The 109,968-nt window shown below is 46.5% G+C and overlaps 5 protein-coding genes and 1 pseudogene across 12 annotated transcripts; 3 read left to right on the top strand and 3 right to left on the bottom strand.

Annotated features, from left to right (window-relative positions):
* The first annotated feature begins 11,345 nt into the window (after positions 1–11,345).
* On the top strand, positions 11,346–44,569 carry Cltb (clathrin light chain B). Of its 2 annotated transcripts, XM_004665030.2 has the most exons (6): positions 11,346–11,610; positions 20,036–20,082; positions 35,875–35,992; positions 36,207–36,318; positions 40,035–40,088; positions 44,129–44,569. In XM_004665030.2, exons 1-6 carry the CDS (start codon positions 11,424–11,426, stop codon positions 44,298–44,300), a joined length of 690 nt encoding a protein of 229 aa, XP_004665087.1. In that variant the 5' UTR covers positions 11,346–11,423; the 3' UTR covers positions 44,301–44,569. The 2 variants fall into 2 exon arrangements, with proteins under 2 accessions (XP_004665087.1, XP_004665088.1); XM_004665031.2 differs by lacking the exon at positions 40,035–40,088.
* Positions 44,570–47,899: 3,330 nt separating this feature from the next.
* Positions 47,900–48,865, bottom strand: Higd2a (HIG1 hypoxia inducible domain family member 2A). The gene is made up of 2 exons (XM_004665032.2): positions 48,621–48,865; positions 47,900–48,307 (listed from the first exon to the last, which is right to left on the bottom strand). Exons 1-2 carry the CDS (start codon positions 48,772–48,774, stop codon positions 48,141–48,143), a joined length of 321 nt encoding a protein of 106 aa, XP_004665089.1. The 5' UTR covers positions 48,775–48,865; the 3' UTR covers positions 47,900–48,140.
* A 117-nt stretch (positions 48,866–48,982) lies between these two features.
* On the top strand, positions 48,983–54,611 carry Nop16 (NOP16 nucleolar protein). Its single transcript, XM_004665033.2, has 5 exons — positions 48,983–49,183; positions 49,274–49,382; positions 50,380–50,449; positions 52,061–52,167; positions 54,185–54,611. Exons 1-5 carry the CDS (start codon positions 49,077–49,079, stop codon positions 54,326–54,328), a joined length of 537 nt encoding a protein of 178 aa, XP_004665090.2. The 5' UTR covers positions 48,983–49,076; the 3' UTR covers positions 54,329–54,611.
* A 5,548-nt stretch (positions 54,612–60,159) lies between these two features.
* Arl10 (ADP ribosylation factor like GTPase 10) lies at positions 60,160–75,781 on the bottom strand. Of its 4 annotated transcripts, none has more exons than XM_045151970.1 (5): positions 75,511–75,781; positions 74,099–74,300; positions 69,544–69,719; positions 62,648–62,774; positions 60,160–62,365 (listed from the first exon to the last, which is right to left on the bottom strand). In XM_045151970.1, exons 1-5 carry the CDS (start codon positions 75,688–75,690, stop codon positions 62,016–62,018), a joined length of 1,035 nt encoding a protein of 344 aa, XP_045007905.1. In that variant the 5' UTR covers positions 75,691–75,781; the 3' UTR covers positions 60,160–62,015. The 4 variants fall into 4 exon arrangements, with proteins under 4 accessions (XP_045007905.1, XP_045007906.1, XP_004665085.1 ...); XM_045151971.1 differs by having other exon boundaries at positions 74,099–74,297; positions 75,511–75,780; XM_004665028.2 differs by lacking the exon at positions 62,648–62,774 and having other exon boundaries at positions 62,058–62,365; positions 75,511–75,776.
* An 8,264-nt stretch (positions 75,782–84,045) lies between these two features.
* Kiaa1191 (KIAA1191 ortholog) lies at positions 84,046–107,753 on the top strand. 4 transcript variants are annotated; one of them, XM_004665027.2, is made up of 9 exons: positions 84,046–84,227; positions 85,264–85,371; positions 85,596–85,682; positions 88,847–89,025; positions 90,036–90,162; positions 100,659–100,783; positions 105,128–105,234; positions 105,968–106,107; positions 106,209–107,753. In XM_004665027.2, exons 3-9 carry the CDS (start codon positions 85,655–85,657, stop codon positions 106,415–106,417), a joined length of 915 nt encoding a protein of 304 aa, XP_004665084.1. In that variant the 5' UTR covers positions 84,046–84,227; positions 85,264–85,371; positions 85,596–85,654; the 3' UTR covers positions 106,418–107,753. The 4 variants fall into 4 exon arrangements, with proteins under 4 accessions (XP_004665084.1, XP_045007907.1, XP_045007908.1 ...); XM_045151972.1 differs by lacking the exon at positions 85,264–85,371; XM_045151973.1 differs by lacking the exon at positions 85,596–85,682.
* On the bottom strand, positions 93,266–93,717 carry LOC101604495 (annotated as a pseudogene).
* Positions 107,754–109,968: the final 2,215 nt, after the last annotated feature.

Raw genomic sequence — 109,968 nt, 5'->3', positions numbered from 1 at the left:
GAAATTCAGGCCATCCTGGGCTAGGGTGGAGACCTTACAAAAAACAAAACAAAAAAAAATAGTTATTTATGGCCTGGAGAGATGGCTTAACAGTTAAAGGAGCTCTTTGCCAAACCTGCCTGCCTGAGTTCAATTGCCAACCCACCCATGTAAGCCATTGATGCAAAAAGTGGCCCAAAAGCTGGGCGTGGCGGCACATGCCTTTAATCCCAGCGCTCGGGAGGCAGAGGTATGAGGCCACCCTGAGACTACATAGTGAATTCCAGGTCAGCCTAGGTAGAGCGAAACTCTACCTCAAAACAAACAAGGGCTGGAGAGATGGCTTAGCGGTTAAGTGCTTGCCTGTGAAGCCTAAGGACCCCAGTTGGAGGCTCGGTTCCCCAGGACCCACGTTAGCCAGATGCACAAGGGGGCACACGCGTCTGGAGTTCGTTTGCAGTGGCTGGAGGCCCTGGCGCGCCCATTCTCTCTCTCTCTTTCTCTCCCTCTCTCTGCTTCTTTCTCTGTCTGTCGCTCTCAAATAAATAAAAGTAAACAAAAAAAAAAATTGAAAACAAAAAAGTGGCCCAGGCGTCTGTAAGCCATTGATGCAAAAAGTGGCCCAAACGTCTGACGTTCATTTACAGTGGCAAGAGGCTCTGGCAAGCCCAAACACGCACACACATGCAGATAAATAATTTTTTTTGAAACCTAGATTGATAAAGCCACAAAAAGTAACTATATTATGTATTAGAACCAAGATTTATCAGAGAAAGAGAAAATATATACAGCTTAAGTGCAAAAAGTTAAGCAAAAATATTATTACTCTAAAGTTATATTAGGAATACCAATAAGAGGGCTGGAGAGATGGTTTGGAAGTTAAGATGCTTGCCTGTGAAGCCTAAGGGCCCAGGTTCGACTCCTCATGTCCCACATAAGCCAGATGCATAAGGTAGCTAGAGGCCCTGGCATGCCCATCCTTCCTCCCTCCCTCTTCCCTCTCTGTCTCTGCCTCTTTCTATCATAAATAAATGTTTTAAAAAAATCAGTAAGAGCTGGGTATGGTGAAGCACGCCTTTAGTCCCAGCGCTCGAGAAGCAGAGGTAGGAGGATCACCTTGAGTTCGAGGCCACCCTGAAACTACATAGTGAATTCCAGGTCAGCCTAGGCTACAGCGAGACAACCAAATTATAAGGACTAGTGTTAACTCTGAAAAGACAGGGAGGGCTTTAAGATATGTGAGAGAGGGATGTTGGATACTATTTGTTTCTACAGATTTTAGAAGTTGTTGGGTCTACAGAAGGTTGTAGTTATGGAGAATGAGGAGGGGGGAAATGCAAAATGAAAAAAAAGGGTTGAAAAAAAATGGAAGGTGAAAAAGTTGTGGGTTGAAAAGTTGTAGAAAAGCGGGTAGTGGTGGCACATGCCTTTAATCCCAGCACTTGGGAGGCAGAAGTAGGAGGATCACCGTGAGTTCGAGGCCACCCTGAGACTACATAATGAATTCCGGGTCAGCCTGGGCTACAGTGAGACCCTACCTCAAACCCCCCCCCAAAAAAAAAAAGTTGTAGAAAGAGTCTAGTACTAGACTGGGTGAATTAAAAAAAAATAGGGCAAGCCTAAAATCCAACTTAGTAATATACAAACACAAACAAAACTAGCGTGGAGTATTTATGCTTTATTGGTGTGGTAGTTTGAATGCATGGCCCCATAGACTCAGGTGTTTTATTAAAATTGAACTTACAACATGAGCCCCTAGCAAGCAGATCCCTGCTACAGTAGGTGTGTCCCTGGGGGCAGATCTTGAAGTCCAGCTGTAATGTGTATTGGGAGGAGGATCCTGACTCTAGCCTAAGGGAAGTAGAGAGCAGTTTGAGCTCTGGCTGTTCATGCTTGCTGGTATTGGTGTTTGCTGGATGTTTGATGGTGTCTGTCTTCTTAGATCTGTGAAAGGGAGCCAGCTTCAGCTGCTTCTACCATTTTTTTGTGTTCGTCTTGAATTTATAAGTCTAAAATAAACTCTTTCCTAAAAAAAAAAAAAAAAAAAGGCGGGGGCTGGAGAGATGGCTCATTTGGTTTGATTTCCCACTACCCAAGTAAAGCCAGATGCACAGTGACACATGCATGTAGAGATCCTTTGCAGGGGCTGGAGGTCTTCATGTGTCCATACTCACTTTGATTCTCTTCTTTCTCTCTTTCTTCTTACAAATAAGTAATTTTTTGAAAAAAATGTCTGGGGCTGGAGGCTTAGCAATTAAGGTGCTTGCCTGAAATACCTAAGGATCCAGGTCTGACTCCACAGAACCCACATAAGCCACATGCCCAAGGTGGTGTGTCTGGAGTTTGTTTGCAGTGGCTAGAAGCCCTGGCACACCCATTCTTTCTCTCTCTCTCAGTAATAAAATAAAATATATTTTAAAAAATAACATGGGGCTAGAGAGATGGCTTAGTGGTTAAGCGCTTGCCTGTGAAGCCTAAGGACCTGGTTCGAGGCTCGATTCCCTAGTACACCCACGTAAGCCAGATACACAAAATGGCACATACATCTGGAGTTCGTTTGCAGTGGCAGGAGGCCCTGATGCGCCCATTCTCTCTCTCTCTCTCTCTCACTCTCTCGCTCTCTGTATCTCTCTCTGCCTCTTTCTCTGTCACTCTCACGTAAATAAATAAAAATAAATTAAAAAAAAAAAAAACTTTGCTGGGTGTGGTTGGCCACACCTTTAATCCCAGAACTCAGGTATCAGAGGTAGGAGGATCACTGTGAGTTTGAGGCCACCCTGAGATTACATAGTGAATTCCAGATCAACCCAGACTAGGAGCAAGACTCTACCTAAGGAAAAAAAAAAAAAAAAAACTTTAAAAATAGTCTGTTGAGGGAATAGGGAAATGGCTCAGTCAGTAACATGCTTATCAGTGCAAGTGTGAGGAACTAAGTTCTGGTCTTCAGCACTTACATGAATGCCAGGTGACTGTAGTGACCCCTTCTGTGATCCCAACACTCAAGAGGTAGAGATGGGATCCCTGGGGCATGCTGGCTAGAGTAACTGAATTGACAAGCTTATATATCCACTTAGCCAGAGTTTCAATAAGAGATTCTGGCTAATTGGATATATAAGTCCAACAAACTTCCCTCTAAATACTTATGTTTAGGCCCATAGATATTGATGCTACTCTCACTTTTGGTTAGAGAAGCTTCTCTTTTCAGATGGCAGTGACCAGGGAGACTCAATGCTTCCCAAAGTGCTGAGAAGAAGAGACAGTGGTGTGTTCAGTACTAAGTAACACATCTCTATCACACCCTCCAACACTCAAGGAGCATTGCAGAAAAAGTGGCAGAGCCGGGCGTGGTGGCACAGGAGCAGCACCGTGAGTTCGAGGCCACCCTGAGGCTACATAGTGAATTCCAGGTCAGCCGGGGCTAAAGTAAGACCCCTACCTCAAAAAAAAAAAAAAAAAAAAAAAAAAAAAGGTGACAGAAAGAATGTAAGAGCCAAAGGAAGGGGAGGAGTGCTTACAATACTGTCTTCTAGACACAAAGGGGCCAGGGTACTCATGACCCCACAGTGGCTGATGCTACTTACACATGACCTGCATAACATGAGGGTTAAAATGATGACATCAAAATAGAAGAGTGACGCGCTGGAGAAATGGCTTAACGATTAAGGCATTTGCCTGTGAAGGACCCAGGTTCAATTCCCCAGGAACCACGTAAGCCAGATAGATGCACAGGGGCACATGTACCTGGAGTGCGTGTGCAGTGACTAGAGGTCCTGGCATACCCATTCTCCCTCTCTCTCTCTCTCTCTCTCTCTCTCTCTCTGCAAATAAATTAAGTTAAAAAGAAATAGAAGAGAGACTAATTGGAAAGAAGAAAGTATTCAGTGGAGGGGAAGTTAGGGAAGGGGAATAAAGGATAGGATTTGACCATGGTATATTATATATATAAAACAAAACAAAACTATATATATATGCCTTCGTTTTGTTGAGGTAGGGTCTCACTCTAGCCCAGGCTCACCTGTAATTCACTCTGTGTTCTCAGGGTGGCCTCAAACTCATGGCAATCCTCCTACCTCTGCCTTTCCAAGTGTTGGGATTAAAGGGATGTGCCACCACACCCGGCTCTCATTGTCTGTATTTATGGAGGTTGTCAAAACAGTTTCGTATTTTTATTTATTATTATTTTGGTTTTTTGATGTAGGGTCTCACTCTAGCTCAAGCTGAGCTGGAATTCACTATGTAGTCTCTGGGTGGCCTTGAACTCAGCGATCCTCCTACCTCTGCCTCCTGAGTGCTGATATTAAAGATGTGCACCACCACACCTGGCTCAAAACAGTTTTTTTAAAAAATATTTTATTTGGGCTGGAGAGATGGCTTAGTGGTTAAGCGCTTGCCTGTGAAGCCTAAGGACCCCGGTTCAAGGCTCGGTTCCCCAGGTCCCACGTTAGCCAGATGCACAAGGGGGCGCACGCGTCTGGAGTTCGTTTGCAGAGGCTGGAAGCCCTGGCGCGCCCATTCTCTCTCGCTCCCTCTACCTGTCTTTCTCTCTGTATCTGTCACTCTCAAATAAATAAAAATTAAAAAAAAACATATTTTATTTATTTATTTTATTATTATTATTATTTTTTTTTTGGTTTTTAAAGGTAGGGTCTCATTCTAGTCCAGGCTGACCTGGAATTAACTATGTAATCTCAGGGTGGCCTTGAACTCATGGCAATCCTCCTACCTCTGCCTCCCGAGTACTGAGATTAAAGGCGTGCGCCACCACACCCTTCTATTTATTCTTAAGAGAGTGAGAAAGGCAGATAGAGAGAAAGAGAAAGGGCACACCATGGCCTCTAGTCATGGCAAACAAACTCCAGATGCACGCGCCACCTTGTGCATCTTGCTTTATGTGGGCAATGGGGAACCAAACCTGAGTCCTTTGTCTTTGCAAGCAAATGCTTTAGCTGCTGAGCCATCTTTCCAGCCCAAAGTTGTCATTTACTTATTTTAGGAAAAGACACTATCTTGCTGGGCGTGGTGGCACATGCCTTTAATCCCAGTACTCGGGAGGCAGAGGTAGGAGGATTGCCATGAGTTCAAGGCCACCCTGAGACTACAGAGTGAACTCCAGGTCAGCTTGGGCTAGAGTGAGACCCTACCTCAAAACAAAAAATTTAAAGAAAAGATACTATCTTGATAAATAAGGTGGATTTTGATTGAGAAAGATGTCCAACTTTGACTTGTGGCCTCCCACACAAACGTGCATGTGCACACTCGCCCCACTCGTGTCCTCACATATGTGAGCATACTCATGCATACATACCATACACACATGAAAAAAATACCCTTGAATCCCTCTATTAACAACTTATAATCAGCCAGACACTGTGGCACATGCCTTTAATCTCAGCACTTGGAAGGCAGATAGGAGGATCTCCAAGAATTTGAGGCCACCCTGAGACTACATAATGAATTGCAGGTCAGCCTGGACTAAAGTGAGATCTTACCTAAAAAAACAAAAAAACAAAAAAACAAAAAAACAAAAAAAACACCAAGGCTTGCTGGGCATGGTGGCGCATGCCTTTAATCCCAGCACTCGGGAGGCAAAGGTTGGAGGATTACTATGAGTTCGAGGCCAACCTGAGACTACAGAGTGAATTCCAGGTCAGCCTGCGCTACAGTAAGACCCTACCTTGAAAAACAAAAAAAAAACAAAAACAAAAACACCAAGGCTGCAAGAATGGCTTAGCGGTTAAGGCATTTGCCTGCAAAGCCAAAGGACCCAGGTTCAATTCCCCAGAACCCATGTAGCCCAGATGTACAAGATGGTACATGCGTCTGGAGTTCATCTGTAGTAGCTGGAGGCCCTGGTGTGCCATTCTCTCTGGTTTTCTCTCTCTCTCTCAAATAAATAAAACAAAGAAAAAAAATAAAAGCAAAAAACAAAAAAAGAAACAATGTATAATCAAAAAGTGAAAAACTTAAAGCTATACTTGGATTTTGGGGGGAAGGAGTGTTTTGAGGTAAGGTCTTGCTATTACCTAAATTGACCTGAAATTCACTTTGAAGTCTCAGGGAGGCCTTGAACTCACAGCTATCCTCCTACCTCTGGAATTGAAGGTATGTGCCATGCCCAGTTTATCATATATCCATGTATATTTTTTGTTTTGTTTTTGTTTTTTTTCCAGGTAGGGTCTCACTCTAGCTCAGGCTGACCTAGAATTCACTCTATAGTCTCAGGGTGACCTTTAACTCAAGGTGGTCCTCCTACCTGCCTCCCAAGTGCTGGGATTAAAGGCATGTGCCACTACGCCTGACAAAAAAAATTTTTTTGAGGTAGGGTCTTGCTCTAGCCCAGGGTGACCTGAAATTAACTATGTACTTTCTGGTTGGCCTTGAACTCAAGGTGATCCTCCTACCTCTGCCTCTCAAGTGCTGGGATTAAAGGGATAGGCCACCACGACCTGCTAGACATATTTTTAAATGTTTATTTAAAACTTTATTTTATTTATTCATTTATTAAACTTTATTTATTTGAGAGAGAGGGAGAAAGAAGCAGAGACAGGGAGAGAATGGGTGCACCAAGGCCTCCAGCCACTGCAAATGAACTCCAGACACGTGCGCCCCCTTGTGCATCTGGCTAATGTGGGTCCTGGGGAATCGAGCCAGGGTCCTTTGGCTTTGCAGGCAAATGATATAACTACTAAGCCATCTCCCTCCCTCCCCAAAATATTTTTTAAGAAGTGTGCCACCATGCTCAGTTCTTTAAATATTTTTTATTAATTTATTTTCAAGCAGAGAGAGATAGAAGAGAGACAGAGAGAATGGGCACACCAGGGCCTTTAGCCACCACAAAGGAACTCCAGATTCATGTGTCACTTTGTGCATCTGGCTTTTATGTGGGAACTGGAGAATTGAACCTGGATCATTAGGCTTTGTAGGCAAGTGCCTTAACCACTAAGCTATATTTCCAGTCCCCCATTTTTTTTTAATAAATTTTACTTATTTATTTGCAAGCAGAGATAGAAGAGAGACAGACACAGAGAGAATGGGCACGCCAGGGCCTCTAACCACTGCAAACGAATTCCAGATGCATGTGCCCTTTGTGCATCTGGCTTACGTGGTTCCTGGGTCCTTTGGCTTTGCAAGCAAATGCCTTAACCACTAAGCCATCTCTCCAGCCCCCATTTTTTTTTTAATTTGCTTGAAAGAGAGAGGAGAAGCCAGGCATGGTGGCACACGCCTTTAATCCCAGCACTTGGGAGGTAGAGGTAGGAGGATAGCCATGAGTTCAAGGCCACCCTGAGACTACACAGTGAATTCCAGGTCAGCCTGAGCTACAGTGTAGCCCTATCTCAATAAAACCAAAGAAAGAAAAAAGAGAGAGAGTGAGAAAGGCTAGGGCCTCTTGCTGCTGCAAATGAAGTCAAGATGCATGCACCACTTTGTGCATCTCTCCATAAGTGGGTACTGGGGAGTCGGACCTGTGTGGCATGCTTTGTTAACAAGTGCCTTTAGCTGCATAGCCATCTCCCGAGCCCAAAGATGTCATTTATGATAGCATCAAAACTCAGGAATAATTGATTATCTGACAATTATATCTGATAATTATTTTTTATATTTATTTATTTGAGAAAGAGAGAGAGAGAATGGCTGAACCAGAGCCTCTAGTTACTTCAAATGTTCAACAGACACATGCATCACCATGTGCATCTGGCTTAAATGGGTTCTGGGGAGTTGAACCTGGGTCCTCAGACTTCGTAGCCAAGCAACTTAACTGCTAAGCCACCTCTCCAGCTCCTCATAACTATTTTATAGCACTCACTCCGTACTCCCAGGCTGGTCACTTTGTGTCTAGAAGACAGTATTGTAAGCACTCCTCCCTTCATTTGGCTCTTATATTCTTTCTGTCACCACTTCTACAATGATCCCTTAGCCTTGGAGGGTGGGACAAATATGTCTCATTTAGTACTAGACACTCCACTGTGACTTCTCAGCACTTTGGTCAGTTTTGAGTCTCCCCAGTGGTCACGACTGTCTGAAAGGAGAAACTCCTCTAACCAAAAGCGAGAATAGCATTAATATACAGGCATAAACATAAGTGTTTACAGAACACTTTGGAGGGCATGATATATGCATTTAGCCAGACACCAATAGTAGTTTCCTCTCTAGGGTTTATGACTTCCCAGGAATTCCACCCCATGGATCAGGCCTCCAGGCCAATCAGAGAGTGGTTGATTTTATCCATCACAGATATTATGGCCAGATATTGATAAATATTAGGCTTCCTCTTCTTCTTCTGTTTTTTTTTTTTTTTTTTTTTTTTGGTTTTCATGGTAGGGCCCCACTCTAACCCAGGCTGACGTGGAATTCACTATGTAGTCTCAGGGTGGCCTCAAATTCATGGCGATCCTTCTACCTTTGCCTCCTGAGTGCTGGGAGTAAAGGTGTATGCCACCATGCCCGGCCGCCACCTCCTCCTCCTCTATGGTGGTATGTGTACTTGGCAGGCAGAGGTAGGAGGATCGCTGTGAGTTTAAGGCCAGTCTAGGACTACAGAGTGAATTCTAGGTCAGCCTGGGCTGAGGGGAGATCCTACCTACGTCAAACAACAACAATAAAAACCAGCCAGGCATGGTGCCACACGCCTTTCATCCCAGCACTCTGGAGGCAAAGGTAGGAGGATCACCATGAGTTTGAGGTCACCCTGAGACTACCTAGTGAATCCCAGGTCAGCCTGGACTAGAGTGAAACCCTACCTTGACAAACAAACAAACAAACAAACAAACAAAAAAATCAAAAAAACCCAAGTCGGTGTGGTGGCACATGCCTTTAGTTCTAGTACTTGGGAGGCAGAGGTAGGAGGATCAAAGCCACCCTGAGATTACATAATAAATTCCAGGTCAGCCTGGAGAACAGTGAAACCCTACCTTAAAAATCCAAAAATGCTCTGACTACTTGGGAACTTCCCTCAGCTGGGTCAGTTTTTCCCTCTTCTGGGCTTGGCTGGCTCCAGGCCCTGGGCCCAGGCCCAGGCCCAGCAGGGAGAGGCCCTTAGTCCCTTAGTCTCCACATGGGCTTCTTTATCCCCCTCCAACTCCCCACATGGCAGGAGCTCCTTGAACTTTCTTTTCTCTCTTTTCTTTAGGCGATTTTCCCAGGCCCTCCAAGTGGGATCTCTAGCCACGTGTGTGCTTTTCCTTGTCTTTGTACTTCCCTTAATAAATAAAAATTTAAAACCCTAAAAATGTGTTTGCTTGCAAAGCCTACTGGCCCTGATATCCAAAACTAAGTACTACAGAGTGGCCCTATGCGTGAAGTTTGTTTAGATCCCTAACACACCCATTCTCTCTCTCCTAAATAAGCCATAAATAAAATATCCGGGGAGGGGGCTGGAGAGGTGGCTTAGTGGTTAAAGGGATTGCCTGCAAAGCCAAAGGTCCCAGGTTCAATTCCCCAGGACCCATGTTAACCAGATGCACAAGGTGGCACATGTGTCTAGAGTTCGTTTGCAGTGGCTGGAGGCCCTGGCACGCCCATTCTCTCTCTCTGTCTTTCTCACTGTCAAACAAATAAATAAAAATGAGACATATTTGGAAAAAAAACTTTTGAGGTAGGGTCTCGCTCTAGTCCTACATAATGAATTCTAGGTCAGCTTGGGCTAGAGCGAGACCCTACCTCAAAAAAAGGGGGGGGTTGCTGGGTGTGGTGGTGCACACCTTTAATCCCAACACTTGGGAGGCAGAGGTAGGAGGACTGTTGTGAGTTCGAGGGCACCCTGAGACTAAATAGTGAATTCCAGGTCATCCTGAGCTACAGTGAAACCCTACTTTGAAAAACCAAAAAGAGAGATAGAATGGGCACACCAGTGCCTAGAGCCACTGCAAACAAACTCCAGATGCATGCATCTGGCTTACTTGGGTCATGGGAAATCGAACCTGGGTCCTTTGGCTTTGCAGGCAAGTGCCTTAACCACTAAGCCATCTCTCTAATCCCAATAATAAAATATTTTAAAAATGTTTTTATTTATTTCGGATGGAGAGAGAGAGAGAGAGAGAGAGAGAGAGAGAGAGAGGCTCTCCAGGTCTTCTTGCCACTGTAAAGGAACTCCAGATACATGCTCCACTTTGTGTATTTGGCTTTGTGGTTACTGGGGAATCAAACCAGGGCAGTCACGCTTTACAACCAGGTGTCTTTAACCGCTGAGCCATCTTCCAGCCCCAAATATTTCTTTTTAAAGAACTTGTCATCACTTTAATCCGTAAGGAAACATAAGACAGCTCAAATCGATGGGCCAAAAATAACTGGCCAGTTGCCATCAAGAACATCAATGTCACCGAAGATCAAGAAAGAGAAACGCAGACTGGAGAGATGGCTTAGCGGTTAAGGCGCAAGCCTGCAAAGCCTAAGAACCCAAATTCGATTCACCAGGACCCAAGTAAGCCAAATGCACATGGTGGCGCATGTGTCTATAGTTCGTTTGCAGTGGCTGAAGGCCCTGCGCCCATTCTCTATTTGCCTCTCTCTCCCTCTGCCCTCTTTCATAAAAAAAAAAAAAAAATTAAATTGAAAAAGAAAAATAAGTGGGGCGTGGTGGCGCACACCCCTTAATACCAGCACTAGGGAGGCAGAGGTAGGAGGATCACCCTGAGTTCGAGGCCACCCTGAGACTACATAGTGAATTCCAGGTCAGCCTGGACTAGAGTGAGACCCTCGAAAAGCCATACATACATACATACATACATACATATATATATATATCTCAACAACAATAATAACAACAATAATAAAATAAGAAAGAAAAAAAAAAGAGAAACGGTCCGAGGGATTACACAGGACAACCGATGTGCTGGGCCAAGTGGAGTTGAATAGAAAGATGCCTGGAGCCTTTCCCAAGTCTTCCATTTCTTACTGAGAAGGAGGAGGAGGAGGCCGGTCGGTTAACCGGGGTCCTGAAATCCGCCAAGCTTAGGTGAAGAAACTTCTGGAGCGTGCACCGGGAGCAGGATCTGCGCGGCCGCCTCCGTCTCGGGGTCCTGGAGGCCGTGCGCCCCCCACCCCACCCCACCCCACCCCACCTGCACCCCCGGGCCCCCGCGTGGGGTCCATGCCGCGCCGCTGCATCCCCGCGGGATCGCGGCCCGGGTCCCCGCGGCTGCGACCGGCTGCGGCCCTCCTGCGTCCTCCCCGCCGCGCCGCGCGCCCCTCCCGCGGCCGCTGACATCACCGCATTCCGGTCCCGGGCTCCTCCCGCCCGCCGCGGCGCCGGCTGCAGCCGCAGTGACAGGCGAGCGGGCCCGGGCGGCGGCGGCGGCGGCGGCGAGAGCAGGACGTCCCGCCGAGCCCGTCCCCGCGCGCGCCAGGGTGACAGCGCCGAGCGCCGGCCCGAGGCTCCAGCCAGACACGCGCGCGCGCACACACGCACACACACACGCACACGCACACACACGCGTGGAAAAAACATGGCTGATGACTTCGGCTTCTTCTCTTCGCCCGAGAGCGGGGCCCCGGAGGGCGCCGAGGAGGACCCGGCGGCCGCCTTCCTGGCCCAGCAGGAGAGCGAGATCGCCGGCATAGAGAACGACCAGGGCTTCGGGGCACCTGCCGGCGGCCAGGTGGCCTCGGCGCAGCCGGGACTGGCCAGTGGGGGTGAGTCAGCGCGGTGGCCTGGGAGCTGGGGGTTGGTGGGGGGGGGCGGAGGACGCCATCTGGGGGCCGGAGGCCCAGGCTCACACCACCCGGTGGCACACACTGGAAGGAGACCTGCTACCGGCAAGCGGGCGGGGGTGGGGGGCGCTGAAAGAAATAGGGGGTTCCTCCAGGTAAGGTCCCTGCAGCTGCTGAGATCTGGGGAGAGGAATCCAGTCATAACATTTCATTCCTTCGCCAGCTCCTCCACTAGTCTGGCTCGGGGATCCGTCCCCTGCCCAATCTTAAGAGTCCTTTCTTGAGCCTTCTAATAGAGCCTGGCTGTCCCAGCATAGGAGTGCAGGCGTGGGCAGAACGCGGGGCTCTTCCACAATCATCACGTGCAGTATTCCTTCAGCGTTTGCTGTGTGCCAGCCACACCGGGGATAGACACAGCAATGAATGAGTTCTGTCTCCCCCATGACATAAGACAGCTGGAGGCCCAGGGAGTTTGGAGTGTCTTGGCCAGAGTCGCATAGTCATGAGTGTTAGATCTGGGGACCTGGTTTCAGGTCTCCTCCTCCCTGCTCTGTACTCCATGTTCTTTCAAAGGCTGCCTTGGTCTCCCTGGGAGATGATTGGACGGACCAGGGAGGAGGCAGGGGTCTTGGGCTACCTGTCAAAGCTAGCCATAGAGATCTGACTCAGCTGTGGCCCCTCCCGCGTCCCTGGGAACTTCTGGGAAATAACCTGTCCTTGCTAGTGCACGGTAGTCGTTTGTGTGCACAGCCCGGATGAGAGCTCTTCTTTTCCTCATCTGGCCTGCTTGTTGTGGGAGGCTCCAGGTTGTCCGGAGAAGACTGGTGGAGTTCACGCTGAAGGGAGCCAGAGGGGGCTGGGAGTTGGAGAAGTAATGCTGTTCTGTCCCTCGGGTTTATAGCTTGCACCGGTAGTGCACTGACCGGCCTCAGATCTGAGATGACAGGAAGAGGAACAGCAGGTGGCATTCATGGGAGGGGAGGGGGGAGCTGCCAGGGACAGCCCTCTGAGGATGACCCAGACTTGCTGAAGCTGTGGGTACCTAGCTACTCTCCTGAGTGGCAGAGTGGGGAGCCGGGAGGTACTGCAGGAGGGGAGCTCAGCGCTCGGCCAGGCACAGAGGGGATGGCCCCGATGCTTCTAAGCCTAGGGAGTGCCAGGCAGCTGTCCTGTCCTGGGCAGCAGTGAGCGCCCAAATCCCTGGTTGGCTGAGGAAAGAGGACAGAGCTTGCCGGGAGCTGGGCAGAAGCTGGCTTCAACAGCAGCCACCAGTCCACACCTCTGAGTCACCTCCCTTACTTAGAAGACAGTCCTCTGATGAGCAGTTCCTGTGCAGAGCACGCTGATGTTGGTCCTTGGGGAAAGAGATGGCTGGTGTAGGCCCAGTTCCAGCCACACTGAGCCTGTCCTCTGGGCGGGATCTGCAGTCAGCCCTGGCCAAGGAGACTGTTTCCGTTCACCAGCCTTGGGTAGGGCCCAAATGATCTACACTGTCACACCCTGTTCTCTGGGCTCCAGGCCTGGCTGTGACTTGCTAGTCAGCTCTGGGCAAGCTCATTTCCCCTGCTTAGCCTCTGTAAGCTCAAAGGAATGTTCTGGACTCTCTTCCCAATATGGGCTAGGCATCTGAGGAGGCCACACACCCAGCCACGATCCCCTGGGACTTTCCTCGGCCTTGCTCCTGCCTGCTGGCTCTGTTGCACACTCACAGTGATCAGTGCCCGGGAACCCGAGCATGCTGAGGTGGAACACACACTTATCATTCACATGTGGGTGTGCTTGGGGTCTCCACGAGGCTGGCACTGCTCTGCCACACCTGGAGATCAGAGTAGAAAGTCTTTCTGGAGGCCGAGGTGGACCCCTGGTATTTCATCTGCCCTTGCAGAGGAGGGGTCTGAGACAGGGTGGTGCAACGTCTCCAACAGGCCATGCCTGCGGGCCCACAGCATCAGGAATGGACCCCCCAGAAGAAGCCCCTCTGAGCAAGATGCTGCCCTAGGTACCCTTGCAGCCCACCCTGATTTACAGACCAGGGCATTTGGGTAGTAAGAACTCTCTCTTCATGGGTGGGGGTGATGGCTGCCCATAGTAGGTCAGAAGCAACGACTGTTTATATATTACATAGATATGTTAAATCTATGTTCATATATTATATATATTTATGTGTATTATATGTTCATATATCTATATATATATTTTTTTTATTTATTTATTAGAGAGTAACAGACACAGAGAGAAAGACAGATAGAGGGAGAGAGAGAGAATGGGCGCGCCAGGGCTTCCAGCCTCTGCAAATGAACTCCAGACGCGTGCGCCCCCTTGTGCATCTGGCTAACGTGGGACCTGGGGAAGCGAGCCTCAAACTGGGGTCCTTAGGCTTCACAGGCAAGCGCTTAACCGCTAAGCCATCTCTCCAGCCCTATATATATAATTTTTAAGAGAGAGAGAATGGGTGTGCCAGGGCCCTCAACTACCGTGAACAAACTCCAGATGCATGCACCCCCTTGTGAGCATGTGCGACGTGCGACATCGCTTGCTTGCATCACTTTGTGTCTGGTTTAACAGGCAAGTACCTTGTACCTTAACCACTAAACCTTCTCTCCAGCCCTAAATACATACATACATACATACATATACATATATATATGTATATGTATGTATGTGTGTGTGTGTATATATATATACATATATACATATATATATGTATATATATATATATTATTTATTTATTTATTTGCAAGGTGAGACGGGAAAGGGGGAAGAGAGAATAGGTACACCAGGGCCTCCAGCCACTGCAAACAAATTCCAGATGCATGCGCCACCTTGTGTATCTGGCTTTATGTGGGTACTAGGGAAACAAACCCTACCCATTAGGCATTGCAGGCAAATGCCTTGACCATCTCTCCAGCCCGCAATCACTGTTTTACTCTGCAAAGTCAGTTATAATTTACATGCACAGTGGACTACTGTAAAGCGATCGAGTACCCCCCTCAGTCCTTTCAGGCCGAGAGTTCTGCAGCTGCTCACGGCACTATCTGGCTGGCACATGGCTAGTTGTCCCTCTGCTGTCACCTTGTATGGCCTCCCGTGGCTCATGGTTAGGAGGCATGGCAGTTTCAGAGAGGCCTTGCCAGTTATAATGGGCAACTTCATTTGGCCACCAGTTACTGCTCACCCATTCTATGCAGTAACCCTTATAGATGCAAACAATATATGGTGTTTTTATAGGAAGTACATATCCCTGGGGGTCTCAAGTCATTGCACAAGGGAATGAGGGCTGCTGTTTAGTATTCCAGGATGCCTAGAGTATTCAGTGAAGGCCTAGGGAAGTAAGGGAAGCAGGCAAAGGCTCCCAGACCAGGTGAACTATAAACTGATGATGGAGAAGGAATAAGTCTCAAAACAAAAAAAGTAGGGGTATGTGTGTGTGTGTGTATGTATATATGTACACACACACACACACACACACACACACACACACACATATATGTTGGTTTTACAAAGTAGGGGCTTACTCTAGCTCAGGCTGACCTGGAATTTACTATATAGTCTCAGGGTGGCCTTGAACTCATGGCGATTCTCCTACTTCTGCCTCCCAAATGCTGGGATTAAAGGCATTTGCTACCATGCCCGGCTAAAGTATTCTTTTTTAGAAAAGATGTTATTTACTTATGTATTTGAGAGAGAGGAGAATGGGCACACCAGGGCCTCTAGCCACTGCAAACAAACTCCAGATGCAGGAGCAACCTTGTGTATCTGGCTTATGTGGGTTCTGGGAAACTGAGCCTGGGTTCTTTGGTTTTGCAGGCAAACCGCGAAGCCATCTCTCCAGTCCCCCCCAACATATTAAGGTTGGGTACAGCAGAGGCGTGATCTGTAATTTCAATAAATAGGCTAAATGGGTCAGATGGGAGAGTTCAAGGCCAGCCTGGGCTTTGTAGTGAGATCCTGCTCCCACCCCCACCAACCCCAAAGGATTCTTTGGAAAGGGCTAAAAAGAATCAGGAAGCAGAATCTGGATTTGTAGGAGGGACTAGTGGGGTATGAGTCAGGAAAAAAAAAAAAAAAAAAAAGGCCAGGCCAGATTGCAAATCCTCCCATAAACCATGCTCCTGGGTTAGGTGCACTCATTTGACAAATATTTATTGAATCCAGGCTATGTGTCAGGCCACTGTATCAGGTGTCAACATGGACAACAAAGTCACTGTCCTCATTGGAGGGTCCATTCAAACGGGGAAGACAGAAAATAACACCAATGAGCAGGTTGGCATAGCACAGATACTGTGGGAGGAACAGGGCCTGAGGAATGAATGAGGAGTGTGATCAGGAATGAGGGCATTTCAAGCAGATATGGAGGGAGGGAGAGAAGGAGGGAGCAGTCCATGTGGAAATATGTAAGAGAGCCTTCCTAGAGGGAACAGCAGCATTTGCAGAGTCCCCAAGGCAGGAGCAGGCTGTTTAGGCCTCTGTGGCCCAAGAGAAGTGGGTTTCTTTTTGGTTTGCTTTTACTATCTTTTGTCATTGTTGTTGTTGATAGGGTCTCATGTAGCCCAGGCTGGTCTCAAACTTGTAGTTGAGAGTGACCTTGAATTCCCAACCTTCCTGTCTCTATCTACCAAGTACTGAGACCACGGGCTTGTACCACTATGCAGGGCCTCTATTACGTTTTTTGTTTGTTTTGTTTCTGGAGGTAGGGTCTTGCTCTCACCCAGGCTGACTTGGAATTCACTGTGTAATCTCAGGCTGGCCTTGAACTCACGGTGCTCCTCCTATATCTGCCTCCAATAAAGGCATGCTCTACCATACCAGGCTTCCATTATCTTTTCAGCACTTAAAAATTATTTAATTATTTGACAGAGGGAGAGAAAGAAAGAGAAAGGGGAAGAGACATATATATATATAGAGAGAGAGGCAGACACAGAGAGAGAATGGGTGGGCCAGGGTCTCTAGTCTCTGTAAACAACCTCCAGATGCATGTGTCGCTATGTGCATCTAGCTTTATACTGGGGAATCAAACCTGGATCCTCTGGTTTCAAAGGCAAGTGCCTTAACCACTAAGCTATCTCTCCAGCCCTCCATTGTCTTTTTTTTTTTTTTTCAAGGTAAGCTTTCACTCTAGTCCAGGCTAACCTGGAATTCACTTACTGGTCTCAGGGTGGCCTTGAACTCACCATCCTATCTCTGCCTCTTGAGCGCTGGGATTAAAGGCATGTGCCACCATGCCTGGGTCCTCCATGATCTTTTTTTGTTTGTTTGTTTGTTTTTTCAAGGTAGGGTCTCATTCTGGTCCAGGCTGACCTGGAATTAACTCTGTAGTCTCAGGGTGGCCTTGAACTCATGGCGATCCTCCCACCTCTGCCTCCCGAATGCTGGGATTAAAGGCATGCGCCACCACGCCCAGCTCCTCCATGATCTTTTTTTTTTTTTTTTTTTTTTTAATTATTTATTTTTACTTGTTTATTTGAGAGGGACAAGACAGAGAGAGAGGGGGGGAGAGAAAGAGAGAGAGAGAGAGAGAGAGAGAGAGAGAGAATGGGCGCACCAGGGCCTCTAGCCACTACAAACGAACTCCAGATGCATGCGCCCCCTTGTGCATCTGGCTAACGTGGGTCCTGGGGAACCGAGCCTCGAACCGGGGTCCTTAGGCTTCACAGGCAAGCGCTTAACCACTAAGCCATCTCTCCAGCCCTCCATGATCTTTTTAACCAGAAGACTGACATAGTTAAGTGCTCCAATATCAGCCCTGGCAGCTGGTTTGAAAAAGGGATGGGGAGGCCTGTGAATTGGTAAAAGCCATAATTCATTCTTTCCTTAAAAAGAAAAAAGAAATGGGCTGGGTATGGTGGTGCACGCCTTTAATCCTAGCACTTGGGAGGCTGAAGTAGGAGGATTATTTTAAGTTCGAGACCAGCCTGAGACTATATAGTGAATTCTTAGTTAGCCTGGGCTAGAGCAAGACCCTACCTTGCAAACAAAACAACAAAAAGAAAAAAAAGGGCTCAGAAGACGATTCAGTGGTTCTAGGCACTTACTTTCAAAGCCTGATGACCCAAGTTAGATTCTGCAGTACCCATGTAAAGGCAGACACACAAAATGGCACATGTGTTTGGAATCAAGAGGCCCTGACATGCCATATTCTCTCTCTCTTCCTCTCAAAATCTATCTATCTATCTATCTATCTATCTATCTATCTATCTATCTATCTATCCATCCATCCATCCATCCATCCATCCATCCATCCATCCATCCATCCATCCATCCATCCACCCACCCACCCACATATCTATATCTATATCTATATCTATATCTATATCTATATCTATATCTATATCTATATCTATATCTATATCTATATCTATATCTATATCTACATCTACATCTATATCAGCCATTGCAATCAAACGCCAGATGCTTGCGCCACCTAGTGGGTATGTGCAACCTTACTCTTGCCTCACCTTTGTGTGTCTGGCATAAGTGGGATCTGGAGAGTCGAACATGGGTCCTTAGGCTTCATAGGCAAGCGCCTTAACAGATAAGCTATCTCTCTAGCCCACCATGTCAAATTTTTAATCAAATAATTGAATTAAAAAACTGAGAAGGATAATTATTAAATGATTATTATATTTATTTAGGGAAGTACAGAGCCAAGGAAAGACACCCATGTGGCTAGAAAGCCCATGTGGGGGGCCTGGGAAAACTGTAGAAAGAAAAGAAAAAAAGAAAGTTCAAAGAGCTCCTGCCATGTGGGGAGCTGGAGAGGCTAAAGGGCCCTTGTGGAGAGTAAGGCTAGGAGGCTCTCCCCTAGGCTGGCCAGGCTGGGCCCAGCCAAGGAAAAACTCACCAACAGCTGGAAGTTCCCAAGTGGTCAGGCAGCTCAGAGACTATGCCTTCCCCTCCTTGCAAAGGTATTTATAAGCCAGGCATGGCGGCACATGCCTTTAATCTCAGCACTTGGGAGACAGGGGTAGGAGGGTTGCTCTGAGTTCAAGGCCACCCTGAGACTCCATAGTGAATTCCAGGTCAGGCTGGACTAGAGTGAGACCCTATCTGAAAGAAAATTGGGGGCATTTATAACCTTGTGGTGGTGGGCCTTGTCCTCTGGCAAGGGGCAGGTTATTGGTTAGGGCTAGGGGCTATCTCAGGCAGAGGCTAGCCAAGTTGAACTTGACCAACCACAATGTTTAAATCAGAGACCCGTCTCCCAGGAGGGGCCCAGGTTGCTTGTGGAAAAGCAGGTCTAGGTAAGAGGTAAGAATTCTAGCAAGTGCATGCAGATCATCCTGCCCTCTTTCTGTTTAGGTGCCCAGTCACTCTGTCTATTTCCTCTCAGTATGAAAACACACACCAATAAATAAAAACAATTCACAAAAACTTAGTTTACTTAGTGCATGCCTTTCCCCTCCTCCCCTGAGGTAGGGTCTCACTCTAGCCCAGGCTGACCTGGAATTCATTCTGTAGTCTCAGGGTGGTCTTGAACTCATGGCGATCCTCCCGAGTGCTGGGATTAAAGGCTTGCACCACCATGCCTGGCTAGTTTCTCTAGGAAAAAAAAAAAAAAAAAAAAAAGGTAGAAAGAGAGAAGGAAGGAAAGACTCACTTCTTTATCCACCAACTAGTGATTGACTTGTACAAAGGGCCAAGTCCCAGGCATGGACACGTTTGAGGAGAAGACAGTGCTGAGAAAGAGGTACAGCGGAAACCTTACAGGTGTCTGCATAGCAGGACAAACAGACCAAAGCAGGTGTGCAGGTACAAGATGGTAAGAGCCCAGGGTGTGCTGGGCATCAGGGAGCGAGTGGAGAGCAACTTTGAGGGTCACCGTAGCAGAAGCTGCAGTCAGTTTGTGACTAATCGGATGTTAGGCAGAGGGATCAGGAGGGAGGAGTCACCATAGCAGGGAAACTAAAATCCTTCTGGGAGGGGCACGGAGAGGAAAAATAGGCCAGATGTTGCCCAGGGGGAACTGTGAGTCCGGCTCCTCCAGTACAGGCTGAGACGAAGGGCCCTTTCTTCCTCATCCCTGGTAGCCCCACCCCAAGCCTGCAGTGTCTTGGTCTGTTTACCGGGGTGGCCTAGGCTCCACAGTTAACTTCAGGTAGGTCAGGAGTTGTTTTCTGGCTGGGTGACCTTGAACCACTGCAGTAGCCCTTCTGAGCTTCCACTTGAGAATCTGTAAAATGGGTCACTAGAAACTTCATCGTAGGGCTGTGGTGAAAAGTGTGATAATGACTGTGGCAAGGCATTGTGGATAGGATTGAGTCTCACCACTGTTTGTTTCCATTATGTCTGTGGTTGGGGGTGTCAGCGTGCACATGGGCATAGACTGAGGTTGGCTCCAGAGGCGAATGTAGGACTGTTCCGTTTTGTAAGCTGGATGAGTGATGCGAATTCCTTGCTCTCTTTCTAGCTGGATCTGAGGACATGGGGACTACTGTCAATGGCGATGTGTTTCAGGTAAGCGGGATTCTGTCTTAGCAGAGGTGGGGTTGACAGCCTCAGTGTCTGTTACTTGTGGTGACACCATCAGAACATGGGGTTCTTTCTGTGTTTTTTTTTGTCTTGTGAGGGAGGGACCATTAGAACAGGGGCTGATATGGAAAGCCTTAGGTTGTCCTTGAAGACATCCACTTTCAGGAGGGAGAGATAAAGTGGCACACAGAGGCATGGAATGAAGGAAACATAGTTCTCCGCCTGAGCTTGCAACTGCTCGTGGGAGGCTTAATTGACTGGCCATCTCCCATACTCATGAGCATTTTATAGCTGGGCAAGCCCAGAGATTCCACCTGGAATTTTCCCTAAGCAAATCACTGGACAAGTACACCCATATTCTCTGAAGGATTATTTTATAATATCAGACAAACTGGAAATGCCTTAAGTGTCCAGCTTCAGGGGCCTGGGTACGTAGACTGGAAATTGATGCTGTTGTTACAGCAACATCAATCAGAGCTTCCTGTACTGTCAGGCAAAATTAACTTCATTTTAGTAAGTGGAAAAAGCAGCTTGCACAGTATGAAACTTAAAATTATTTATATTTGTTCATTAGAGAGAGAGAAAGAGAAGAGAGGGGAAAAAAAGAGTATGAGTACACTAGCTCCTCTGACCACTGCAAACTAACTCCAGGTATATGTACCACATTGTGTATCTGGCTAATTTACATGGGTACTGGGGAACTGAACTCAAAAGGCTTTGCAAACAAGAGCCTTTAACCACTGAGCAATTCCGCCAGTCCAAAACTCTTATTTTTTAAATATTTAGAAAGCAGTGGACCAAATGTTAACAATAGCTGGCCCTGAGAGCAAGAGGCCCTGAGTTCCTGTCCCCACCAAAGGAAGTGAGAGTAGGAATGGATGGGGGAATGGGAAGTAGTACTTCTAGTTCATGACAGTTTCTCAGCCTGGGGGAGCTCAGGGGAAGCCCTTAAGTTTAATCTCAGCACTTAGCAGGGACTTAGCAGTTAAGACATTTGCCTGTGAAGCCTAAGAACCTAGGTTCAATTCCTCAGTACCCACATAAGCCAGATACAAAAGGTGGTGCATGCATCTAGAATTTGTTTGCAGTGGCTGGAGGCTGTGGTGTGCCCATTCCTTCTCTTTATATCCACCCCTTTATCTTTCTCAAATAAATAAATAAAACTGTTATTTTAAAAAAAAAAATACTTAGGCCAGGCGTGGTGGCAGCCACTTTTAATCCTAACACTTGGGAGGCAGAGGTAGGAGGATCGCCATGAGTTCGAGGCCACCCTGAGACTATATAGTGAATTCCAGGTCAGCCTGGGACACAGTGAGACTCTACCTGGGAAAACAACAAAATCACAACAACAACAAAACATACTTGCATCTAGAGAGTCCAGACCACTGATGTATCCACGGAACCCCATGGGTGCACAGAGCTGGCCCTGCCCACCCTCTAGATGTATAGATAGGGCTCAGCTTCCCCTGCATGAGCCCTAGTTCCAAACTCAGATTAAGCCAAAGATTCTGGATCTCAAGAGCTGCTACTGCTTCTGGGTCTCCTGAGCTCCACCCTGTAGGAGTTGGCCTCCTGAACTGCAGGGAGAATAAACAATACTCACTTATGTAAGTGGGATGGGCTGGGATCTTACACAGGAAAACTGGCCTAGCCTCGTTTCTGGAAAATTACTCAACTATCAGCAAGCTAGAAAAGTTACTCTCTAGGATTTCAGTAACTTCGTGTCCCATTGAGTCTCACAGAGTCAAAGAATCAATGTTATTCTTGGACTGTTTGTTAGATCCTTGAGACCTGGGGCAGTAGAGTCTGGGCTCATGCACAAGGACTCTGCTTGGGCAGAAAGGCCTATATTCCAAGTGGACTTGGAGCTGGAGATGAACCTGGAACCCTGGGAGGACCTTCAACACTGTGAGAAGAATACTTTTGTTTGTCAGATTGATTAGAAGCTTTAGACTCAGAGGGGTTGAGGGTCTTGCAAAGTCACACAGGAAATCCACCATTTCTGGGGTTTGGTTGACTCAGCAATCCTTGTCTTCTTTCTGGCTACTTGTATTGCCCAGCCCCACTTCACATGAGGGGCTCTGAGGAGTCCAGTCTCGGCAGGAAGTCTTTTTTTTTTTTTTTTTTTTTTTTTTTAAGCCCAGGCTGACCTGGAATTTGGAATTTACTATGTAGTGTCAGGATGGCCTTGAACTCACAGCAATCCTTTTACCTCTGCCTCCCGAGTGCTGGGATTAAAGGCATGCACCACAGTGCCCAGCTCAATAGGAATGCTCATTCTCCCTGTTACCACAATGCCCTAGGAATGCTTATTTACAAGTCACTTCACATTAGTGCCACCCTGGGATCCAGGCAGCCAGTGGAGGGTCACAGGGGAGGCTCTTGCTCTCCCACACGCACTGATGCTTCTGATTCCTGACAGGATGTGCCTGCAATCTATTGCCCCTTTGTTGTTGATCCAGCAGCTGGGAAACCTCCAGAAAACTATCTTTATTTATTTATTTTAGTTTTTCGAAGTAGGTTTCACTCTGGCCCAGGCTGACCTGGAATTCACTAGGTCGTCTCAGCGTGCACCACCATGCCCAGCAGAAAACTACCTTTAGGGTTGAGCATACAAGTATCTGGTGTGCATATTTGAGGAGAAGCCTTGACAAGTACAAACCCAGCACATTCAAGGGTCCTGGGCAGAGATGTGTGTGTGTCTGGCTTCTTTTAAAAAATATTATATTTATAGCTGGGCATAGTGGCACATGCCTTTAATCCCAGCACTCAGGAGGCAGAGGTAGGAGGATCACTCTGAGTTCAAGGCCAGCCTAAGACTACATAGTGAATTCCAGGTCAGCCTGGGCTAGAATGAGACCCTACCTCAAAAATAAAAAAAAAAAAAGCTAAAAAATATGTATATATTATTTATTTTAATAAATTTATTAGGCTTGAGGTGGTGGTGCATGCCTTTAATCCTAGCATTCGAGAGGCAGAGGTAGGAGGATCACTGTGAGGCCACCCTGAGACTACATAGTGAATTCTAGGTCAGTCTGGGCTAAAGTGAGACCCTACCCGGAACCCCCCATGAAAAATACTGATAAACTCCATCATACATAAATATATAAAACGTACCCTGATCATAATCTCCTCCAACCACCCTCCTTTGTTCTCCTGTCCCCTCTTCACTGAAGTCCCTTTTCTTATTTTTCCCCTTTCCAAGTAGTTTCTCTTCTATTTATATTTTTTTAAGTTTAGAGAGACTTTAGAATAAGAGAAGGAAAGAGGGGCTAGAGCGATGGCTCAGTGGTTAAGGCACTTGCGTGTGAAGCCTAAGGACCCATGTTCAACTCTCCAGATCCCATGTTATTCAGCTGCACAAAGGTGAGGCAAGTGTAAGGTTGGACATGCCCACTAGGTGGCACAATGGTCTGGTGTTCGATTACAGTGGCTGAGGCCCTAGCCCTCCAATTCTCTCTCTCTAAAATTAAAAATAAAAATAAGAGAAAGAAAGAGGAGAGAATATGAAGAGCTCGAGGTAAAGGTCTTATTTTGATGTCATCACTTTTTTTCCCTCTTTTTTTTTAAAAAGTTTTTTTTTTAATTTTTTATTTATTTATTTGAGAGCGACAGACATAGAGAGAGAAAGACAGATAGAGGGAGAGAGAGAATGGGCGCGCCAGGGCTTCCAGCCTCTGCAAACGAACTCCAGACACGTGCGCCCCCTTGTGCATCTGGCTAACGTGGGACCTGGAGAACTGAGCCTCGAACCGGGGTTGTTAGGCTTCACAGGCAAGCGCTTAACCGCTAAGCCATCTCTCCAGCCCTTTTTTTCCCTCTTGATTCATGCATGACAACATGTTGATGTGTTCAATAGTGTCTGAGTCTTGTGTAGGCAAGACAGCCGCTATAAGGTCAGGAATGCACAGGCCTCTTTGTGTCTAGCTGGCAGTGTTCCAAAGCGCTCCTCCCTATTCTTTGGCTCTTACCTGGACAGAGCTTTTGTGCCTCAGTCTTTTCTGGAAGACTACGGGCCACCAGTTGGGGATCAGCTACACACCTGATCCCCAATGTGGCCTGAGGGTAAACTTGCCTGCATCTGTTCTAGCCCGCTTTGAGTCCATAGGGGACAAGAACAGCATGGAGGACCCCTGCAGGATTCACTCCTTTTTTCCCCCTCCCCCGCATCACTGCTCTTGCTCCTTCCCTCCATGCATTTCCATCCTCCTCCTTTGAGCTACTTAGAGGAATCAACAGCTCAGCCCAGCTTAGCCTGAGCTGTTCAGTCGTGAGGGCGGATATGCCTCATCCCCCTGGCCACTCCAGGAGGCACTGAGCAGATATAGCTTGGCTTACCTGTGACCTCCTGCCCTGTGTCCCTGGCCATTCCCTACCCGTGCCTCTGTGGAGCTTGGGAGGAGCTTAGAGAATCTCTGCAGTGATTAGTATAGCATTGTAGCTCTGGGCTGCCAGTCCTTCTGGAAGTGGCCTCATATCCTACCTGGGCTGCTCAAATAATTAAGAACTCCACGGTGGCCCCTGACACTGGCTTACTGGCAAGGGCAGGAAAAGAAATCCAGAGCTTGTGAAGCGTCTCTGAGGACCTGCTTGCCGGCCACCCTGCCGAGTTTATGCTGTCACGATGTCCCTGCAAAGGTGAGACTTGGCAGTAGCCATGCCATTCCTCACATGGGCATCATCCTGTGTGGGATGTGGATACAATCATCACTGTGAACCTTTGAGTGGGCGACTGTACTCATTTCACAGGTTTGAAATCCAGATTGCCCAGGGAAGGAGATTTCTCAACAGTCATCACCCAGTGAACGACGGAAGAGGGACTTTAAGCCTAGTCTGGGCTAAGTCTTTGTGTCACAGTGTCCAGTGCTTTTTATGGGCCTTCTTTCCTTTTCCATTTTTTACAAATTAAAAAATATATATATTTTTTTATTTTTTGAGGTAGGGTTTCATTCTAGCCCTGGGTGACCTGGAATTCATTATGCAGCCTCGGGCTGGCCTCGAACTCACAGTGACCCTCCTACCTTGACCTCCCAAATGCTGGGATTAAAGCGGTCTATCTACTTTTTGTGTCTAGCTTTATTACATGGGCGCTGGGAAACTGACTAACCACTAAGTGATTTCCCCATCCCTCTTCCTTGCTTTTTAAATTTTTTCTGTTTTATTTATTTGAGAGGGACAGACAGAGAGAAGAGGCCAATAGAGAGAGGAGAGAATGTGCACGCCAGGGCCTGCAGCCACTGCAAACGAACTCCAGATGAGTGCGCCCCTTGTGCATCTGGCTAATGTGGGTCCTGGGGAATTGAGCTACCAACCGAGATCCTTAGGCTTCATAGGCAAGTGCTTAACCACTAAGCCATCTCTCCAGTCCCTCCTTGCTTTTTATAAAATTTTTATTTATTTAGTTGAGAGAGAGAGAGAGCAAGAGAGTGACTCTTGTCACTGCAAATGAACTCTAGAAGCATGTGCCACTTTATGCATCTAGCTTTATGTTAGAATTAGGAGATTGAACCCAGGCTATCAGACTTTGCATGCAAGTGCTTTTAACTACTGAACCATCTCCCTGGTCCCCTCCTTGTTTTTTGTTTTTTTTTTTTTTTTGTTTTGTTTTGTTTTGTTGGGTTTTTTTTGTTTGTTTGTTTTTTGAGGTAGGGTCTCACTCTAGCCTAGGCTGACTTATAATTTACTCTATAGTTTCTGGATGGCCTCGAACTCACAGTGATCCTCCTGCCTCTGCCTTCCAAGTGCTGAGATTAAAGGCATGTGCCACCATGCCTGGTCCCTCCTTGATTTATTATTTTTATTTTTTTGATTTTTGAGGTAGGGTTTCACTCTAGTCCAGGCCGACCTGGAATTCACTATGCAATCTCAGGGTGGCCTCCAACTCATGGTGATACCTCCTACCTCTGCCTCCAGAGTGCTGGGATTAAAGGTGTGTACCACTATGCCCGCTTTCCTTGATTTAAAAAAAAAAATATTTTATTTCATTTATTTGAGAGAGAAAGAGTGGGGCAGAGAGAGACACACAGAGAGAATGGGGGTGCCAGGGCCTCCAGCCATTGCAAATGAACTCTAGATGTGTGTGCCCCCTTGTGCTTCTGGCTTATTTTGGTCCTGGGGAATTGAACCTAGGTCCTTTGGCTTTGTAGGCAAATGCCTTAATCGCTAAGCCCTCTCTCTAGCAGCCCTCCTTGATTTTTAGTCAGTCATTTGTTCATTCGTTTTCCAACTCACATTCTTTGAGGACCAGGCCCTGTACTGGGGTGGTGGATAAAGAAGCAAATCCAATGGAATGTTTGCTCTGATTGTTCCTGGTAGAGACATTTGGAAAGAAATAATTGCAGCCCAGGATGAGAAGGGCTCTGATTTGAGGATAGTATCCGTTTTCCAACACTTGCATGGCTGAGAGGGGAGGATCCTAAATTCAAGACCAGAATGGGCCACATATTGAGACCCTTCAGAAGAAAAGAGCTAACAATTTTTCTTCCTGTGTAAAGAAACCTTCTGAGAACTTTACAAGGATTAACCCACTTAATCTTCCCAACAGTCTAGAATACAATTTCTTTCATTGTCTTCATTTTTCACAAGGGGGCTTGTTGTAGTTGCAGAGCTTGAGTCCATGCACATGTCTGTCTTGCTTGTGGTGGAGGAGGTGAACTCCTCTTAGGCGTGAGCCTGGGACAGTCCACCTCCACTTCTAAGGGCAACAGGCGCTGTGGAGTTCTGAGTCCCTATTTTCCCTGGATGTGTGGTGGAGCAGCTCCCGGTGCTGGGAGGACTTCATACCCACACTGCAGGCAGCACTGGATGACCTGGAGTTCATTGTTGGGCTTTTCCTAAGTGGATGACCTTGGGCGAGTCACTTCACCTTTCTGAGCCTATTTTCTCATTGGTAAAATAAGGATTTAAGGTCCTACCCTCTTGTCCCCACAGGACTGTGGAAAAGTGCCCTGTAGCACTGGAAGCTTTTTTTTAAATCACTGGTTGGGCCACTAGATGAGCTGAGAGCTTGTATGTGCAGAGCAGGAGAGGAGAGGGGAAGGGAGGGGAGAAAAGGAGAGGAGAAGGGAAAAGAGAACAGTCTCTGGTCTTGAGAAGGCAGACTTCTTAGAGACAAGCTGGGGTGGTAGCTCAGGGGCAGAGTGCTGGCTTAGTATGCCCAAGGCCCTAGGTGCCGTCTCTATTGTGGGGATGGGGATGAGGACGGGACACACACACATCTTGTCAGGGAGATAAACACAGAGTAACATGGGTTCCCACAGCTACTTTGTGGTGAGGATGCTCACACCCAGCAATTCAGATTCAATGCTAGCTTCACCACCTGCTTGCTGGATGACCTTGGCACTTTGGGGCTAGTTTCCTTACCTATAAAACAAGGACAATAAAATACTTTATGCAGACTCGTAAAGGCCAAAGACAACTCTTTAATTGTAAGTGCTCTAGAATCATAATTTCAGGTCAGTGCATAATATAAGGGAAGAGAAAATGATGGTATGAAAGTCAAAGAGGGACTAGTTGGAAAGAAAGGGTTTGGGTTCAGTGGGGGGGATATAGGAGGGGAGACAAAGGAAAGTAGTATGGGTTAAGATGGGTAGGGTACACTGCATATATGTATGGAGGTTGTTAATAAAATGTATATGTACACATATATTTAAATATTTTATTTATTTATTTATGAGAGAGAAAGAGACAGATAGAGAGAGAATGGGCACGCCAGGGACTCCAGCCACTGCATATGAACTCCAGACACATGTGCCCCCTTGTTCATCTGGCTTATGTGGGTCCTGGGGAATCAAACCCAGATCCGTAGGCTTCACAGGCAAATGCCGTAACCGCTAAGCCATTTCCCCAGTCCCCCATACACACACACACACACATTTTTAAGAGAGAATGGATGCCCCAGGGCCTTCAGCCACTGTAAATGAACCCCAAACACATGTGCCACCTTATGCATCAGGCTTACCTGAGTCCTGGGTCCTTTGTCTTCACAAGCAAAAGCTATAATCACTAAGCCATCTCTCCAACCCTAAAAATATTTTTATTATTTATTTTTTTTGAGGTAGGGTTTTACTACAGCTCAGTCTGACCTGGAATTTACTATGTAGTCTCAGGGTGGCCTCGAACTCACCTCAATCCTCCTATCTCTGCCTCCCAAGTGCTGGGATTAAAGGAATTCATCACCACGCCCATCTTAAAATATTTTTATTTATTTATTTGCAAGCAGAGAGAGATTGAGAGACAGAAAAAGAGATTATGCTAAGGCCTCCAGCCTCTGTAAATGAACTCCAGATGCATGCTGGCACTGTGCATCTGGCTTTATTTGAGCTCTGGGGAGTTGGACTCAGGTTATTAGGCTTTGCAGTCAAGTGCCTTAACTGCTGAGCCATCTCTAGCCCTGTAAAAAGGTTTTTTTAGGTAGGGTCTCACTCTAGGCCAGGCTGACCTGGAATTTACTGTGTAGTCTCAGGGTGATCTTGAACTCATGGTGATCCTCTTACCTCTGCCTCCCAAGTGCTGGGATTAAAGGCGTGCACCACCATGCCCAGCTCTAATAAAAAGTATTAAAAAATAGGACTGAAGGGCTGGATAAATGGCTTTCTGGTTAAGGCACTTGCTTGCAAAGCCTAAGGACCCAGGTTCGACTCCTCAGAACCCACGTGAGCCAGACACACATGGTGACACGTGCACACAAGGTCAGTCATACTCCCAAGATGGCACACATGTATGGAGTTTGATTGCCGTGGCTAGAAGCCCTGGTGCGCCAATTCTCTCTCTCATTCAATAAATAATTAAAAAATATTTTAGCCAGTGTGGTGGCACATGCCTTTAATCCCAGCACTCAGGGGCCAGAGGTAGGAGAACCGCTATGATATCAAGGCCATCTTGAGACTACATAGTGAATTCCAGGTCATCGTGGGCTAGAGTGAAACTCTACTTAAAAAAAAAAAAAGTTAAATATATGGCTGGAGAGATGGCTTAGTGGTTAAGGTACTTGCCTGCAAAGCAAAAGGACTTGTGTTCGACTTTCCAGGTCTTGTGTAAGCCAGACAGACGCACAGTGATGCAAGCGCGTAAGGTCACACATGCACACAAGGGGGCGCACACATCTGGAGTTCGATTGCAGTGGCTGGCGGCCCTGGCAGGCCAATTCTCTCTCTCAGTCTCTCTCTCTCTCTCTGTCTCACATAAAAAAAGGCAGTCTGTTGGGTTGCTGCAAAATAAATAAATAAATAAAATAAAACAAATAAAAGTAGGGCTGGAGAGATGGCTTAGCCGTTAAGGCACTTGCCTGCAAGGGCTAATGACTCACGTTCACTTCTCCAGTACCCACGTAAAGCCAGATGCACAAGGTGTTGTATGCATCTGGAGTTTGTTTGCAGTGGCTAGAGACCCTGGAGTACCCATTCCTTTTATCAGCCTTTCTAATAAGGAGATAAAATTTATTTTATTTTTGGTTTTTCCAATTTTTGAAGTAGGGTCACACTCTAGCCTAATCTCAGGCTGGCCTTGAACTCATGGTGATCCTCCTACCTCTGCCTCCCAAGTGGTAAGATATAAGGCTTGCACCACCATGCCCGGCTTAAAATATATTTTATTTATTTTTTTTTGAGGTAGAGTCTCATTCTAGTCCAGGCTGATCTGGAATTCACTATGAATTCCCAGGGTGGCCTTGAACTCATGGAGATCCTCCTACCTCTGCCTTCCAAATGCTGGGATTAAAGGCGTGCGCCACCACATCCAGCCTTAAAATATATTTAAAAAAATAAGAACTGGAGAGATGGCTTAACAATTAAGGCACTTGCCTGCAATGCCTAACAACCTGAGTTTGATTCCCTAGTACCCATGTAAAGCCAGATGCACAAAGTGGTGCATACATGTGGAGTTTGTTAAAATGAAAATATATATGTTTAGATCAGGCTTTCTGGAGACGATGGGAACGGCAGGACCCAGTGTGAAGAGGCACTTACACAACCCTGCTTCCTCACTCATCTCCTCCTGTGTCTGTTGACATTTGTGCCTGTTTCCCAAAGGCACTTGCCCTACATGGTCTTTTAGCACTCTGACTATAGGCTTGGGATGACTTTTCCCCATTTCTTCCTGATATCTTTTGTCCTCGGGCAAAGGTGGTCACAACCAGTATTTTGTCCTTCCCTTCTTACCTGGCCTATGTTACTGCACACCCACCAACCATGGATCTGATGCATATATTCTCTCCCCCACCCTAAAAATAAATAATAAATGAGGCTGGATGTGGTGGCATACACCTTTAATCCCAGCACTTGGGAGGCAGAGGTAGGAGGATCACTGAGAGTTCGAGTCCATCCTGAGACTACATAGTGAATTTCCGGTCAGCCTGGGCTAGAGTGAGACCCTACCTTGAAGAAAACGAACAAACAAAAATAGGAGGGCTGGAGAGATGTCTTAGCAATTAGGGCTCTTGCCTGCAGAGCCAAAGGACTCACACTCAATTCCCCGCTACCCATGTAAGCCAGATGCACAAGGTCGTTCATCTGGAGTTCATCTGCAGCAGCTGAAGGCCCTGGCACACCCATTCTCTTCCCCTCCTCCCCTCCTCTCTCTCTCCTTCTATCTATCTCTCTTAAAAAAAAAAAAAAGGCTGGAGAGATGGCATAGCAGTTAAGCACTTACCTGTGAAGCCTAAGGACCCCGGTTCGAGACTCGATTCCCCAGGATCCATGTTAGCCAGATGCACAAGGGGGCGCACGTGTCTGGAGTTCATTTGCAGTGACTGCAGGCCCTAGGGCACCCTTTCTCTCTCTCTCTCTCTTTATCTGCCTCTTTCTCTCTCTGTCTTTTGCTCTCAAATAAATAAATAAAAATGACCAAAAAAATTAAAAAAAAGAGAGATGACTGTCTCTGTCAAAACAAAAACAAAAACAACTGGATTGAATAGGATATTATCTGACTTAGGCTGTGCAGGGTCATTAGCTCTGCAATGCTGGGACTGACCCAGGCCCTCATGCGTGCTAGGCAAGTACTCTACCATTGAGCTGCACCCTCAGCCCAGCTGCTTGGGCTGTTATGGCTTATGGAGAAGATCTACAAGGGGTACAAGGCCGATGGCAGGAGCAGCTGGGGTGGGGGAAGATGGAAATGATCTGACTGGGGACACATTTTAGAGACTGTGCTGACAGAGGTTCCTGCTGGACTGGACATAGGATAGGTGGGAGGGGACATCAGAGACAAACAAGAGGTCAGGCTTCTGAAACTGAGTGGACTATGGGGCCTTTTTCTTTTCCTTTTTGGTTTTTCGAGGTAGGGTCTCACTCTAGTCCAGGCTGACCTGGAATTCACTATGTAGTCTCAGGTTGGCCTTGAACTCAAGGCAAACCTCCTACCTCGGCCTCCTAAGTACAGGGATTAAAGGTGTGTGCCACCACACCTGGCTTATGGGCCCTTTTTTTGAGAAGGGAGAATCTTGGGGGTGGGGAGCAAATTTGGGGAGGAAAAAAATATCAAGATAAGTTTGGATCTTGGACATCCATATGTGCAGGCACGCAGAAAATACTCAACACATTTTTTCAATTTTTTATTTACTAGAGAGAGAGAGGAGAGAGTATGGGTGCACCGAGCACCTTGTCTCTGTAAACAAACTCCAGATGCACGCACCACTTTGCACATCTGGCTTTGTATAGGTACTGGGGAACCGAACGTGGACCGGCAGGCCTTGAAACAAGCATCTTTAACCACGGAGCCCTCTTTCCAGCCCCTCAGCACATGTTTGATAAGGAGTGGGGGTCGGGGGACTTGGTGGTGAGATAAGTGCTCTCCATTTTATTTTTATTTTCGACTTATCTGACCTTGTGGAGGTAACTTTCTTGGAGCCTGGAGAGAGATTGTCAACGTAGACACAAATGGGTCATTTCAGACTGACAGAAAGAAGTACTGTGAAGAAAAGAAAATGGGCACATGCACACACAAAGTAATAGCACAGCTCCCTTCATATGGAAACTTCTACAGGGCCAGATAGGCTGGCCTATTCTTTTTTAAAAATGTTTTATTTTTCTTTATTTACTTGGGGGTGGGGGAGAGAGAAAGAGAATGGCTTCCAGCTACTGCAAATGAACTCCAGATGCATGCACCACCTTGTGCATCTGGCTTACATGGGTCCTGGGAAATCAAACTGAGGTCCTTTGGCTTTGCAGGCAAGCACCTTAACCACTAAGCCGTCTCTCCACCCCTGACCTATTCTTAGAAGGGGTGGAGTAGCCGTCAGTTCAGAAGCTCACCAACTTCTGTTCTCCATGTAACAGCCACAGGAGAAGAATTTCTGATAAGATATAACACTGTGTAGAAAACAGTCATTAGGGAGCCCTGGGCCCACGGACTGGCCCTGATCCTGGACACCCTGCCCTGGGCTCACCCTTTCCTCACTTGCTCTGCTGTTCTATCTGCCTGTAGCTCCCCCTGGCTAGCCAGGAGCATATAAAACCGCTGTTAAGCTTCTCTCCCAACCAGGTACCTACTGGCTCTGGGATCTTTGCTCATTCAGCTTACTGAGTACCTGCAATGCTGAGGACCATGGGGGGGGGGGCACAGGGCTCACAGACACGATCACATGGAGAAAAGACACAAGGAACAAAGCAGTCGTTGACAGAAGAGGACAGGGAACCAAAGTGGGATAGAACGTGGGTTCAGAGTCTATAAGACAGCTAAGGTCCTGCCCTGGCCACCAGGAGCCCCTGGTACTGCAGAAGAGAGAAGACAGTGATGGGGCCACAGGGATGAGGGGTCCTGAAACATGTCATGTGGAGGAGGGGCACAGGGAACATTCCAGAGCCAGAGGCTCATGAGCTGGAAACTCATGTGATGGAGTAAGAGTTTATATGTTAGAGGAGAGAGGGGATAGACTATAGCCAGGACACGAAAGAGAGCCAGGGCGTGAGGCTCTGTAGACCACCGCAGGGGCATGGTAGGACTTGAGCTCCTGCTGTTCTGAAAGAAAGGGGTTCCAGGCTTAATCAGTCCAGAGGTGCTTCAACCCTGCTCACCTGAGTTCACAACCTCCAGTGCTTCTGCGTCCAGCTCTGACAGCTTTGTCCTCAGATCTGCCAGGAAGAAGTGGGCCCTACCTGGACTCCAGCCAGTACATCATTTCATTGCCCCTGGTCCTACTTTCCTCCCCTGAAAAATGACAATAATTATAGCTACCATCCACTGAGCCACCACTGCGGCAGACAGACTTCTGATTATCTTACAGAGGGCTGGCATGCAGTTTGATTGGTAGAGGGCATGCCTAGCATGCGTTGCACCCTAGCTTCCTTCAGTTCCCAGCATCTTGAACCGTGGGTGGCCCACACCTTTAACCCAGCACTCAGGAGGTGGAGACAGGAGGATTAGAAGTTCAAGGGTATCCTTGGTTATATAACAGATCTGAGCCTGTCCTGCATTACATGAGACTCTGTCTCTAAGTAAATAAATAAATACATGTATGCATTAAATTACAGCTGGAGGTCTGAGAAGTTATCTTATTACTATTTCTACTTTTTTTTATTTTCAGGTTTTTGAAGTAGGGTCTTACTCTACCCAGGCTGACCTGGAATTAGTCTCAGGCCAGCCTTGAACTCACAGAGATCCTTGTGCCTCAGCCTCCCAAGTGCTGGGATTAAAGGCATGTGCCACCACACCCAGCTAGTATTTGCATTTTTAATGAGAACACAGACTAAGTGTTAAAAATACCTTCTCAAAAAAAAAAACAAAAAAACAACTTCTCATTATTGGGACAAAATACTTGACGAGGAACCGAGGTAGAAGGATCGCTGTGATTTTGAGGCCACCCTGAGGCTACACAGTGAATTCCAGGTCATCCTGAGCTATGGTGGGATCTTACCTCAAAAAGAAAAAGAAAAAAAAAAAAAAAAAGAAGGGATGGAGAGATGATTTAGCACTTAAGGCATTTGCCTGGAAAGCCTAAGGACCCATGTTTGACTCACCAGGTTTCACATAAGCCAGACACAAAAGGGGATGCAACTGCACAAGGTCACACATGCGCCCAAGGTGGCACACGTGTCTGGAGTTTGACTGCAGTGGATGGAGGCCCTGGCACACCAATTCTCTCCCTCCCTCCACCTTGAATAAAAAAGAGCCAGTCTGTTGGGCTTGCCTCAAAAAAGAGAAAAAAAAAAACAAAAACCTGGACCAGGGGCAGCTGTGGAATGGGATGGTTGATTCTGGCTTCAGTTTCAGTGGGAAGCTTCACTGTGGTTGGGACAGCATGGCAGAGCTCACCAGCTAGGAGGTGGTAGCAACAGTGGGTTCCCCCGCACTGGCAAGCTGGGCTGTATTACAAAACTCCAAGGTCTTCCCCAGTGACACGGCTTCTCCAGCAAGGCTCTGCCTCCTAATGGCTCCACCAGCTGGGGACTGAGTATGACTGAGGCTTCATGGCAAACACATGAGGCTATGGGGGAGTGTATTTTATACTCAAACCATCACACTAGGAAATGGTCAGGAACTTTCTCTAGACATACATCTTTTAAAAAAATTTGGGGGGGTGCTGGAGGGATGGCTCAGCAGTTAAGGCGTTTGCCTGCAGAGCCAAAGGACCCAGGTTCTATTCTCCAAGACCCACGTTAGCCAGATGCACAAGGTGGCGCATGGATCTGAGTTCATTTGCAGTGGCTGGAGGCCCTGGCATGCTCATTCTCTCTCCCTCTTTCTCTCTGTCAAATAACTAAATAAATAAATACTGAAATAAATTTTGTTTGTTTGTAAGCAGAGAGTGCACGTACGCAAAAGAGAGAGAGAGAGAGAGAGAGAGAGAGAGAGAGAGAGAGAGAGAGAGGGGGAGAGGGAGGGAGGAGAGAATGGGCACACCAGGGCCTCTTGTCATTGCAAACAGACTCCAGATGCATGCGCCACTTTGTGCATCTGGCTTTATGAGGTTACTGGGAAGTCTAACCCAGGCCCAGATTTTGCAAGCAACTGTCTTAAACTGTTGAGCAGCCTTTCCAGCCCCAGAACATACATCTTGTAGCATCAGCAATGGGATTACTATCTGGACAGAATGGCTGCAAAGCCCAAGTTCACCAGACAAGGTCTCAGACATGGCTGTCCTGCATATCTCTGGATGGCTTGTTCACTCAATAAATGTGTATTAACTGTTTCCTGTGTGCCAAGCATTGTACTGGGCTCTGGATACACAGCAGTAAACAAGGCAGACAAGGTTCCTGCTGTCACAAAGATGACATTCTTTTTTAAAATTATTTTTATTTATTTATTCGAAAGTGACAGAGAGATAAAGAGGCAGATAGAGACAGAGAATGGGCACACCAGGGCCTCCAGCCACTGCAAACGAACTCTAGACACATGTGCTGCCCTGTGCATCTGGCTTATGTGGGTCCTGGGGAATGAAACCTGGGTCCTTTGGCTTTGCAGGCAAACGCCTTAACTGCTGAGCCAACTCGCCAGCCCTCATCTCATTCTTACATTGACCCTCTGGGGTGGATATTAAAATTTAGCCTGTTTAATGACTTAAAAAGTGGAGTGAGGCTGGACGTGATACAATAAAACTAGGCTCTGAAAAGTTGAGTGACCCACCTAGGACCACACAGGAGGAGCAGTGCTGTTGGCAAAGGAAACATGAAGTGTGACAGAGGGCACAGTCACAGGGTGGAGAGGCTGGTTGAAGTTGCTTGAGGCTGTCTAGGTCTAGGTGTCCTGCCGTGAGAGGTGTTTTGGTGCTGGGGTTCTTCAGCAGAGGCCTTGTCAGCAGCAGAGCCGATGTGATGGGCTGGGAATCCTGTGTTTATGTTGTAGGAGGCTAACGGGCCTACTGACGGCTACGCGGCGATCGCCCAGGCAGACAGGCTAACGCAGGAGCCTGAGAGCATCCGCAAGTGGAGAGAGGAGCAGAAGAAACGTCTGCAGGAGCTGGGTGAGGGCCCTGACGGCTGACAGCTGACTCCAGCAGCATTGACTGCTGGGATGTGGTGGGGTGGAATGAGGCAGTGCTTGGGTCTGTGGAGGCCCATTGCTGCCTTAATGTGGCCCTGGCTGAGGTCAGGGTCCTGGGGCTGCTGGCAGGGGCCCAGGGAGTCGCTGCTGGGGCAGCCATGCAGAACTCACTCATTCTCCTGTTGGGGCTGTAGATGCTGCCTCTAAAGTGGCAGAACAGGAGTGGCGGGAGAAGGCCAAAAAGGAACTGGAGGAGTGGAACCAGCGCCAGAGTGAACAAGTTGAGAAGAACAAGATAAACAACCGGTGAGAGACGCCTGGGGACATGAGGAATTACGGGGCTTTGAGGGGTGATCAGGTCATGCAGGCAGCTGTGGAGGACAGAGGAGAGCTCTGGGGAACGTGAAGGGATTATGGGACTACGAGGGAGTTAAGGCGTCATGAAGGGGGCTATGGAAAGCTGAGGGGAGAGTCATGGAGACACAAGGGTAGCTTTGGGGACTTGCGGGGAGTGATGGTACTGGGGCCTGTCTTAAGATGGGTGATAGGGAAAGAACATAGAGGGAGGAGAACTTGAACTCCCAGTGTTGCTCCTTGGTGTTCTGTGGAGGTCAGAGCCCTTCAGAGCTGGTCCATCACCGAGCCCTTACCACTCTGCATGACTAGAAGGAAGAAGGATTTGTTGGTCAGCAGAAAGGGTGCCAGGGCCCAGGAATGCAACTTGGACTGTCCAGGGTCCAGGAGCCTACAGTTAGCCCTGGGCCTTCTGTGGTCCAGTTTGGATCAGGGAGCCCACAGGCCTGGCTGGGTATCGATTTCATTGCTTATAGAAGTAACAACACTTCAACTCAGAGTGACTAAGGGGATACAAGGGCATTAGTGGCCTACATAACTAAAAAGGACAAAGTGGGACCACAGTCTTGGTAGTCTCGGGTGCTCAAATGAAGTCGTTAGCACTCTTATTACCACTCGGCTCTGCTTCCTTCTATATTGGCCTCACTTAAGCACACATCCCTTTTTGTGGCCATTGGCTCCAGGTTTCTGACCTACCTTCTTGACAAGCCCAATGAAAGCCTAGGAAAATAGCATCAGGTGTCTATTAGCTAGAGTCCTTAAGCTGAAACTCATTGGTCTGTCTTGGGTCATAGGCCAGTGGCAGGCCCAGTGAATGCAGCCAGGAGGGGAGGGGTGAAAATCCCATTCATTGGACTACACACTGGGCTCAGTCCCACCCAAACCCCATGGACGGCAGCCACGGAAGCAGCCTGCAGAGCACAGGCAGGGACTCTTTCTGGAGGCTGGACAAGCAAAGTCAGCAGATAGGCACCAGAGAACACACTGCTGGAAATGGTCTCAGCATGGATACGGTCCCTGCCTTGGATGCTGTGCCCTTCAAGGTACAAGGTCTTCTGGGAAGGGAAAGAGACTCTAGGAAGCTGCTGCATTTGTGTTCAAGAAGTGCCACATGCTGGGCTAGGCACTGGGCATTGGTGATAAGAGTGTGTGTCCTCAAAGAGTTGAGGCAAGAATCACACCTTACCACTGAACTTGGATACAGTGGGGCTGTTACAGTCAGCTCCTCATTGCTGGGACCAATATCCAACAAGACACAGCTTATGGGAGGAAAGGGTTTTACTTCAGGCTTAGAGAGTCCACAGGAACCCCATCAATGGCAGAAGAAGCTGGCTCCCTTTCACAGATCCAAGCAGAGAGACATTATCAATAGCCAGTATCACAAAAAAGTGTAAAACAGCCAGAACTCAAATGCTGTGAATACAGCTAGTAGCGTTGGACTCAGATCTGCTCCAAACACATTTTAGGGCTGGACTCTAAGATCTGCCCCCAGTGACACATCCCTGTAACAGGAATCTGCCTTTTAGGGGCTGAAGTTACGAGCTCATTAAAAAAAAACTTTCTTTCTTTCTTTCTTTCTTTTTTTTTTTTAGGTAGGATCTTTCTCACTCTAGCTCAGGCTGACCTGGAATTCACTATGTAGTCTCAGGCTGGCCTAGAACTCATGGTGATCCTACTACCTCTGCCTTCCAGCTGCTGGGATTAGAGAGTGACACCACACCCAGCTCGTTTTTAAAAAATTAAAAAATATTTTACTGCGCTGCACAGATGGTTTAGTGGTGAAGGTGCTTGCCCATGAAGCCTAAATACCCATGTTTGATCTCTCTTCAGATCCCACATAAGCCAGATATACAAAGCTGAGGCAAGCATAAGCTTGCACGTGCCCACTAGGTGGCGCAAGTGTCTGGACCGCGATTTCAGTGGCTGAGGCCTTAGCATGCCAATTCTCTCTCTCACACACAAATTATTATTTTCAAGCTGAGGGATACATAAAGAGAGAATGGGTGGGCCAGGGCCTTTAGCCAGTGTAAACAAACTCCGCATGCATGCACCACTTTGTGCATCTGGATACTTGGGAGTTGAACTTGAGTCCATAGGCTTTGCAGGCAAATGTCTTAGCCACTGAGACATATTTCTAGTCCTGCAAGCTCAATTTTAATAAAAACACCCGAGTCTATTCTATGGGGCCATACACTCAAACTGTCAAACTACCACAGGGGTCCTCTGCAAGAGGACCATATGTTCTGTGAGCATTTTTTTTCCAAGGTAAGGGCTCACTTTAGCCCAGGCTGACCTGGACCTCTGTAGTCCCAGGCTGGCCTCAAACTACAGTGATTCTTCTACCGCTGCTTCCTGAGTGCTGGGATTAAAGGTGCGCACCACCATGCCCGGCTTTTTTTTTTTTTTTTTGACACTGACCTGGAGTTCCTCTTTAGCCCCAGTCTGTTTTCAAACTCATGATGATCCTATTACTTCAATTTCTCTGTAACGCAGGCTGGTCTTCTAGCTCAAGTGCCTGGGATTTACAGACGTGAGCTACCATGCCTAGCTTCTGTATTTTTTTTTTTTCCTTTTTCCAAGATAGGGTCTTGCCCTGTAGCCCAGGCTGACTTGGAATTCACTATGTAGTCTTAGGGTGGCCTCGAACTTACAGCAATCAATCTTCCTCTGCCACCTGAGTGCTGGGATTAAAGGTGTGCACCACCACACCCAGCTTCTGTGAACTTTTCCTGGGGAGTTGTAAACAAATCCCTGTTCTCCACCAACCGAGTAAAGTGCAATTCCATGTAAGTTCAACTTACGGAACCAGTGTGCTGAAAGGGCTAACTCACGGAATATGGTGACCCTTAAAGCAGCCCCATCAGGGCCAAGTGTCACCCCAGGATGGACCACAACCTCCTCAGAGCTCATAGATGGAGTCCCCATCTTCAGTTAACCTTTCACACACCATATGCTCTTACAGCCGCTCAGATCACAAGACCGCATGCAGCAGTAGAGCTGGCTGAGAAGTGCAGGGGGGAGCACTGAGATCCCGGTGAAGTCAGATGACCCTTCCCATCCTTCCTCCTATGAAGGAACATCAGCCATCCCAATCTTGAGGGACTCTTGCTAACAGCTGCGTCTGATGAGGATGGTAACAGCTACTAAGCTCAGAGGACAGCATTTCATGACACTGTAGAAGCAAGGAATCCATCAGCAGGATGGAGAGGGATTCTTGTGTCTGGACACTTAGGACCTGTGGAAGACCACTATGAGTTTATGAGGGTGAAAACAGGCTGGCGTAGGGGAGCACATTCTAGCCCTGGATGTATTGGTCCGCAGGGAGTCATTGTACAGAGGGAGAGGAGATGCAAGGAAGGTGGGATGTTGGAGTCACATTGGGAATGCCCTAGGCAGAGATGTGGGCAGTGGCGGGAGGTGGGGGGCGCTGAAGGCTTGTGAACGGGAGAATAATATGAGGGCTGTTTTAGAAATGACACCGTGGCTGGGGTGCGGGCTTCTCTACTTTCCACTCTTGGGCTGTGCATAGTTGCTGAGCCTGCAAACTGTGCTTCCTAACATGTCTCCAGGTACTAATACACTGTCTCTCTTTCTCTTTGACCTTCTGCCGGCCTGTCTTGCTGTCCGTCTCCCCGCACCTAACCCTTTCCCCTAACCTGTCCCTCAAGGATCGCTGACAAAGCATTCTACCAGCAGCCAGATGCTGATATCATCGGTTATGTGTACGTGTCTCCTTCGCTCTCTGCAGGGGAAGCTGGGGGTGGGGGGCTGGCCCAGGGGATTCCCCAGTCTCTTGTGGGTGGGGTATAAATGAAGGTGGCTGGGCTTGGGGGCAGTGGCCAGAGCAGGAGGTGAATTCTAGGATGCATGCAGGCATTAGCCTTTGCCTCCATCTCTGTCCCTCAAACCAACCAGAGGCAGCTTAGCCAAGTCTCTTGCAGGGTGGGGACACAGGAAATCATGCCTGGGAGCCCTACATGGGAGGGGTCCAGGGCAAGCAGCCCAGCCTCTTCTCTCTGAGATGCCTCCTGGAGGGCGGAGGTGGGGGGTGAGTGGGATGAAGGCATCCTTTATTGAACAGACATAGCATAGGGTGCTGAAGGAATCAAGAATAGAGATTCCTTTATGCGTCCCCCTCTCCCTGCCCCTCCCCCCAAGTGCCCGGACTTGGCCATGAGCCTCTGCCCCACCATGGCTCATTGTGTAGTCTAGTTGGAGCTCTGACTACTTCAGATCTGGGATGGCAAGTGGGTTTCCTTTCCTCTCCTGCCAGCCCCAATTGACTGGTGGTGCAGCCTGCAGGGTGGTGATGGGGATTTTGAACTCAAAAGAAAAAATGCACTGTGTGGCCAGCTCCTTGCTGTGCCTGCTGGAGCTGTGCCTTGCTTGGGTATAGCACGGCAGCCTCTGATGCCATCTCTCCTTCCTTACACAAGGCGGGGCACAGCAGGGCAGCAGCCTTTCTCTCCTTCCTCTCACCCTCTCCTCCATCTGGCAGCACCTGCTGGTACTTGCCCTACGCTAGTCAGTCAGATACGGAACAGAGAGCAGACATACGTAGCCCGCCTCTCTGAATTGCTCCTGGTCTGGAGCACACTGTACGAAGAGCCATGTGGGAGGACATGTGGAGCTCTGGAAGCCACCCTGTGCTGGGGGTGAGGAGCAGTGCAAACGTCAGAGATTCGCGACCTTCAGCTGGACCTTCCAATTTTTTTTTTTTATAATAAGAGAACAGAGAGGGAGAATTGGCATGCCAGGGCCTCCAGCCACTGAAATTGAACTCCAGATGCGTGTGCCACCTTGTGCGTATGTGCAATCTTATGTATGTGTCACCTTGTCCATCTGGCTTACATGGGATCTGGGTCCTTAGGCTTTGCAGGCAAGTGCCTTAACTGCTAAGAAGCACAGAGGGGCCTAGGCTTGTAGAGATGGACAGGAGCTAAGACTGGAAGGTGACAGCATAGGAGTTGCAAAGTCAGGGTTAAGCAGCTCATACTTGACCCTTAAGGCAGTGGAGAGCCATGGGACATTTCCAATGGGGAGGGGCTATCCAGCAGGTTTTCTGCAGAGTACCACCAGAGTCCACCTGGAACTCACTTTGTAGCCCCAGGAGGAACTCATGACTCCCTAATGCTGGGATTTAAAGTATGTGCCCCCACACCTTGCCCTTTCTATGCTTTTTTTATTTGTAAAGTTTCTTTCTTTTTTTTTTTTTTTTGAGATAGGGTCTTGCTCTAGTCCAGGCTGACCTGGAATTCACTATGTAGTCTCAGGGTGGCCTTGAACTCATGGCAATCCTCCTACCTCTGCCTCCTGAGTACTGGGACTAAAGGCATGCGCCACCATGCCCTGCCTTAAAAGTTTTATTTTCAGGGCTGGAGAGCTGGCTTAGTGGTTAAAACACTTACCTGTGAAGCCTAAGGACCCAGGTTTGATTCCCCAGGACCTACATAGACCAAATGCACAAGGTGGTGCATGCATCTGGAGTTTGTTTGCAGTGGCTAGAGACCCTGGCACACCCGTTTTCTTTCTCCTGTCTCTAATCAATAAATAAAAATTTTAAAAATATTTTTTAAAGTTTTATTTTTAAATACTTTATATTTTATTATTTGAGAGAATGGGTGTATCAGGGTCTCCAGCCACTGCAAATGAATTCCAGATGCATGTGCCACCTTGTGTATCTGGCTTATGTGAGTTCTGGGGAATGGAACCTAAGTCCTTTGGTTTTGGAGGCAAGCATCTTAACTGCTAAGCTAGCTCTCCAGCCCTATACTTTTTGTTTTTTTTGAGGTAAGGCTGACCTGGACTCTCTAGTCCCAGGCTGGCCTCAAGCTCACAGTGATCCTCCTACCTCTGCCTTCCAAGTGCTGGGATTAAAGGCATGTGCCACCATGTCTGGCAAGGGGGAGGGGGGAACTGACCTCGGGTTGTTAGGCTTTGCAGGCAAGCACCTTAACCACTGAGCCATCTCTCCAGACCTTTATTTTTAAAGTAAAAAATTATTTTATTTATTTATTTAAGAGAGAGAGAAGCAGATTGAGTTACGAAAGAGAGAGAAAATGGACACGCCAGGGCCTCTATCCACTGCAATTGAACTTCAGATGTATGTCCCACATGCATCTGGCTTGTATGGATTCTTGAGAATCAAACCTGGGTCCTTAGGTTTTACAGGCAAGCACCTTAACCACTAAACCATCTCTCCAGACCTTTTTATACTTTTTTTTTTTTTTTTTTTTGAGGTAGGGTTTCACTCTAGTCAGGTTGACCTGGAATTCACTATGTAGTCTCAGGGTGGCCTTGAACTCACAGCAGTCCTCCTACCTCTGCCTCCCAAGAGCTGGGATTAAAGGCTACCATACCTGACCTTTTTATACTTTTTTATTGACAATTTTCATACAGATATATAATTTGATCATTGTCCCCTCCCACTACTTTCTTTTGTTCCTCTCTCTCATTCCCCTTCTAGTAAACCCCTTTTTCTTTTCAACTAGTTCCTCTTCTAATTTGGTCCCTCTCTTTTTTTAATGCCTTCTTCCTTCATTCATGTTAACCTGTTGATGAGCTCAATATTGTGATGGGTGAATGACAGCCACTGTGAAGTTATGAATGCAACAGCCATTTCATGTATGGAAGACAGTGTTTCAAAGCACGCCTCTCCATCCTCTGGCTCTTACATTCTTTTTATTAAATATTATTTATTTGCTTTTGATTTATTTATTTGAGAGAGAATAAATGGGCATACCAGGGTCTCTAGCCACTGCAAAAGAATTCCAGATGCATATGTCATGTGCATCTAGCTATGTAGATTCTGGGGACTTGAACCTGGGTCCTTAAGCTTCACAGGTAAGCACCTTAACCGCTAAGCCAACTCTCCAGCCATCTTACATTCTTTCTACCACCTCTTCTACAGTGTTTCCTGAGCCTTGGCAGATGTGACAGAGATGTCTCATTTAGTGCTGAGCACTTAGCTGTCAGTTATCCTCAGTACTTTGATAAACTTGAGTCACCAGTAGTCACCACCATCTGGAAAAAGAAGCTTTTCTCAGAGCAAAAGTGAGAATAGCACTAATCTATGGGCATAAACATAAATATTCAGATGGGCACAACCTATCCACTTAGCCAAAAACAGTACTAGCTTTCCACCTAGGGCCGAAGACCTTCTAAGCCATAGTTTTTCAGTATCAGGTACAAGTTCTCTCCTATGAAATGGGCTTCAAATATAATGAGAGAGCAGTTAGTTACCCCCATAACAGAAATACCACCATTGCACCAGTGGACATGTCTTGCCTGACTGGTTCTGTAACTCACAGCTTTCACTACTGGGTAAGACTTGTTGACTTTATTTTTCTTTTTTGAGGTAGGGTCTCTGGCCCAGGCTGACCTGGAATTCACTATGTATTCTCAGGGTGGCCTCAAACTCTTGGCAATCTTCCTACCACTGCCTCCAGAGTGCTGGGATCAAAGGCGGGTGTTGACTTTTCTCCCCCAGCAGCCTGCATAAGCACCTTCCAGCACTATGACAGCTAGCCAGCAGGGAGGAAGCTTTGGGCTTAGTCCTAGCTCCATTTCTCAGTGACCTGCAACCAAAGCATATGGTGTCTTTAGCAATAGCATCTTACCATATATGTCTGGTGGGCAGCCAAGAACATTAGCTAAAGCATCCCAGAGCAGGCAGAGCACTACAGCCTGATGGGAGCAGAGCATGAGCGACTCAGGAGAAAGATAAACAACTGTGACTCCCCTGTCCTTTCTCTACCTGCAGAGCATCCGAGGAGGCTTTCGTGAGGGAATCTAAGGAGGAGACCCCAGGCACAGAATGGGAGAAGGTGGCCCAGCTGTGTGACTTCAACCCCAAGAGCAGCAAGCAGTGCAAAGACGTGTCCCGGCTGCGCTCGGTGCTCATGTCCTTGAAGCAGACGCCACTGTCCCGCTAGGTGCCTGTCATTAAGTATGGCAGGGGCTGTATATGGCAGAGGAGTGGCTGCTTGGACCAGGGTGGAAATGTCCTCTGACAGCTGCTACGTACAGCCTGTTCTGTCCCTTTCCATCTCTGGGGGCTGAGAAATGGGGCCCTTTCCCCTCTCACCTCTTCTGGCCCTATGTCCCAGTTCCTCATGATTCCTCTCAGTCCATTCAATTGTGACTGTCCCTTCTGATGTATTTTTTCTTGGCTTAAAGGGTGTGTTAACTCTTTTTACACTTATTTATTACCATCTTCATTTCTCTGGAAGCCACTGTTGGTATTGGGACTCAAGTTTGTGCTTAGAACTTTAAATCTTATGCTCTGCAGAGGTGAGGATGTACCCTTGGGAACTCAGGACACCCCCCCACCCCCCGCTGGAAGGAGCCCAGGCCTGTCCATGTCTTCCCCAGGAAAGAAAGCTCTTCATCCTTTCTGGTCCTTTCCTGTAGGTATGGACTCTGATATTCTCACATACAGCCAAGGACACCAAGGCTCCCACAGGGGGAAGGAGCTTGCAGTGGGAGGGAGGAGGCAAGATTAGAGGTCCCAGACAAGATGGCTTCTAGGCATGTGTAAGGGGCTGGTGAACACAGCTCTACCATACCCTCTTCCTTGGGGTTGCCAAGGACCTTTTGGGTGTGGAAGGCCTGCAACTTTACCTATGTGCCCTCCCCCACCTTCAGCTATTTGCTCCTGAGGGTATGGAGTAAATGTGACCACATCTCCCCCTTCAGGACTGGCTGTAAACAGGACATTCAAGCCACTGTGACCTGCATGGTGTTTAAAGACTTCAGTAATTGCCAACAGCATTCTCTGGGACTGCCATACAAAGTACCACACACAGGCTGACTGAGAACTTCAAAAATTTATAATCTCAGTTCTGGAGGCTAAAACCCAAACTCAGGGTCACCAGGTCTCTTCCCCGGGGAGGTGCCGGGGAAGGTTTGGGCCTCTTGCTTAGCTTCTTGTGGCTTGACTTGTGGATAAATCCCTCCAGTTTTGCCTCCATCATCACATGCTCGTCTTTTATTTTCCTTCTACAATTGCCTTTGTGTCTGAACTTTTTTTCCATAAGGATACCAGTCAAATTGGATTAAGGCCTACCCTAAAGACCTCATTTTAACTATTATGGCTACAGTGTCTCTATTGCCAAATACAGTTTAAGAAAATGGGAGTTAAGTTTCAACATATTTTTTTTTTGGGGGGGGAGGAACCACAATAACACTAACACAAATAATGCACATCCTCTTTAAAAGCATTCCTCAGCCATTTTTTGTGTGTGCGTCTTGAAGGTTCCACAATGCATTATTCTACCTAATTTGAAAACTGCCTCCAGCTGATACCCTGATCGAAGCCAGAAACTTACACTTGGAAATCTAGATTGTGCCAGGGCCTCGGGAAGAGATGTTGTCTTCTTCACTCCCTCCTTACTTTCTCCCAGTCTAAGTTACCATTTGAGTTACCCATGGGTGGAGAACCCCCATGAGAGGACCCCAGGTGGAAGAATACCTGTTTCAGACTTTGTGTCAAAAGGTGGGCTGGGCTGGGCATGGTGGCCACACCTTTAATCCAACACTTAGGAGGAAAAGGTAGGAGGATCACTGAGTTTGAGGCCAGCCTGAGACTATAGAGTGAATTCCAGGCCATCTTGGACTAGAGAGAGACCCTATCTGGAAAAACACACACACACACACACAACAACAACAACAACAAAAAACAAACAAACAAACAAAAAAAAAACACCCAGGGCTGGAGAGATGGCTTAGCGGTTAAGCGCTTGCCTGTGAAGCCTAAGGACCCCGGTTCGAGGCTCGGTTTCCCAGGTCCCACGTTAGCCAGATGCACAGGGGGGCGCACGCGTCTGGAGTTCGTTTGCAGAGGCTGGAAGCCCTGGCGCGCCCATTCTCTCTCTCCCCCCCATCTGTCTTTCTCTCTGTGTCTGTCGCTCTCAAATAAATAAATGAAAAAAAAAAAAACAACAAAAACCCCAAAAGGTGGGGTGATACAGATCAGTGAGCCCAAGGGGCTTTCAGGTAGGAGTGGGTAAAGAGCAGATGCAGAGTAGAGGAGAGACTTTCCTGACTCCAAAAGGACTATGGAGGAGCCACCCTGAAGGGTATCGGAACTTCAAAACTGCTGGGTACGTTTCCCCACTGCAATCAACTTCTCATTGCTAGGACAAAACACAACCAAAAACAGCTTAGGGGAGGAAAGGGTTTATTTTAGCTTACAGTCTGGAGAGGAAGCTTCCTCATGGCAGAATATTATATCTTGTCACAGCAGCAAGGGAAGGAAATAGTGAGCTGCGCTATGAGCACCCAATAGGACTGGACCTCAAGGCCCACCCCCAGTAACACACCTACTCCTGCAAGGCTCCACCTCCCAAGTTGCCACCAGCTGGGGACTAAGTGTTCAGACATATGAACCTATGGGAGACGTTCTACCTTCAAACCACAGCCCCCAAATAGCACCACTGTAGACCCACTGAACTAGAATCTCAAGCACTGGCATTTGGAAATCTATTTTTGTTGTTTTCAAGGTCATCTCACTCTAGCCTAGGCTGACCTGGAATTCCCAGTAATCCTCCTAAATCAGCCTCCTGATTGCTGGGCTTAGGTATGGGCCACCAGCTGGGAATCTAGTTTATTTTTTATTTTTATTTTCCCCAGGAATCTGCTTTTAACGAGTATCCCACATAACTATTTTCAGGAAAGTGTGAACAACCCTAGAGCTAGGCTCTCTATCCTTCCCTCCCTGGAATTAACCTAGGGTCTCCACAAGGGCATATGCTCCACTACTGAGCTATGCTCTAGCCCATTTTTATTTTATTTATTTATTGGTTTTTCAAGGTAGGGTCTTGATCTAGCCCAGACTAACCTGGAATTCACTATGTAGTCTCAGGGTGTCCTCGAACTTAGAGCGATCCTCCTACCTCTGCTTCCTGAGTGCTGGGATTAAAGGCATGGGCCACCATGTCAGGCCCCATTTTTAATTAAAAAAAAAAAATTAAGCCAGACACGGTGGCACGCCTTTAATCCCAGCACTGGAGAGGCAGTGGTAGGAGGATTGCTCTAAGTTTGAGGCCCTGCTGAGACTACATGGTGAATTCCAGGTTAGCCTGGGCTAGAGTGAGACCCTACCTTGGAAAAAAAAGAATTTATTTATTGGAGAGGAAGGGAGAGAGAGACGGAGTGCACCTGGGTCTCCAGCCACTACAAATGATTCCAGACACCTGCACCACCTTGTGCATGTGGCCTATGTGGGTAATGGGGAATCAAACCTGGGTCCTTTCGCGGGTAAGCACCTTAACCACTTAGCTATCTCTCCAGCCCTAAGTTTTAATTTTAGTAAGGGTCTAAGTTACTCAAGGATTGGACACACAGTCAAGCCTTGAACTTGAGAACCTTTTGCCTCATCCTTAGGAGTAGCTTGGGCTGCAGGGCACCCACCACGACGCTCAGCTCATTACTAAGGGTCACCCCAATCTACAGTCAGTTCTTTCCTAAAACCGAAGACCAAAAATCATGGTTTAGACCATGGGAATAAGATGAGAAAGAACTCACCAAGATGTAAGTAGATTAAGGGTTTATTAAATAAGAAGTGGAGGCGATGAGGCAGAAAGAGAAGTCTGCCAACCAAACTGAAGCGAACCTGGGATTTCTGAAAACATCTGTAAGTCACAATCGGCCTTCTTCCTCAGCATCAACAGGGGATCGGAAGGGAAGGAGGCAGTAAGTCTTTTGGCAGGGGTGTTGGTTGCTCCCGGGTTTTGGAATGATCTCCGTGGAGCTTTCAAGGCACCGCGGCAGGCTCAGGGTCGAGACTTCAGAGCCGAGGCGGCTAAGCCCAACAAGATGGCCGCGACAGTGAAGCCCTGGGCGGCGATCCGGGTACGCATCATGATCTGGGAGCGCTGGCTGTGGCCCCGGTGGAAGCAGTAGAGGCCGTAGGTGAGGGCGGCCGCCGTACCCAGACAGCCTGAGGAGGGGACAAAGCAGTGCGGGAGCAACGGGCCGGTCCCGCAGGCCTCTCTGGGGTGTAGCCCCCCACTTCCCGGAGTCAAGACTTCAAAATAGCAGCAGGGGGAGAATGTAGGGTTTGGTCCACCGCCCGCTTCATGGCGCCCTCCAATCAAGACCCTAAAGTGACGCTAATCGCGTTCCTATCCGTTTCAGCCCTTACATAACATACTTCCGGTACCCTGTCTTGCCCATCTCTCCGGTGCTCCCCTAATTCATTCCCCCTCGGAATCACCATCTTCTCTCCGTCAGTTCCGATGGCGCACACTTACCTATGGGTACCATCGGGTTCTCACGGGTCTTGCGAATGAACTTTTCCTTGAAGCCTTCAGGGTTGCTGTAGAGAGTGGGACTAAAGCCCTCAATAACTGGGGGCTGCGATGGCTCGAAGTGCTTCTCTGGAGTCACAGAACGGGGAGCTGCCATGCTCAGGGCAACAGAAATCTAGTTAGGACAAAGATCCCGACGTCCCGCTCCGCCTTCCAATGAGGTCATGAACTGGGCGGGAAAGCCCAACCGTTCTTTGCTTACCGCGCAGGCGCTGACGCCAGTTGCATTCTGGGAGTTGTAGTAAGCAGCGCGGAAGTGCCGGGGACGGGGGGCGGGGGGCGGGGGAAGACTACATTTCCCAAGAAGCCTGCCAAGCCGGCTTGCTCTCCCGCTGGTAGAAAAGTTAGCACGCGGTGAGGCGTCGGCTTTGAGCGGTCGTTGCTGTGGTCAGCAGCGCGATGCCGAAGGCCAAGGGCAAGACTCGGAGGCAGAAGTTCGGTTACAATGTCAACCGGAAGCGTCTGAACCGGAACGCTCGAAGGAAGGCCGCGCCGCGAATCGAGTGGTGAGGGGCTTGGCGTGGCGGAGGTAGGGGACCTGGCCGGCACGGGCGGCGAGGTGATCGAGCGTCCATTTCTCTGTCTTTGCCCCGTAGCTCCCACATCCGACATGCCTGGGACCATACCAAATCCGTGCGGCAGAATCTGGCGGAGATGGGGCTGGCCATGGACTCCAACAAGGCGGTGCCCCTCCGTAAGAGAAAGGTACTGACAAGCCGGGGTCCTGCCAGCCGCCTCCTTCATCGCTCTCGTCCTCCTCCTCCCCCTCCACAGCTCTTTCTTCTTTCCCTGTGCTGGGCTTCACAACTTGCTGCTAGCGCACACCCTTCCCGGGTTTGCGACCTCGGCACAGTCTACCCCACTTAGACTTCGTTTCTGGTCCTGTGTTCCTTAACTTCCTCTTCAGCACACGTTTGGACTTAGATCGGACCTTGCTTTTCCTCCGTGTTCAGCACTTTTTTTTTTTTTTTAACTAACCTGTTTGATATCTCAGGGGTATTTTCCCCAAACTAATCCTTTGTTTTTGTTTGATGGGAGGGGAGGTTTTGATATTAGGTCTCCCTCTAGCCCAGGCTGGCCTGGAACTCACGGCAATCCTCCTGTCTCTACTCCCCCAAGTGCTGGTATTAAAGGCATGCGCCTTCACGCCCGGTTAAGCTGCTTTTAATTCATACCAATTGTAGGTACATGATAGTATATTATTTGTTTTTGTTGGATGGGCCTCTTAATCCCCTCATAGGATCTCATTTTGCTTTCTACTAAATCTCCAAGATGCTTAGAATGTCAGGTACTCTCACTCAGTAATCTCTCTGCTTCTTGAATACATGTGGAGCTATAACTCAAGCCTATCAGATAATCCCTTGTGTCATGGAGAAGCTAGCTGACATCTCTTCCTTTGTAATTTGTAAGCCCTACGTCGTGTGCCCTGTTTCACTGCTTTATCACACAGAGTGGAGGAGGTGTTAGCTTACTCTGGATAGCACAGAAAAATGAATTGCTTGTGTGTTTTTTGGAAACTGGATTTTAGATGAAGACTTCAGTGTATTGGTTCTTTTTACCCAGTTCCATCTGACCATGGGCAAGGATTCTCATGCTAAATGTAATTGTATTGGCTTGAGCAAGCTCCTTCCTTGATCCTGGTCAAACTTTTCCCCCATGAAAGGTCCTTATCCCCTGATCTTACAGGCTCTCTTGTCTGCAGGTGAAGGCCATGGAGGTGGACGTGGAGGAGAGGCCCAAAGCACTGGTGCGGAAGCCCTATGTGCTAAATGGTGAGTGTGGGCTATCCTCTTCTTGCCTTGTCAGCTGGAAAGGGGCTTCCTTGTCTTCACTTTTTAATTTCATTTTTTAAAAATTTATTTATTTTGGTTTTTCAAAGTAGGGTTTCACTCTAGCTCAGGCTGACCTGGAATTCACTATGTAGTCTCAGGGTGGCCTTGAACTCACGGCGATCCTCCTATCTCTGCCCCCTGAATGCTGGGATTTGAGAGAGAGATTGGCATATGAGAGAGAGAGAATGGACATACCAGGACCTCCAGCTGCTGCAAATGAATTCCAGATGCATTTGCCACTTTCTGTCTGGCTTGTATAGGTTTTGGGGAATCTAACTGTGGTCCTTTGGCTTTGCAGGCAAATGCTTTAACTGCTAAGCCATTTCTCCAGCCTTTTTTCTTTTTTTCTCCTGTGTTGGATGTATAACAAAAGGTCTTGTGCATGTTGGGTAAATGTGCTTTGTGACTGAGCTACACTCCCAATTTACCTAGCTTTCTGTTTTCACCTGTTTTGGACAAAGTATTATTATATAACCCAGGCTAGATTTGAATTTGTGATCCACCTGCTTCAGCTTCTACTGGTACAACCTGTGTTTTTGTTTTTTGAGGTAGGGTCTCACCCCAGTCCACACTGATCTGGAATTCACTATGTAGTCTCAGGTTGGCCTCGAACTTACAGTGATCCTCCTACCTCTGCCTCCCAAGTGCTGGAGTTAAAAGTGTGCACCAACACGCCCGGCTGGTACAGCCTGTTTTACATGTAAAGCACTTACTGTATTAGTCCATAGCTTGGATTTCCCTTTCACATAGAATAGTGAGATGCATTTACCCCTGCAGCTCTAGTATTTATTTATTCCCAAGGTAGGGTCTCACTCTAGTCCAGGCTGACCTGGAATTCATCCTGTAGTCTCGGGCTGGTCTGGAACTCACAGCTGTCCTCTTACCTCTGCCTCCTGAGTGCTGGGATTGAAAGTGTGTGCCACCACAGCTGGGTAGCTCTTCATTTATTTATTTATTTATTTATTTATTTGTGTGTGGTAGGGTCTCTCTAGCCCAGGCTGACCTGGAACTCACTGTAGTCCCCGGCTACCCTCAAACTCACAGCAATCCTCTGCCTCCTAAGTTCTGGGATCAAAGGGGTGTGCCACTGTGTGTTTATTTGGATCTTCCCATCTTGCATGTTGGCATAATGAAAATGAGGTTCTCTGACAGTATTTTAGCTGGAAGAATCCAACCTTGTGGGCCCTGCATCTCCATCTCTGCCCCCAAGGAGCTGGCATTTAAGATTAGTAGTTCAGTGACTTCATGTCCAACTATCAGGTCTGGAGAAAAGTGATGCACACCTTTGATTCTAACACTCAGAAGACAGAGGTAGGATCAAACAAACAGAAACAGAAAAGTGACTTGCTTTTCAGGGAGTTGACACACTTACGGGTATTTGAACCTCCAGAGTCTAGAGTCCTAGAGGCTGATGGGGAAGGTTCCAGCTTTGAACTTGGGAATGGGTTGTTGCAGTAATTGTTGTGACATGTGACTGGATGGAGTGTTTGGACAGCTTCAGTGGTGCTGGAAGTAAAGCCTTATTCCATTTCTGGGCTTCTTTTACCCTAGAACTGGAGGCAGAAGCCAGTCTCCCAGAAAAGAAAGGAAATACCCTGTCTCGGGACCTCATTGACTACGTTCATTACATGGTGGAGAACCATGGGGAGGACTATAAGGTGAGGCTTGACGGCGGGCTGAAGAAGCGCCACTGGGGCTGCTCGGAGGAGCATTGAACCACTTGTGGCCTCATCTGCTTGCCTCGTGGCATTAAAAGTTTTTGTGGTTTTTTTTTTTTTTTAACTTTCTAAATTTTTTGTTTTGCTTATTTGCAAGGGGGAGGAGAGAGAATGGGTACAGCCTGTAATCACTGCAAACAAACTCTAGATGCATGTGCTACTTTGTGTATCTGCTTTTATGTGGGTAGTGGGAAACTGGATGTGGGTCATTGGGCTTTGTAGACAAGTGCTTTAACTGCCAAGCCATCTCTTCAGCCCTACTTTCTAAATTTTTTATTTGCGTTTTTGTGGATTAGCTTGTCAGGGTTTCTTGTCCTTGCAAACACACAGTAGACACTCGTGCCACTTTTTGCATCCAGCTTTATGTATTTATTGTTTATTTGAGAGAGGGAGAGGCAGATAGAGAGAATGGGCATGCAAGGCCTCCAACCACTGCAAGTGAACTCCAGATGCATCGCCACTTTGTGCATCTGGTTTACATGGGTCCTGGGGAATTGAACTTGGGTTCCTTGGCTTCGCAGGCAAAACGCCTTAACTGCTAAGCTGTTTCTCCAGCCCACTAGTTGCCATTTTAATTACGGGAGGGTTTAAAAGAATGTCCGTATCTTCAGGAGTGAAATATGTGGCTATACTGGACCCCTGTGGTGAGGTGAGGTAGTTGGCTGTGGATGGGTATGAACCCCTTCTCCTTGCCAGCCCCAGCTCCTTCAAATCTTACTGCATTGCTAAGCCTTCCTTCTTGGTCCTTAAATAAGTCAGGGTTCTCTAGAAGAACAGAACTGCTAGAATGAATTATATTAAAAAGGGGGGCTGGAGAGATGGCTTAGCGGTTAACCGCTTGCCTGTGAAGCCTGAGGACCTCAATTCGAGGCTTTATTCCTCAGGACCCACGTTAGCCAGATGCACAAGGGGCATCACATCTGGAGTTCGTTTGCAGTGGCTGGAGGCCTTGGCGTGCCTATTCTCTCTATCTGCCTCTTTCTCTGTTACTCTCAAATAAATAAATAAAAATAAACAAAAATAATTTTAAAAAAGGGAATTTACTGGAGTAGCTTGCTGTAGTACAATAGCTCTTGCAGGCCCAAGAATCAAGGAACCCGGTAGCTGCTCGGTGCATGTGGCCAGGTGCCTCAACAGTCCCGATCTGGCACTGATGGCCTGAAGGTTCCTGAGGAGCCGCTTGTTTTCCATCCACGCGGGTCTTCAGTCCGCGCTGGTCTTCAATCCACACTGGAAGGCAGCAAGCAGCTCCGGCAGCCAAGTGGAAGGAAGGAAGGGGCTCTGTTTTTCATCTAGAGCTTCCTTGTGTAAAGTTCCCCTCTGAGAGGGGCTGCCTATTCTGGGGGAAGGATTTCTTCCTTCACTTAATCCTTCCTGGAAGCAACCTTAGAGGCCCACCCAAAAGGGATTTCTGTGGATTACTAAACAGATCTCAAGTTGACAACACCTTAACTATTACAGTCCCTAAGAGCATTTGCACTATTTCTTCGGCTCTTCATTACATAAGGGTTCCATAGCATCCACTATGGCTTTTTTTTTTTTTCCTTTTGATATTTATTTATTAACAAGGTGGGAGAGAGTGTGGGAGTGCCAGGGTCTCCTGCCAATGCAAACCAACTCCAGATGCTTGCACCACTTTATGCATCTGGCTCTATGTGGGTCTTGGGGAATTGAACCCAGGCTGTTTGGCTTTGCAAGCAAATAACTTCACCTGTTGAGCCATCTCTCCAGCCCCCATTATGGCTTTAAAAAAATTATTTGAGAGAGACAGAAAGTGTCAAGCTTTGCAAGCTAACACCTTTAACCAATGAACCATCTCTCCATCTCCCCCCCCCCCCCCCCCCCCCCCCGTCATGGCTTTTGAGATGATAGGAAGTAGCTTGCTCAATTCAGGTAGGACTGGGATTTGGACATTTGTCTGTGTGTCCTGCCTCAAGTTCCCTTTCTTCCTTCTTAGGCCATGGCCCGGGATGAGAAGAATTACTATCAAGATACTCCAAAACAGATTCGGAACAAGATTAACGTCTATAAACGTTTCTACCCAGCGGAATGGCAAGCCTTCACCGAGTCTTTGCAAAGTAAGAAGATGGAAGTTGACTGAATGCTGTGCACCTGTCCAGACTTGGGGCTCCTGGACCAGAGAAGCCAAAGCCAGAGCTTAAAGTGTGGAGTGCTCAGCTTCAGATGATGCTGGCAAAATCCCGTGGACTCAGGTTCATGCGTGCGTGTGTCTAATGCCCCTCTAGAGAAGGAAGTCTCTGAGGCTACAGTTTAGATTCTCTTGTGGGTTCATGGAAAAGCTGGGACTTGCTGTTCCCTTGAGTAGGTGCTTTATTTGAATATAATCTGTATATAATAAAACAAAGATTATTTTACTTTTCTAATGGTTTTGTATTTAGTATGTGCTGCCAACTCCTGGGACTGTCCTTGAGAAAACCAATCCCAGCCCAATGGCATGCGCCACAGTCCGTGTTCCTGTAGACGCAGCCTTCCTCTTCAGCTCTCCCTGCCTGTTTCCTCAAGAGGGCTTCCACCTACTGTCCTAGAGAAGCTTGCCCGGATGGCTGGGCTGCTCAGAGAGGCCTGCCTTGCTACTGTTAGTCCCACCCTGGAGCTAGCTTTGCTCTCCTGCTGGAGGGTGACGAGCCACATCCTGGTCTGCTGGAGTGTCCTACTGTCTCTGCTTCTTGGGATCGTTTGTGTTGGCCTTGTCCTGATGCAAACCCCAGGCCTCATACCTGACTTCGGGGACTGGCAGACTGTGGCTAACATTGGGCTTCAAGTGGCGTGGCCAGTCTTCAGTGCCAACCCTGCCTGATTCAGTGGCATATGAGGAGGTGATACCCATTTTGAAGCAAGCAGGATGTGAAGTGGGCATTTTAAATCTGGGCACTATCCCTAAATATTAAACTTGTAAAAAACCCTCCCAAGTCCCATGGCTTTTATTGGGAACACTTACAGTCTGTCTCTTCACTGCCCTTGCAATGGTGTACTGGTTTGTCTGTGAAGTGTCTCCCATAACCTTAGGTGTTTTCAATACTTGGTTCCCACCCAGCTAGTGGCAAATTGGGAAAGTTGATCCTTTGGGAAGTAGATGCTTGCTGGGGGAGGTCTGTTGCTGAGGGCCAACCTTGAAGGCTTTTAGTTCAGTCCCCTGGGTGTTCAGAGCTAATCTTTCCTGTTGCTGTGAAAAGATGTGACACCCTAGCTGCCTGCTCGGTCAGGAAGACACTTCCCCTCGAAACTGAGTTGAAATAAACCTTTCCTCCCATGAGCTGCTCTGGTTGGGTGCTTTGTGCCAGTGTTGATAATGTACCTGCTACAGAAAGACTTGTTCTTTCTGCCTATCAGTTCAGGTGGGACCTTATAAGGTAATGTAAACTTTTTATCTTCATGTTGCCAGTGAAGCAGAAGAAGTATCTAAGTGGAGTTTGACGTCACGTCTGTCCTAAAGGCAGCCTGTCCACCATAGTGTCAAGGCAGTTTGGAAAGGTCTCTAAATTCACTTCACTTGGCTCAGCTGTAGCTTTCAGGAGTGACTGGCCATTTGAAGCACCCTGAGTAGTCCTTGGGATCCAGAGTATAACCTATTTATTTATTTTTGGTTTTTCGAGGTAGGGTCTTGCTCTAGCACAGGCTGACGCGGAATTCACTCTGTAGTCTCAGGGTGGCCTGGAACTCACAGCGATCCTCCTCCCTCTGCCTCCCGAGTGCTGGGATTAAAGGTGTGTGCCACCACGCCCAGCTCTATTTATTTTTTGGGGTCTTTTGAGGTAGGATCTTGCTCTAGTCAAGGCTGACTTGGAATTCACTCTGCAGTCTGAGGCTGGTCTCATACGATCCTCTTAACCTTGGCTTCCCAAGTGCTGGGATTAAAGGTGTATGCCACCATGCCCAGCCCAAATATTCTTTTTTAAGTGCTTTTTAATTTTTGTAATTTATGAGAGCATGGGTGCTCCAGGGACTCTTGGCACTGCATAGAGACACAGATGCATGTGTCACTTTGTGCATCTGGTTTTACATAGTCACTGGGGACTCTGTAAGCAAGTGCCTTTACTGAGCCATCTCTCTAGCCCCCAGGATATTCCCTTCTTTTCTTATTGTTTAAATTTTATTTATTTGAGAGACAGGCAGATATTGAGAATGGGAACACCAAGGCCTTCAGCCACTGCAAATGAACTCCAGATGCTTGCGCCACCTTGTGCATCTGGCTTACGTGGATTCTGGGAAGTTGAGCCTTGAACTGGCATCCTTAGGCTTTACAGGCAAGCACTTAACCACTAATCCATCTTTCCAGTCACCCCCCTTTATATAGGTAGGGTCTCACTCTAGCCCAGGCTGACCTGGAATTCACTATGTAGTCTCAGCCTGGCCTTGCTCACAGCCATCCTCCTACCTCTGCCTCCCGAGTGTCGGGATTAAAAGCATGCACCACTACACCTGGTCCTCCCTTACTTCTTTACCCAGGTTCAGGTGCCAACTTCAGGAAGCTGCCTCTGCCTCCAGGCATGTAAGTGTCCCTGCTTCCTTTCTTCGCCAGAGTTGTCTGTGTTTTGCAGTCCTGTAGAAGGGCAGTGGTCCCTCTGATCCCGAACCTTCCCACCAGCTGTTCTTTGTTAGAATGACAATTGCCCAGGTGTTTAACATGTTTGTAAACTCAGCTAGGTTGGGCTGAGACAGTGAGAAGACTGATGACCCAGGCTAGATTAGTAGATTAGGGTCTCCAGTTTAAGATGAGCAGCTACAGGGCCAGTGCTAGGGGCTTCTGAGTCCAGAAAGTCCTAACCCAGCAGACAGGCAGAAGTTCTGAATCAGGCCAGTTCCTGCACTTCACCCAATCTAGCTGTGGCAAAAACCAGGGCAAAGGCCCATCGGTTGGCACTCTTCCTGGAAGACATACCCAGCCAGGACGGCATGGCAAATGTGGGTTCTTGGCCACTAGGATGGGGTTTTTAGTTATTGAAATGAAGCCTCTGGTACTTTTTTTTTTTGAGAGAGAGACTGGGTGTGCCAAGGCCTTTCAGCTGCTATGAACGCCAGACGCCTGCGCCCCCTTGTGTGCATGTGCAGCATTGCATGCTTGCATCACTGCATCTGGCTACTTGGAACCTGAACACAAGTCCCTAGGCTTCTTCAGCAAGCATCTTTGCTGCTAAGACATCTCTCCAGCCCCATCCCCCTTTAAAAAAAAATTTATTTAGAGAAAGAGAGTGGGTGCACCAGGGCCTCCAGCCACTGCAAACAGAACTCCAGATGCATGTGCCACCGTGTGCATCTGGCTTATGTGGGTCCTGGGGAATTGAACCTGGGCCCTTTGGCTTTGCAAGCAAGTGCCTTAACCACTATATCATCTCTCCAGCCCCTGGTTTTGATTTTTAGCATTCTGAACATTCGGTGCTCTGGTGCACCGGTACCCAAGGTTCTTCCAATACTGGGGCTGGAGTCTGTGGCCTTGTGCATGCGAGGCAAGCACTCTACCACGGAGCCACATCTGCAGCCAGCCCTTTTTCTGCTTTTTAAAAAATATATATATTTTATTTATTTATTTGACAGAAAGAGGTAGAGAGAGAGAGAGAATGGGCACACTAGGGCCTCCAGCCACTGCAAACGAACTCCAGACACATGCGCCCCCCCCCCTTGTGCATCTGGCTAATGTGGGTCTTGGGGAATTGAGCCTCGAACCGGGGTCCTTAGGCTTCACAGGCAAACGTTTAACCGCTAAGCCATCTCTCCAAGCCCTCTTTCTGCTTTTTGACATGGGCTCATGTAGCCCAGGCTGACCTGTAACTTCTGATTCTTCTGCCTCCACTTCCCAAATGCCAGGATTACAGGATTACACCACACCTGGCTACTTTTTGCTAGAAGTCAGGGTCTCACTAAATTGCCCAGGCTGGTATTCAGTTTGCAGTCTTTCCAGGTAGCTGGACTATAGGCCTATACTACCAAGCCTGGCCTCAGGCAGTGGTTTTGATAAAAACAGTTTTGTGGGCTGGAAAGATTGCCTAGTGGTTAAGGTGCATGCCTGCAAAGCCTAATGACCTGAATTCAATTTACCCAGTTGAAATAGCTAAGATAATGCCATCCTGGGCTAACTAGGCCCTGGCTCCATTTATTGGGGGAACAAAATAGCTAAGCTAACACTTATCTGCTAGGGCGCCTTTCAGTTGCAAACTCCCTAACTCCCCGGGAGGGCCATCTGCCTGTTAACACCTTCAGGTGTGGCCCAGGTGTTTAAACCCAAGATAACTCCAGGATAGGGAGTGAAGTGCCTGCAATTCCAAAGATACCCTGACCTGGCATGGGTGTCCTTGTAGTCCTTAAAGTCTTTTTTTTTTTTTTTAAACGAAAACCACATTTATTTTTTTATTTTTATATTTATTTATTTGAGAGCGACAGAGAAAGAGGCAGAGAGAGAGAGACAGAATGGGCGCGCCAGGGCCTCCAGCCACTGCAAATGGAACTCCAGATGCTTAGGCCCCTTGTGCATCTGGCTAATGTGGGTCCTGGGGAATCGAGCCTTGAACCAGGGTCCTCAGGCTTCACAGGAAAGAGCTTATCCGCTAAGCCTCTCTCCAGCCCATCCTTAAGGTCTTTTTCCCTTAAAAACATTGCCCAGCATGGTGGTGCACTCCTTTAATCTCAGCACTTGGGGAGGCAGAAGTAGGAGGATTGCTGTGAGTTTGAGGCCACCCTGAGAGTACATAGTGAATTCCAAGTTCCAGGTCAGCCTGGGCTAGGGCGAGATTCTACCTCAAAACAAACAAACACAAACAAAAAGAAACCCTGCTGTGCTCAAGCTTCTGTGTTGCGCATTTTCTGGCCTGAGCCCCTCCCAGTCACAGGCTTAATAAAAAAGGACTCTCAATTGGTGGCCTGTAATCCTCTCACATGGACTATACAAAGTAGCACATGCATCTGGAGTTTGCAATGGCTGGAAGCCCTGGTGTACCTATTCTTTCTCTCTCTGCTTGCAAATAAATAAACCAACCTGTCATTTTTTTTTTTGTTTGTTTGTTTTAAAGTAGGTTTATTTGCCAGGCGTGATGGCGCACGCTTTTAATCCCAGCACAGGCAGAGGTAGGAGGATTGCTTTGAGTTTGAGGCCACCCTGAGTCTCTGTAGTGAATTCCAGATCAGCCTGGGCTACAGTGAAACCCTACCTTGAAACCCCTCCCCGCAAAAAGACAAACAAACAAAAAAGACAGAGACTGGAGAGATGGCTTAGTGGTTAAGGTGCTTGCCTGAAAAGCCAAAGAACCCAGGTTCAATTTCCCAGGACCCATGTAAGCCAGATGCATAAGGTGGTGCATGTGTCTGGAGTTTGTTTGTAGTGGCTAAAGACCCTGGCACCCATTCTCTCTCCCTCTTTCTCTGTCAAATAAATAAATAAATAAAAATAAAACAGTTTCAGGCTGGGCATGGTGTGCATGGAGGCAGAGGTAGTAGGATCACTGTGAATTGGAGGCCAGTGTGGAACTACAGAGATTCAGGTCAGCCTGGGCTACAGTGAGAACCTACCTTGAAAAAACCCAAAACCAACCAAACAAAAATACCAACAGTTTCAGTAGACACAATAGAACTCTTTATTCAAGTTCATCCCCACTTGGGGGGTGGGCAGCAAAACAATTGTACTACATAATGATACTCACTAGACAAAGGCAGATCTTAGTTAGGAAAAAAGGATTCCTCTCAACAATCTTTGCTGGTTCCAAGGTAACCCTCAAACACTAGAGAACAAGGTGGAGCTCACAGAACAGTTTCTCACCTTTCCTTTGATGAAATGAAAGGATGCTAATAAAATTCCAGAACGGGGCTGGAGAGATGGCTTAGCGGTTAAGCGCTTGCCTGTGAAGCCTAAGGACCCCGGTTTGAGGCTCGGTTCCCCAGGTCCCACATTAGCCAGATGCACAAGGGGGCGCACGCGTCTGGAGTTCGTTTGCAGAGGCTGGAAGCCCTGGCGCGCCCATTCTCTCTCTCTCCCTCTATCTGTCTTTCTCTCTGTGTCTGTTGCTCCCAAATAAATAAATAAAAAATAAATAAATAAAATAAAATTCCAGAACGGAAACAAAAACTGTTAGAAAACACAGTAACTGCAAGCTAATTCTTTGTACATGAATAAAAAGAAAATATTCAAAGGTCACTTTAAAAAATATAAAAGCTTATGACACCACTTATCACAGGCAGTGATTTGGCAGCTCAGTGCCGGTTGTTTTGATGTGCCTGCAGCGGCACAGTGGCCACTCTGTTGATGGTGATGTCACCTTAGCTTCCCTCTCCTCCCCGCACTGGCCACAGGGTGGTACTGACCACCGCTGTCCAAATGTCAAGCCACCGTTGCATACAATCTATTCTCTAAAAGCAAATGGAAAGCCAGGTGTGGTGGCTCATGCCTCCTGTAACCCTAATACTCCCAAAAAATAAATAAAATAGAAGTGGGCTATTACAAAAAAAGAAAGAAAAACTCAAAACTCCATTTGTGGCTGTTCATTCTTCAGTGACCCATGACAGATTAAAGCTCCTTTCAGTCTGAAGACGGGCCTTTAGTGAGCTTATCACCACACAGAATCATGGAATGTGCAGGGGAGTGAACTCCAGAAATTCAGTCTGATTTTGCTTTGGCTAGCAAGTAATTGGTCCCAGAAGGCTCAGTGATGTGTCCAAGGCCACTCTGATGGCTGTCTTGTCCTTGGTATTCACCCAATAGAGAATTCCTCTTCCACTGTCACTTGTTGACAACCCAGAAGGGGTTTGTGGCCCCTCAATATGGTGTGGTGCATGGTGGAATGGGAGTACCTGTAAGTCAGTATAAAGTACTGGTCTCCAGGTTGGGAGACCATTGACACCTGTAGGCTATCTCCATGTCATTCATGAGTCCAGTTATTTTCCTTGAAGTTTTACATTTTCTATGACGATCACCTGCTCCACCCCACCCCGCCCCACCCCCGTCAGGCCTGCTGACCACTAAGCCCCAGTGATTCTCCTGTCTCCACCCATCTGAGCATTGGGGTCACAGGCATGTGTGGCCACGCCTGGCTTTTAAGTGAGTACTAGGGTTGGAACCCATGTCCTCATGCTGGTGCAGGAAGCAGTCTTTCTTATCCACTGGGCCATCTCCCCAACCTGGGGTTCTGAAGACAGCACCCAGGAACAGAACCTGGAACTTGGGCCTGTTCCTTTGATTAAATACATACATACATAAATAAATAAAATGTAGGCCTGCTGCGGACTCCAGCTTGTTTTGTTCCCCAGACTTATGTGTAAACACGGGTACTGGCACAGTTAGTGTAAGAGCAACAGCTTTCTGGATGCGGGGAAAGCCCATCTTTTGCCTTGTTTGGGGAACTGGACTTCAGTGGTCAGGAGAGATGGGTACTCCAGGCCTGCAAAGCTGGGGGATATTCAGCAAGCTCCCGGCTAGCTGGGTCTTCCGGTCTATCCTCACTTCACATTGCCAGTGCTGGTATTTAGAAAGCAATTACCCCATCCTTTTAAGAGAGGTGACTCTGGGCCACCAAGGCAGACCGGACAAGGCCACGTTAAGTTGGGCAGAGCAGTGCCTGGAGGATAATGTAGACCCGGGGGCACCCAATTCCTGTCCACATGGGACATGCATGAAGTCGCCAGGGGGGAACTTTCCAATGGGAGAGGAGACCTGGAGCCTCCAGGAGCACTTGTGACACCTACCCTGGTGTTCCAACCACTGGAGCCTGCAGGGAGGGAGGAGTGAGCTCACTGTGCAGGAGAAGGCAAGAGGCTGGGTCCACAGTGCAGACTGAAACAAGCAGTCACTATCCTTGCCAAAGCTGTTGTCTCATTAGGAAGGCGTCTGCACTTTCTGCCTCACTCTTGAGCGGAGACGGAAGTGCTGGTACCTGGCTCCTGCCCAAGGCCCGGGCTGGTGAGAAGAAGCAACAGGCAGCAGAATTGTGGTTCCAGTAGTGGGCAGCAAGCAGGAGGCTCCAGCCTAGGAGAGAAGCTGCAAGAGCAGTTTCCAGATGCGCACGGTGCCAGGTTCTCCAAAGCCAGATCCCACAGGGGCGATGCTGGCGGCCATGAGGAAGACTTCCCTCCGGCCCAGCTCCTGCTGCAGGTCCAGCTCCTGCTGCAGCTCCACCACACTCATGGCCTCTCGCAGGTCCTGGGTTGAATACAGAAACCAGTTGGAACACATGTGTCAGACAGGACTCCAAATACACTGCCACATCCATGGAAAATACTGCTCTTTGAGCATTAAAATATACAGAATATCCCCCAGCTTTGAGCATTAAAGGCATGCTACACTATGCCTTTAATCCCAGAACTTGGGAGGCAGAGGTAGGATTGGTGTGAGTTTGAGGCCAGCCTGGGCTAGAGTGAGACCCTACTTTGAAAAGCACACAAACGGGATTAGAGAGATGGCTTAGTGGTTTAAAGTGCTTGCCTGCAAAGCCAAGACCCAGGTTCGATTCCCCAGGACCCATATACGTCATAGGTACAAGGTGGCGTATCAAGTGTCTGGAGTTCGTTTGCAGCAGCTGGAGGTCCTGGCACACCCATTCTCTCTCCTCCTGCCTCAAATAAATAAAAACAAAACATTTAAAACAAATAAAAATACTATTTTTTTGGCTACTCTGGGGAAAAGCAGGGCTCTGGGTTCCAGAAAGTGACCATGAATCCTGTGGAATAAACTCAAGTGTTCTATCCTTGCCTCTTTTCCCCCCAAGGTGCCACCAAGGTAGGGTCTCACTCTAGCCCAGGATGACCTGAAATTCACTATGTAGTCTCAGGCTGGCCTCAAACTCACAGCAATCCTCCCACCTCTGCCTCACGAGTGCTGGGATTAAAGGCGTGCACCACCACGCCTGACCCTTGCCTGTTCTTTGTGACACTCTTTCTTCTATGATACCATCAGCCACTGTGGTAAGAAGGAAGAGTTGTTCCTATTTTTCAGATATTGTGGTAGGCACTTGCATACCAAGTCTCACTGTGTGTGTTTGTGTATGTGTGTGTGTGTGTGTGTAGTGGTGAGCATAAGTGTACATCTGTATGGAGGCCAGAAATTAATGTTGGGTGTTTTTCTCAATCATATCCCACCTTATTGACAGAGTCTCTTATGAAGCCCAGATCTCACCAATTTCACTAGTCTAGCTAGCCATCCTGTCTCCACCTCCCAAGTGTTGGTATTACAGGCACACGCTGTCATGCCTGGCATTTATGTGGGTTCTGAGAATCCAAACTTGTGTGTTTTTTTTTTTGTTATTTTATTTTTAAATTTTTATTAGCATTTTACATGATTATAAAAAATATCCCATGGTAATTCCCTCCCCCCCCCACTTTCCCCTTTGAAATTCCATTCTTCATCATATTACCTCCCCATCTCAATCATTGTACTTACATATATACAATATCAACCTATTAAGTACCCTCCTCCCTCCCTTTCTCTTCCCTTTATATCTCCTTTTTAACTTACTGGCCTCTGTTACTAAGTAGCAGTTAAGGGACATCTAGGCTAATTCCATTTCCCAGCTATTATAAATTGAGCAGCAATAAACATGGTTGAGCGCATACTTCTAAGGAAATGAGATGAGTCCTTCGGATATATGCCTAGGAGTGCTATAGCTGGGTCATATGGTAGATCAATCTTTAACTGTTTTAAGAACCTCCACACTGATTTCCACAATGGCTGGACCAGATTGCATTCCCACCAGCAGTGTAGAAGGGTTCCTGTTTTACCACATCCCCACCAACATTTATGATCATTTGTTTTCATGATGGTGGACAATCTGACAGGAGTGAGATGGAATCTCAATGTAGTTTTAATCTGCATTTCCCTGATGACTAGTGATGTAGAACATTTTTTTAGATGCTTACATGCCAATCGCATTTCTTCCTTTGAGAATGCTCTATATAGCTCCATAGCCCATTTTTTGATTGGCTTGTTTGATTCCTTATTATTTAACTTTTTGAGTTCTTTGTATATCCTAGATATTAATCCTCTATCAGATATATAGCTGGCGAAGATTTTTTCCCATTCTGTAGGTTACCTCTTTGCTTTTTTCACTGTGTCCTTTGCAGTGCAAAATCTTTTTATCGAATATCAGGTGGCTATAGCTGCTTGGGCTTACATCTGGGTACTCTATTCTGTTCCATTAATCTACATGTCTGTTTTTGTGCCAGTACCACGCTGTTTTTGTTACTATGGCTCTGTAGTATAGGTTAAAATCAGGTATGGTGATACCACCAGCCTTATTTTTGTTGCTCAGTATTATTTTAGATAAAATATATTTTATTGTTATTTATTTATTTATTTATTTGAGAGAAAGAGGCAGGGGGGAGAAGAGACAGAAAGAATGGGCATGCCAGGGCTTCCAGCCACTGCAAATGAACTCCAGACATATGTACCACCTTGTGCATCTGGCTTATATGGGTCTTGGGGAATTGAACTGAAAGTCCTTTGGCTTTGCCGGCAAGTGCTTTAACTGCTAAGCCATCTCTCCAACTCCCACACTTGGGTTTTCATACTTGTATAGCAAGCACTTCAATGAGTGAGCCATTTTTTTAGCCCCTAAGTTTCACTTATTTTTAGCTTTTTAAAAAAATTGTTGTTGTTTTGTTTGTTTGCTCTCTAATTTTTTTCTTTTCTTCTCTCTCTCTCTCTCTCTCTCTTTTTTGGTTTTTCGAGGTAGGATTTCACTCTTGCCCAGGCTGACCTGGACTTCACTATTTAGTCTCAGGGTGGCTTTGAATTCACAGCAATCCTTCTACCTCTGCCTGCTGAATGCTGGGATTAAAGGTGTGCACCACCATGCCTAGATGGATTATTTTTAATAATTAAAAAAAAAAATTTTAGTGCCAGGCTGCTGCATGCCTTTAGTCCCAGCACTTGGGAGGCAGAGGTAAGAGGATCAACATGTGTTCGACGCCACTGAGACTACATAGTGAATTTCAGGTCAGCCTGAGCTACAGTGAAACCCTACCTGAAAAAAGCCAAAAAAATTTTTAGACAGCATGCAAGAGCTAGAAAGAGCAAGACAGAGGGAGCAAGCAAGTGCGAATTGGCTCAGCCACTGCAATAGAACGCCAGATGCTTGCACCACCTAGTGGACATGTGCGACTTTGCACTTGCCTCACCTTTTGTTGCATATGGCTTACGCAGCATCTGGAGAGAGAACATGGGTCCTTAGGCTTTGAAGGCAAGTGCCTTAACCACTAAGCCATCTCCCTCATTTCATTTGAGATTCTTTTTTCTTGTTCCTCCCACCCCCTTCTTCTTTTTTTGGGTTTTCAAGGCAGGGTTTCACTCTAGCTCAGGCTGACCTGGAATTCACTATGTAGTCTCAGGGTGGCCTCCAATTCACGGTGATCCTCCTATCTCTGCCTCCCAAGTGCTGGGATTAAAGGCATGTGCCACCAGACCTGACTTATGTGACAGTATTTTATTGGACATGTAGATATGTGGCTGTTAGAATTTTCTTTTTTTTTCTACTCAAAATTTTTTTATTAGAATTTTCTTATACCATTTTTTTTAAACTTCTACTTCTTTTTTTATTTTATTTTAGTGTTTTTTTTTTTTGTTTGTTTTGTTTTGTTTTTTTTTTAGTTTTTTTAGGTAGAGTCTCACTCCAGCCCAGGCTGACCTGAAATTCACTATGTAGTATCAGGGTGGCCTCGGACTCTTGGTGATCCTCCTACCTCTGCCTCCTGAGTGCAGGGATTAAACGTGTGTGCTACCATGCCCAGTTCTTTTTAAACTTTTTATTGACAGTTGGTATTAAAGGTGTGTACCACCATGCCTGGAGTCTTACTCTAGCCCAGGATGACCTGGAACTCACTATGTTGTTTCAGGCTTGCTTCAAACTCACAGTGACCACCTACCTTTACATAGAAAGTGCTGGGAATAAGGCTTGCACCACCATGTTTGGTCCCAAAGAAAACTTTAAAAAAGGTATTTAAGGGCTGGAGGGATGGCTCAGTGGTTAAGGTATTATCCTGCAAAACCAAAGAACCTAGGTTCAATTCCCAAGGACCCATGGAAGCCAGATGCACAAGGTGACACATGTGTCTGGAGTTTGTTTGCAGTGGCTAGAGGCCCTGGCATGCCCATGTTCTCTCTCTCTCTGCCTTTCTCTGTCTCTAATAAATAAATAAAAATAAATAAAATTAAAAAATATTTTTAAAAGGGCTGGGAGTGGTGGCACTTGCCTTTAATCCCAGCACTGGGAGGCAGAGGTAGGAGGGTTGCCGTGAGTTCAAGGCCACCCTGAGACTCCATAGTGAATTCCACATCAGCCTGGGCTAGAGTGAGACCCTACCTCAAAAAACAAAAACAAACAAACAAAAAAATTTAAGAAAGGTATTTAAACTGGGCGTGGTGGCACGTGCCTTTAATCCCAGTACTTGGGAGGCAGAGGTAGAAGGACTGCCATGAATTCAAGGCTATCCTGAGACCACACAGTGAATTCCAGGTCAGTTTGAGCTGGAGTGAAACCCTACCTCTCAAAATAAATAAATATATGTATATGTATATATATATACAAATACATATATATTTAAATAGTTTTAAGAAGACTTTTGTCATATTAAATGTTGATACTCACATTAACTGTTTTGGTGAATCTATAAATAAATCAATATAATAAATGCTTTTCTAGTGACAATGAGTGATATGAAATTTTTTGGGAAGTGTGAAATTTTTGAGGATGTTAGTAGTTGATGTTTTATGTACATATTTTTGTTAGATACAAATAAATTTTTTTTTTTTTTTTTTGGTTTTTTGAGGTAGGGTCTCACTCTGGTCCAGGCTGACCTGGAATTAACTCTGTCATCTCAGGGTGGCCTTGAACTCCTCGCAATCCTCCTACCTCTGCCTCCCGAGTGCTGGGATTAAAGGCGTGCGCCACCACACCCGGCTACAAATAAATTTTTATTGAATATATAAAAAAGTCTGGGGGAGAGCTGGAGCTTAGTGGTTAAGATGCTTGCCTATAAAGCTTGAGGACCCATGTTCGAATCAACAGATCCTATGTAAGCCAAATGTACAAGGTGACTCAAGTGCACAAGGTCGCACATGCGCATAAGGTGGTGCATGCATCTAGAGTTCAATTGTAGTGGCAGGAGGCCCTGAAGCACCAATCCTCTCCTCTCTCTCATAAAAAAGGGGAGGGGACAAGGCTGGAGAGATGGCTTAGTGGTTAAGGCATTTGCCTGCAAAGCCAAAGGACCCAGGTTCAATTCCCCATTAGCCACATAAGGCAGATGCACAAGATGGCACATGCATCTGGAGTTTGTTTGCAGTGGCTACAGGCCCTGGCGTGTCCATTCTCTCTCTGTCTGTCTCTCTTCTCTGTCTCTCTCTTTGCTTGCAAATAAATTAATTAAATTTAAGAAGGGGGGGTAGGCAGTCTGTTGGGCTTGCCTGCAAAGCCTAAGGACCCATGTTCGATTCCCCAGTACCCACATAAGCCAGATGCACAAGGTGGCACATGCATATAGAATTTGTTTGCAGCAGTTGAAGGCCCTAACAGGCCCCATTCTCTATTTTTCTCTCAAACAAATAAAATTATAATACATTTAAAAAGCTAAATCAGAACAGGAATAAAGGGGTTGTCCCACATAAACTAGAATATGTAGTAACCAACAAGCCAGGCATGGTGGTGCACGCCTTAAATTCCAGCACTTGGGAGGCAGAGGTAGAAGAATCACCATGAGCTCAAGGCCACCCTGAGACTACATAGTGAATTCCAGGTCAGCCTGGGCTAGAGTGAGACCCTGTCTCCAAAAAACATAAAAAGAGTCTTGCAGTCTTCCCTGGTTATACAAGGTAGTGGGACTGGGATATCTGGCTCCATGAACATGCCTTTCTACCATACTGTACATTTTCAGGGAACTACAGCTGAGAAATGTTGAGAAGCAGACTTATTACATGCTTAACAGTTTTCCAGACACAGCACCAAGCACCTGAAAATTATAACCCCACTTTAGTCCCACCGACACCATAAGAGGCCATCTAAATGTCCAAAGTTACAACTGTGACAAAGCCAAGACTTGAAACTCAGATCTTCTTCAGAGTTCATGCTGTTGGGTTGGAGTGTACCTCAGTGGCAAAGTGCCTGCCCAGTATGCATGAAAGCCTGCATTCCATCCCAACCCAAGCTTCAAAATGAATCTACCTTTAAGATGCTGCAGCCTTGTCCCTCAACTGATGAGTGGATAATGAAGATGTGGCACATTTATACAATGGAGTTCTACTCAGCGGTAAAGAAAAATGAAGTAATGAAATTTGCAAAAAAATGCATGGACCTGGAAAGGATTATACTAAGTGAGGAAACCCAGGCCCAGAAAGCCAAGCGCCACATGTTCTCTCTCATATGTGGATCCTAGCTACAGATGACTGGGCTTCTGCATGAGAAGGAAAATACTTAGTAGCAGAGGCCAGTAAGTTAAAAAGGAGATATAAAGGGAAGAGAAAGGAAGGGAGGAGGGTACTTAATAGGTTGATATTGTATATATGTAAGTACAATGATTGTGATGGGGAGGTAATATGATGGAGAATGGAATTTCAAAGGGGAAAGTGGGGGGGGGGCAGGGAGGGAATTACCGTGGGATTTTTTTTTATAATCATGGAAAATGCTAATAAAAATTAAAAAAAAAAAAAAAAGATGCTGCAGCCTTTATAGACTTTAGGTGCCACCCTCAACACCAGGGCAAACTGCCCTAGTACAAAGTCCCACATAGTCCCTGTAACCTGTTCCTGTGTTTTCAGCCTATCTCCTTGACCTCAGATCCACCACACCCAGCTAATGGGAAGAGAGGCAGGTAGAATGGGCATATCAGGGCCTCCCACTGCTACGAACAAACTCCACACAAACGCCACTGGCTTTACATGGGTACTGGGGAATTGAACTTGGGTTATTAGGCTTTGTAGGCAGTGCCTTAACTGCTGAGCCATCTCTTCAGCCCCTAGGTTTTCCATATGTAAAATGGGGGAAAAAAATACTATCTATCTATCTATTTTTTTCTGTTGGTTTTTCTTGGTAGGTTCTTGCTATAGTGTGGGCTGACCTGGAATTCACTCTGTAGTCTTTGTAATAAGTATTTAGTATTTAGTAACCATTTCTCTTCCCTCTGTAAGGTTATACAGGACAGAGGGTAGTGAGGCAAAGAGGAAAAACAACAGTCAGTATGGAAAGAGCATGGCTGGATGGGGTGGGGTCAGTATCTGAACAAGCTCTCCAGACACGGGCTCAGGCCCCACTCCTTCTAAGCGTTCCCTGCCCCTGCATACGGGTTTATGAGCAGAAGTCCCGCTGGCTTTTGCCAGCCTGCCATGGTCCTCACCTGCTTGTTGGCCACCACGACGACAGGCAGGTCAGGGTCCTTGTCGAGCAGTCTGTGCAGCTCCTGCCGGGCGAAGGGCAGCCGCAGCCGGTCAGCAGAGTCCACCATGAACACCAGGACATCCACCTCATTTACAAACTCCTTCCAGTAGAAGCGCAGGTTCTGATTGCCACCAACTGAGAAGAGGCCAGGGGCCGGCTTAGACTTTCCTTGGGGCCTGGTTCTACCCACGGCCCTCTTCTTATCCCACATCCAGCTCCCAAGGCTGTACTAACCAGAGGCAGGAAAGGACCAAAGCCCAGAGCCAGCAGACCCCTTGGGACAAGTCACTACCTTTGAGGGTCCTCTCACTGAACTGATCTAGCAGGTTGCAGCAGAAGTCAGAGGTACCATATGTATTGTTCCCTCCATATGTATATTGGTATTGGTATATGAATGCTCTACCAGTGGTCATGTTTAGTTAGTTTTTGCTGGGTTACTGTCATGCCTCTTGCCTATGCTTAGCTTCCTCCTAGGTCAATGCTAACTGTAGCTAGAAGCCAGGGGTCCCAATGCCTACCAGACTAGGCATTTCCTATTCCTGTCCTACCAGAATATACTGTCTGCCCCTGTTTTTCTCTGCCCCAATGCTCACTCCCCATTGGTCACCCTGTATCCCATTGTTTGTGGTTCTGCCTCTGGCTCTAAGCTCTGAGAGTTAGAGGCACACAGCAGGCCCTCACTGGGTGTTTACTGAGTGCTTATTCGGTGTCAAGCACCGATCTGGGGGCTGGAAATACAGAGGTGGACAAGGCAGGCTGAATGTCCACTCTCAAGACATTTCCTCCCTCAAAAGGATGGATCAAGCAATAGGACAAAAACATTTCAGAAAGGAAAGGATAAAAACAGAACCAAGGGAAGTGGCTTGAGGCTGGGGCTAGTCTTGGGAAGTGTCTCCAAGGAGGATGCCTTGTAAGCTGAGTCTGGGATGACAAGGAGCTGGCCATGGGGAGGGGCAAAGGAAAGCATCCCAGAGAGGAGAACAAGTTTTTCTTTTTTGTATTTTTTTGTTTTCAAGGTAGGGTCTCACTGTAGCCCAGGCTGACCTGGAATTTTCACTCTGTAGTCCGTCCCAGGGTAGCCTTGAACTCATGGTGATCCTCCTACCTCTGCCTGCCCAAATGATGGGACTAAAGGCATGTGCCACTACGTCTGGCTGAAAACAAAAAGTTTGATGCACTGGAGAAAGTAACCAGGTGGCTGAGGCACCTCCAGAAGGAGAAAGGAGGAAAAGGGCAGGGAAGCTGGGCTCTTAAGGCTTTTTTTTTTTTTTTTTGAGGTAGGGTCATGCTCTAGCCCAGGCTGACTTGGAATTCACTATGTAGTCTCAGGGTGGCCTTGAACTCACGGAGATCCTCCTACCTCTGTCTCCAGAAGGCTGGGATTAAAAATGTGCACCACCATGCCTGGTTTTTGAGGCAAGGTCTCATTAGGTAGCCCAGGCTCTCCTGCCTTGCCCACCAAGTGTTGGGATCATAGGCATGAATCACCATGCCTGGCAGAGATTTGGGTTTGAATCCAGATGACTGACTTCATTAAGCCTGGACTGTACGTGTCACAACATCAGGTACACACGAACACCCATCTCTCTCTCTCTCAGGGCTGGGGAAGATATTACATCTCTGACCTCCAGTGAGTTGTTGGCCAGGCAGGTCCCTGATGCCCCCAAAACATTATAGGCCATTGCTGAGGCCCTTGGTTTCTCACCAGGAATAGATGGTAAGACCCTATTGCCGAAGACTCCACATACTTGGACTGCAAGGCCACTGAGAAATCCTGCTGGAAATTAGCTGATAACCTCCTCCATGTAGACCAGCTGACAAAGCTGGAAGAAGCCATTCTACATGTAGTTCAATGGCAGAAAGAGATACCACCAGTGAATATACTCAACAATGGACATTGCAAGCCTTATAATTGGCTAGCCAGGCCACATGAGCCAATGGGTGCAATAGTGGCACATCTCTCATGGTGGAAACCAACTGTCCTCCAATTGGACTGGAGGCCCACTCCATGGGGGGAATACATCCCTGATACTGAAAACTTAAAACAGGGGTAGTCATGAGGCCTGGGGGTGTAACATCTGCTGATGCCTGGATAAATGTACATACTATGCTTATCAAACTGCCCAGTAAGCACTTCTCTAAATATTCATACCCTTATATTAACGCTACTCTCACTTTGGGTATAGAATCTTCTCTTTTCAGATGTCAGTGACCTTGGGATGACTCAAAGATATCATAGTGCTGGCAAGAAGTGATTGGAGAGCTGGCCTTTAATCCCAGCACTTGGGAGGCAGAGGTAGGAGGATCGCCATGAGTTCGAGGCCACCCTGAGACTACATAGTAAATTCCAGGTCAGCCTGGGCTAGAGTGAGACCCTACCTCAGAAAACCAAAAAAAAAAAAAAAAAAAAAAAAAAAGTGATTGGAATACTGAGTTACATCTCCATCACACCTTCCAAGGCTCAGGGTCTAATGCAGAGCCAAAGGAAGGGCAGGACTCCTTACAACATGCTCCTCCAGACACAAAATGGCCTGGATACCCATGACCTCACAGTGTCTGACACTACCTACACAAGACCATCATAATGGGAGGAAAAGATCATGACATCAAAATAAAAGAGAGACTGATTGAGTTGGGGAGGGGATATGATGGAGAGTGGCATTTCAAAGGGAAAAGTGGGGGGGGGGAGAGGGTATTACCATGGGATATTTTTTATAATCATGGAAAATGTTAATAAAAATTGAGGAAAAAAAAGATATTACATCTCTGTCAGACACACAAGTCCTCAGGTGCAGAGTCACACTTGGCCTACAGCCTTAGCACAATAGAAGGTGGGAGGAACAGGCTCCTGGGTATACTCAATGTGTCCCAACCAGGGAGAAAAGACATGGCCAGCCAGGCAGGAACCAAGTGCCACGCCCACTCAGGCCAACAGTCGGGCTCTCAAAGCCTATCTGTCGCTTTCCCAGAGACAGGCTGGACAGAGGTGGCTAAGGTAGCTAACCTCTTATAACCTCTCTGCTAGCTGCTTCCAAAAGCCCAAGAAACCTACATCTGAGGGCAGGAGCTCCTCACATCTCTCTGTGATCACTTACACAAAGGCTCTTCCAGATACCTATGTGGAGCTGAGCCCTTGGGGTTAGAGATGGATCAGACTTGTCTGTGCCAATGGTCTCATCAGGGACACAGGATGGTATGATAAATACTAAGGGAGCCCTAGAGTCCTAAGTCCAGCCTAGGAGTCATAGATAGCTTCACAGGGATGTCATGTTCAAACTGCAAAAGAGTATGGAGCATGAAACTGATTACCTGTAATCCCAGCACTTGCGAGGTGGAGCAAGGTCAGCCTTGCTACATAGTGAGGTGAGGCTACTTAAGACCATGTCTCTGAAAACAACAAAACAGGCTAGGTGTGGTGGTGCACACCTTTAATCCCAGCACTCAGGAGGCAGAGGTAGGAGAACTGCCGTGAGTTCCAGGCCACCCTGAGACTGTATAGTGAATTTCAGATCAGCATGGGATAGAGTGAGACTCTACCTCGGGAACAAAAACAACAACAACAACAACCCCCCCCCCAAAAAAAAACCAAAAAAAAAAAATAGTTCTGGAGAGATGGCTTAGCAGTTAAGGCGCTTACCTGCAAAGCTAAAAGACCCAGGTTTGATTCACCAGTACCCACATAGACCAGATTCACACGGTGGCATGTGCACCTGGAGTTTGTTTGCAGTGGCTAGAGGCCCTGGCATGCACATTCTCTATCTGCCCCTTCCCCTCTCCTCAAATAAATAAATGAAAATATTTTATAAAAGAAAGGAGCTGGATGTAGTGACATATGCATTTAATCCCAGCACTCGGGAGGCAGAGGTAGGAGGATCACCATGAGTTGGAGGCCATCCTGAGACTACATAGTGAACTCCAGGTCAGCCTGAGCTAGAGTAAGACCCTACCTTGAAAACAAAAACAGAAAGGAAGGAAGGAAAGGAAAGGAAAGCACTGATTTTCAGGTCGGCCTGGGCTAAAGTGAGACCCTGCCTCGAAAGACGTCAAAACAGAAAGAAGCAAGTTGTGTGAGGCTTCATGGTAAGGGCTAACAGAGGCAGAGAACACTGATATTCTACATTAGAACTCTGGAGAGCTGGGGGATCTAGGTAAGTTGGGTCTTGTTGAGATTGAGTTTCATGTATATAAGGGTAGTTAATGATTCTGGTTTTATAGCTGATGGGAAAATTTTAATGCCTGTTGAGTGCTTGGCAAATGAATGCCTATTCAACAATGGTGAGAGGCAGGTGACCTATTTGGGCATCCCAACCAGGAGGGACTGTATATGCCTGAGTATGAAACTGGTTTGGATTGTATCTTGTGTCACAGGGAGGGGTTGAAGGATTTCACAGAAGGGAGGGTCTTGCTTGATAAATACGCAGTTTGAGCTCCCTTCCTCCAAAAAAATCCGGACCTTGGTCCAGTAGTGTTGATGGGGGGGGGGGGGGGGAATGGGGAAGGAGTCTCTTGCTCACTTTCTAGAAGATCCACCCGGAAGTTCTTTGTGGGCAGCCTGACGGAGTTGAAACCCCAAGTAGGGATGTGGCCGTCCAGCGGTGGCTTCCCGGACAGCGCACGCAGGAACGTGCTCTTCCCAGAGCCATCCAATCCCAGCACCAGCACCTCGCGCTGTTCCAGCTGCTCCAGCGTGGGTTCATCCTCCTCCTCCGCGTGCTGCTGGATAGAGGGCAGGTTGTAGCCACCAACCTCTAGCCGGATCCTTCCCAAGGGAGGACCCAAGGTCCCCCTAGCACCCATCCCCCTACCATTCATTCATCCCAGGGCAGGCAAGTGTGGTTTGGAGGACTGGGACTGGAGCGTATATGGAGTCCAGAATTGAGAGCTCCGTTTTACTGGTTTTCTTTTCTCTCTTTCTTTCTTTTTTTTTTGAGGTAAGGTCTCACTTTAGCCCTCGGTAGTCTCAGGATGTCCTCGAACTCACTTTATTCTCCTACCTAGGCCTCCCAAATACTGGGATTAAAAGTGTGTCCAACCATACCCGGCCTTCTATTTTTTGGGGGGGTTGGGTTTCTTTTTGAGGCAGGGTCTCACTCTAACCCAGGCTGAACTCACTCTGTAGTCCCATGCTGGCCTCGAACTCACAGCGATTCTCCTACCTCGACCTCCTGAATGTTTTGTTGTTTTCTTTAGAATCTGCTTGTGAGCACAGAGGGGGCAGGAGAGGGAGAGTGAGAGAGGTTGAGAGCGGAAAGCGGGTGCGAGGGTACGCGCATGCGCACGAAACTGACTAAATGATCATGGGTTTGGGCGCAAATGCCATTAACCATTGAGCCATCTCCCTGCTTTTTTTTTTTTTTTTAATATTTATTTACTTCAGAAAAAGAGAGGGGGGAGAGAGAGAAAATGGGCAGCAGGGCTTCTGGGCACTGCAATGAACTCCAGACGCAAGCGCCACTTTGCACATCTGGCTTTACGTGGGTGCTGGGGACTCCAAACCGGGCCGACAGGCTTTACAAGCAAGCATCTTTAACCACTGATCCATCTCTCTCCCCTTCCCTCTTCGGGTTCTACAAGTGATCGTGTGCTCCTTCCTTTCCCTACCGCATCTTTGGCTTCCAAACACACCACAATTTCCAAGTCCTGGGACCTCAGCCAGGGATTTTCCCAGCATCCCCCGGGGGTCCGCGCCTCCTCCTGCCCTGCGCAGCTGGCCCGGTGCGCTGGCAGGCCGGCTTCCTCCGGGCTCTGGACGTCCTAGGACAGCTCCCGTTCCCGTCCTACCAGCCGTGTACCCGTCCCTCCGCCAGCACGCTCCGTGACTGCCTTCTCCACGTGGTGTCCCGGGGCCCTGGCGGGCACGCCCCTCGGCCACGCGCTTCCCACCCCCGTCCAGGGCCCCGGGGCACAGCCCCTTGGAAGCACTCACTTCAAACTCTTCCCACTGGGGGAGCTGGATGGCCTCCGCACCCCACCAGGCCTCGTCTCGGTCCACGCGCCGCTTCCGTCCACCGAAGTAGGTTTTCCATACGATGAAGAGCACCGAGCCCAGCACGGCCGCGGCACCCCCCAGAGCCAGCACCAAAGGACTCAGGGGTCGCGGTGCCATGGAGTCGAGCCAGGGCGCAGGGGCAGCGGTCACACACCCAGCTCCGCCCGCCGGCAGAATATGGCTCCGCTGAGACTGCTGCGACTGCTGCGGCCGCGCCCACCCACCCAGCCAGCCGGAGCCCCGAACTACAAGCCCCACAATGCACCGCGGCGCAGGTGGTCGGTCTTCCGCCCCTTGCGGAGACTTTCTTGGGCTCTTAGGTGTGGGGCGAAGTGCGAGGATGGGACCCAGTGGGATTTGCTGGCAAGCATCTACCGAGCACCTGTGGGTGCTTGTGAGGTTAATTCACCGCTCCCAACGAAAGGGGAGACTGAGTAACTTGCCCATGGTTGTCTCCTTGTGTAGTAGGTGCAGCTTGCATTCAAACCCACGCTGTTTGGCCGCTGGACATCGTCCCTCAAGCCAAAGAAGAAAATGGAAGTTCATCTCATAGGATCACATGCCTGTGGGATGGCATAGACAGGATTAGTACCTCAGTCCCTTCGAATTCCGCTTAAACCTCCTTTGGCTACCTCCTGGAGCCCAGGGGTTGTAGTGTGTGGGCATATTGATGAACATGCAGAGCCAAGAGTCAGAATGTTTAGGTCGACCATCTTGACTCCAACCACTCACAGTGGCTCCCCGGCTTTCAGGTACAGCACCTGAGGAGGTCCTTTGCCCTACAGCAGACCTTTGGCACTTGTGAGAGGGACAGCTAGGGCTGTGGGGTAATGGATGGGAGAGGCTCCTTGTGTCTGCCTCTCCCCTAAATAGTCCTAAATAAGGGCTGGAGAAGATTGCTTAGCGGTTAAGGCATTTGCCTGCAAAGCCAAAGGACTCCAGTTCAATTCCTCAGGACCCGCGTAAGCCACCTGCGCAAGGAGGCTCATGCATCTGGAGTCCGTTTGCAGTGGCTGGAGGCCCTGGTGTGCCCATTCTGTCTCTCTCTCTCAAATAAATAAATAATATTTTTTAAATCTTAAAAAAAAAAGTCCTAGTCTCCTACATTTCACTTCCTTGTAGTTCCCAATACTTTTTATACTTTTTTTTCTTTTTAGTTCTTTCTTTTTTTTTGAGGTAGGTTCAGGCTAACCTGAAATTCACTATGTAGTCTCAGGGTGACCTCGAACTCACAGCTATCCTCCTATCTCTGCCTCCCAAGTTCTGGGATTAAAGGCATGTACCACCACGCGCAGCATACTTTTTGTATCTTTGGAAAACATTTCTGGGGCTACGTAGATGGTTTGTTGCAAAGCCTGCCGGCAGGGGTGCAAATCCTCAGCCACCCATAATGGTTATGTTTGCAAAGGCAAGAAACCCTGGTTTAGGTTCGCGTGTCCGCGCACGTGCGCACGCGCTCGCGCGCGCGCGCGTGCACACACACACACGTGTAAATAAATAAAACTCCAGCTGGGTGTGATGCCACAAGCATGCCTTTAATCCCAGAACTTGGGAGGCAGAGGTAGGAGGATTGCAGTGAGTTGCAGTCATTCATGAGACTACAGTAAATTACAGGTCAATTTAGGCTACAGTGAGACCCTACCTCGAAAAACCAGCAAGTAAGTAAATAAATAAAATAACATTCCATATCAAAGGCTGGGCATGGTGATGCTTGCCTTTAATCCCAACACTTGGGGAGGCTGAGGTAGGAGAATCACTGAGTTTGAGGCCAGCCTGGAACTACAGAGTGAGTTTCAGGTCAACCTCGGTTAGAGCAAGACTCTACCTAGAAAACAGTTACCTTCCAGTTGTTACCAGAAGGTTCTCCATCAAAAGCAGCTGATGAGAGGAAAGTTTATTTTGGCTTACAGACGTGAGGGGACTCTTCATGGTGATAAGAGAAAACATGGCATGAGCAGAGGCCGGACATCACTTCTGCCACAGCAGGTGGCAAACAACAGCAGGAGAGTGAGCTGAGCTCTGGTAAGGGAAACTGGTTATCCTACTCCTAACTCCTACGCCTTCTCCCAGCAACATACCTCCTCCAGTAAGGCTCTGCTTCCCAAATTACCATCAGCTGCATTCAGAACACGTAAGTTTATGGAGAATATTTGATTGAAACCACCGCAGGAAGAGAGGGACTTTTCTTTTTTTCTTACTTTTTTTTTCCCTGAAGTAGGGTCTCACTCTAGCTCAGGCTGACCTGGAATTCACTATGTAGTCACAGGTATCCTCCTACCTCTGCCTCCCAAGTTCTGGGATTAAAGGTGTGTGCCACTATGTCCAGTTATCTACTTCCTACATTGGCCATAGTCCTGGGTGATGCATATAGTCCAGCGGTTTTGGGCACTTCTGGCTCAAATGTCCTGGTTGACCACAATGGTGACAGGAGATACCACATTCAAGGCTGGGTTAGTGGAACTGGATGGCCACTAGATGGAGTGCTAGGATTTCCAGAGATAGGCAATTTTTGTTTTAATATTTTTATTTATTTGCAAATAAAGATAGAAAAGAGACAGAATGGGCATGCCAAGGCCTCCAGCTGCTGAAAACAAACTCCAGATGCATGTGCTACTTTGTGCATCTGGCTTTACGTGGGTATTGGAGAATCAAACACAGGTTCTTAAGCTTTGCAGTTAAGTGCCTTAACTGCCAAACCATCTCTCCAGACATTTTTTTAGTTCTTTTATAATTTTTTTAAATTTTACTTATTTATGTGCGATCAGAGAGAGAGATAGAGAGAGAAGACAGACAAAGAATGGGCACGCCAGGGCTTCTAGCCCCTGCAAATGAACTTCAGATGCATAGGGCACTGGGGAATGGAACCTGGGTTCTTTGGCTTTGCAGGCAAATACCTTAACTGCTAAGCCATCTCTCCAGACCCTCTTTTTATTATTATTACTATTACTATTATTATTATTTTTTGGGGGGGGGGTTCTAGGTAGGGTCTTACTCTAGCCCAGGCTGACCTGGAATTCACTATGTAGTCTCAGGGTGGCCTCGAACTCACAGCGATCCTCCTACCTCTGCCTCCTGAGTGCTGGGATTAAAGGCGTGCACCACCATGCCCGGCTCTCTTATTTTATTTTTTATTGATAACTTCCATGATTGTAAACAGTATCCCATGGTAATTCCCTCCTTCCCCCCCACTTTCCCCTTTGAAACCCCACTCTCCATCATATCCTCTCCCCCTCTCAATCAGTCTCTTTTATTTTTATGTCATGATCTTTTCCTCCTATTATGATGGCCTTGTGTAGGTAGTATCAGGCACTGTGAGGTCATGGATATCCAGGCCATTTTGTGTCTGGAGGAGCACGTTGTAAGGAGTCCTATCTTTCTGTTGGCTCTTACATTCTTTTTGCCACCTCTTCTGCAATGGACTGAGCCATGGAAGGTGTGATTGAGATATTTCAGTGCTGAGCACTCCTCTGTGACTTCTCAGACCATAGTGCCTTCTGAGTCATCCCAAGGTCATTGCTATCTGAAAAGAGTAGGCTCTCTAACCAAAAGTGAGAGTAGCATTAATATATGGGTATGAACATTAAGAGAAGTCCTTACTGGGCAGTTTGGTGAGTGTGGTGGTTTGATTCAGGTGTCCCCCATAAACTTAGGTGTTCTGAATGCTAGGTTCCCAGGTGATGGAGATTTGGGAATTAACACCTGATGGAGGCAGTGTATTGTTGGGGTGGGCTTATGGGTGTTATAGCCAGTTTCCCCATGTTTTTGGCATACACTCCTGTTGCTATTGTCCACCTGATGCTGACCAGAAGGTGATGTCCACACTCTGCTCATGCTATTATTTTCCCCTGCTATCATGGAGTTTCCCCTTCAAGACTGTAAGCCAAAATAAACCTCTTTTTTTTTTTCTCACAAGCTGCTCTTGGTTGGGTGATTTCTAGCAGCAATGCAAACCGGACTACAACAGTAAAGTGGTACCAAAGAGTGGGATTGCTGCTGGACACCTGACTGTGTGGCTTTGGCCTTTTGGAGCTGATTTTCAAGAGGAATGTGGAAGGATTTGAAACCTTAGCCTAAGAGATGCCTTGCAGTGCTGAAAGTACAGCTTGATGGACTATTCTGGTCAGAGTTGAAAGACCTGAATGCAGTAAGAACTATGGACTGTGAGGTTTGATTTATGAGGGTGAGAAAGAGCTTTGCTTGGACTGGGCTAGCAGTTTGTGTGAGAGGCTTGCTGTTATGACCATGTCCTTAGAAGTTGTGTAGGGTTGATTTGCATAGAAATGAACTGGTATGAGCAGAGGGATTTGGCACAGAAAAAAAGGAAATTTTGGGGCCTAAATTGCTGCCCATTCACCTACAAATTGCTTGAAAGATTACAACCTTTGAGATTGGGCCAGCTGACCTGCCCTAGGGCAAGGGAAAGAATGTAGACTCTTTGGAAGGGGCCTGAGTACTCAAGGAGTGTCCTGTTCTTCAAAGTCTGCTTTATTCCCCCCTGGATTAACAAATTGGCACCCTACCTGGTATTGTTGAGTATAAGAAATGCAGGAAAGAGAGGGTCATTGAGTTTGCAATACAGTCTTGTGTTTTGGAAATGGCCATGGGCAGTGTGAAGCAGGATTGCCTGCATGGAGACTTGATGGGGTCATGAGGATGAACCATGGATTGCAGTGGAGACCCAATGGATATGCTAGGACCACGAGATGGCTCCTAAGGAAAGCTGCTGCCCCCAATGAAGTTTTCCAGGACTGTAAGTAGCCTAGCTGGAGGGGTGGAGTTGAAACTCCAGAGACTTGTTTCTGGTTAGAATTATGGGACTTGGAGGTTTGTTACTGGCTAGAGTTGGACTTGAAGCTACAGAGTTTGATGTTTGCCCTAGTTTTTTAAATCTTGTATTGGTTGAATATTTCTTTGCTATGCCCAATACCATCTTTTTCAGTTTGAGTGTTTATTCTGTGCCATTATGGGTTTTGGGGGGATTTTTTGGTATTATGGCTCAGGTAAAAGACCTTGAACTATGGCAATGTATGAGCATCATTGGAATTGATAAAAGCTATGGGGACTTTAAAGTTGGATGAATGCACTGAATAATCATGTATGGATATCAGTTTATGGAATGTGGTGGTTTGAGTCAGGTGTCCCCCATGAATTTAGGTGTTCTGAATGCTAGGCTCCCAGCTGATGGAGATTTGAGAATTAACACCTGCTGGAGGCAGGGTATTGTTGGGGGTGGGCTTATGGGTGTTATAGCCAGTTTCCCCATGCAGTGTTTGACACACACTCCTGTTGTTGTTGTTCACCTGATGTTGGCCAGGGGCTTATGTCCACCCTCTGCTCATGCCATCATTTTTCTTGCTATCATGGAGCTTCCCTCTTGAGCCTGTAAGCCAAAATCAATCAATCTCTCTCTCTCTCTCTCTCTCTCTCTCTCTCTCTCTCTCTCTCTCTCTCTCTTTTTCTCACAAGCTGCTCTTGGTTGGGTGAATTCTACCAGCAATGCAAACCTGACTGCAACAGTGAGCATAGTATATACATGTAGCCAGACAGCAGCAGACATTACACCCCTAGGGCTCTTGACTAACCCTATTGTAGGTTTTCAGTATCAGGGATGTATTCCCTCCCATGGAGCAGTTGGTTTCCCCAATAACAGATGTGCCACTATTGCACCTGCTGACTTATTTGACCTGGCTGGCCAAATATAAGGCTTGAAGTGTCCACTGTTGCAGACCCTCTTTTTTTTTTTTTCCTAAGGTAGGGTCTTGTTCTAGTCCAGCCTGACCTGGAGTTCATTATGTAGTCTCAGGCTGGCCTTGAACTCATGGCGATCCTCCTACATTTGCCTCCCAAGTGCTGGGATTAAAGGCATGTGCCACAGTGTCTCTAGACCTTTTCTTGAGGAAGAGTCTCAATCTAGCCCAGGATGGCCTTGAACTCACAGCTATCCTCCTTCCTCTGCATGACTGCTGGGATAAAGGTGTGTGCCACCATGCCTGTTCTCTCTTTCTCTGTATGTATTTATAAGTATGTATATATATATCCTAGGCTGACCTGGAATTCACTATGTAGTCTCAGGCTGGCCTCAAACTCACAGTGATCCTTCTACCTTGGCTTCCTGAATGCTGGGATTAAAGGTGTGTAACACCATGCCTGACACTTGCCTACAAAGTCAAGGAGCCAGGTTCAATTCCCCATGTAAACCAGATACCTGCACAAGGTGCTTCATGTGTCTAGAGCTCATTTGCAGTGGCTGACGACCCTGGTGTACCCATTCTCTTTCTATCTGATTTTCTATCTGCCTCTTTCTCTGTCGCAAATATGTTTAAAAAATACATATTAAAAAATAATATACATGTCTTGCCAGGTTAGGTCAAAGGCCACAGTGAGCCCTTGGAGAGAGAGAGAGGATTGTCCCCTGATAGTGAATGAGAGTGAAGGGGAATTGCTTGTCTTATCTCATTTGTCATTTGTCTGGGTCCATATATGGATAAATAACCTACAGACAGTCTTAACCTATAGAGGGCACCTCCACTACTTCATGATCCTCATAAAATTGCATTTTTTTCTCTTTCAAGGTAGGGTTTCACTCTATCTCAGGCTGACCTGGAATTCACTATGTAGTTTCAGGGTGGCCTCGAACTCATGGCGATCCGCCTACCTCTGCCTCCTGAGTGCTGGGATTAAAGGCGTGCGCCACCACACATGGCTCTCTCTCTCTCCCTCTCTTTTTTTGGTAGTTTGGAAGTTGCATGCTTTTGTGGCTTCTTGTGATTTATTTTCATTTCTATGTTTTATTTTATTTTATTTTTCAAGGTAGGGTCTCACTCTAGCCCAGCCTGACCTGGAATTCATGCAGTCTCAGGCTGGCCTGGAACTCACAGCAATTCTCCTACCTCTGCTTCTCAAGTGCTGGGATCAAAGATGTGTGCCACCATGCTAGTCATTATTTTCATTTCTGATGTAGCATTAAAATAATAAATATAAGCCAGTATAGAAGCTCATACCTGTAACTCCAGCACTTGAGGCTGAGGGAGACTTCTAGGCCTGCCTGGGCTACATAGCAACCCTGTAAAACAAAAGACAAAGCAAAATAATAAATATAATCATGAACAGAAAAAAAATTCAATCTAAAACGAATTTCATCATCATGCAAACTGAAACTGGCCCATTTGGAAAGTTTGTCTGTTTTCTCCCTAATCTTGATTCCTCTCTTCTTCTCTCCCTCCCTCCTGCAGGACAGGGTCATAGTATGTAGTCTAGTCCTTCAATTTGTTCCTCAGGCCTGTCTTCTGAGCAATAATTATAGGCATAAGCTATCACATTAGGCCTTCACCTTCCTTTATCCTATCTGGATCCAGGTCCTGCGGAAGTGATGGTAAAAGTGATTTAGGACTGGAGAGATGGCTTAGTGGTTAAGGCGTTTGCCTGTGAAGCCTAAGGGCCCAGGTTTTGTTACCTAGTACACACGTAAACCAGATGCACATGATGGCAGATGCTTCTGGAGTTCATTTGGAATGGCTGGAGGTCCTGGCGCGCCCATTGTCTCTCTCCTTCTCTCTAATAAATAAATAAAAAGTATTTTGGGGGGCTGGAGAGATGGCTTAGCGATTAAGCGCTTGCCTGCGAACCCCAATGGAGGCTCGATTCCCCAGGACCCACGTTAGCTAGATGCATGCGTGTGGAGTTCGTTTGCAGCGGCTGGAGGCCCTGGCGTGCCTATTCTCCCTCTCTCTATCTCCCTCTTTCCCTCTCTGTCTGTCGCTCTCAAATAAACAAATAAAATGTTTTAAAAAAAATCATTGTTTCGGGCTGGAGAGGTGGCTTAGCGGTTAAGCGCTTGCCTGTGAAGCCTAAGGACCCCAGTTCGAGGCTCAGTTCCCCAGGTCCCACGTTAGCCAGATGCACAAGGGGGCGCACGCGTCTGGAGTTCGTTTGCAGAGGCTGGAAGCCCTGGCGCGCCCATTCTCTCTCTCTCCCTCTATCTGTCTTTCTCTCTGTGTCTGTCGCTCTCAAATAAATAAATAAATTAATTAATTAAAAAAAGTCATTGTTTGGGCTGGAGAGATGGCTTAGCGGTTAAGCGCTTGCCTGTGAAGCCTAAGGAACCCCGGTCGAGGCTCGGTTCCCCAGGTCCCACGTTAGCCAGATGCACAAGGGGGCGCACGCATCTGGAGTTCGTTTGCAGAGGCTGGAAGCCCTGGCGCGCCCATTCTCTCTCTCCCCCTATCTGACTTTCTCTCTGTGTCTGTCGCTCTCAAATAAATAAATAAAAATTAAAAAAAATCATTGTCTTAAAAAAGGTGATTTATCCTTTCGAAGTTTGTTGTGATTCACTCTGGGAGCTCCCAAACAGCACGGTAGCTAAAGGCAGTGAGGATGTGGTCCTTCAGATCATGGACTACAACTCCCAGCATGCTTCGAGGGTCTCCATCCCAGTCTCGCGCGATGCGACGCGTTCTCGGAAGGTTTTATTATCCAGGGTGCCGGGGCCCTTGGCAGCGCTCTGGGGTCGGTGGAGCGCGTAGCTACGGTTGCAGCAGCTCTCAGGATGGCTCGGATCTGGACTTCTCCGCTTCCTCTCGGGAGATTTGGCTTCTCGGAGCCTCTTTAGTGCCGGAGTTCGGGCCGCAGGCAGCAGGGCGGCAGCCGGAGAACAGGTGACAGTCGGCAGGCCTGGGTGCTCCCTGGGATCAGCCGATGCCCATCTGGAAGGGCACGCTCCCGGCCCTTCCACGAAGGCTGGGGTTGGGGATCCTTCCATGCTTTTCCCTTCACCCTGACCCCGGCTCGGAGCTCCGCGGGGACCTCCCCATGTCTCACAGGGTCCCCCACTGGTGCTTCCCTCTGGAGGCTCCCTCTCGGAGCTTCTATCTCGAGTCACAACCTAACATCCCACACGGGTAATGCCTGCCATGTCTTACACTCACCTCGGATGCTGCCAGTTATCTGGCCTTGTCTTTAGTGTGAACCTCAAGGTGTGGGAGAGTCCATTGGGTCTGACCAGGCCTTTCAAATCCTAGTGGCTTTGTTTGGTATTTCCCGAAGGAAAGACGTGTGGGGGGGGGAACATCGAGGGAAAGGGGAAGGGTCAGGGGTACCCTCCACCACCAGGATGGCTGTATTTTTATTTTCACTTTCAGTAAAGAACAAACTGGCTTACTCTTTGGGCCCAATCATATTTTTCATGGGTGATTTGACTTTCTTGGAGGCCTTGTTTTAACTCCCCTGTAAAATGGGATGAAGCTACCTATCTGCCTTGCAGAAGGACCACTTGCCCATGGCCTTGAACAAACATTTGAGATAAATAATACCTTTTTAATACAGCTTTACAGTGTGGCTTCAACTGTTAAAAGACAAGTTTCAGATAGGCTTAGTGGCGCAAGCCTTTAATGCCAGCACTTGGGAGATACAGGTAGGAGGATCGCTCTGGGTTCGAGGCCAGCCTGAGACTCCATAGTGAATTCCAGGTCAGCCTGGGCTAAAGTGATACCCTGCCTCGAAAAACCAAACAAAGACAAGTTTCATGTAAATGCTGTGAATATTAGACAGTAATAGCGTCCCTGCCGTGCTGCATAGCGTGTGACTGAGTGAAGAGCGTGAAACGAGCCATCAGTGGGGAGTACGTGAGTGTGGAGGACCTCCTTTGGTGGACTCTGAAGAGCTATACCAATGCTGGCTGTTTGTTGTCATTAGAACCTCTGGATGGATTCTTCCTGGGAAGCTTTGCTCATTTGCAGCCGCTGGACAATGTCGCTCATTAACATCTGTCTGTCAGCATAGTCGCAACATCATTTCACTGTGGTAAGGTGTTTTCACCTAGGGTCTTAGCTTTGCCCTCAGCTAATGGGTATGGTGAACCCTTGGATTTTATCTTTTGGGGGGCAGGTTTGTGACTCATTGCTTCATGTGAGTGTGTGTGTGTTTCAACCGTGTTAACAAGCCATAAGTCTGTGTTCCTTAAAAAAAGGCCCTGGAGTGTCCTTTGGTGTTGACCGTAAGAAAATGCCGTTTGTTATTTTTATTAGGTGTCAGGGACTCATCTCCGAATTCTGTATAGAAAGACCATCTGGATCCCAGTTTTTCAATGGCTTCAAGACAACCAGAAGTGCCTGGTAAACAATTCTTTTTGGTCAAGTCATGCTTTGCCCTTTGTGTTCTAGGGTGCACAGAACTCATTTTACATTAACAGTTATTTTCCGCCACTACTTAGATTTAATAGGTCGTCATCTTTTTAAATATTATAGCTGGGCGTGGTGCCTTCCACCTGTTATTCCAGCACTGAGGCTGAAGTAGTAGGAGGATCTCTGTTGAGTTCAAGGCCAGCCTGAGTTCACAGAGTGAGTTACAGGTCAGTCTGGACTAGTGAGATCCTGCCTCAAAAAAAAAAAAAAAAAAAATCTCATTAATCATTACACCAGCCATAGTGTTAACCCATGTTAATCCTAATGTAAGAGAGAAGAGTCATTTCACAAAAGTGTATGACAAATGTATTATTTTGTATCAGGAGAATTCTTATTTGTGCCAAATAATAAGAATTGCGGAGTTGTATAGTTCTTATAAAATGTGCTAGAGTGATTAAATTTATCCTTTTTGGGGGACTGTAGGGATAGGATAGAGATCTTTGCCTGGCTTAATGCTAAATTGAACCTAGGTGTGAAAACGTTTGCAGCAACATGCAGTAGTTCTAGGTGTGTGCTGGGCAGTTATGTCTGTATTTCTGAAGTCCTTGATTGTTCTTGGACTGTTCCCAGAAGGGAAGGTGATTTAAATTTTTTTCAAAATTGTTTTATTTATTTATTTATTAGAGATAGAGGGGTGGAGAGAGAGAAAGAGAAAGAATAGGCACGCCAAGGCCTCTAGCCACTGCAAACCAATTCCATATGCATACACCATGATGTGCATCTGGCTAATGTAGGACCTGGAAAATCGAACCTGGGTCCTTAGGATTCACAGGTAAATGCTTTAACCACTAAGCCATCTCTTCAGCCCAGGAAGGTGACTTTTTTTAAAAGATTATCTATTTATATTTTAGAGAGAGAATGGGTGCACCAGGGCCTCTAGTCACTGCAAAGGAACTCCAGACGCATGCGCCACCATGTGCATCTGGCTTACATGGGACCTGGAGAATCGAACCAGGGTCCTTAGGCTTTGCAGGCATGCGCCTTAACCGCCAAACCATCATCTCTGCAGCCTGGGAATTTGATTTTTCAATCAGGTCTGAGTTGTTGAGTTTCTGATTCTTGGTAGTCCTGGTGCATGTCTCTGACAGTTACTATGAAGTTTAAGCAAGTTTTTGAAAATGTGAGTTAAAAGTTGCTAAATCTGCAGTGACTGCTCAGAAATTTTTGGTCTGTCGTGGTAGGAATATATTTTCTGGTAAATAGCAGCTGATTGAGCGTGGTTATTTTTAGGAAGGCCATTGAGATGGTTGTGAACAGTTGTTTCCCCATTGAGCGGATTAATGGACGTCTCTGCCACATCTCCTGATAGGATTCAGACCCAGTTCTTGTTGCTCACATCCCTCATGTGTGTTTGTCTTTCATTGTTGCTGGATGACCATGAACTCCTTGTAAGCACCCGGCGCTATCGTGTTCGCGCTTTGGGCTAATGCTTTGTCATGTGGGGAGCATGGAGGGCTGGCTCAGGTTGTGCACCCTGGCTTAGGTGTCTGCCTCACATCTATCTGCTCACTGGCATCCTGATTCTGGGCAAGTTGCTTATGCTGTACACCAGTTTCCTGAACTGGAAAATGAGAAGAATGTTTGCTTAGTGAGAATTAGGAATGAAGAGTGAGGTAATTTTTACTCGCTTATGTGCTTGTTTAATGGAAATATAATGGGCATATCATAAATTCATCCACTGGATGTGGATAATTTAATGGCTCTTAGTATATTCCCAAGGTCATGTACCTATCAAAATAATCTATACTCACAGAGCATTTTCTTTACCCCAGAAAGAAAGCTGTGCCTGTTAGCCGTCACACCTCATGCCCTCTCTTCCTAGCCTCTGGCAGCCAATAATCCTCTTGGATATATTAGTAATTATTATTAGTAGTAGTAGTCATATGGGCACTGCTTGTTCCCCTTGCTGTTTAAAGGAAGCTTTTGTTGGTTGACGGCCAGGCAGGTCATTGTCTTGGAGAGTGTGATTATGTAACTTTTACAGTGGGGAAATGTCACATTGTAGGCAGGTTCTGGCATTAGGTCTGACATGACGTGATTAGCAGACCAAACAAGTGAACCTTGCTCCCTGGTCTGGCAGGGCTGAGAGTGTCCTTGAAGCAGGGTGCCTGTATTGCAACAGAATGTTCCGGCAGTCAGTTCTAGTGGACAGGCGTGGCAGGATCAGCAGACCGTGTTTTATGAGTGCTTGTCGACAGTGTCTGGGGTGGCAATGTTTAAATCATCCAGAACTAGAAATGATGACATTCGACATACTGTCCTAAGTACTCGTCTTAGAGCTGTTCTCATGGGCGAGGCGTGGAAGGCAGAGGGTTTGCTGTCAGACCTTGATCAAGCCTGAGCTAGCTGTTTCTGTGTGTGTGAATTTAGGCAAATTGGTTCACCACTGGGGAGATCATTTCTTCATCTCTCCGAGAGAACAGTGGCAGGTGTGGTACCACACACCTGCGGTCCTAGCCCTTGGGAGGCTGAGGCAGAAGCATCTTGAGCTGAGGTGAGAGACCCTGTCTCCCAGGATGGGGAGGGGGCAAGGACAACAAGATATCCTCAAGGACCTCATTTTCTCCTCAGTCTTACATCAGTTGAGAACTTCACCACTGTGGTCAAGACGGCTTACGTAGCATAACCACATATGAAATTTGAAATGCGATAGGTGTGCGCTTTCATTCCACATTGTTCTTGAAACCACATGACTTTTCTTTGGTAAATTTAAACTTGAGATTCCTTAATCTCAATGGCCTGGTGTGGTGGTGCACACCTGGAATCCAGCAGGAGGATTGCTGGAGTTTGAGGCCAGTGTGGTCCAGCTACATAGTCAGTATCAGCTAGCCAGGGCTACATAGCAAGACTCAACAAACAAAACACAACAAACAAAAAACCCCCAAAGTCACTCAGAAGGTTAAGTGTAGAATCCAGTACGTTAGAGTAGAGGAAGAAATTAGTACGGCTCCCTTCCCTCGAATGGGTTAACTGGGCCAAATAAGCTGTGCTTGCATCCCAGAGTAAGTCTCAGAGCTGTCCTGCCTGCAGGTTAATTTAAAGCTACTAGTATAGTCAGTTGCAAAACCCATGTTGACAGGTGTCTCTGTTCTTAGCTCTTGGGCCTAGTGGGCCTCTAGGCAAGATGTCCCTGCCCATCGGGATGTGCCGCCGGGCATTCAGCTATGATGATGCCCTCGACGACCCTGCGCCCATGACTCCTCCTCCATCGGACATGGGCGGCATCCCTTGGAAGCCAGTGATTCCAGAGCGCAAGTATCAGCACCTTGCCAAGGTACCTGACCCAGACCACTGCTTCTGGCAGACTCACCCTCCTTTGTTCTCCGATACCTGCTCCAGAAGCCTCCAGTGGCTCCTGTGCCCACCCACAGCATTGGGCAGTGACCACTCCCTCGTCTGCTCTCTGCACCATCTTAAAAATTCAAAACAGGGGCAGTCATGTCTTCTGCACTCCTGTACCCTACTTCCCCCATCGCAAGTCCAGGCTTTTGAACTGTAGGATCCAAGTTCTTCACGAGGTCTTGTCTGCCTCCTCCCAGTCACCTAGCCCCATAAGTTACTAAGATCCTGCTCCAAGTGTTTGTTTCCCGGTGCTCAGGTGACTATGAGGTGCCATCCCATCCCATCCCAACCTCTCGTCCTCCCTCCCATTGTCCTTGCCAAACAAAGCTTGTGAGTCTACTCATCTCTTCTGTAAGACTTTAAAGTTAATTAATTTGCATGTGTGTACAGGGCCTCTTGCCTGTGCAAACGAATGCCAGAAGCTTGCACCTTTTTTTTTTTCCATCTGGCGCAGGTGGGCAGCTTGGGAATTGAACTCAGGTTGGCAGGCTCTGCAAGCAAGTGCCTTTAACCACTGAGCCATCTTCCCAGTCCTTCTGTAGGATTTTCCTGACATTTCCATTCTTCCCTATCACTTCTCCTGCTAAGCTTATAAGAGTACAGAAGAAATACTGGGCTTGGTGGTGCATACCTGTGTCTCCAGTACACAGGAAGCTGTGCAGGAAGACTGTACACCACTATGCTCAGTGTTTCTTCTGTATTCTTATTGGTTGGGAGGGTGGTAGGCTTCAGAGCTTCAAATTCAAGCTACTCCTGTAAAGTCTGTGTCGTCATATGGATGATACGTATCCATCGATACTGAATGGAGGTGACTATCATCCCTTTCCAAGTAGTTCTTCACTTCCCAGGTTAAAAATACTTGTAACTCCTTCCCTGAAGGCGTGTGTTGAGGTGTGTGACTCCCCTGCCCTGCTCAAGTGCTTCCTTACCTCTCTTGAACAGGTGGAGGAAGGAGAGGCCAGTGGCTCTCCCAATGCCGCGACCCCATCAGCGGCCACTGACAGTGCAGACAAGGTCCCTGTGGTGAAGGCTAAAGCTACCCATGTCATCATGAATTCTCTGATTACAAGTAAGCACCCTTGAGTCTTGGTGGAGAGTGAAATGGGATGGGAAAGAACTTTGGCCTCCTCCTACCCAGCTTCCCTAGCTGCTGGAGGTGATTTGCAGACACACATGCGTGTATGCGCGTACGCAGTGCACACACACACTTTATATATATAGTTTACTTTTATTTATTTATTTATTTTGAGATAGAGCCTTACTGTGTACTCCAGTCTGGTGTCTGGCTTTGAACTTGTAGCAAACCTCTTGCATCAGTCTCTGGAGTGCTGTGCCACCACGCATAGCTATTTAAACATTTTGTCATTTTTTTTTTTTTTTTTTTTTTGGTTTTTCGAGGTAGGGTCTCACTCTGGTACAGGCTGACCTGGAATTAACTATGTAGTCTCAGCATTTTGTCATTTTTGTTAATATATGTCTCTCTCTCTCTCTCCATATGTATGTCTATATGTGTGTGTGTGTGTGTGTGTGTGTGTGTGTATATATATATATATACATGCATACATACATACATACACACACACACACACACATACACACATATATGGGCAGTACTGATTCAAGACCTTTTGCATGCTAAGTAAGTGCTCTACCTGTGAGCCACATCCCCAAATTTGGTTTTACTTAGTAGCTCCAAGTTGTCAACCACCAGGAAGAGAACCAGGCTTTGGAGCCTCACATGTTTTTAGGTTCTAGAAAATATCATTGGTGTTTCTAATGAGGCCAAATAAGAGATCAGGCATTTTTATAAACAAATTAAAAAAAAAAACCTTCTAAAGTTCTTCTTTTCTTTTTCTTTTTTTTTTTTTTTTTGGTTTTTCGAGGTAGGGTCTCACTCTGGTCCAGGCTGACCTGGAATTAACTCTGTCATCTCAGGGTGGCCTTGAACTCATGGCAATCCTCCTACCTCTGCCTCCCGAGTGCTGGGATTAAAGGCGTGCGCTACCACGCCCGGCTCAAGTTCTTCTTTCTTAAGGGCCAATGTAGTTAGTGTGGGAAGTAACTAGGGATCAGACACATGGCCTTGTGTTAGCTGTAATGCTTGTACCAGGGGTGAGGTGCCTGGACGTCCTCGATGGAAGTGACCAGTGACCAGACACACGGCCTTGTGTGTTAGCCATAATGCTTGTCCCAAGGGTGAGGTGCCCGGATGTCCTCGATGGAAGTGACTGGTGATCAGACACACGGCCTTGTGTGTTAGCCGTAGTGCTTGTACCAGGGGTGAGGTGGCTGGACATCCTTGATAAAAGTGACCGGTGATCAGACACACAGCCTTGTGTGTTAGCCATAATGTTTGTACCAGGGGTGAGGTGCCTGGACGTCCTCAGTGGAAGTGACCGGTGATTGGACACGTGGCCTTGTGTGTTAGCTGTAATGCTTGTACCAGGGGTGAGGTGCCTGGATGTCCTCCTTGTTTGCTTGTCTGCAAGTCAGAGTTCTTGCTGTTTTTCGAGGTAGGGTCTCACTCTAGCTCAGGCTGACCTGGAATTCACTATGTAGTCTCAGGGTGGCTTTGAACTCACGGTGATCCTCCTACCTCTGCCTCCCAAGTGCTGGGATTAAAGGTGTATGCCACCACGCCCGGCTTTTCCACAGAGATATTTTTATTGCTGTGTAATTCTAGGGAATCGTCAGAGTCCTCCAGTAAGCCTGTGTACCTTAAAAAAATGTGCTTGCAAATGATGAAATTCCCTTTGGAGACAGCCCCATGCCATCGGAGACTGCTGTAAATATGATCAGATGATGAAAGGGCCACCTGCCAGGAGCTATTTTAAAGAATAGGAGAACCATTTAAACATAAACACAGACAAACACACACACCCATGCACACACTGCCTCCTGCCTCTTACATGCCAAGAACTTTTGATGTTTTTAGTCTTTAATTTTAAAAATACAGCTTCAAGTTGGGCGTGGCGGTGCACACCTTTAATCCAGCACTATAGGGAGGCAGAAGTAGGAGGATTGCTGTGAATTCAAGGCCAGCCTGAGTCTATATAGTGAATTCCAGGTCAGCCTGGGCTAGAGCAAGATCCTACCTCTAAAAATAAAACAACCACAAAAACAGCTTTATTTAAAATCCTAGTATTGATGTACCATAACTCATTAAATTCCTTCTTTTATTTAAAATTTTATTTATTTATGTGTGCCCATGTGTATGGATGTACCAGTGTCTTGCTGCTGCAAATGAATATCTGTCTGCCTTTACATGGGTGGCTGAGGAATTGAACCCAGGCCTACATGCAGGCTTTGCAGCAAGTGCATCTAACCAATGAGCCATCTTCTCAGCTCCATTAAATTCCTTAATATTGAAAATACCTTTTTTTTTTGCACTGAAGTTACGTATTTTAACAGGTTTACATGTAATATTCATATATAAAAAACTTGGGGCTGGAGGGATGGCTTAGCAGTTAAGCGCTTGCTTGTGAAGCCTAAGGATCCCGGTTCGAGGCTCGGTTCCCCAGGTCCCACATTAGCCAGATGCACAAGGGGGTGCACACGTCTGGAGTTCGTTTGCAGAGGCTGGAAGCCCTGGCGCGCCCATTGTCTCTCTCTCCCTCTATCTGTCTTTCTCTGTGTGTCTGTCGCTCTCAAATAAATAAATAAAAAATTAAAAAAAACCCCAAAAACTTGAAGTGCTTTTCTCCAATTTAAAATCTAAAGAATTAAAAAATGAGGTATTCAACATAACTCCACACCAACATTATACACTTTGAAAAAATACAAACAGGAATATTACAAACTTATGCAGCAATAAATTACTTCACACCATGCAATAAAAAGTACATTAATCAAGCCAGGCATGGCAGCGCACGCCTTTAATCCCAGCACTCAGGAGGCAGAGGTAGGAGGATCACCATGAGCTCGAGGCCACCCTGAGACTCCATAGTGAATGCCAGGTCAGCTTGGGCCAAAGTGAGACCCTACCTCAAAAAAACCGAAAAAAAAAAAAAAAGTACATTAATCAAGATACACAAGCATTTGTAGGTTCTAAATTGAAGGACTTTTTTTCTCTGCAGAATCCTTAAAACCTGTGGCACTTAAAATTTGTTAGTCTTTCTACTGGGAGGTAAATTATACACAGTGATGGAAAAGATGGGCAGACCAGTTGTCTATTAAGAATCATTCCAGCTTTGTTCAACAATGGCCAAAACTCTTTTCTCATTTTCCTGATAAAGCTGCGCTGCCTGGCTGTTGGTGGGACTGTTTGGATTCGGTTCATCCAACAGAGACTGAATTGAAGTTACTATAGAAGATACATCATATGTTGGACTCCGTCAATTCTGAAGGATATCTAAACATATGCTACCATCAGCATGCACATTTGGATGAAACATTTTGTATAAAAACCTAACAGTTGGTAGTTTATTTGGATATTCTTCAGAAAATTGTTTTACTAGTTTAAAAGTGCCAGTACATCTTCAAAGGGCAGCCCTTCTGGCCCAAATACAACTGCATCCCACTGTATAATGTAGTTTTCAGATGGTGTACCCCTGACCCTCACAGGTGGGTCCTTTTGCAATCACATAAAATTCCTCATGAGCTTCCTCCCGGCCAGGGTTGACATATTCCACAGCAGCCCTGTGGTCCGTCTGCTTAAAAAGAGACTTGGGCTGGAGAGATGGCTAAGCAATTAAGGCGCATGCCTGTGAAGCCTAAGGACTCAGGTTTGATTCTCCAGGTCCCATGTGAGCCAGATGCACATGGTGGCATATGCATCTAGAGTTTGTAGTGGCTAGAGTCCCTGGTGTGCCCATTCTCACTCTCTCTCTCTCTCCCTCTCTCTGTCTCTAATAAATAAATAAAAATAAAATCTTAAAATTTTTTTTGATGTATTTGTGATTTTTTTTTTGTTTCTTTTTTCATTTTTATTTTTTTCCAGATAGGGTCTCACTTTCTAGTCCAGGCTGACCTGGAATTCACTATGTATTCTCAGGTTGGCCTCAAACTCACAGTGATCCTCCTACCTCTGCCTCCCCAGTACTGGGATTAAAGGCATGTGCCATCATGCCTGGTTTCTTTGTTTCTATTTTGGATGGAAAGGTATTACTAGAAGGGCAATGACGAAACATAAAGTCCATCTGGTATTGAGACTTTGGGTCCATGGTTGCCACATTCCTGTATGTAGAGATATATTATGAAATTTGTATATTAGGCAAAAATTCAGATATCATTCATTCCATAGTGAAGGTGGCTTATGAAATAATCAGGTCAGACTAAAAGAACATTGAGTGTCAACTGGGCCAGGCACAGTGACATGTAACTCACACTTAAACTTGGGATCTGGGTTAGTTCAAGGCAGGTAGTTAGTTCTGTGAATCTGGATGGTTCATTGGTGTCAGGTAGTGTGAATGTGATGTTCACATTTGGCAAAGGTTTTTGTGAAAGAGTAGTCTCTCTTAGGAAGCTTGGTAATTTTAATTTGTATGAATGTCACCTGCCCTCTGTGTGCTGTTTTTATTTATTTGCATGTGTGTGCGCACCTGCATGTGCTTGCGTACGCGTGTATGCATATCAGAGTCTCTTGCTGCTGCAAAAGAATGCCCTTCTGAGGCTGGAGAGATGGCTTAGCAGTTATGGCGTTTGCCTGCATAGTCTAAGGACCCAGGGTCAATTCTCCAGGTCCCAAGCAAGCCAGATGCACATGGTGGTACATGTGTCTGGAGTTTGTTTGCAGTGGCTAAAGGCCCTGGCACACCCATTCTCTCTCTCTCTCTTCCTCCTTCTCTCTGTCTCAAATAAATAAATATAAATTAAAATATCTTAAAAAAGAAAGAATGCCCATCTGGCTTAATGTGGGTGGATGGGGAATTGAACCGGGGCCGGCAGGCTTTGTAAATAAGCACCTTTAACCACTGAGCCATCTCCCCATTCCTGTGCTGTTTTTTTTTTTTAATTTTTAAATTTTTATTAACATTTTCCATGATTATAAAAAAATATCCCATGGTAATTCCCTCCCTCCCCCCTGACACTTTCCCCTTTGAAATTCCATTCTCCATCATATTACCTCCCCATCTCAATTATTGTACTTACATATATACAATATCAACCTATTAAGTACCCTCCTCCCTTCCTTTCTCTTCCCTTTTTATCTCCTTTTTAACTTACTGGCCTCTGCTACTAAGTATTTTCATTCTCACGCAGAAGCCCAATCATCTGTAGCTAGGATCCACATATGAGAGAGAACATGTGGCGCTTGGCTTTCTGGGCCTGGGTTACCTCACTTAGTATAATACTTTCCAGGTCCATCCATTTTTCTGCAAATTTCATAACTTCATTTTTCTTTACCGCTGAGTAGAACTCCATTGTATAAATGTGCCACATCTTCATTATCCACTCATCAGTTGAGGGACATCTAGGCTGGTTCCACTTCCCAGCTATTATAAATTGAGCAGCAATAAACATGGTTGAGCACGTACTTCTAAGAAAATGAGATGAGTCCTTTGGATATATGCCTAGGAGTGCTATAGCTGGGTCATATGGTAGATCAATCTTTAGCTGTTTTAGGAACCTCCACACTGTTTTCCACAATGGCTGGACCAGATTGCATTCCCAACAGCAGTGTAGAAGGGTTCCTTTTTTTCCACATCCCCGCCAACATTTATGATCATTTGTTTTCATGATGGTGGACAATCTGACAGGAGTGAGATGGAATCTCAATGTAGTTTTAATCTGCATTTCCCTGATGACTAGTGACGTAGAACATTTGTATAGATGCTTATATGCCATTTGTATTTCTTCCTTTGAGAATGCTCTATTCAGCTCCATAGCCCATTTTTTAAAAATTATTTATTTATTTATTTGAGAGCGACAGACACAGAGAGAAAGACAGATAGAGGAAGAGAGAGAGAATGGGTGCGCCAGGGCTTCCAGCCTCTGCAAAGGAACTCCAGACGCATGCGCCCCCTTGTGCATCTGGCTAACGTGGGACCTGGGGAACCGAGCCTCGAACCGGGGTCCTTAGACTTCACAGGCAAGCGCTTAACCGCTAAGCCATCTCTCCAACCCAATAGCCCATTTTTTGATTGGCTTGTTTGATTCCTTATTATTTAACTTTTTGAGTTCTTTGTATATCCTAGATATTAATCCTCTATCTGATATATAGTTGGTGAAGATTTTTTCCCATTCTGTAGGTTGCCTCTTTGCTTTTTTCACTGTGTCCTTTGCAGTACAAAATCTTTGTAATTTCATGAGGTCCCAGTGATTAATCTGTGGTTTTATTGCCTGAGCAATTGGGGTTGTATTCAGAAAGTCTTTGCCAAGACCAATATGTTGAAGGGGTTCCCCTACTTTTTCCTCTAGCAATTTTAGAGTTTCAGGTCTGATGTTAAGGTCTTTAATCCATTTGGACTTAATTCTTGTGCATGGCGAGAGAGAAGAATCTATTTTCATCCTTCTGCAGATATATATCCAGTTTTCCCAACACCATTTGCTGAAGAGGCTGTCTTTTCTCCAATGAGTATTTTTGGCATTTTTATCGAATATCAGCTATAGCTACTTGGGCTTACATCTGGGTCCTCTATTCTGTTCCACTGATCTACATGTCTGTTTTTGTGCCAGTACCATGCTGTTTTTGTTACTATGGCTCTGTAGTATAGGTTAAAATCAGGTATGGTGATACCACCAGCCTTATTTTTGTTGCTCAGTATTATTTTAGATATTCGAGGTTTTTTGTGATTCCAAATGAATTTTTGGATTGTTTTTTCTATTTCCATGAAGAATGCCTTTGGAATTTTGATAGGGATTGCATTAAATGTGTAGATTGCTTTAGGTAAGATTGCCATTTTTACAATATTGATTCTTCCAATCCAGGAACAAGGGATGTTACTCCACTTTCTAGTGTCTTCTGCAATTTCATGCATGAGTGTTTTAAAGTTCTCATTGTAGAGATTCTTTACTTCCTTTGTTAGGTTTATTCCAAGGTACTTTTATTTTTTTTTTGTTGCAATTGTGAATGGGAGTGATTCTCTGATTTCATCCTCTGTGTGTTTGTTGTTAGCATATATGAAGGCTACTGACTTCTGTGTATTTACTTTGTATCCTGTTACATGGCTGTAGGTTTTGATCAGTCCTGTGCTGTTTTTAATTACATTAATTAATTTTGGTTTTTTTTTAAATTTTTATTAACATTTTCCATGATTATAAAATATATCCCATGGTAATTCCCTCCCTCCCCACCCCTACACTTTCCCGTTTGAAATTCCATTCTCCATCATATTACCTCCCCATTACAATCATTGTAATTACATATGTACAATATCAACCTATTAAGTATCCTCCTCCCTTCCTTTCTCCACCCTTTATGTCTCCTTTTCAACTTACTGGCCTCTGCTACTAAGTATTTTCATTCTCACGCAGAAGCCCAGTCATCTGTAGCTAGGATCCACATATGAGAGAGAACATGTGGCGCTTGGCTTTCTGGGCCTGGGTTACCTGACTTAGTATAATACTTTCCAGGTCCATCCATTTTTCTGCAAATTTCATAACTTCATTTTTCTTTACCGCTGAGTAGAACTCCATTGTATAAATGTGCCACATCTTCATTATCCACTCATCTGTTGAGGGACATCTAGGCTGGTTCCATTTCCCAGCTATTATAAATTGAGCAGCAATAAACATGGTTGAGCATGTACTTCTAAGGAAATGAGATGAGTCCTTTGGATATATGCCTAGGAGCGCTATAGCTGGGTCATATGGTAGATCAATCTCTAGCTGCTTTAGGAACCTCCACACTGTTTTCCACAATGGCTGGACCAGATTGCATTCCCACCAGCAGTGCAGAAGGGTTCCTTTTTTTCCACATCCCCGCCAACATTTATGATCATTTGTTTTCATGATGGTGGCCAATCTGACAGGAGTGAGATGGAATCTCAATGTAGTTTTAATCTGCATTTCCCTGATGACTAGTGACGTAGAACATTTTTTTAGATGCTTATATGCCATTCGTATTTCTTCCTTTGAGAACTCTCTATTTAGCTCCATAGCCCATTTTTTGATTGGCTTGTTTGATTCCTTATTATTTAACTTTTTGAGTTCTTTGTATATCCTAGATATTAATCCTCTATCAGATATATAGCTGGCGAAGATTTTTTCCCATTCTGTAGGTTGCCTCTTTGCTTTTTTCACTGTGTCCTTTGCGGTGCAAAATCTTTGTAATTTCATTAGGTCCCAGTGGTTAATCTGTGGTTTTATTGCCTGAGCAATTGGGGTTGTATTCAGAAAGTCTTTGCCAAGACCAATATGTTGAAGGGGTTCCCCTACTTTTTCCTCTAGCAGTTTCAAAGTTTCCGGTCTGATGTTAAGGTCTTTAATCCATTTGGACTTAATTCTTGTGCATGGCGAGAGAGAAGAATCTATTTTCATCCTTCTGCAGATATTTATCCAGTTTTCAAAACACCATTTGCTGAAGAGGCTGTCTCTTCTCCAATGAGTATTTTTGGCATTTTTATCGAATATCAGGTGGCTATAGCTACTTGGGCTTACATCTGGGTCCTCTATTCTGTTCCACTGATCTACATGTCTGTTTTTGTGCCAGTACCATGCTGTTTTTGTTACTATGGCTGTGTAGTATAGGTTAAAATCAGGTATGGTGATACCACCAGCCTTATTTTTGTTGCTCAGTATTATTTTAGATATTCGAGGTTTTTTGTGATTCCAAATGAATTTTTGGATTGTTTTTTCTATTTCCATGAAGAATGCCTTTGGAATTTTGATAGGGATTGCATTTTTTTGAGGTAGGGTCTCAGTTTAGCCCAGGTTGACCTGGAATTCACTATGTAGTCTCAGGGTGGCCTTGAACTCATGGCTGTCCTCCTTACCTCTGCCTCCTGAGTGCTGGGATTAACGGTGTGTGCCACCATGCCCAGCTATGCTGTTTATTTATTTATTTGAGATCGACAGACAGAGAGAGTGAAAGAGGCAGAGAGAGAGAGAATGGGCACCACTGTAAGCGAACTCCAGATGCATGTGCCCCCTTGTGCACCTGGCTTACGTGGGTCTTGGGGAATCAAACCTTGAATCAGGGTCCTTAGACTTCACAGGCAAGTGCTTAACCACTAAGCCATGTCTCAGGACCTGTGTTGTGTTTTTAAATGCAAAGATGTCATAGTGTCTTGAGAGGAGGTAATATTTCTTCAGTATCCCTTTAGAACAACCTACTTTTTTTATTCTTTTTTTTTTTTTTTTTTTTTTCAGGTACGGTCTTGCTCTAGACCAGGCTAGAGCTGGATAGCATTATTATTCTGTGTATTTGACTTGGGTTTTTTTGGTGTATGTGTGTGCTCATGGCTTATGCATGTATATATGCATGGCTCATGTGCCAAGGCTGTCCGATGTCCTCTATGTCTATTCAAACTTATTTTCTTGAGGCATACCTGTATACCTAGAGCCCAGGCTGACTTGGAATTCACTATGTAGTCTCAGGGTGGCCTCAAACACATGGCAATCCTCCTACCTCTGCCTCCTGAGTGCTGGGATTAAAGGTGCATGCCACCATGTCCAGTTTTTGATCTTGTTTTTTTATTTATCTATGACAGAGAGAGAGAAAAAGCAGCAGGGCCTCTGGCTACTGCAAACAAACTCCAGATACATGCATTACTTTGTGCATCTGGCTTTATGGTTTTATATGGGTATTCACTGGTAACCAAACCTGGATGGACAGGCTTTGTAAGAAGGTACTTTTAATTATTGCTTTTTTTTTTTTTTTTTTTTGCTTTATTTATTTGAGGGAGCGAGAGAGAGAATGAGAGAGAGAGAGAGAATGGATGTGCCAGGGCCTCCAGCACTGCAAACGAACTCCAGACACATGTGCCACCTTGTGCATCTGGCTTATGTGGGTCTTGGGAAATCAAACCTCAGTCTTTTGGCTTTGTAGACAAATGCCTTAACCACTAAGTCATCCCTCCATCCCAATTGTTGCTTTTTTTAAAAAAATTAAATATTTTTATTTATTAGAGAGAGATACTGAAATACTGAGAGAATGAATGGGCATGCCATAGCCTCCAACCACTGCAAACAAACTTCAGATGCCTGTGCCACCTTGTTTGTGCATTTGGGTCTATGTGGGCACTGGGGAATAGAACCTGGGTCCTTCACTGCTTTTGAGTGTGGTGTGAGGGAGGACTCCTTTTTTTTTTTATTTTTTAAATTTATTTATTTGAGAGAGAGAGAGAGAGAGAGGGAATGGGCATGCCAGGGCCTCTTGCCACGGCAAACAAACTCCAGATGCTTGTGCCCCCTTATGCATCTGGCTTACGTGGGTCCTGGTAAATAGAATCTGGGTCCTTTGGTTTTGCAGGCAAATACTTTAACCACTAAGCCATCTCTCCAGTGCAGAGTTCACTTGTAAGGGAACATTTGTGTGTTTAGAATTCCTGTCTACTCTTCTTTTAACACTCCCACTCATCAGTGTGATCTGCCTCTAGGGGAACGGTGGATATCAGCATGTCCTCCCTGGCTTGTAATGGGTTCAAGGGAATGGACAATGACTGTAATCTCCTCTATTTCCAGAACAGACTCAGGAGAGCATCCAACGTTTTGAACAACAGGCAGGGCTGAGAGATGCTGGATACACCCCCCACAAAGGCCTCACCACTGAGGAGACCAAGTACCTCCGAGTGGCAGAAGCACTCCATGTAAGCTTGTCCTTCGGGACTTTGCAAAAATAAAACCCTTACCTTTCACAGCTTGAAATATGGCTGCAGTTTCGAAGCCACTAGCTTAGCTGCCTGGTAGCTGTGGAGAATGGTGGGAAGAGAAGGCTGGTTTAGTCCTCCTGTGGTGTCTCCTGGCTGGAGGCTCTAGAGCTCTTGGCTTCAGATTTTGTTCACTTGCAAGTCTGTAAAGTGAGTTTTGCTTGGTCCTATGTACAAGGATCCTGGGGTCTCAGCTCACAAATGAAGTGTGAGAACCTTGTGAACTATAAGACAGACGTGGGTTGTTTTCCAGGTTGATGAGTATGAGGGAGGGAGAAGGGACAGTTGGCTGGATAGCATCATCATGCTGTGTATTTGACTTGGGTTGTTTTTGGTGTATGTGTGTGCACATGGCTTATGCATGTATATGTGCATGGCTCATGTGCCAAGGCTGTCAGATGTCCTCTATGTCTATTCAAACTTTTTAAAAAAGTATTTATTTATTTATTTAATTTTTATTAACATTTTCCATGGTTATAAAAAAATTATCCCATGGTAATATCCCCCCCCTTTCCCCTTTGAAATTCCATTCTCCATCATATTACCTCCCCATTTCAATCATTGTTCAAACTTATTTTCTTGAGGCATACCTGTATACCTGGAGCTTGCTGATAGACTGGCTGACTCGTGAATGCCAGTGATAAGAATTCCCCCTGTCAGTGTTGGGGTTACAGGTGTGCACAGCCATACCCTGCCTCTTATGTGAGTGCTGGAATGAAACCCAGGTTCTGATGCTTTGCACAAGCACTGTTACCCATTGAGCCACTTTCCCACACCCCTGTGTTCAATTACTTAATTACTTATTACCTATTTACTTGAGACAGGGTCTCTCTATGTAGACTGGCTGAATTGGAACTCACTTTGTATTTGTAGACCCAGGCTGGCCTTGGACTTGTGACAGCACTCCTATTCCTGCCTCTGAGTTTTGGGATTAAATGTGTGTACTACCATGCCCATACCCAGCTTATACCTTTTGTTATTTTTCTATTTTTAAAAAATATTTTATTTTATTTATTTGAGAGAGAAATAGGCAGGAAGAGAGGGAGAGAGGGGGGGGGATTGGGAGGGAGAGAATGGGCGCACCAAGGCCTCCAGTTGCTGCATATGAACTCCAGATGTGTGCACCCCCTTGTGCATCTGCCTTACATGGGTCCTGGGGAATTGAACCTGGGTCCTTTGGTTTTGCAGGCAAAAGCCTTAACCACTTAGCCATTTTTCTATCTCTGTTATTACTATTGTTATTGTTTTGGTTTTTTGAGGTAGGATCTCACTCTGGCTCAGGCTGACCTGGAATTCACTATGTAGTCTCAGGGTGGCCTCAAACCCTCAGTGATCCTCCTACCTCTGCCTCCGTAGTGCTGGGATTAAAGGCATGCGCCACTACGCCTGGCTTTTATTATTATTATTATTTATTTTTATTTTATTTTTTAAAAATTTTATTAGCATTTTCCGTGATTATAAAAAAATCCCGTGTTAATTCCGTCCCTCCCCCCCCCCCCCACTTGGCTCTTGTTATTTTTGACGTAGGGTCTCATTGTAGCCCAGGCAGACTTGGAACTCAAACTCCCAACAATCCTACCTCTACCTCCCAAGTGTTGGGATTAAAGGTATGCATAACCATTTTCAGCCACCCCTAACTTTTCCAGATGAGTCTTGCTATGTAGTTACTGCTGGTCTCAAACTCATGATCTTCTTGCCTAAACAATTTTAATGAGTAAAATAGTTCCTAATGACTTTCTTTTTGAGACCACCACTTAAAAAAAATATTTATTTATTTATTTGAGAGAGAGAAAGAGGCAGACAGAGAGAGAAGGAAAGAATGAACACACCACGGCCTCCAGCCACCACAAATGAACTCCAGATGCATGCCTCCCCTTATGCATCTGGCTCATGTGGGTACTGGAGAATCGAACCTGGATCCTTTGGCTTTGCAGGCAAAGGCCTTAACTGCTAAGCCATCTCTGCAGCCCCCCCTTTTTTTTTTTTTTTTTTTTTTTTTTGGTTTTTCGAGGTAGGGTCTCACTCTGGTCCAGGCTGACCTGGAATTAACTCTGTAGTCTCAGGGTGGCCTTGAACTCATGGTGATCCTCCTACCTCTGCCTCCCTAGTGCTGGGATTAAAGGCGTGCGCCACCACGCCCCGGCGACAGCCCCTTTTTTTGTTCTTGAGGCAAGATCTCCCACTAGTCCAGACTTACCTGGAACTCACTGTAGCCCCAGGCTGATTGCAAACTCAGCAGTCCTACCTCAGCCGCCTGAGTGCTGGCACTAAAGGCGTGTCCCGCCACACCCAACAAGAGTACTGCTTTGTGCTGAATCATGCTGCATGGTTATGAAGCCCTTGCATCTTTTTTTTTTTTTTTTTTTTTTTTTAGGTATTGTCTCTCTCTAGCCCAGGCTGACCTGGAATTTACTATGTAATCTTAGGGTGCCTTTGAACTCATAGTTCTGCCTCTCAAGTGCTGGGATTAAAGGCATGGTGCCACCATGCCTAGCCCCTGCATCTACTTAATTTTCACATTAGCCCTTAGGGTAGATAGTGTTCTCTTCACTTGGTAAATAGAAAAGAGGATGAGGTCCAGGGCCCAAGCCATCACAATCCCTGAGCTCAGCAATTCCCAAGTGACTCTGTCTGAGGGAGTCAGATTCTCCTGAGACAGGGTGAACTGGCAGAGGTACAGACACAGCTAGTAAACCTGGACTACCTTCTGTCAGCAAGGCTGAGGGCCACAGATCATATTGCAGGCTTCTGGAGTGTGTGACAGGCCTTTGGGCACAAAAAGCATTGTAAGGGAGACTGTGTACCAGGTGGCCTGTGGGTGGGGATTCAGGGCATCATGGATGGGTTCCATTGTGTAATGAGCATTCCACATGATTCTTGTGCAGGCCAAGTTTAAAAGCTGTTGCTGTGAGGGATTAATGTTGGGCTGGTGGCCATTTAAGCTTTCAGACAAGACAGATGCTTCCAGAGAGGAGCGTTGTCAATTAGTCTTTGATACTTGACCAAAAGCCTTCCATGACAGTTGTCAGTCAGAATTCCATTTGAGTTGTAGTTGTTGTTCTTTTTGTTTTGTTTGTGTGTTTTTTGGTTTTTCAAGGTAGGGTCTCTCTGTAGCCCAGGCTGACCTGGAATTCGCTATGGAGTCTCAGGGTGGCCTCGAACTCACGGTGATCCTCCTACCTCTGCCTCCCCAGTGCTGGGATTAAAGGTGTGCACCACCACGCCTGGCAAGGTCACCTTCTTAATGGTAATGTTGCTCAGCTCCTTTTTTTAAAAAAATTTTTTATTAGCATTTTACATGATTATAAAAAAAATATCCCATGGTAATTCCCCCCCCCCCCCCGCCACTTTCCCCTTTGAAATTGCTCAGCTCCTTTTTACATCCTGTCACAGGAGTAGAACTGGAGGATAACTGAAGTGTTCATGTAACTAGCCCCATCTTGTAGCACTTTGCTAACTTACACATATTGATTGGTTGAGTGGAAAATTCAAGCACAATCATTTGGAATGTAGCTTGGGCCAAGCAGTGCATATCACACATGGAAAACAGACAAACTGTATTGTAAAGGCCTCCTGACTGCTGCTGGGGACATTTTCCCAGTGCTCAGGAGTGGCTGGTTATGGGAGAGAAGAGGGAGAATGGAGCAGGTTCCCCAGAGGAAGATTTTCACTAAAAAGGATTGGCTTTGAAAGTCGGAGATGGGAAGGGGTTATGCCTATGGAAGACACAGTGAGGGGAGAGTTCAAGGCCTGCTTAAAAGACCCTAAAGGCTTGCAACTTGAGACTCTCCTACTCAATGACTCGAGTTTCCTGAAAGTAACAGCTTTTGGTACAGAGACAACTTGTGATGTTTTAGAATGCCTAAAGTTCCTTAGGATGATGAAGTTTCACCCAATATGGTAAAAACAAAGGATATATATATCTCTTTTGAAAAGTACTTTGAGAGAGAGAGGGAGAGAGAGGGAGGGAGGGCGCACAAGAGAGGAGCAAGAGAATATGTGGGTGTGCCAGAGCTTGCAAATGGACTCTAGATGTTTGTGACACTTTGTGCATCTCGTTTTAGGTGGGTACTGGGGAGTTGAACACAGCTGGCAGGCTTTGCAAGCAAGTACCTTTAGCTGCTAAGCTATCTCCCTGGCCCTACCAAAGGAAAAGAATATGTGGCCTAAAATCATTCTCCCTGCTTTTCCTTGTGCCTGAGGTTAAGACAGGAGCGGAAGTGTGTGTGTCCAGGTTTTGTATATGACATCTCTGTCAAATGCCTCTCTCCTACATCTAAACAGAAGCTGAAGCTGCAGAGTGGAGAGAGAACGAAAGAAGAGCAGCAGCCTGCTTCTTCCCAGTCCACCCCGAGCAGCACCCCTCACTCGTCCCCTAAGCAGAAATCCAGGTGAGTACTTCCTAGATGCTTCAGAGTCAGTGTGCTGCAGAAAAGCGCTGCTTAGACAAGCTTGGGCCTAGTCTGTGGTTTCCGACTGGAGGCACTAGTTCCTAATCTTCTTTTTAAGATACATATGATATTTTATTTATTTATTTAAGCACGCGAGAGAGGCAGATAGAATGGGTGCACCAGGGCCTCTAACCACTGCAAATGATCTCCAGATGCATGCACCCTCTTGTGCATCTGGCTTATGTGAGTCCTGGGGAATTGAACCAGGGGTCCTTAGGCTTTGCAGGCAAATGCCTTAACCACTAGGCCATTTCACCAGCCCCTAATCTTCTTTTTAAATAGTTACTTACGGCTGGAGATTTGGCTTAGTGGTTAAGGTGCTTGCCTGTAAAAAGTGTAAAGACCCGGCTTTGATTCCCCAGTATCCACGTAAGCCAGGTGCACAAGGTGGCACATGTGTTTGGAATTTACAGTGGCTGCAGGCTCTGGCATGCCCTCTCTGTTTCTCTTTCATAAATAAATAAAATGTTAATATTTATTATTTATGAGAGAAACAGAGAAGAGAGGATATATGTATGTGTATGGGCACTCAGAGCATCTGGCTTTATGTGGGTACTGGGGAATCAAAGCCAGGCCGTAAGGTTTTGCAAACAAGTGCTAATCTTGTTTTTTTGGTCTGAGATACTTACCAAAGTTGCCAGGGATGCATCAGGTGTTTTGTTCTGTGTTCCAGAGGCTGGTTCCCCTCTGGTCCCTCCGCAGCCTTACCTGGCTCAAATCTCAGCACCATGGATCCTGGAAGCGGGAATGATGGGAACTCATCAGATAAATGGAGCTTCTTTGGACCAAGACCGCTGCAGAAATCTGATTCTGGTAAGACAGTTCCTTCAGGCAAGAAAGCAGCGCAGCCCACACTGTGCAGAAGTGCTCCCTGGTGATGCTGTGACCTTACGTTCCCTGGTTTGCTTCTGCAGGAGGCTTCACCATCCAGACCTACAAAGGGGCCCAGAAACCCTCTCCCATGGAGCTGATGCGTGCCCAAGCCTCCCGAATGGCCGAAGATCCAGCCATCTTAAAGCCACCCAAGATGGACATCCCAGTGGTAGAAGGGAAGAAACCAGCACCGAGGACCCATAATCTCAAGCCTCGTGACTTGAATGTGCTCACCCCCACTGGCTTCTAGCACGCGCATCCTATCCCAGGACTCTCCTACTTCACCTTGGCTCTGACATAGGAATGATATATTTTTTCAAACCCTCTTAAATGGAGGCTAATTGAATTCTGAGTAACATTAGTGCAAAGCTTGTCCTTGTGTGAAAGAAACCATTTTGTATTGTTTTCAAGTTAGAGGGAAAAATGTCCGTGATAATGTTTGGGGGACCGCATGACCAATTTATATCACTCATCTTAGACCAGAACTTTGATCTTTGTTTACCTAGGTAAATGATGGTTACACTATTCCAGCACGAGTCTTCCTGATTTTTTTAACCTGATCAATACATGAGCATTAGCAAATCATGGCACAGGGGTCTGAACTGACCCACCTGCACTGCTCTGGCTCTCTTGACATGCTCCGGCCTTGTCAGCTATGGGAGCGAAGACCTGCTTTCCAGCCAGAGACCCTCTCTCTAAACTGATTTTTGGTCATCCTGATGGGTCACTTGATCCTGCAGCCAGCTCTGTATGCCTCTTACTGCCAGTGGAGTTTGCAGTTGGAGGGCTGCTGATGTGTCACAGAACAAACAGTATAGTCTTGTGTAATTCTCTTGCACTTTAATATCCAATTTAGCCAGGCATGGTGGTGCATGCCTTTAATCCCAGCACTTGGGAGGCAGAGGTAGGAGGATCACTGTGAGTTCGAGGCCAATGTAGGAGTGCATAGTGAATTCCAGGTCAGCCTGGACTAGAGTGAGACCCTACCTTGGAAAAACAAACAAAAAAGTCCAATTCGGTTGAAATAGTCCTAAGGGCGAAAACTGAGGAAAATTCAGTCTACTAATTTGGTATTGGTAAATGGATCCTATTTTTTATTTTCTTTAGTACTGGCAATTGAACCCAGGGTATGCTGAACCACTGAGTACCACCCTTAGCTCATGGGTGTTGTTATTATCATTAATTTTTTTAAACAAGATGGTTGGATTATAGATTAAAGTCCATGTGAAATTGGTGTCATCTTATTTTGATTTCTTTGTCCAGGTCAGGGCCTGGAACTTAATATAGATGAAAAATTCAAAAATTTTCAAGAAAGCATTTTCTACCAAAATGAGCCTCATAGCTTATGCAACACTTCTTACTGAGAAAAGAAATAAAAACTGTCTTTTAATCACTGTACATGTATGTCCATGTATATTGAACAGACTGTCTGATATTTGCTGGGTTTTGTTTGGGGTAGTATGTTGTTTACATAAGGAGCTAACTTTTCTCATAGTGAAGCCCTGGAGTCTAAAATTGTCAAAAAATTAATTTATTTGTGTTATATCTCTTATATTGACAATAAAAATCCTTACTACTTTCTCAAATGTGTACACCTTTTCTGTCTTGTTAAGAATAGCCATCCTGAGATGAGCGTGGTGGTGCATGCCTTTAATCCTAGGATTTAGGAGGCAGAGGTAGGAGGATTACTATGAGTTCAAGGCCATTCTGAGACACTACGTAGTGAATTCCAGGTCAGCCTGGGTGAGAGTGAGACTCTACCTTAGAAAGCAACAAAAAAAGAATAGCCATTCTGAGCTAGGTGTGGTGGCACACGCCTTTCATCTCAGCACTTGGGAGGCAGAGGTAGGACGATCGCCATGAGTTTGAGGCCAGCCTGACCTGAGACTACAGAATGAATTCCAGGTCAGCCTGGGCTATCACCAGATCTTACCTCAAAAAAAACCCAAAAAACCCAAACGATAATAAGAGAGAACCAACACCCCAAGGTATCTGTCCTCTGACTTCCATATATGTGTGCCTGTATGCATACACAAAGTAAAAAAATTCAGGCACTTGTACCCAGCCCATAAATAATAATAATAATAATAATAATAATAATAATAATAATAATAAAAAATTATATGCAATGCAACCCTGCACAACTTCTCAGGACATGGGCATAACAGCAAGCCTCTCACACAAACTGCTAGCCCAGTCCAGGAAAAGCTCTTTCTCACCCTCAAGCCAAACCTCATAGTCCATAGTTCTCACTGCATTCAGGTCTTTCAACTCTGACCAGGATAGTCCATCAAGCTGTACTCACAGCACTTCAAGTAATCTCTTAGGCCAAGGTCTAAAATCCTTCCACATTTCTCTAGAAAAATCAGCATCTAAGGTCCAAAACCACACAGTCAGGTTTCAAGCATTAATGATACCATTTCTTGGTACCAACTTTACTGTTGTAGTCAGGTTCACATTGCTGGTGGAAAACACCTGACCAAGGGCAGCTTGTGGGAAAAAAGGGTTTATTTAGGCTTACAGACTCAAGGGGAAGCTCCATGATGGCAGGGGAAAACGATGGCATGAGCAGAGGGTAAATATCACCTTCTGGCTAACATCAGATGGACAACACTACAGGAGTGTGTGCCAGACACTGGCAAGAGGAAGCTGGCTATAACACCCATAAATCTGCCCCCAACAATACACTGCCTCCAGGAGGATTCAATTCCCAAATTGCCATCAGCTGGGGACTTGGCATTCAAAACACTTAAGTCTATGGGCAACACCTGAATCAAACCACTATATCCAATACCCACAGAAAGGCAGATGCACAAAGTGGCACATGCATCTAAGTTTGTTTGCAGTTCCTGGAGGCCCTGGTAAGCCCATTCTCTCTCTTTCTGTTCTATCTCTCTCTACTTGCAAGTAAATCAATCAATCATTCACACACCTTTAATCCCAGCATTCGGGAGGCAGAGGTAGGAGGATTGCTGTGAGTTCAAGGCCACCCTGAGAGCACACAGTGAATTCCAGGTCAGCCTGGACTAGAGCAAGGGCCTACCTCAAAAAAACAAACAAACAAACAAAAAAAATCACATTTAATTGTAAGAAATAATACAGGGATCACTTGAGTTGTCCCCAATGATAACATTTGCAAAACTATAGTATGGTATCAGGACCAAGCCACTGATATCTGTACTGTGAATAAGATACAGCATCTTTCCATTTCCACAGGGAGCACCCATGATGTTTTCCTGCAGTTACACCCATTTCTCTGATATATTTCCTCTTAGGACTCTGGCAACCACTAATGTGTTTTGCATTTGTCTGATTTTTCAAGAAAACATGGGATCCTTTGGGGTTGGATTTTTTTCTTTTCTTTTTAAAAATACTTTGTTTATTTGACAGAGAAAAGAGGGAGAGAGAATGAGTGTGCCAGGGCCTCCAGCCATTGCAAATGAACTCCAGATGTGTGAGCCCCCTTGTGCATCTGGCTAACATGGGTCCTGGGGAATAGAACATGGGTCCTTTGGCTTTGCAGGCAAGCACCTTAACCACCAAGCCATCCCTCCAGCCCTTCTTTTCTTTTGTTTTCAAGGCAGGGTCTCAATCTAGACCAGGCTGATATGGAACTCTGTAGCCCCAGCCTGGCCTCAAACTCATGGCAGTCTTCCTAGCTCAGCCTCCTGTGTGCTAGGAGTGAAGGTGTGTGCTACCACACCCAGCTCAGCTTTTTTTCTTTTATTTATTTACTAGTGTGTGTGTGTGTGTGTGTGTGTGTGTATGTGTGTGACAGAGAGAAAGAGAAAGAGAGAGAGA

This window comes from Jaculus jaculus, chromosome 6 (genome assembly GCF_020740685.1).
Source record: "Jaculus jaculus isolate mJacJac1 chromosome 6, mJacJac1.mat.Y.cur, whole genome shotgun sequence".
NCBI lineage: Eukaryota > Metazoa > Chordata > Mammalia > Rodentia > Dipodidae > Jaculus > Jaculus jaculus.
Note: the sequence above shows the minus strand (reverse complement) of the source record. Positions and strands in the feature narration are given on the sequence as shown.

Coding starts and splice junctions, on each gene's coding strand:
- Nop16 (XM_004665033.2), top strand. CDS start 49,077: ATGCCGAAGGCCAAGGGCAAGACTCGGAGGCAGAAGTTCGGTTACAAT. Junction 49,184..49,273: donor GCCGCGCCGCGAATCGAGTG/GTGAGGGGCTTG, acceptor TTTGCCCCGTAG/CTCCCACATCCGACATGCCT. Junction 52,168..54,184: donor ACCATGGGGAGGACTATAAG/GTGAGGCTTGAC, acceptor CTTCCTTCTTAG/GCCATGGCCCGGGATGAGAA.
- Arl10 (XM_045151970.1), bottom strand. CDS start 75,690: ATGGCACCGCGACCCCTGAGTCCTTTGGTGCTGGCTCTGGGGGGTGCC. Junction 74,301..75,510: donor CCCAGTGGGAAGAGTTTGAA/GTGAGTGCTTCC, acceptor CCCTCTATCCAG/CAGCACGCGGAGGAGGAGGA. Junction 69,720..74,098: donor CCGGGTGGATCTTCTAGAAA/GTGAGCAAGAGA, acceptor GCCTCTTCTCAG/TTGGTGGCAATCAGAACCTG.
- Cltb (XM_004665030.2), top strand. CDS start 11,424: ATGGCTGATGACTTCGGCTTCTTCTCTTCGCCCGAGAGCGGGGCCCCG. Junction 11,611..20,035: donor GCCGGGACTGGCCAGTGGGG/GTGAGTCAGCGC, acceptor CTCTCTTTCTAG/CTGGATCTGAGGACATGGGG. Junction 35,993..36,206: donor GAAACGTCTGCAGGAGCTGG/GTGAGGGCCCTG, acceptor TTGGGGCTGTAG/ATGCTGCCTCTAAAGTGGCA.
- Higd2a (XM_004665032.2), bottom strand. CDS start 48,774: ATGGCAGCTCCCCGTTCTGTGACTCCAGAGAAGCACTTCGAGCCATCG. Junction 48,308..48,620: donor GAACCCGATGGTACCCATAG/GTAAGTGTGCGC, acceptor TCCCCTCCTCAG/GCTGTCTGGGTACGGCGGCC.
- Kiaa1191 (XM_045151972.1), top strand. CDS start 85,655: ATGGCTTCAAGACAACCAGAAGTGCCTG. Junction 90,163..100,658: donor CATGAATTCTCTGATTACAA/GTAAGCACCCTT, acceptor CTCTATTTCCAG/AACAGACTCAGGAGAGCATC. Junction 100,784..105,127: donor GAGTGGCAGAAGCACTCCAT/GTAAGCTTGTCC, acceptor ACATCTAAACAG/AAGCTGAAGCTGCAGAGTGG.